General features: G+C 36.8%; 7 protein-coding genes and 4 long non-coding RNA genes across 12 annotated transcripts; 3 read left to right on the forward strand and 8 right to left on the reverse strand.

Annotated features, from left to right (window-relative positions):
* Nucleotides 1-3,432: 3,432 nt before the first annotated feature.
* Nucleotides 3,433-8,731, reverse strand: LOC110917617. Of its 2 annotated transcripts, none has more exons than XR_002580702.2 (3): nt 4,700-4,860; nt 4,148-4,201; nt 3,433-3,785 (listed from the first exon to the last, which is right to left on the reverse strand). XR_002580702.2 is itself a non-coding variant. In XM_035985055.1 (3 exons), the coding sequence occupies exons 1-3, from the start codon at nt 8,627-8,629 to the stop codon at nt 3,769-3,771; spliced, it is 306 nt and encodes a 101-aa protein (XP_035840948.1). In that variant the 5' UTR covers nt 8,630-8,731; the 3' UTR covers nt 3,561-3,768. The 2 variants fall into 2 exon arrangements, 1 of the variants encoding a protein (XP_035840948.1); XM_035985055.1 differs by lacking the exon at nt 4,700-4,860 and adding an exon at nt 8,395-8,731 and having other exon boundaries at nt 3,561-3,785.
* Nucleotides 8,732-10,293: 1,562 nt separating this feature from the next.
* Nucleotides 10,294-11,721, reverse strand: LOC110917618. Its single transcript, XR_002580703.2, has 3 exons — nt 11,561-11,721; nt 11,009-11,062; nt 10,294-10,646 (listed from the first exon to the last, which is right to left on the reverse strand). It is a non-coding gene; the product is annotated as an uncharacterized LOC110917618 (long non-coding RNA).
* A 4,578-nt stretch (nt 11,722-16,299) lies between these two features.
* Nucleotides 16,300-21,233, forward strand: LOC110920270 (protein FAR1-RELATED SEQUENCE 5-like). The gene is made up of 5 exons (XM_022164491.1): nt 16,300-16,438; nt 19,070-19,880; nt 19,967-20,177; nt 20,469-20,830; nt 21,203-21,233. The coding sequence occupies exons 1-5, from the start codon at nt 16,300-16,302 to the stop codon at nt 21,231-21,233; spliced, it is 1,554 nt and encodes a 517-aa protein (XP_022020183.1).
* A 9,701-nt stretch (nt 21,234-30,934) lies between these two features.
* Nucleotides 30,935-37,450, reverse strand: LOC110915054. Its single transcript, XM_035985696.1, has 4 exons — nt 37,322-37,450; nt 35,755-36,895; nt 31,473-31,526; nt 30,935-31,197 (listed from the first exon to the last, which is right to left on the reverse strand). Exons 1-4 carry the CDS (start codon nt 37,448-37,450, stop codon nt 31,181-31,183), a joined length of 1,341 nt encoding a protein of 446 aa, XP_035841589.1. The 3' UTR covers nt 30,935-31,180.
* Nucleotides 37,451-37,768: 318 nt separating this feature from the next.
* On the reverse strand, nt 37,769-50,384 carry LOC110915056. The gene is made up of 3 exons (XR_002578719.2): nt 50,256-50,384; nt 49,668-49,721; nt 37,769-37,986 (listed from the first exon to the last, which is right to left on the reverse strand). It is a non-coding gene; the product is annotated as an uncharacterized LOC110915056 (long non-coding RNA).
* A 3,884-nt stretch (nt 50,385-54,268) lies between these two features.
* Nucleotides 54,269-55,879, reverse strand: LOC110917768. Its single transcript, XR_002580845.2, has 3 exons — nt 55,841-55,879; nt 55,230-55,286; nt 54,269-54,564 (listed from the first exon to the last, which is right to left on the reverse strand). It is a non-coding gene; the product is annotated as an uncharacterized LOC110917768 (long non-coding RNA).
* Nucleotides 55,880-59,997: 4,118 nt separating this feature from the next.
* Nucleotides 59,998-61,495, reverse strand: LOC110917622. Its single transcript, XR_002580706.2, has 3 exons — nt 61,385-61,495; nt 60,664-60,751; nt 59,998-60,191 (listed from the first exon to the last, which is right to left on the reverse strand). It is a non-coding gene; the product is annotated as an uncharacterized LOC110917622 (long non-coding RNA).
* A 12,522-nt stretch (nt 61,496-74,017) lies between these two features.
* Nucleotides 74,018-76,127, reverse strand: LOC110920271 (protein FAM133B-like). Its single transcript, XM_022164492.1, has 4 exons — nt 75,932-76,127; nt 75,199-75,339; nt 74,325-74,430; nt 74,018-74,216 (listed from the first exon to the last, which is right to left on the reverse strand). Exons 1-4 carry the CDS (start codon nt 76,125-76,127, stop codon nt 74,018-74,020), a joined length of 642 nt encoding a protein of 213 aa, XP_022020184.1.
* Nucleotides 76,128-79,404: 3,277 nt separating this feature from the next.
* On the reverse strand, nt 79,405-79,868 carry LOC110915057. The gene has a single exon (XM_022159681.2). It carries the CDS (start codon nt 79,669-79,671, stop codon nt 79,546-79,548), a length of 126 nt encoding a protein of 41 aa, XP_022015373.1. The 5' UTR covers nt 79,672-79,868; the 3' UTR covers nt 79,405-79,545.
* A 6,838-nt stretch (nt 79,869-86,706) lies between these two features.
* On the forward strand, nt 86,707-91,150 carry LOC110915058 (receptor-like protein 4). The gene is made up of 10 exons (XM_022159682.2): nt 86,707-87,026; nt 87,148-88,200; nt 88,364-88,514; nt 88,587-88,658; nt 88,799-88,867; nt 88,963-89,031; nt 89,154-89,231; nt 89,463-89,659; nt 89,740-89,930; nt 90,831-91,150. Exons 1-9 carry the CDS (start codon nt 86,957-86,959, stop codon nt 89,844-89,846), a joined length of 1,866 nt encoding a protein of 621 aa, XP_022015374.1. The 5' UTR covers nt 86,707-86,956; the 3' UTR covers nt 89,847-89,930; nt 90,831-91,150.
* Nucleotides 91,151-115,196: 24,046 nt separating this feature from the next.
* On the forward strand, nt 115,197-115,934 carry LOC110920272 (protein ANTAGONIST OF LIKE HETEROCHROMATIN PROTEIN 1-like). Its single transcript, XM_022164493.1, has one exon. The coding sequence runs from the start codon at nt 115,197-115,199 to the stop codon at nt 115,932-115,934; it is 738 nt and encodes a 245-aa protein (XP_022020185.1).
* Nucleotides 115,935-131,395: the final 15,461 nt, after the last annotated feature.

The raw sequence follows: 131,395 nt of genomic DNA on the forward strand, positions 1-131,395 counted from the left end.
ATTGTGGTTTAAAACAATGATGAGAAAAGGTGATCACTCCGGGATTCAGATTTTGTAATTACTAATAACTTAGTTGATTGTCATATTGGATACTATTGGTTAAACGATATAATTATCAACTATTCATGCAATGAATAATTATTCAACCAACAAAGTATAATCAGATTTAAACGTATTTATGTCTCTGTCTAACACAGGATTCGTTTGTCAAACGAATTATAAAAACGCAAGTAAAGGCCGTCTGTCACACGGTTGCAATCCGAACTCAATACATAAAACAATAAACCAAATCAATAGTGTCTTACACAATCATTCACCCGAAGTGTTCACGAGAGATTTAGCCGCTCATCTCGGTTCGGTTGACTGATCTTCACCGGCTTGATACCCGGTTGAAAAACCCTTGCCGTCTACTGCCGTCGAAGATTGATATGTTTATGTTGCTGACTCGTGAATAAAACCAATGTGATTATTATGTTCCAAGCCCACATGTGCCTTTTTCTTATTCGGCCCCACAAAGAAAAACAAAACAATCCACGTGAGTTGATGATGATTTTGATGTTGACCAAAAACCCAACTTAAATGGCGGCCCAATCAAAGAAGTCGGCCCAGGCCATGTATAATGATGATGATCATATATCGATGATATAATACTTCCTTTTTTTACCTTTCAATCTCGGTCCAATAAGAAAGTCCACGTGCAGCCTTTCCTAGTCCCACATGATGTCACTTCTCTCCAATTCATTTGTATATGTGTGTATTGAAAATTATCATGGATGATGTGTTGTTGACTACCCTCCTCACGTGACTTGTGATGATATTCCAATATTGACTTTGTGTGCCTCCTTATGTGCGTGTCTTTTGAGGTAGGCGTTTAAACCCATTATTTTTAATATCCCTCACATAAGATAACATATGCGATGCTCTATGTCATCCATCGTAGGCTACAGTTGACTTTTGCTGGAACCATAAGCATTAAGCAACATATTAACTTCACATAATGACACTCCACCCCCTGGACTTCATGGTTTCGCATTTGTTTCACATTCAAGCTACCACTTGACCCGAACACGTCCCGAATGATGTAATACATCGTGATACACACCTCGTTTGTTCCTCTTGGTCATTAAGCATCCGTATTTCACCATTTTATGTGATTGACCTGTAAAACCACAAAAACTCGTAGTTATCACATTCTAAATATATAATCACACAAAACGCATTAAATCACATAAGATATTACACTTAAGGCTCGTCTTTTACACTCTCCATCAAATACCCTTCTACATTTGTGTCCTCCAATACGACATCCTATTTGTGCCCGCAACAACCAACACCACCCCTTAACGTCATTGCTCCACCCATCATCACTACCATCACCACCGACCATCACCTTCAGTCATCACCTTCGGCTTTCGTCATTCAGTATCCGCCGTTCTTCATTCACACCCCTCTGGCGTTCTTCATTTATACTCGATCATGCGTTCTGTCGCCCTCACTGCTATTGTTGACACACAAAGTGTCACAAGTAAGTGCCTTCCCCATTCGTATAATATTGTAATAGTTGAAATGAAATTAACAAAGATTTTGAACTTGATCTTGAATGTGTCACTGGAATCAGGCTTAATGCTTCCCTTCGCCACCTCATGGTCCATTTCAGGGTCGTTTTAGGTTCTGAAACAATGCGTCCTTAGACATCGTCGTTGAATGAAGTCGGGGTGATAGGACCAAGTAGATATAATTAGGATGCTTAACTATTATAACTAACTAGATTGGGTTTTTTTCTAATGATTTATTTTACCCCTTGTTTTATAATGATGTATTCTACCCGAGGTTTTTGTAATGATGTATATCGTACCCGAGTTATATGTTGATAATCTATTAGTTAATAGGTATAATGTTTTATTAATGAAGACAATTTGCATTTTTAGTGTTTGGTTCTCATGGATTATCAATGGGCATATAGAATGCACCGAATGGATTATGTATATATGTATACACACACACACACACACACACACACACATATATATATATATATATATATATATATATATATATATAGGCTAAAGATAAAAAGAAAACCACTTTTATTGAGAAAACCCGGGAAACTCTAAGCTCCCGACTTTTTTTTTTTGAAAAAATTAACACACGTAATATACATGTTTTTAAGAGTTTTGGGCAAAAAAAATCGAAAAAGCGCCGAGTAGATATTTAAAAAAAATAAACAAGTTTTGGTGTAACATATGTTACATTTGCTGAACATATGTTACACCAAAACTTGTTTATTTTTTTTTAAATATCTACTCGGCGCTTTTTCGATTTTTTTGCCCAAAACTCTTAAAAACATGTATATTACTTGTGGTAATTTTTTTTAAAAAAAAGTCGGGAGCTTTGAGTTTCCCGGGTTTTCTCAATAAAAGTGGTTTTCTATATATCCTTACCCTCTATATATATATATATATATATATATATAGATATATAAGTTGGTTATATGTTTGACAGTTGACTGTTTGCATTTGGACCAGTTGACTATTAGTTTGATAACTTACAGTTTGCATTTGTGCATGTAAGTTGCGTGTTTTGGTTCTAAGTTTGCTTGGATATTTTGCTTGTAAGTTGGACAGTTTGCTTGTAAGTTAGATATAGATTAAAGACGGATTGTAAGTTAAACAACCTGTGTCTTGAATCACTTTGCTTGTAAATTTGATAGTATGGTAGTTTTCATTTGGATAATTTGCTTATAAGTTGTGTGTTTCGGTTGAAACTTGGACAGTTTGCAGTTTTGCATGATTAATAAGTGTAGTATTGGATGGGTGATGACAAATTTCAGTTGTGCATGATTGATGCATACAATGGTGGAGGGATGAAGACAGATTGATGAATGCGGTATGCTTGTAACATGTGTTTTGGTTTTGAATCATGTAGTTTGCTTGTAATCATGCAGTTTAAGTATTGAATGTAGTCTACTTGTAAATTGTGTGCATGATTGTTGCATGCAGTTTACTTGGTTGGTTTGTTTGAATATGTTGCGTGTCTTGAATTTGAATCAAATTAATACATATTGCTGACTTAAATTGATTGATATGGTGGGAAATTTGATTGAATGGATTTAGAGGGAATTTAGATTGAATCAGCAGGGACACATTTACTAGAACTTATTAACAGGGGCAAATTGGTCTTTTCACAAGATTTCAAACGATTATTTAACTGCAGTTTGACAGGACTTAGGGTGCAAGAAAATGACAACCACGGAGATTCAAAATGCAAAAAAGAAAAAGTTAGAGACTCATCATACGAAAACATGTCAACGCCAGAAACTCAAGTTGCTATTAACTTTTTATAATATTAAATCTTGATACGCTAACAAAAATAGATACGTAGCTAATAACTCATATATCACATGTTTATATGTAACACCCTCTAATTTGGTACTTGAAAGTCACAAGAACGACACATAGTTTAATCACCTAAAAATTTAAAATTTGGGCATGACCCATTCGTAACTTGGACAAATTCCCTGTTTATACTTTATCAAAATACTCAAACTACGACACTTTCCCTAAAACACCAAAAGAACATAACATTTTCAACCACCATTTCAAACATTGAGTTCTAAGTACTAAATACTTGCAAACGACTAGTTAAAGTTTAAAGACTTCAACACAACTAGACATTACAAAACTATTAACATTTGAAATTACTACAAAAGAGGCGGAAGCGCATCATGGGTGATCAAGGTGTGTTCATATCCGAGTGACGCAACGACGATTAAACTTGTGCTTTACCTACAACCATTCAATAAAACATATACATTAGCGTAGTGCACTTAACATTTTCATTCGCTTATAATACATGTTCACGGGTTTACGAGATATCTTACCAATCATTCTTATTATATTTCAAATCATTCTAGTTGAATAAGCATACTATCTCTCATAAGTCCTCAATAACCCGTTTAGTACGGATTAAGGAGAAAACTTCCATTTAATTCCCTTCCATTCGAACCCGAACCGAGCCAATCACTATGGTTCGCTACGGATTCTTACTTTCACATTCTTGTTTGAAACGAGCACATTAAATTGTAAATCAAATAATCAAAGGAGGCGATTGATTAAACTCATAACTAAAATGTAAGTAACGAACTTACCTCGATCTTGTGCCTTTGTTTGTGATCCGGAACTAGCTCCTTCTTCTTTCGATCCTACATGAATTCGTTCTTATTTAGATCATAGCTCTTACATTCTTAATCACACTTTCAAGTATCAATGCTACTCATATAACAATTGACAATACTTTAATTTCATCATACAAATCCATTCACAATGATTTATTTAGACTACTTAGATTATCATTGAGGCATTTCATCAAACACCTAACATGCGTACTACTTATCAAGCCTTATGTACATGTATCTTATGCATAAATTCACTAGAATACATCACCTTTCACAATATAATCTACCAACACTCTATCATTCATACAATTTTATTTGAAGATTTACTCACTAATCAACAATCTATTCACTATCATGCTAGAACAAGTGGGTTTTTGCCCCAAACTCCTTAGTAAATCGAATTCATGCACAATATACCTTCTACATGATGATTCTAACTCACATACAATCTAATTTCATACTAATTCACGAATTGGTATAAACCCTAGTTCATCAACAACATCAAATTGTGAGATTTTATCTTACCTTATGTTCAAAACACTTGGATTAGAGAGTATTTAGACACTAGCATGCGATTTATGACTCTAATCCTTCACAATCTTGCTGAATTTTGAGGTTGAATCATGCAATTAGGGTTTCCCCCTTTTTCCCTTCTCTGGTCGCGACCAACACCCCCAGAACATTCTGGGATTTTAATTTTACTAAATGATTTAATATAAAATTTTACATTCTTAACCCTCCATGTTGGTTTATTGTTTCATTAATACCCCTCTACATTTTAGTAAACTTCCTTTAAGTTATTTACAAAATAATCATAACTAATCATAAACTTTTAAATATTAAAGTATCTAACCCTTATAAATTATGGGATGTTACAAATCTACCCCCCTTAAAAGAGGTTTCGTCCCCGAAACCTTAATACGTACCAAAGAGAGACGGGTAGTGCTTTCGCATTTCATCTTCAGATTCCCAGGTTAGATCCGATCCCTTCCGATGCTGCCATTGCACTAAAACTTGTCGAATGGCCTTGTTTCGTAAATGCTTTATTTTGGAATCTTTGATAGCTACCGGCTTTTCAATATAACTCATTTTATCATCCAATTCAATGTCATCAAGTGACACATGCGCTGTATCATCCGCGAGGCACTTTCTTAGTTGAGACACGTGAAACGTGTTATGGATTCCATCCAGAGCTGGAGGTAATTCTAGCCGATATGCCACTTTACCAATACGGGCCACTATTCTGAACGGTCCGATGTATCGAGGGCCCAACTTTCCTCGTTTGCGGAACCGTATTATTCCCTTCCACGGCGAAACCTTTAAAAATACACGATCACCTTCTTGAAATTCTATAGGGCGCCTTCTTTTATCTGCATAGGATTTTTGCCTGTCTTGCGCCGCCTTCAAACGAGCCCGGACTTGATCAATCTTTTCATTCGTTATTGCCACAACATCTTTAGGCGCAAGTTCCCGTTGCCCGACTTCTCCCCAACATACAGGTGTTCTACACTTTCTACCGTACAACATTTCATATGGCGCCATTTTGATACTACTTTGATAACTATTGTTGTACGCGAACTCCACCAACGGTAAATGGTTATCCCAATTACCCCCAAGGTCTATGACACAAGCCCTCAACATATCAAGCAACGTTTGTATAGTTCTTTCCGATTGTCCATCCGTCTGCGGATGGTACGCGGTACTTAGTCGCAAGTTTGTGCCCACATCTTCATGAAATTTTCGCCAAAAACGAGACGTGAATCTTGTGTCACGATCCGACACAATAGACACGGGTACTCCGTGACGAGCAATTATTTCATTCATATAAATTTCCGCCAATTTTTCGGATGAAATAGATTCTCGTATTGGTAGAAAGTGAGCACTCTTTGTAAGTCGGTCGACAATAACCCAAATAGCATCGTGACCTCGTTTCGTTCTGGGTAGCTTTGTAATAAGGTCCATGGTTATATCTTCCCACTTCCAAACTGGTATTTCTAATGACTGTAATTTACCATACGGTTTTTGGTGCTCCGCCTTCACTTGGGAACATGTCAAGCACTTAGCCACGTACTTAACAATGTCTCGTTTCATTCCAGGCCACCAATACCCTTTCTTTAAATCTTGATACATTTTTGTAGCCCCCGGGTGTACCGTATAGCGGGATTTGTGAGCCTCCTCTAGCAACAATGATTTCACCTCGGATAACCATGGTACCCAGATTCGGTCATACCTGGTCATGACGCCGTCGGCATTCATCTTTAATTCTCCAATTAGGCCTTTCATTCTTTCCTTCTTTGGATCACCATTTAAGGATTTTATTTGTGCTTCCTTGATCAACTCCAAAAGTTTAGGGGTGACAGTCATTTTCATTGACTTAACTTGTATGGGTGATGGGTATTCCTTCCGGCTTAACGCATCTGCTACAACGTTGGCTTTCCCCGGATGATAAAGGATTTCACAATCATAATCCTTAATTAATTCCAACCACCTTCGTTGTCTCATATTCAATTCTTTTTGTTCGAAGAAATACTTGAGACTTTTGTGATCCGAATATATGGTACATTTAGTTCCGTACAAATAATGTCGCCACAGTTTCAACGCAAATACTACTGCAGCCAACTCTAAATCGTGTGTTGGGTAGTTACTTTCATGTGGTTTAAGCTGCCTTGAAGCATATGCTATCACTTTACCCCGTTGCATTAAAACAGCCCCCAAGCCCTGATGTGAAGCATCAGTATATACTACCAAGTCTTCTGAACCTTCGGGTAAGGTTAGTATTGGGGCGTCAGACAGCTTATCCTTCAAGGTTTGGAATGCCTTCTCTTGCTCAACTTCCCACACAAACTTCTCATTCTTCTTGGTTAGTCTGGTTAAAGGTAACGCTATTTTGGAAAAATCCTGTATAAACCTTCGGTAATACCCAGCCAATCCCAGAAAACTTCTCACTTCACTCGGGTTCTTAGGAGGAACCCAGTTCACAACAGCCTCTACTTTAGTTGGGTCTACCAAGACACCATCTTTATTAATGACGTGGCCAAGAAATTGCACCTCTCTAAGCCAGAAGGCACATTTGGAAAACTTAGCATATAACTTCTCTTTCCGAAGAATCTCTAACACTTCACGCAAATGATTTGCATGTTCGGCTCTACTGCGAGAGTACACAAGGATATCATCTATAAATACTATAACAGACTTATCCAGCATGGGCCGACATACTCTATTCATCAAATCCATGAAAGCGGCCGGGGCGTTAGTCAGTCCGAATGGCATTACTAAAAACTCGTAATGCCCGTATCGGGTCCTGAACGAAGTTTTCGCAACATCTTCTTCCCGTACCCGAAGTTGGTGATACCCCGAACGTAAATCGATCTTTGAAAACCAACTTGCTTCTTGCAATTGGTCAAAAAGATCATCTATTCGAGGTAAAGGGTATTTATTCTTCACGGTCAACTTGTTCAAATCTCGATAATCTATACACATGCGCATCGTGCCGTCTTTCTTTTTCACAAAGAGTACCGGGGCTCCCCAAGGCGACACACTCGGGCGTACGAAACCCTTATCGAGTAATTCCTGTATCTGTGTCATTAGCTCTCGCATCTCAGTGGGAGCTAATCTATAAGGAGCTTTAGCCACTGGCTTGGCACCCGGGTTTAATTCGATTCGGAATTCCACCTCTCGCTCAGGTGGCAATCCCGGTAATTCATCCGGAAACACATCCGCATATTCATTCACCACTTCTACTTCTCCAATTTCAGGCACCTTCTGTCTTGTATCCACTACATAAACCAAGTAAACCTTACCCTCATTCCTTGCGTGCTTCACCGCCTCAACAATCGTGCACAGTTTTGTCTCTAACTTTCTTTCCCCACAAATGCTTATTCGAGCCCCACTAGGTGAGAATACATGAATAACTTTCGCCTCGCATCGAATTTCCGCGTGATAGCGGGATAACCAATCCATCCCTACTACCACCTTGAATTCCCCCAAAGTCATAGGAATGAGATCTATTTCAAATTCTTCGTTTTCTATGGTTATCTTACAATTCTTACAAATTTCACATAACAAATAACTTTTACTATCCGCTACTTCTACTTCTAAGGGTACAGACATTCGTTCCTTTCTAAAAGAGGGATAACACATAAGTTCGTCTGACACGAAAGATTTGCTAGCACCAGAATCGAATAACACATTCACGGGTATTTGGTTGATTAAGAAAATACCTGACACGACATTCGGTGAGGCCTTGGCTTCCTCGGTAGTAATCTGAAACATTCTTCCCCGAGCCTTCTGATTTTCATTCTTCTTTTCATCCTTCTGCCCTTGTTGTTTAAGCTTTGGACAGTCAGCTTTTACATGACCGGGAGTGAAACAATTGAAACACGTCCTCACGGGACTAGGGCACTTAAAGTAAGGATGTCCCTCCTGACCACAGTTGTAGCACCCTTTCTTTCCCATTAAACATTCTCCGGTGTGAAGCTTTCCACAAGTTTTGCATGGGGGAATACTACTTTTTGATCCTCCTTTACTTCTAGTGTCGTGTTGCTTAGGCTTCTTGGAGGGGCTGATGGCTTTTCAGCAGGCCGTTTCTCTCCTCTTTCCACTTGTCGCTTCAGTTCTATCTCTCTATCCCGGGCTAGATTGATGAGTTCACCCAAAGTTTCACACTTTGAAGGAGTAATGAACTCCCTATACTCAGCCTTCAACATTCCATAGTACCGATTGATCTTCATCCTTTCAGATTTGACGAAATCATCACAGAACTTCAACTTATCGTAGAATATATTGGTAATTTCATCAATAGACTCATTCTGTTGACGAAGATGCAAGAACTCATCTTGTATTCTATCAATTGCCGATTGCGGGCAATGATGTTTCAGGAACAATTCTTTGAACTCTTGCCATGTTAAAGTTTGGAGTCCTTCTTCCCCTATCTCTTTACATTTAGTATCCCACCAATCCTTGGCTTGTTGCTAAAGTTGACCCGTAGCAAACATTACTTGATCTTCCTTCTCACATCGACTACGCACAAATACAGCTTCAACGTTGGCTATCCATCTTTGACACTTTATTGGATCCACCTCCCCTTTATATGAAAAGGGATTACACGCCATAAAATCCTTATATGTACACCTTCGTTCCTTACTTCTAGTTCTGGATCCTTCAATCATTTCCTTTAACTCCTCAATCTTGCTAGCCATCATCTCATCAACAATCCCTAAAACTCGGCTCTCAACTTCTTGAGCTAGCTTGGGAAGGTTGGCATTCATTACTTTTTCTGCCGCTTCCATCATCTTATCATTAAGTGCTTCTTGACGGGCTATTTCAGCATCATCTATGTTACGTGCGTCCGTCATCTACATAAAACATCCATTCTATATATTAAAATTCCTCTTTCGTACATCCCTCTAACACATACATACTCATTCTATCATATACTTCATTCTATTTGTAATTCATACTTTAAACGTCATCATCATTGATGATAATGTCGTGTTGTTAAACCATTCTTATATCAAGTCGTACTTTCTTTCTTATTAATTAACGTCTTTCAACTTTCTTGGTGTAAAAATGACCTTAACAAAGGATTACGGGGTCTTAGGAACTAATTAAATCAATCCCCATAATCAAACAAACAACATAAAAGAAATTCAGCAACTTTGACAGTCACCGTAAGCTACGGTGAGCACCGTAGCTTACAGTGCTGAGTTATGCTTTACGGTGCTTCTCTCCTGTCTTACGGCAGTATTATTTTTGCCCAGTACCTACCGTAGCTTACGGTGGCCACCGTAAGCTACGGTAGCGCCCAGCGAAATTCACCCCAAAATTCATGTTTTTGACCATTCCGAACCGTTTTCGCACACGGTTTCAATTCTACTAACCCCCAAGTATTCTAATGCACCATTTATCACTATTACTACATTCAAAACTTCTTTCTAACACTTTATAACTTGTAACATTAATTACTATAAAGCTTTCTTAAAAGTTTTACCTCTATTTGCGTCTCGGAGCGAACACACCCATCCTTGCGAGCTTTCGGTTTGAGTTTGGGCACTACAATGTGTTCGAATCCCTCAACCCTAGGCTCTGATACCAACTTGTAACACCCTCTAATTTGGTACTTGAAAGTCACAAGAACGACACATAGTTTAATCACCTAAAAATTTAAAATTTGGGCATGACCCATTCGTAACTTGGACAAATTCCCTGTTTATACTTTATCAAAATACTCAAACTACGACACTTTCCCTAAAACACCAAAAGAACATAACATTTTCAACCACCATTTCAAACATTGAGTTCTAAGTACTAAATACTTGCAAACGACTAGTTAAAGTTTAAAGACTTCAACACAACTAGACATTACAAAACTATTAACATTTGAAATTACTACAAAAGAGGCGGAAGCGCATCATGGGTGATCAAGGTGTGTTCATATCCGAGTGACGCAACGACGATTAAACTTGTGCTTTACCTACAACCATTCAATAAAACATATACATTAGCGTAGTGCACTTAACATTTTCATTCGCTTATAATACATGTTCACGGGTTTACGAGATATCTTACCAATCATTCTTATTATATTTCAAATCATTCTAGTTGAATAAGCATACTATCTCTCATAAGTCCTCAATAACCCGTTTAGTACGGATTAAGGAGAAAACTTCCATTTAATTCCCTTCCATTCGAACCCGAACCGAGCCAATCACTATGGTTCGCTACGGATTCTTACTTTCACATTCTTGTTTGAAACGAGCACATTAAATTGTAAATCAAATAATCAAAGGAGGCGATTGATTAAACTCATAACTAAAATGTAAGTAACGAACTTACCTCGATCTTGTGCCTTTGTTTGTGATCCGGAACTAGCTCCTTCTTCTTTCGATCCTACATGAATTCGTTCTTATTTAGATCATAGCTCTTACATTCTTAATCACACTTTCAAGTATCAATGCTACTCATATAACAATTGACAATACTTTAATTTCATCATACAAATCCATTCACAATGATTTATTTAGACTACTTAGATTATCATTGAGGCATTTCATCAAACACCTAACATGCGTACTACTTATCAAGCCTTATGTACATGTATCTTATGCATAAATTCACTAGAATACATCACCTTTCACAATATAATCTACCAACACTCTATCATTCATACAATTTTATTTGAAGATTTACTCACTAATCAACAATCTATTCACTATCATGCTAGAACAAGTGGGTTTTTCCCCCAAACTCCTTAGTAAATCGAATTCATGCACAATATACCTTCTACATGATGATTCTAACTCACATACAATCTAATTTCATACTAATTCACGAATTGGTATAAACCCTAGTTCATCAACAACATCAAATTGTGAGATTTTATCTTACCTTATGTTCAAAACACTTGGATTAGAGAGTATTTAGACACTAGCATGCGATTTATGACTCTAATCCTTCACAATCTTGCTGAATTTTGAGGTTGAATCATGCAATTAGGGTTTCCCCCTTTTTCCCTTCTCTGGTCGCGACCAACACCCCCAGAACATTCTGGGATTTTAATTTTACTAAATGATTTAATATAAAATTTTACATTCTTAACCCTCCATGTTGGTTTATTGTTTCATTAATACCCCTCTACATTTTAGTAAACTTCCTTTAAGTTATTTACAAAATAATCATAACTAATCATAAACTTTTAAATATTAAAGTATCTAACCCTTATAAATTATGGGATGTTACATTATATGTATCAATTTTAAGAATTAAAGAGCTATAACACAAGTGTATGTGTGTGTACATATAGGATCAAAAGAAAACCTCCTTTAGTTGTGAGAATTTAGAGAACTTCAACTTTTCGTGCGAGTTAAGCCCCCATTTTTTACACACATGTAGATTAAAATGTTACAAACACAGCTGTAAAAAATCGAACCCTCGTTTTCAACCTTTTTACGATGCTGACATGAGCATGAATCAACATTTGCACCATCTGTAAACGTTTTTTACTGGTGGTGTAAATCAACAAAAACTTATTTTTCTTTTAGGAAAGTTGATATTTTTAAGAAGTTTTAGTAAAAAAATTTTTTTGAAAAAAACTTTTTATACGACCGAGTTTTCTAAGTTCTCACAACTCATATGAGTTTTCATTTTACCCTAACCCTAGTATATATATATATATATATCACTCTCTTGTTTGTTATAACATAAATCCCTTAAAAAGGTCTTACCCACAAAATTTGCTTATCCTTCAAATGATTTGTGAAACTACTAAAAACCTATAAAAATAAAAAAATAAAAAAATAACTTTATTTTTGTGGTCTAGCATGTTTTGCGGAAAATATAGATTGGGCAATTATTATTATTATTATTGTTGCTATATGAAACCTTAATACTTAATTAAATATATTAAGATTTATTTTCCTCTTTTCTTTGTAAAAAAAAATAATATTATTGTTTAACGATATATAGTTTAAAGTAGTAATGCATTTAAACTCCTTGGTATAACAACAATTCAATTTAGTTCGGTTTGCTTCAACCTAAAGTATAGTAGGAATCAAATAAAAACAAATCATTTCTTTTTCTCATAATTAACCCAGTTTGATTTATATTAATAGTATACTAATTAAAAATAATAATGCAACCAACTATAAGAGTATTCACAATGCTCGTGGGTGGCAAAGGTCCAAATTTGTACATCCCATAGACCGACGTTGCGTTGTGGAGTGAATTCCACTACTCTCCTTTCTAGATTTGTAGATCTTCAACAAACCTTAATCTGAGGCCCTTTTCAATCACATACAAATATTATATATATATATAGGGTCAGGATTTGCAGAAAACGATGAAAAGTGTGAGAACGGTGAGAACGATTATGGATCGTCCGATCAAAACAATCCATGGATTAGATTGCGTGGTGGCGTTTTCGTAAATAACATCAATATTATTAGGTGGGACGCGCTTCATTAAGGCTAAAAGAGTCTTTTACCCCTCATATTCAAAACGCTATCAAATGACAAAACGCCATAAAAAAAATAAAACGCCATTAAAAACAAAACGCCAAAAATTAAAAACTAAACGCGTTGAATATTACAGAAAGATGAAACAACACAAAATAACTGAATTTCAGTTATTAACATTTATTAGAAGAAATTTCCCCCTAAATTACGCGCCAAAACATCATTATATAAACAAACGTAAACCATAGCTTCAATAATCACTTCAATCTATCCATTTTTTAAAAAAAAAAAATCGTTAACCAAAAACGCCAACTTAAGCACGCCAAAAATGGCAACAATCGTTTCGTGGAGATACACTCTGGGAATCAGGCGATACGTCCTCCATTTTGACAACAGAAGGAGAGTGTATGTTAAGATGGCCAGGGCAATTTTAAAGATGGAAGAACAGATACAGAGGCAAATCTTATCCATTGGCATCGCTCTAGACAACGAATTCCATGAAACGTATATGCTTATGAAAGCATTAACCAGAAAATTTGGACCAATCAAAGGAGATGTGAACCCAGACCCTGTCATGACATCATGGCGTTTTGATGATGAAACAGACATGGTGACGGTTACATACGACAACGGAGAGCAGGAAGTCTAAATGGCTAGAGACCATCATGACAAAGCAACGACTGGGTTTCATGGAAGAATTGCATAACGCCACTTGTACCAACACAGAAATAGACTCAAAATTGGAGTTAATGCAAGACATGTTCAGGTGGAGGCTTCAGAATCTTCAGGAACAAGAAGCTGATGAAGGTGAATGTGATGACATGGATGAATATCAAGATGAAGACTCCAAGGAGGAAGAAGATGACACAAGTGATGGATACTATTCAGATAAAGTACCTTCTGACGAAGGATTTTAAATTTTCTTTCCTCTTTTTTTTTCTTCTATGTAATCTTCTTTTTTTTTAAGATAATTAAATGATATATTACTATCTTTATTAGCAAAACGCCAAAATAATACTAAAAATGGTTAACCCTAACAAAACGCCATAAATAACAAACAATATTTTTCCTCCTTACTAATTTATTTACTCCGTTATTGTATTTTGTCATGTTGGTCTACATAAGGCCATTTAAAAAAACGCCAAACTTAAAAGATGGGAGGTCTATAACCTATAAAACTGATAAAAGCTGATCAACACAGTAAATACAAAATACAGTAACTGAAAAGACAGTTACTTTATTACTAACATTTATTACAATAAAAAGTCTCGCCTAAACTACGCGCCAAAAAACTCCTATAAGAGAGGGGTCTATACACAACGAAATTAATCACATCCAGAAAAACACAAAACGCCATATCCAAACCACTCCCTTTAAAACGCCACAAATGTCAAAGCTTTCACTGAAATGGATCCTTTTTCTAAGGGGGTTAACTCAATAATATTTTGCTGGATGAGATGGACAAATATTCAAGAAAAAGAGACTGATGACAGTGATATGCCATCATGTGAGCTTTGTTCTTAATGATTATAGGCATGGAAGAAAGGGTTCAACTAAAGTGTAAAATGCTATTTTAGACTCCCCTATTACAAATAGCATCAAGCAAGAGTTGATCTTCAATGACATGCCACCAAACAAGAATATCACACCAAAAAACAGGATGCCACTAAGCAGCTTCTTCTGAAAAAGATGAGATTTATGTAGGAAAGTTGGCATCTAGCTAAAGTATTCAAAAAAAGGTTCAAAACGCCAAAACAAATTCAAGAAGATAGAGGCTGATGACAGTGAAGATTCGGAAGAGAAATTAGATTACCATTTTTTATTATTTTAGATTTCATTTTATATTGTTTTGATATCAAGTTATATGTTGATTTGTTAACTAATTCTCTATAAATAAAATAACATTATTATATAAAACGTCAAAAACTACAAACACCAAAAAGCTATAAGTATGAAAACTGGGAGAACAACTGCAGGCAAAACACCTTGTAAAAGGGTATTAAACGCCAAAAAATTCACTAAACGCCAAAAAAAATTGGTCTTATTGTAATCTTATGCAAATATTAGAGACTCGTAGTGAATTACAAAACGCCATAACGCCAAAAAAATTAACCAGAAAACTCTATAACGCCAAAAAATTATATATGTGACATAAAAACAATTAATTCAACGCCAAGAAAAAATTAGACGCCTCCGCCCTTCTCTATGACGCGGGACACGTGTTGGGCCAGGAAGCGTTCTCACCGTTTTCACACTTTTGAGCATTTTCTCCTGATCTCGTTTCTCTCTCTCTCTCTCTCTCTCTCTCTATATATATATATATAACTTTAATATTTTTAATGATGATTTGTGAAGATTTGATATTGTAGGAAAAATATGTGGTTTTTTGTAAATATTTAAAATTTAATACGATATACTAGGGTGGAGATTCGTGAAATGGAGCATTGTTAATAAAGTTATTTAAAGAGTAAATTGCCTAGATACTCTCAATGGTTAGCTCAGATTCCTTCTTTAATCTCTATCTTTCTAAAATTGCATGTTTGTTCCCTGTGGTATACAAGATGGTTACTCGGACGCTCCCTAACGTGGATAAACATTTTTTTTTCTAAGTTAAGTTAATGTAAAACGAATAAAATGCCCTTTTATTATTAGAAAACACAACATATTTAAGAATGAATTATTCAGTTGGGACCCACATTCACATTTAAAAACAAAAAATAAAAGAGGGTCCACCCAAAACCGTTCTTCTCCTTCAAAACCTTTCTTACCACCACGGCCTCACTCAAGCACCCACAAACCACCTCGTTTTTCTGGTGATTTTAACGCCCCCTGGTTCACCCTTCATTTTCCGTTGTGAACTATCACCATAACCACATCTCTGTCCAACAGAGCTTCACTATCGAATTGAAGCTCCACCACCAATCTGCCGCTTTATCACTGTTATACAAATCGAAGGATGATGCGACGAAGGAAGGGTGGGGCAAGGGTGGAAGGGTGATGCGATGAAGGATGGTGCGAGGGGTGGCTTCCGACGGCACTAAGGCAGAAAGGTATCACGTTTTGCAGGTTTTCAGCTACTGTTGCAGTTGCAGAAACCAAGTGGTCTTGGTCCTTCTCTTTGTCTCCCGTTGGTCACCAGAAATAGTGGTGTGAGGCAAGGGGCTAGACGTCGGAATGGTGGGAGAATTGGTGGTCAACGATGGAATAATGGCAGATACCTGCTTATCCAATCACCATCTTTCCACAGCAGATAACTCCTTCGGTCCTTTGGTGAAGTGGTGGCTTATCAATGAGTATAGCATTCACTGCCAAGGTAAATTTTGCGACTTACCAAAACCGCAGACCAAAATCCCCCCCCCCCCCATTCAACATAAATTCAACAAATTTGTTGGCACAAAGTCAATGATTTTGTCTTTCCCAATTGTTTCTTCGAAATTTAATGGTTTTCACCTGCATTCAGTTCCAATCATGCTTAATGTGTTTCCTTCTCTATCTCACTTGTACGAAGCTTATATGCATCAACAAAAATATATATGTATTATGTATATATAAAACATGTGTGCTTCGATGGAACGATGGGGAAACGATCGGTGGTTGCGGGAAAGTGAAGGGAGAGTTAGCTTTGCACGAATTAGAGTTATGTTCCTGTACAGATTTAGATATAAAAGGGCTTGCAGGTTGTGGAAAATTACCTATTTTGAAACTTACTTAGAAGGAAAACTGAAGACGGGTTGGTGATCGGAAGTGGTGGCCAGTGGTGGTGACCGGAATTCTTTTTGAGTGACGGTGGAACGTTGAAGATGAGTGTGTGTTGGGGGTGGGTTGATGGTTATGTTTTTTTACATATGTGTGGGTCCCAAATTTATATTTTATTTCATAATAAAGGGTATTTTTATTATTTCACATGGACTTAACTGAAGAAACTAGCATCCCTTTAGCCAGGGGACCATCCGAGTGACAAGTAAATGCCACGGGGAACAAACATGCAATTTTAAAAAGGTATGGATTAAAGATGAAAAGGATCATCCGGGAAATTTACCGTTAGTTAAAGAGCTAACTTCCATTTTGCTCCCTATGGTTTGGTCCTTTTAACGATTTTGCCCCAATTGTTTAAAAAGTGTCAATTTTCTCCTTGATCTCGCTTCTAACTCTATCCAAATTGTCAAATAATTAGAAGGATAATTTTATAATTTTAATATTAAATTGTTAATTACATACAGGGATTAATTAAGTTAATTATTAATACTAAATTGTTACAACTTAAGCTTCTAGGGTTCCACTTCATCTAATCATATCACTGTTCACCATCCTCTCCTCCTACAGGTGTCGCTGCTAGATGTCACCACCACCGTCATGAATCACCACCTCAGCCCCAAACACCACTGAAATCTCCAACAATCCCGTCGTGGTCCATCATTGCTGAGATCCAAGGCTTTCACGACTTTTCTGACTCACCACTACTACACCATCAACTCCATCAGGTCTGCCTTCTCACAGCAATTCTGACTCACTAATACTACACCACTCTATCAGTCTTCATCTTTAGATCCACTACAACTGATTTTTAACTCAAATCCACCTCTAAGCTATTAGATGTAGTGGGAACCAATCATTTTCAAACCACCATACCCTTGTTTCAGATCATAATAGGGCAAAATCTAGTCCATATCTTTCGGTCTTACTCTAAAGATTGGAAGCGGCTCTGGTAGATCCGCCTCGCTGCTTCCAAAGAAGGTATAAGGAAACAAGGGTTTTCAAAGCACCATACCCTCGTTTCAGATCATAATAGGGCAAAATCTAGTCCATATCTTTCGGTCTTACTCTAAAGATTGGAAGCGGCTCTAACAGATCAGCCTCGCTGCTTCCATAGAAGGTATAAGGGAACAAGGGTTTTGGCGCTTAATGCCTCTAATCCTTTTTCAGATCGTAACAAATCTTTAGGGCTTGAATCCCCCTCTCGGATCTTGTAGTTTCGGGGAGAAACAATTTCTAGACCATTAATTTTGTTACAGGTGAAGGGGAGGAGGTGGCAGTGTTGATCCGCCGGTGGATTGATGGTGATTGGTCATATAGAGAGAGAGAGAGACGGGGTGCGGAGAGAGAGAGAGCGCGAGTGAAAGAGGGGTTTTTTCTCATATACATAAATAGGGTGGGGATCAAATAGGAAGTTTATATTCGCTAGGAAAAGTAGGAAACAATCTAAGCCGTTCATCTGTTATTTTTAAAATTTTGGACGCGTGGGCTTTTCGTCATTTTACATTATCATATCTTCTTTCTAATACTATACTAGATTTTGTTACCTGTTCTCTTAGTTCATCAATTTCATAACAGAATTGAGATTCCTTAACCCTAAATCGCAATCGATCACAAATTCACCTTTTTTCAAGCAATAATCTTGTTTCGTTCGTCAATTCGATAACGTCAATGTCTTCTGAAGACTCTGTTGGTAACTTTAGCTTCAATGTTGAGTAACTTTTTTTTATTTTGCCGAAATTCAATCTTTTACGTTTTATAATTCGTCTTTCTGTTATTAATATTTGATTTTTCATATGTTTAATTGTTATTGTTGTATAATTTAACTTAATTTTTCGTTTTGTTTGTTCATCAGTTATTTCGTTTTAATGAACTTGTTGCGTTTTATGATTTTATTCTCATTATATGCATACAGACATTAAATTCATAATTGTTCTAATATAAAGCACATAACTGTCATTGATGTACAATTTAACAGTTTTTTATTGTTTTATACATTGTTTTGTTTGTTTATCATTTGTTGCGTTTTACTGAACTTATTGCGTTTTATGCTTTTAACCACATTAGATCATATACAAACTTTAAAGGTTTGTATTTTTTCAATTCTGAATAACATATTTTGAGATTTAACAGTAAAAACATGATTATATAAGAGGTATTGCGTTTTATAATTATTTGTTAATTGTTCCAGATCACATTTCCAAATGGGAGGAACGTATATGCTTAAAAAGTGGAAGAAAGTTTTTCAAACCTAAAGTCAATGGATCCATTAGACCTTCTGTTGGATTGTTTTCTAAATCATTTGATGAGGCGTTTGCGTTTTATCAGAGATATGCACTTGCTGCAGGTTTTTCATCAAGAAAAAATACCTCTTGGAAAAATGGTGGTGGTTTAATGAAAATAAGATATATTGTCTACTCAAAAGAAGGATTTCATGTTAGCAAAGAAATAGATTCCGGTTTAGTTGATGAGAATAGAAAAAAGATTGTTAGACGTAATAGAGGTTCAAAAAGAGTTGGATGCAATGCTCATGTGAAATTAATATTAGAGAACAATAATATGTATAAAATCTACTACTTTGAAGAAGAACATAATCATATCTTTGTTAAAGATGAAGATATTCATTTCTTGCCTGCTGCCAGAAGTATTGATTATGTTAAAGAAAGTTTTATATCTGGATTGTATGCAATCAATATTGGACCTGTTAAAGCATTCAATGTTATGAAAACAATGTATGGTGGTTTTGGTGAAGTTGGTGCTAGTAAAAATGATTGTAAGAACTATAGAAAGGATTTGAATCTTTACATAGGAGAGTATGATGCAGAAATGGTAGTTAGGCGTCTTATTAGGAAGAAAGAATGTTCTCCTGGTTTCACATGTGATTATGTTATTGGTGATGATAGAAGATTGAAAGGACTTTTCGGGGCTGATGAGCAATCAAAAACAAATTATACAGTATTTGGAGACATAGTAGGTTTTGATGCTACTTATAAATCAAACAAGTAAGTTTTTTTCATTTGTTGCGTTATATATTCCTGTAGATAGATTTGGTTTTTGTACCATTTACTGGGATTGATAATCATTTTAGGAATGTCACATTTGGTGGTGCATTACTTTGTTCTGAGACTGCAGGTTCTTATCAATGGCTTTTAAGGTGCTTTGTTAATGCTTTTGGAAATGAGCCTAAAGTTGTTGTTACTGATCAAGATGTTGCAATGAAGAGAGCTATTAATGATGTTCTTTCAAGAAGTAGAAATAGGTTATGTATGTGGCATATATGGGAAAAATTGAAGACAAGGGTATTAAATTGCGTTTTATGATCTATTAAACTGCAATTTTTATATAGGTTTTTTTGTTGTGTTTTATGTATTATACAATAAGATCCCCAAACATTTTTATCAATATAATTGCGTTTTAATATAACAATACAATTGCGTTTTATCAATAACGTATTATTTTTATCATTTTCATGTTATTGCGTTTTATTAGAAGAATAAATGAAAACATGTTATGATCTTATAAACTGCAACTTTTTATATAGTTTAAATTATTGCGTTTTATGTTTAATAATTTTATTGCTTTTTATGCAGGTTGGTCATGTTTTGTCATCCAACATTGAGTTTAATACAAGAATCACTCATGTTGCTTGGAATGATACTATTATTCCAGAAGATTTTGAAACTGAGTGGCATTCAATAATGTCAACTTTTGGATTGGAAAATCATGAATGGTTAAAAGATATGTACGATCTTCGATTTGATTGGATACCCTCTTATTACCATGGAGAGAATTTGGCTGGTCTTATGCGTACTACATCTAGATGTGAAAGCGAGAATTACTTCTTTGGTCAGTTTTGTAATCCAAGATGTACACTTGTTGAATTTTTCACTCATTTTGAGACTGCAATGGATTTTCAAAGGCATGAACATAGGAGGAATGATCATGATACAAGGTATATTCAGTCTAAGACCTGGAGTGACTTTGTATTGGAGAAACAAGCATCAGAAATATATACCACAACAATTTTTAAAGATATTCAGATTGAAATTGATGCTGCCATTACAAAGTGTATGTCAAAGTCTCATGATACTGTGGGAGATGTTCAGTATTATGAAATAAAGGATTTCAAACAGCCATGCACATCTTTATTCAAAGTAATTTTTTAAATTAATATTGTTTTAAACATCTATTGCGTTTTATCATTAAGTTTATTGCGTTTTAACATTATATGATCATATGCTTAATTTCTTTATTATATTATTATTCATTGCGTTTTATATTACATTTCACTAATTTTATATAGTTTTTTTAATTTTATTTACAGGTTCAATACAGTAAACAAGAAGATGGTTTAAGTATAAGTTGTTCTTGCAAACGGTTTGAACAATTTGGTATATTGTGCCGGCATATATTTTATTGTAACACCTCGAAATTTTGCGTCCAATAATGTATTGACACGTGTCATAAGTTTACACGTGGTATTAAATACTAAATAAAGGACTACAGTTGACAAACATTGAAAGTATGTAAATTCGAGGGTTAAAAATGTCAACGAGGGATAAATATATTGTACAGTAATCCTAAATGATGCTCGTACCTTCAAACGAATGAATCATGGATCGTACGGAACAAAAGGTGGAAGAAAGTGAGGGATTACAAACTACAGGGGTCAAAGGTGCCAACATGTTTAATTTATACCTCTGAGTGACCCTTTGACAAACCCGAGACTTTGTAACAGTAAATTACGCTCACTAGGATATATGATATAAATTTCGCGAAGTTCCGTTTTAAAACGAGAAAGTTATGATCAATTTCGTATGCGAGGGGTTAGAAGCGGCAACAATGAAAGTTAGGGCTTTTCGGATAGTAATTAAACTAACCGGGGACTTAACGGCGCGGGTAAAAGTCACGAGGCCCTTATTCGTAAATAAACGAGGCCCAAAACGCAAAGTTACCCCTTCGAAACCGAAAGGCCAGGGCAATAATGGCAAAAGATTTGAAAATCTTGAAATACAGGCCTCAGGCGGGCCGCGTCGATGAAACAAGGAAGCTTACGCGGGCCGCGAGCCATGTGCAGATTCGTTTGCTGACAACAGGATCCGGGCGACCCGCGTTAGGGTAGCCTGATCCTTCACGCGGGCCGTGTCAAGGCCCCAGATGCAGAAAACATGCACAGGTTCACTGTTTGTTGTTTTAATCGACCTTGGATGCAATTATGGCAGCATGGGCGCCCCCTACACGTCCCCTAACACTCAGGGACAGTTGTTGAACATCCATGATCAATTATAGGCCTTGTTGTCATGATCTAATGCTCCAAAGTTCACTATAAAAGGCCATGTAGTGCACACATTGTAACCACACCTCAAACCTGCTTTCTTGATCACTTCTGGAGCTCAAGAGCACTCTTCTAACATCTCTGGTCGGGTACCAAGCTTCTGTAAGTTTGCCTAACCCTTTGTGGTTTAGTTTTTGCATAGTTTTAGCTTAAAAGTCAATCCTTCGTAATTAATGATTGACTTTACGATAAATCACAAATGGTCCAGTGGTTTGTCGAATCAAAGGTAGTTATATGTTGGTAATCATGTAGGCTTTAAACCCCTAAAAGGGCACCCTCTGATTCCCACTCTAACTAGTCTGAATGTCGAGTCAAACTTGCTTAGAAAAAGTCAACAGAATGCTATTTTGCGATTTTATGCATAATCAGTAATGTAGATGGCGTGTAACCTGTTTTAACACTCATATAACATGATAATAAGTATATTAACAAGTCTAAGCTTGTTTGATCCGACCGTTTTCTGTTTTGACCCGGTTCGGAACCGAAAGTCGCAAAACTTTGACTTTTTCTTTGACTTCAGTTCTGACCCGTTATGGTATGATTTAGATATGTCTTAAGACTCTCTTAGGACCAGGTTACATGATGGTATAACCCTCTGTGACCGGTTCGTTGTTTGTCCAATTCTTTAGCACATTTCCGTTAGATGCTTAAAAGTTGACCGTAACGCCCTTTTTACTTTAAAACGAGAATTTTGGACATGTGAAAGGACAATGACCTTAGTTACTGATTTCTAAGCATGTCCCTAAAATTTCACGTCAATCCGGGGTCTAGAATAGGAGTTATGCTAAATAGCGCAATTACGGAAACTTTAGTAATTAAATGGCGCAATTAGCATAACGCCTATCTAAACCCAGATTTCGACATCAAACCTTTTACACACTGATGTAAAATAATATTTGGAATTTTTAATGATTTTTAACTATTTTTAACCTGCTCATAACCTGCGGTTATGGCATCGGTTCGGTAAATACCGAATATACCCTTTTCAAGCATAACTTGAGTTCTACATGGTATTTTGACCCGATTCCAGTTGCTATTGATTTTAAATAATAAATAGAGTATTTTGGACTTTATAAACTGTTCGGAAAACTCAGATTTCCTGTAGAACTCAGAAACTGTCACACCCTAGCTTTGCGGAAGCGTGGTTAATTTTGGTGTGACTTCTTAATACCATAGCTTAATCATAACAAAGCTATATGAAATAAAACCATGCAAGATCATCCATTTAAGTTTTAAAACATAAGTAACATAACATTGTTTTACGGCGTTGACTCATGCAACGGAAACTACAACCTGATAACATAAAGACATTGTTTTGAAAGACATAAACATCAACATGAAATAAACACAGTTTAAGAACTGTGACTCGTCCAGAAAAAAGTCACATCCCTTAAACTTGGATGGCCTCGTAACTCATGTACAGCGGGAAAACATAACATACCGCGCCAGATCTTTAGTTCCCTGAAATACATGTAAGTTGGAAAAATCAACAATAATGTTGAACGAGTTCATGTGTAAGTGAGTAAGTAAAACCTTTGTATGTATAAAATCCTGGTATGTAGCAAATAAGGAAAAAGAGATCACCAATGGTTTGCAAGGCCATTGATATATGTGAAGTGCAAGTAGGAAGACTCAAACCTAGCGGATTTATGCGTTGGGCACAAAGTCACCCCGAGGTCCGTTATGCTGGGACTGGGGCTGGGCTCGCTACACCCAGATAGATCTACCGCTCCTGTCCCTCGGTCCTACCCTGAGGATTAATGGCCTCAAGTTTCCGCCTACCCACTCACATGATCTAAGTAGTAACCCTCCTTACGCTAACCATACAATGTAAAAAGTATTCGTAGACATAGTAACATGTATTTCACCCCCGCAGTTTAGAAAACTGAAAACAATTAAGAGTAAAGGGGGACATGAACTCACAGTGGTGCGTCTCTAATAAGAAGATCTCCTGATCAAACCGCTGAGCGACGACCTACACGTACTAAATCTATTAGACGGACGGCCGTGCCTTAGTTTAAGGTTTAATGTCTTTGGGAAATAGTTAGACAACTATTTCGTAATTACACTTAGTAATTATTTAGTAAATATTTTCCTTCCCAAGGATGGGGGTCTTAATACATGTACGTTTCTGTATCTTCGGAATATATTATTAAGTCTCACTTAAAATATATTTTAATCCTTTCTCCAAAATATAAATATTTTTCTCAAAAATATTATATTTCATTTCACATAATTTCTCCAAAATAATATTCTTGTTAAAAATACACATTCATTAGTATTTTTCCGAGAAATGCGTAAGTTACGTTTAAAGATCGGGCGGTAATAATAATAATTACCGGTGTAACTTAAATAATTATTGTGAAGGCGTTCGTATTATTTTGGAATCGTTACTATTTGGTAATATTATTTTTACCTTAAAAATAATATTTGTATAGTTCACAAAAATAATCAAAAAATTCACAAGTGTTGTTATGAAAATATATATACTAAATATATATTTATCAAGTTTTTATTTTGTAAAAATCCCACCTCCGACACTTAGAAATGTCGTAATAAAAATCGTGGCGAAATTTATATTTTTGAAAACAGGTTAGAAATATATTCATAACACTTGTAGTGAAAATATTTCCAAGTGTTAGGTTTTTGGAAAAATTTCGCCAGAGTTTCCCCTGTAACTGGAGGTGGCCACGCTTTCAAGCGTATCATTTTCTTTTAAAATTCAAACCAATCAATTTTCTCGTTCAACAATAACAATATCCAACCATCAAACTAGTCAAAATGTATATAAATCGCAAAAATTACATGAACTTGTGGTTTGTCCAAAAATATGTAGTAATTTCCATTACTTTTAGTGGATCTTGGTATAAATCAACTTGGTTTCTTGAAAGTCTCGTTTTTAAAGGAATTTCTTCTTTACAACTTCTTGTCGAATTTTACAAAAATAGTTCTTTGTCGAAACTTAGTGTTACACAAGTGTTTTCATACTTGTGTGTGTAAAAATCACACTTGTTCATGAAAGATCCGGTTTTAAAATATGTTTTCTTTTGACACTTGGTTCTTTGAAAATACCGTTTGTAGATCCGTAGATCTACTAGTTTAGAACACTATTTCATAAGTAAAATCGTTTTTACACAAGTTCATGCTTCGTAAGTGGTAGTGTTCATCATTTAACCCCTTTTTACACTTAAACATACTCTATGTCATGATTCATGAACATGACCAATCCGGGTTAGATGATGATCCGAGCTACCACAACATAGATCGGCACTAAATAATCACCACAAAACAAGTCTTACAAGATTTACACAACCCTTATGCTTTTAACCAACACATTTAACATTTTAGTAAACTTTTAGCATGTCTTCTTGTAAGTTCAAAGATTTTAACCGACAAAGTTCATTTTAACCACTTTAAGATAGATCAAGAGTGTGTTTGAAGTCACTTGCTACTAGCTCGAGGCTAGGGAAGAAACTAGTCGAAGAATGAGTGGATAAAAGCAATGAGGTGAGGTCCTTCACGATCCGAATGCACCGAGCTCCTTTGTATGAGATCCTTGACACTTGTATGTGCTTGGAAATGCAAGATCAAAACTCGAAAATGGTTGGGTGTTTGTGGGTGTGTTCGGCCGAGAGCTCCAAGGGAGAGGGAGAGAGTGTTTTGTTGAGTTTGTGTGTGTGAAATGAATGATGGACTAATCCTCATACTTATAGACAAACTCTACAAGTTTAACCATAGGATTTCATGTTCCCTTGATATTAGACATTAGGATTTAAATAATCAAATGAAGGACAAAGGTGTCCCTTGGGGACCGAATTCGGTTAGAGGGGGGGGGGTCTTAGTTCAATTTCAACCATTTAGTTAGGATTAAGTTAAGTTAAGTTGGAGGTTACTCGGTTACTAGCGTGTTATGCATTATAGCGGGTGTTAGGGTATTCGGAGACCCTAACTGGCTCAGAAAAAGAAAAACAATGTAAATGGCAATATTTTTAAGTTCCGGGTAAAGTCTGATTGTTCGGTTGGATAATGATCCGTTAAAGTGCTTAACAAAGCTTTAAAGCGTCGTTAATACTATTTTTAGTGACACAACTTATTCCCGACACTTTGGAAAGTGTCTAGTAATATTTTTCTCATGTTTTGGCACTTTATTAGTTAGCTAAATGCTGAATTTTTAATTAAAGTGCTGAATTTTGTACTTAGAGTACGTTTTAGGCACATCCGGTCACTGTAACTTATACCTAGTGACGCAGTTCTACAACCCTTATATCCCTACACTCTCTACAAGTGTAGCAAACTATCTCTGGCTCATACAGGCCTTAGAGGCAGTGTCTGCCTGATGCTGGCTATATCAGCATGTTTGATGGGTTATCCATTCATTGTGCTACTGTGCTTTTGTGCATCAAGGTTGTCACTAGAGTTCAGTATGTAAATAATGGAGTGACAACAAATAAAGTATGATGCAAGCATGTACATGTATCAGTATTCAAGTAGCAGTTTATCCATAATTTCAATTAAGCACAGTAATAAAGCAGTAATTAATTATTAATTAAGTCGTACGGATACCTGATTTATTGAGGGTTGTCACATTCTTCCCCCGTTAGAAAAATTTCGTCCCGAAATTTTAAGTTCTGCTTCTAGTAGCAGGGTTCTTGGGAAATAAGTGGGGGTATTTCTCTTTCATCCGGTCCTCACGCTCCCAGGTGTATTCAGGACCATGTTTGGCATTCCAACGAACCTTGAAGAGCTTGACACTGCTCCGGCGGGTCTTGTTTACTTTCCAATCCGTAACCTCAACCGGTTCTTCCACAAAATGGAGCGTGTCGTCAACATGAATTTCGTCGGTGGGAATGACAACAGTATCTTGAGTTGGACTTTTCTTCAAGTTTGATACATGAAATGTATCGTGAACACCATTCAGTTCAGCAGGTAAATCCAACTTGTATGCTACTAACCCGATTCTTTCCAAGATTCTGAACGGACCAATATACCGCGGGTTCAACTTTCCACGCTTCCCGAAGCGTGCCACACCCTTCCAGGGTGATACTTTCAACAAAACCATATCACCTACCTCAAACTCTAGAGGTTTCCTTCTTCGGTCCGCGTAACATTTCTGACGATCACGAGCCGCCTTGATGCGATCTCGGATCTGTGCGATCTTGTCTGTGGTTTCCTGGACCATATCAGGACCAACCAATTGTCTATCACCTGCATCAGACCAACAAAGCGGTGATCTGCACTTGCGGCCATATAGAGCTTCAAATGGCGCGGCACCAATACTGGTGTGATAGCTGTTGTTGTATGAAAATTCGACCAATGGCAAATGCTTATCCCAGCTACCTCCCAAATCCATAACACATGCTCTCAGCATATCTTCCAAAGTCTGTATCGTCCGTTCGCTTTGTCCGTCGGTCTATGGGTGAAATGCAGTGCTCAGATTCAATTGTGAGCCAAAAGCTTCTTGGAAGGATTGCCAAATCCTTGATATGAACCTTCCGTCTCTATCAGAGATGATCGAGAGAGGTACTCCATGGCGCGTAACGATTTCTCTCATGTAAATTTCAGCCAACTTGCTCGTATTATCCTTCTCTCTGATAGGTAAGAAGTGCGCAGACTTCGTTAATCGGTCCACTATTACCCAAATAGTGTCATGACCTCTTGGCGTTCTTGGCAACTTTGTAATAAAATCCATGGAGATTTGTTCCCATTTCCATTTGGGAATTTCTGGTTGTTGCAGAAGTCCTGAAGGCTTCTGGTATTCAGCTTTCACTTTAGCGCACGTTAAACACTTGCTCACATAAACAACAATATCACCTTTCATCCTAGGCCACCAGTAGTAATCCTTAAGATCTTGGTACATCTTATCCGCTCCTGGATGGATAGAGTACCGTGATTTGTGAGCTTCATCAAAAATAACTTTCCTCAAACCACCAAACAGAGGGACCCAAATCCTTTTCTCAAAACATAACGTTCCTTCCTCGTTTGGCACCAAATGCTTCTCCATCCCACGGAGATATTCTTCTTCAAGGTTTCTTTCCTCAAGAGCTTCTTTTTGCGCGGCATGAATGCGCAAGGAAAGATCGGTTTGGATAATCATCTCCAAAGCCCTAACCCTTATGGGCTTGATCCTTTCTTTTCGGCTTAGGGTATCGGCGACCACATTCGCCTTCCCTGGATGATACTTTATCTCACAGTCGTAATCATTCAACAACTCAACCCATCGTCTTTGTCTCAGATTCAACTCCTTCTGGTTGAATATGTGTTGCAGGCTCTTATGATCTGTGAAGATCGTACACTTCGTACCATATAGGTAGTGTCTCCAGATCTTTAAAGCAAATACCACTGCGCCAAGTTCCAAATCATGCGTATGCGTGGTATAATTCTTTTCGTGCACTTTCAGTTGACGCGATGCGTAAGCTATAACCTTTTGGCGTTGCATTAACACGCAACCCAAACCTTGACGCGAGGCGTCACAGTATACCACAAAATCATCGGTACCTTCCGGTAGTGCTAAGATTGGCGCATTGCAGAGCTTATCTTTCAATAGCTGGAACGCTTCTTCCTGTTTGATTCCCCAATCAAACTTCTTATCTTTCTGCGTGAGGAGTGTCAATGGTTGAGCGATTTTTGAAAAATCCTCAATGAACCTTCGATAGTAGCCCGCCAAACCCAAGAATTGCCGAATCTCGGTTGGCGTCTTTGGCGTTTCCCAATTCTTGATCGCTTCGATCTTGGTGGGATCCACATGAATTCCATCTCCATTTACCACATGTCCAAGAAACTGGACTTCACGTAGCCAAAACTCGCACTTCGAGAATTTGGCGTACAGCTGCTCCTTTTTCAGCAACTCCAAAATAGCTCTTAGATGCTGTTCGTGCTCAGCCTTTGTCTTTGACTAAATCAAAATGTCGTCGATGAACACAATCACAAACTTATCCAAGTACGGCTTGCAAACTCTATTCATCAAATCCATAAAAACTGCAGGTGCGTTTGTCAACCCAAACGGCATAACTAGGAACTCGTAGTGTCCATAGCGAGTTCTGAAGGCTGTCTTCGGGATACTTTCCTCCTGTATCCTTAACTTATGGTATCCAGATCGAAGATCGATCTTTGAATAAAAGCTTGAACCTTGGAGTTGGTCAAATAGATCATCGATTCTTGGCAGAGGGCATCTATTCTTGATCGTCAGCTTATTCAACTCCCGGTAGTCAATACACATACGGAAACTACCGTCCTTCTTCTTGACAAACAGGACCGGAGCTCCCCAAGGCGAGAAGCTTGGTCGGATAAATCCTTTGTCTAACAACTCTTGAAGTTGTGTCGACAATTCCTGCATCTCAGATGGGGCAAGTCGATAAGGTGCCTTAGCCACAGGTGCGGCGCCTGGAACTAAGTCGATGCGGAACTCCACTTTCCTCTGTGGTGGCAATCCAGGCAAGTCTTCTGGGAAGACTTCTGGATATTCCCTCACGATAGGGATGTCTTCGATCTTTGGTTTTGCAGCTTTCTTATCCACAATGTGTGCCAGGAAGGCAGCACATCCCTTCTGTAAACACTTTCGCGCATTCAGGCAGCTGATAATTCTTAACGGCGTATCACGCTTCTCTCCATGAACCACAATTGTTTCACCATCTTCGGTCGGGATCCGAACGACCTTTTCGTGACAAACAATTTCTGCCTTGTTGCCTGATAACCAACCCATTCCTACCACCACGTCGAAGCTTCCCAGCTGGACTGGTAGTAGATCCAAAGCAAACTCACGCTCTCCCAATTCGATTACGCAACCTCTGACCACTTCATTGGCTTCTACCAACTTTCCATTCGCCAATTCGATTGAGTACGGAATATCTAATTTACTAGCGGCTAACCCAAGCATATTCTTAAACTCTAACGATACGAAGCTATAATCGACACCAGTATCAAATAAAACGGATGCATAGCGTTGGTTTACAGGGAACGTACCAATAACGACATTGGGATCCTGGCGCGCTTCCCTCGCTTCGATATTGAAAACTCTTCCACGGGCTTGATTCAATTCTGGGCAGTTCCGCTTATAGTGCCCAATATCACCACAGTTAAAACATCCAGGTCTTTGCCCGTTTCCACCTCTGTTTCCAGCTTGATTGTTGTTGTTTCGGTTCGCATTTCCAGCTTGATTCACATGGTTGCCTCGATTTCCATTCCCTCCATTGTTTCCCTGTGGGCGATTTCCATTTCCACACCGGTTATTATTTCTGTTTCCAAATCCTCCTTGGCCTCCCTGGCCAACAGTGGCCCAACAAGAATCCTTCGAGTGGCCAGGTTTCCCACACGCTTCACACACTTTCAAACCACACCGGCCAGAATGGTGACGCTGGCAGATGTTGCACTTGGGCTGGGTGCCCATATATCCCTTTCCTCTCTTTCCACTACCTGTTGTAACCTGAGCTGGGGCGCTCGACTCTCCTTTCTTAACAACCCCACTAGTGCCTTGCTTGAACTTCGAGAACTTTCGTTTGTTACTCCCGGACGACTCGACGTGAGTCTCCTTCTTCTTTGTCTCGACATCATCGAACTTGTTTAGGCGGATAGCCTCCTCAGTGAGAGTCACGCTCAGATCAATTGCCTCAGTGATTGTTGCAGGCTTGGAGGAGGTCACCATGCTTATGATTTGTAAGGTCTAAAACTTAAAAAGACACTAACGAGCTTCATTCGACAAAAATACCAAACGGGTCAAATAATTCATAAGTGAAAATTCTGCATTTTACCATAGCATAATTAACTAGGAGATATTAAAATAGCTTACAACCCAACATTTGATAAATAACTAACATTGTCTTCGACTACGAGTTCGACCACTAACAACGACCAAGTTTTGTTACTTACAAAAGACCCGTTTTACCAAAAAGTACATTTAACAAAAGTTTTAACCGAAGCTAATATCCTTGCGGAAGCGTGCATCATGAGGGTGTTCGATCCAAGCGACGCCATTTAGCAAGTTGCTTTACCTACATTCAACCAAACCGTTAGCCGTCTTTATTACAAAGAAACAAAGAATTCATACGACATCAATTACAAACATGCATCTCAAGTAAACCTTTCTAATCTTCATACCTACATGAATTCGTCCTTAACTTGGTACATTACCCTTCTAACTCGTTCGACCCATATTTATGTTATGCAATCGAAATACAATAGCTTTCTTACAAGTAAACAACTTCAACCATTAATTGATAAAGTACTATAATAGAACATGCCAATAGTCTTGTGTAAGCAAACTTACCTTTGCCGTCCTTCGCTTGCGACCCGGATTGACTTGAACTTTCTTCTTTTATTCCTACATTCCGAATTCACATACTTTAATCTCATGTCATATTTGAAATTCGTTCTTAAGATACGCATTATCATTCAAGGTTGTCTAGGTCCTAATCAATGTAATAATGCATCAATATGAGATTTATTTCTTTCAAGCATTTTAACAAACACTTGGCGTGCGTACTACCTATCAAGCATAGAGTACAAGTATTATGAGCATAACCTAACCATTTCATATCAACTTCATCAAGAACATCAAATTCTAATAATTTTCTATGCAACTTTCATTCATAAATTGTTTCTAACTAACAACCCGTTGATATGAACACTACCAATTCTAGTCATCATACCAATTAACATAGAACTTTTATAATTCTTCCTATCATCACATTTGCAAGTGGGTTTTATATAAATCTTTAACTAAATCAGAAATTAAACATGATTTGGCCCTCTATAAGGTAATTTCAACATACATTCATAATCAATTTCAAAGAAAGCTTCATACTAAATCAAAACCCATTCATGAAAAATTACCAAATCATGGAATTCGACTTACCATTCGTTTGTCTAGCTTAGATGATCGTTTTTATGCGAACATGCAATGATTTGGACCAAGAATTCTCCTTCAATTTGCTGAATTTGTAGAACTTGAGGGCTTGGGTTTGTTTCCCCTTGGTTCAGTCGACACACACACACACTGAAGTGTGTGTGGTGTGTGTTAGTATTTTATTTTTAAGAAAATCACTTTCCCCATTCCCTTATTTGGTCCCTCAAGTTTCTACAATTTGTCTTTAATTAACTAAACCTTCTCTTTTAGGTTATTCTTTCAAATTACATTCTAACTAGGTTTATATTTTTATTTAACTATATAATGTACATGCTTGTAGGTTTTGGGGTGTTACAAGTCCACCCCCCTTAAAAGAGGTTTCGTCCTCGAAACCCGGCTAACGTACCAAATAAAAACGGGTAGAACTTCTTCATCTCATCCTCCGACTCCCAAGTGAGATCCGATCCCTTTCTGTGTTGCCATTGGACTAAGACTTGCTTGATTTCCTTGTTACGAAGCGTCTTTACTTTGGAATCTTTTATAGCTACCGGTCTTTCTATATAATTCATTTTCTCATCGATCTCAATGTCTTCAATTGGTACATGGGCCGTTTCATCCGCTAAGCATTTTCGTAATTGCGACACGTGAAAGGTACTATGAATCCCTTCCAAAGAAGATGGTAGATTTAACCGGTAGGCCACCTTTCCAACTCGAGCTAGAATCTCGAACGGTCCAATATATCGGGGACCCAACTTTCCTCGCTTACGAAATCGAATTATACCTTTCCACGGAGACACCTTCAAAAATACTCGGTCCCCCACTTGGAACTCGATAGGGCGACTTCTTCTATCCGCATAGGACTTTTGTCGGTCTTGCGCCGCTTTTAACCGAGCCCGTACGACGTCGATCTTTTCGTTGGTTATCGCCACCACATCATTCGGTGCGAGTTCCCTTTGCCCTACTTCTCCCCAACAAACCGGGGTTCTACACCTTCTTCCATACAGCATTTCATACGGCGCCATTTGTATACTACTTTGGTAGCTATTATTATATGAAAATTCTACTAGCGGCAAATGTCCATCCCAATTTCCCCCGAAATCTATCACACATGCTCTCAACATGTCTGTGAGAGTTTGAATCGTTCGTTCGGATTGGCCATCCGTTTGCGGGTGGTATGCGGTACTTAGATGCAATTGAGTACCCATTCCTTCATGAAACTTCCGCCAGTAGCGGGAGGTGAATCGCGTATCCCGGTCTGAGACGATAGACACCGGCACATCATGGCGGGAAACAATTTCATTCACATAAACTTCCGCTAACCTTTCCGAGGAATAGGTCTCTCGAATGGGTAGAAAATCGGCACTTTTGGTAAGACGGTCAACAACGACCCATATTGCATCATGCCCTTTCTTGGTTTTCGGAAGTTTGGTCACAAGATCCATAGCCACATTCTCCCATTTCCATACCGGAATTTCTAGGGGTTGTAGTTTCCCGTAAGGTTTTTGATGTTCCGCCTTTACTTGGGAACATGTCAAGCATTTAGATACATACTTAACAATATCACGTTTCATTCCCGGCCACCAATAATTTTCCTTCAAATCGCGATACATTTTAGTGGCTCCCGGATGGACCGAGTAACGGGACTTGTGTGCTTCTTCCAATAATAAGGTCTTTGCTTCACAGTGTCGCGGTATCCAAACTCGCCCAAACCTTGTTCTTAATCCGCTCGCGTTTGCTTCAAGTTCACCTTCAAACCCTTTCGTTCTTTCACCTTTCGGATCGCCTTTATTCAAGGACTCGTCTTGCTCCTTCCGTATCGTTTCAAGAAGGTTTGGTGTAACTATCATTCTCATCGATTTCACTCGAATGGGTGGTGGGTATTCCTTCCGGCTTAGCGCATCCGCTACAACATTAGCTTTTCCCGGATGGTAAAGAATGTCGCAGTCGTAATCTTTGATCAACTCTAGCCACCTTCGTTGTCTCATATTGAGATCTTTCTGCTCGAAGAAGTATCTAAGGCTTTTGTGGTCCGAATAAATGGTGCATTTCGTTCCATACAAATAATGCCTCCAGATTTTTAAGGCAAACACTACCGCCGCCAGTTCGAGATCGTGGGTTGGATAGTTAATTTCATGTTGCTTTAGTTGTCTTGAAGCATAGGCAATGACCTTGCCTCGTTGCATCAAGACACAACCCAACCCTTGATGAGATGCGTCTGCATAAACCACTAAGTCTTCCGTTCCTTCTGGCAGCGTTAGAATGGGGGAACTTGACAATTTCTCCTTTAACATTCGAAAAGCTTTCTGCTGATCATCATTCCATTCGAACCTTTCTTCTTTCTTTGTTAGTTTAGTTAAAGGGAGGGCTATTTTGGAGAAGTCTTGGATAAATCTCCGATAATAGCCGGCTAGACCTAAGAAACTTCTTACTTCACCTACATTCTTCGGGGGTACCCATTTCATCACGGCTTCTACCTTAGAGGGATCCACTAAAATCCCCTTTTCGTTAATTACATGTCCTAAAAACTGCACTTCCCTAAGCCAAAACGCACACTTAGAAAACTTAGCATATAATCTTTCCTTTCGAAGCGTTTCGAGTACCTGACGTAAATGACTTGCATGTTCAGACTCGCTACGAGAGTATACTAAAATGTCATCAATAAACACTATGACAAACCGGTCTAACATATTTCGGCATACCCTATTCATTAGATCCATAAAAGCGGCCGGAGCGTTAGTGAACCCGAATGACATTACCAGGAATTCGTAATGTCCGTAGCGAGTTCTGAACGCAGTCTTAGGTACATCCTCTTCCCTTAGTCGTACTTGATGGTAGCCCGATCGCAAGTCGATTTTTGAGAACCAACTTGCCCCTTGTAGTTGATCAAAGAGATCATCTATTCTCGGAAGTGGGTATCGGTTCTTTACCGTGAGTTTGTTAAGTTCACGGTAGTCGATGCACATTCTCATCGACCCATCTTTCTTTTTAACAAACAAAACAGGCGCTCCCCACGGGGATACGCTAGGGCGTATGAAACCCTTGTCAAGAAGTTCTTGTAATTGGACCATTAATTCCCGTACTTCCGCGGGTGCCAACCGGTAAGGGGCTTTGGCTACCGGTTTGGCATTCGGTTCTACTTCGATACGAAACTCGACTTCCCACTCGGGTGGAAGTCCCGGCAATTCGTCCGGAAATACATCCGAGTATTCATTCACTACCTTAGTATCTTCAATTTTTAAAGCTCCTAATTTGGTATCGACTACATAGGCCAAAAATGCTTTACTCCCATTCCTCACGTACTTAATTGCTTCTAGGATAGTGCAAAATTTTGCTCCTACTTCCCTTTCCCCATGAATGGTTACCCGTTTCCCTTTAGGGGATGTCACATGAATAATTTTATTTTCGCATAAAATTTCCGCGTGATAACGGGATAACCAATCCATACCTACCACTACTTTAAATTCTCCCAAAACCATGGGAATCAAATCAATATCAAAATCTTCATCATCTATAGTGATTTTACAACCTCTACATATTTCGTGCAAAAGGTAACTCTTACAGTCGGCAATTTCTACTTCGAGAGGTGTACACATTCTTTCTATCGTGAATAAAGGGGAACGTACAAGCTCACTAGAAATGAATGACCTACTAGCTCCGGTATCAAATAATATATAAGTGGGTATAGAGTTTATCATATAGATACCTGAGACCACATTCGGGTGAGCTCTTGCTTCTTCCGTGGAGATTTGAAACATTCTTCCCTTCGCTTTCGCGGTTTCTTCTTTCTTTCCTTCTTTCTTCGACCCTTGTTTGAGCTTTGGGCAATCGGCTTTCACATGGCCCGATTCATTACAATTGTAGCACACCCTTTTGGGATTCGGACAGTTATAGTACGGATGCCCTTCTTGCCCGCAATTGTAACACCCCTTCCTTCCCAACAAGCATTCACCGGAATGGGGTTTTCCACATGTTTTGCATCGTGGAAACCCGCCTTTGGAAGCTTCCTTCTTTCCTTGATCATGCGTTTTGGGTTTCTTAGATGAGCCTTGAGCTGACCCCTTCTCGGTTTGCCTTTTCTCCCCACGTTCATCTTGCCTCTTTATCTCGATTTCTCTATCCCTTGCTAAATCAATGATCTCGTCCAAAGTTTCACATTTTGAAGGAGTTATGAACTCCCGAATTTCAGCTTTGAGCATGCCATGATAACGAATAATCTTCTTCCTTTCTGTTCCAACTATTTCTTCACAAAACTTCAGTTGATCGAGGAAAGTGTTCGTGATTTCGTTAACTGATTCATCCCTTTGTCGCAATCGGAGAAAATCTTCTTGAATTCGATCCACAGCTGATTGTGGGCAATGGTACTTGATAAAAGGCTGTTTGAATTCTTGCCAAGTCAAGGTTTGAACTCGATTGTCCCCAATCTCCTTAGTATACGAGTCCCACCAATCTTTAGCCCTTCGCATGAGTTGCCCCGTGGCAAACATGACTTGGTCTTCCTTGTCGTAATGACTCCGAATGAACACCCCTTCCATGTTAGCTATCCATCTTTGGCATTCTATGGGGTCAATTTCCCCGTTAAAGGTCGTAGGCTTACATGCCATAAAATCCTTGTAGGTGCACCGTCTTGCCTCTTTCTTGTCTTGAATTCCGGCTATCATTTCCTTCAATTCATCCACCTTGCCCGTGATCATATTTTCTACCGTACTTAGTACTTGGCCCTCCACCTCTTGTGCTAGCTTGGAAACGTTTGCATCAATTACCCTCGTTACTTCATCCGAGATCATCTTGTTTAACTCGCTTCGAGTTATACGTTCGGTTGCATCCGTGTTTCCTCCACTTGCCATCTACAAATAAACATTCGCGTCAAACATTATTACATTCGTTCTCCTCGTCATTCTATGCATTATTCATTCTTAATAATTTATTCTCTTAAATTATAGATCCATTCGACCTCTCTTACAACATTCGTATTACATCGCTTACTTCATTCATTTGTATATACCACTTCTCATTCTTTCACACGTTCACCCTTGGACACGTAAGTCGGTTAACTTTCATAGTCTTGTTGTCACCTTGAAGGGTTTTCAAGCATTTAAGAAGACTAGAACTGAACTAAGGAGTTTCGGTATAACAAACAAGCAATTCAGGAAAATCAAACAAGGGAGGGCCGTCGCCGACGGCACATGTGTGCGTCGCCGACGGTCCCTGGAATGTTGCGTCGCTGCCAATTGTCCATAGGCAGGAAGTTAGGCCGTCGGGTGAAGGGGTACCGTCGCCGACGGTATAGGAGTCCGTCGCCGACGGCCTTCCTGTTGTGCAAACGCTGTTTTACTAAAATCTTTCATTTCCAGCCCCTTTTTCAACCCGAAACGGCCCTGGGCAGACCCGAAACTTTCCATAGCGCACCAAAACATCCCCAACCATGTTATACTAGTAACTAAACCATAACCCATTCCCATTTCTATCTACAAACATAAAGTCCTTAAATTACTTACTTGCGCGGCGCTTTGGAACGAACACACTTTCACAAGAGCTTTCGGTTTGAGTTCGAGCACCATCACCTACTCGAATCCCTCAAACCTAGGCTCTGATACCAACTTGTAAGGTCTAAAACTTAAAAAGACACTAACGAGCTTCATTCGACAAAAATACCAAACGGGTCAAATAATTCATAAGTGAAAATTCTGCATTTTACCATAGCATAATTAACTAGGAGATATTAAAATAGCTTACAACCCAACATTTGATAAATAACTAACATTGTCTTCGACTACGAGTTCGACCACTAACAACGACCAAGTTTTGTTACTTACAAAAGACCCGTTTTACCAAAAAGTACATTTAACAAAAGTTTTAACCGAAGCTAATATCCTTGCGGAAGCGTGCATCATGAGGGTGTTCGATCCAAGCGACGCCATTTAGCAAGTTGCTTTACCTATATTCAACCAAACCGTTAGCCGTCTTTATTACAAAGAAACAAAGAATTCATACGACATCAATTACAAACATGCATCTCAAGTTGTCACACCCCAACCGATGGCGGAATCATCGGGGCGCGGCACTGAGCGAAACAGATTGTTCAGAAGTTTCCATAACAACTATCATACAATTCAGTTATATAACACGTCCCATACCGTGTCCCAAATAATAACAAGTTATCATAGAAATCAACTAAACAATATGGGAACTGTTCCGACAACTCAAATTCTTAATTATTACAGACCGAATTAAATATTGTTTTAAGACTTCTAGACGGCTAACTGTAGATCTTACTGACTACAGGTGCCAGTACAAGATCTACAGAGAATTATGGCCCTGGAGCAGGTATGTGGACACTGTCCTAAGGTCACAGGCTCCTAGAAGCTTATTATTGCCTCGCTTCCCTAGCACGCTAGTAGCTTAAACACCTATCACATACGTTAAAATAACAGTCAATACATATAATGTAAAGGTGAGTACACAAGTTTGATATAGCATATAAAGTTCGAAAAGTTTACGCATAACCAAGCACGTACACAAGGGCAAACGATGCATGTAAATTATCAACATGGGACCATCGATACCAACGACTTCGAGTTGACTGTCCGAGACAGTTCGCAATACATGATTACCACTGTAATCCATGCAAGTAATTGTCCTTAGCAACCCCCGTGTGAACGGGTGCTGAGTCCAAACTATAGTACTACGTTGCTAAAGCAGGCAGATAGCACTCCACGTGTAAACATAATAAACAGCAATCATTTAGTCAAGTATTACATGCAAGTAGGTTAGCGTTCAAATAGATTGTGTTGTTTGTGAATTTGATAGATTACGTATGTAACACCCAAAAGTGCTGAAAGCAAAAAGGGATCGAGTATACTCACAGTGGTTGGTTGTGGATTGAGAGGAGCACTGAGAATAGGTTAGCCTGAATAGTTCGATAACAATACCATGAGTAATGCGGAAAAAGTGAACAGTGGAACTGGATCGGATAGACCACTCGATCGGACGGCTGTTCGATCGAGTGGGCTGTTCGATTGGGTTAAAGTCCGTTCGAACGTCCCGTTCGATCGGCCGGCTGGCTCGATCGGCTGGTTCTTTCAAGTGGATTGTTTCTTCCTTTGATGTGAAGGATGTGTTTGTGTATGATGGTTTGTATTTTTGAAGTTTTTGCAGCATTACCTTTCAAGTTGGCCGATCGAACAGTCCGTTCGATCGGTTGGTCCAACCGATCGGTTAGCATTGCACACTTGGTAAGTTGTCACTCGATCGGGTGGCATGCTCGATCGGGTGACATTCCAATGTTTCGAAAAGGTTCAGCGTTGAAGTGTAGTATCTCATGATTCGATGAGTAATGTTTACAATCGAGTGGCTCGATCGATCGAACAGAACCCTGTCAATACTACACCTCATGAGTTTGTGGGCCCAGATGCTAGTCGATCGATTAGCCTAGTCGATCGGCTGGCGTAATCGTTCGGTTGGGCTGTTCGTTCGAATAGCCTAACCGTTCGGCCAGCTTCTGACCTGGTTAGTCCGTCACCTAGCACTTGGTTATTTCCCGTTATTCTATTAACGTTTTAGAGATAGTTGGACCACAAGTTGAAACATAAAAACCTCAGCCTTTACTTTACTCACTGACTCGGCTGGAATCACCCAAGCTCGGTCAGGGAGCGTTCAAGGACCTAAGTTTAACGTTTAACTCGTAATCGGTAATCTCGTGGTGAAGTCCGAATCTTGAACCATGTGTTTGTTTAGAATGATTTATAGGTCGGTTCAAGCTTCGTTTTCGCCGGTTTGAGTGTAAAAGAGTTGAAAGATAGATGGAAACCCGTCTTTCAATCCTTTTCCACCGTGAAATGTTAAGATCTTTGGTAGATTTTAGGTTGTTCATGTGGAAATCGGTTAGATCTAAGTTATTCATGGTGGAATGATGCCAAACTTAGTGTTCTTGAAGAACACCATGATGACATCACCCAAGAACACCTAGATCTTGGTGATTTCACGGTTGGAATTCAGATTTTGAAAGATAGAAAGATGGAGAATCGATTAAGGATCAAAAACGTACAAAGATTGGAGTAAAATACTTACAGGTTTGAGAGAAATCTGAGAAATGGCGAGAATAGAAGGCTGGTCGGTCAGAGCTTTTCCAAAAGTGGAAAGCTTGACAAGGACAGCCCTATTTATAGGCTTCCAAAAGTGGAAAGGGGTTAGCTGATCGAACAGCATCCCTGATCGAGCGGCTGCCCGATCGAACAGCCTGTTCGATCGGCTAGCCTGTTCGATCAGGTTGCCCTGTTCGATCGGCTTGCCTGGTTTTGAGTGTTTCGCGACAATTTTTGATATTTCGATTTCGATAGATTGAGGAGTAGAGTAGGATAGAGTTTCTATTCAAATTACTTTCAGTCCCAACTACTATATCTAACATACAAGCATCCTTACAACCTATTTTCAAAGTCGGTTTCGATTGAGTTTGATTATCCTTCGATTCTTGATTGATTTTGATTGATTCACCACACACTTTAACATAAAGTAAGCATGCACAAGTAACACGTAAGGCACACACACACGTATAAAAGCATTAAAATTATCCACACTTGAGTTCGATGATTGATTTGATTAGCTTGATTATTGATTGACTAGCTTTATTGCATTGTTACTTCCTATCATTCACAGTCGGTCGTTGATTCACAGTTCGATTATCGGCCGATTAGTTTGATTATACAACACTTACTCCAAATAATATGAAAATCAAAATGAAACTAAAATGAAATTAATCTTTATTGATCTTTAATTCCAATAACAGTCAACTCTTGACTTTGACTTTGACTTCTGGGAAAACACGGGGTGTTACAGTCTCCCCTCCTTTAGGGAATTTCGTCCCGAAATTAGGCCGAGAACCGTACATCGCCGTGTGATTTTACCAATTTGATGCTTCAGATCTATCTGAATAACTGCGGGTACTTGGCCTTCATGTCACTTTCGAGTTCCCAAGTGAACTCCGCGCCTCGTTTGCCTTCCCATCGTACTTTTACAATAGGAATGCGAGAGCGTCTGAGTTGCTTGGTCTGTCGGTCCATGATTTCGACAGGCTTTTCCACGAAGTGTAGCGTCTCGTTGACCTGAAGATCGTCGAGTGGTATTATTGCGTCGTGGTCGGCTACGCATTTTCGAAGGTTTGAAATATGGAAAGTCGGGTGGACATTGCTGAGTTCCTCCGGTAATTCGAGTTTGTAGGCAACTTTACCGATCCTTTCCAGAATCTTAAAAGGTCCAACAAATCGAGGCGCAAGTTTCCCTCTTTTGCCGAATCGGACTACTCCCTTCCAAGGTGATACCTTTAGGAGTACGTAGTCGCCAACTGCAAATTCGCGGGGCTTGCGTCGTTTATCGGCGTACATCTTTTGTCTGTCCCGGGCCTTCACCAAGTTTTCCCTTATCTGGTGGATCTTGTCAGTCGTTTCTTGCAGAATCTCGGGCCCAGTCAATTGTGAATGACCGACCTCGTGCCATACAATAGGCGAGCGACATCTCCTACCATACAAGGCTTCGAAAGGTGCCATTTCGATGCTGGAGTGATAGCTATTATTGTACGAAAATTCGACCAACGGTAGGTGTTTGCTCCAACTACCACCAAAATCGATAACACACGCACGGAGCATGTCTTCAATAGTACGAATCGTTCTTTCAGTCTGCCCGTCGGTTTGCGGGTGGAATGCGGTACTCAAATTCAGCGTCGTACCAAGAGCTGCTTGAAAAGTTTCCCACAATCTCGATGTAAACCGAGCATCGCGATCAGAAATGATGTCTCGAGGCGTACCATGATTCTTAATGATCTCGTCGGTGTAGATTTGGGCTAACTTGGCCACCTTATAGTCTTCTCGTATTGGCAGAAAGTGGGCTGATTTGGTTAGACGGTCGACTATAACCCAAATACTGTCGTGACTTGATGGCGTGGTCGGAAGCTTAGTTATGAAATCCATAGCTATGCTTTCCCACTTCCATACGGGTATCGGCGGTTGTTCGAGTAAGCCTGAAGGTCTTTGGTGTTCAGCCTTGACTCTTGCACAAGTTAAACAGCTACCAACGTATAGAGCAATATCCCTTTTCATCCCAGGCCACCAGTACTTGTAGCGAAGGTCCTGGTACATTTTGTCCGCACCGGGATGAATGGAATATCGTGATTTGTGGGCTTCGTTCATGATGATCTTTCGCAAATCTGTCCTCCTCGGAACCCAGATTCGGTCCAGATAATAGAATATCCCGTTGGCTTTGCTCACGAGCTGAGTTCCATCGTGATAGATTCGTTCTTTCTTCAACGTACGCTCGTTAAAGCAAGCGTGTTGTGCTTCGCGGATGAGAGCTTCGAGGTTATACTGAGCCTGGATGTTTCGAACACCTATCACGTAATTCTTTCTGCTGAGGGCGTCTGCAACTACATTCGCCTTGCCTGGGTGATAACGGATCTCACAGTCGTAATCGTTGAGAAGTTCTACCCATCGGCGTTGACGCATATTGAGTTCTCTCTGGTTAAAGATATGTTGTAGGCTCTTGTGATCGGTGAAGATCGTACACCTTGTACCATACAGGTAGTGTCGCCAAATCTTTAAGGCAAAGACAACTGCGCCTAGCTCAAGGTCATGGGTTGTATAGTTCTTCTCGTGGATTTTGAGCTGTCGAGATGCGTAAGCTATAACCTTGTCTCGTTGCATGAGAACACAGCCAAGTCCAAGGTTTGAAGCATCACAATAGACAACGAAGTCATCGCTTCCGTCCGGCAGTGTAAGAACTGGTGCATGGCACAGCATGTGTTTGAGGGTTTGGAAAGCAGTCTCCTGCGCGGTTCCCCACACAAAAGGCTTGTCTTTATGAGTAAGGGAGGTAAGCGGTACAGCAATCTTTGAGAACCCTTCGATGAATCGCCGGTAGTAACCGGCTAATCCGAGAAAAGAGCGAACTTCTGACGGATTCTTTGGCGTAACCCATCCCTTGACTGCCTCAATCTTTGCAGGATCAACGTGTATACCCCGACTATTCACAATGTGACCCAGAAATTGAACTTCCTCCAACCAGAACTCACACTTGGAGAACTTGGCGTAGAGTTGGTTTCCCTGAAGCAACTCGAGAACCAATCGCAAATGCTGCGCATGTTCGGCCCTCGATCTGGAATAGATCAGGACATCGTCGATAAATACAATGACGAAACGGTCTAAGAACGGTTTACACACGCGATTCATCAGATCCATAAAGACCGCGGGTGCGTTGGTCAAACCAAAAGGCATGACAACAAATTCGTAGTGGCCGTATCGGGTTCGAAAAGCGGTTTTGGGTATGTCTTCCTCTTGAATCCGTAACTGATGGTAGCCTGAACGTAGATCAATCTTGGAGAAACACTGAGCACCTTGTAATTGGTCAAACAGATCATCGATTCTTGGTAAGGGGTATCGGTTCTTGATGGTCAGCTTGTTCAATTCCCGGTAATCGATGCACATTCGGAACGACCCATCCTTCTTTTTGACGAAAAGGACTGGTGCGCCCCATGGAGAAGTGCTCGGGCGAATGAAGCCTTTTTCAAGTAACTCTTGGAGTTGGTTTGAGAGTTCTCGCATCTCAGATGGAGCGAGTCGATACGGAGCTTTGGCCACTGGGTTGGCTCCTGGAATAAGGTCGATTCGAAAGTCGATATCACGACTTGGAGGTAATCCAGGAAGATCATCAGGGAACACCTGAGGAAATTCTCGGACAACGGGAACATCCTTAACTTCAACTTTCCTTTTCTTGTCCGTCTCTGCTACGACAATGTTGGCCAAGAAGGCTCGATATTCCTTGCGGAGATATTTGCGAGCTTGAAGACATGACATGAGCTTGAGATCTTTTGCAGTAGTTTCACCATAAACACATAGAATATCACCACTAGCTAGCACAAAACGAATCATCTTATCGGAACACACCACTTCAGCATGGTTTTCACGAAGAAAGTCCATGCCTACTATGACATCGAAACTTCCGAGCTGCATTGGAATGAGATTAATCGGAAATATATGATTGTTGAGCTCGAGAGTACAATCACGGAGCACAGAGTTTACAGCAATGGTTCTTCCGGTAGCGACTTCTACTTCGAAGGGTGACGAAAGATAAGAGCGCTTACGTCTAAGAAGCTTTCAAATTCAAATGACACAAAGCAGTTATCGGCTCCAGTATCAAACAAACATGATGCATATATACCATTCACGAGGAACGTACCATTGACCACGTTGTTGTCAGCTTGAGCCTGGCGTGCGTTGATGTTGAAAGTTCTGGCGTGAGCGGCTTGTTGTTGAGGCTGCTGTTGTTGTTGCTGGGGTTGTTGAGCTTCTTGTTTCACCACTCTGTTCGGGCACCGGCTTGCGAAGTGGTTAGGGTCACCACATACAAAGCAGGTCCGAATATTGTTTGCCGGGGCCTGTGCAGCTTGAGGAGCTTGAGGAGCAGGTAGCAGGGCTTGGTTAACAGCGGCTTGAGCTTGCGTTTGACGAGGACCATAGCGGCAATTTGCAGTGAAATGCCCGTAAACGTTGCAGTGGGCACAGTAACGGCAGGCCACACCCACCGGGTGATGATAAGAACATGTAGCACAGAGTGGGTGGGGGCCGGTGTACGCACGCTTAGCCGGCGGCGCATTGATCACTGGCGCAGTGCGCTGTGGTTGTTGCTGTTGGGGCGGTACTGACTGAAGAGGAGCAGCATTGGTTGCGGCGGCGCAACTCTTGTTCTTCTTTCTTCTTCTTGAGGACTTGGAGGCTTGAGCAGTAGGGTTGTCGGTTGATGCGGTAGTAACTTGATGCAACGACTTGGATGGCTTATCCCAGATACCAGCCTTAACTCGCTTGTCATTAATCTCGGCAGCGAGTAGGTAGGTTTCCTCGATTGATGCGGGTTTGGCGGCGAACACAAAATCTGCAACACAATCCGGAAGAGCATGGATGTATTTCTTGATGGTCATCTCGGGAGTCTTGACCTGGTCTGGACAGATAATGCTCAGTTGTTTGAAACGGGCGGTGAGACCAGCGTTGTCGCCCTCCTTCTGCTTGATGGTCCAGAACTCATCCTCCAACTTTTGGCGTTCGTGGGGAGGACAGAACTCGTCCAGCATGATAGCCTTCAGTTCCTCCCACGTCAGCTCGTAGGCAGCGTCGTTCCCGCGCTTATTCCTTTCGGCTGTCCACCAGTCCAATGCCCGCGACTGGAAGACACCGGTAGCATTGAGAGTTCGAAGATGATCCGGGCATCCGCTTTGACGAAGGGTAACTTCCACTGAGTCAAACCAGTGAAATAAGCCTGTAGGGCCCTCTTCACCGGTGAACTCCTTCGGTCCACACGCCTTAAATTGCTTGAAACTGAACGGAGCTTTGCTGGATTCAGTGAGGGTTCGGGATTCTTCCGACGACTTGCTTGTGTTTTCGTACACCTCGCTGACAGCTTTCGCTACAGACCTTGAGATGAGCTTGGCGAGACGTCGGTCTCTCTTTTCCTGACGGGAAAGGTTTTGGCGAGTTCTTGATGATGACGACATGGTCTGCAATAGACATCGCCATAGGGCTCAACACAACGAATTCGAATCTCGCACGTCTTAGTTTACTAAAGCTTAGAATCACGTCGCATCTCACGTCACGTAACACATATAAACACATAAGCACATCATCATAGAGGCACATAAGCACAGAAGCAATTAGGGCACATAAGCAATTAAGCAAATAGAGCACTTAATTCCCTAAACACGTACGAAATTTTATCACAGAGGCTGTCAGAAAACAGAAACCTATAACCACAAGTCGAGTGTCGTTCGTTTTGCATATCGGATAGCATCACATGGTATCGTCTAACTTAGTCGTATAGCGTAGCATAGCACACTGGTTTCGTTTAGATCACATCAACAGGGGTTTGAATCGAGATAGGATAGCAACAAAAGTCACGCAGATTGATAACAAATGGAGCAATCAACGAATCTTTAAAACACGTAAACAGGTAAATCATATAAAATCAACGAAGCAACACTCAAAATCGGAAAATGGATTGTCTGCGGCTACTAGACTTTGACTAACCATGGCAACTTAACTATTCACAGTTGACTTGTCGTCACTTTCGACTCTAGGGGACATGTTTCTGCCTCGATTCTTGGGCATTATGCACGCGCATTCTAGGCCATACTCGTGAGTTCAGGTCGTTGGAGTCCGTCAATTGCCTTGGCGAGATAAAATAAAGTTGGAATAACTGCCAAGGTTAGGGTTTCACCCCTAGCTCAGCAATTTCTTCCTTGTTTTAAGAAAATTTAGAGGAAAGTTTTCATCAAATTACGGGTTTCAGCCCTAATTTGGTATAATTCTCCCCCGTTTGTTGATAGAAATTTGCACAAAGTAATTGGCAAAAATTTGTAATTTAGGCAGGAATTCGCGGGTTTCACTCCTAATCCCGTCCAAACTACAAAATTTGGCTCGGAGTTCGGATGTAATGATAGAATAGAAGGGAACAACATAAAATAAGCACATAAACTTGGTCTCTTGGTTCCTAGCTATAGTCTAGGTCTCTAAGACAGCGATCCGGACTAGATCGTGTCTAACCTAATTCCCTATAGTTATGGCTCTGATACCAATCTGTCACACCCCAACCGATGGCGGAATCATCGGGGCGCGGCACTGAGCGAAACAGATTGTTCAGAAGTTTCCATAACAACTATCATACAATTCAGTTATATAACACGTCCCATACCGTGTCCCAAATAATAACAAGTTATCATAGAAATCAACTAAACAATATGGGAACTGTTCCGACAACTCAAATTCTTAATTATTACAGACCGAATTAAATATTGTTTTAAGACTTCTAGACGGCTAACTGTAGATCTTACTGACTACAGGTGCCAGTACAAGATCTACAGAGAATTATGGCCCTGGAGCAGGTATGTGGACACTGTCCTAAGGTCACAGGCTCCTAGAAGCTTATTATTGCCTCGCTTCCCTAGCACGCTAGTAGCTTAAACACCTGTCACATACGTTAAAATAACAGTCAATACATATAATGTAAAGGTGAGTACACAAGTTTGATATAGCATATAAAGTTCGAAAAGTTTACGCATAACCAAGCACGTACACAAGGGCAAACGATGCATGTAAATTATCAACATGGGACCATCGATACCAACGACTTCGAGTTGACTGTCCGAGACAGTTCGCAATACATGATTACCACTGTAATCCATGCAAGTAATTGTCCTTAGCAACCCCCGTGTGAACGGGTGCTGAGTCCAAACTATAGTACTACGTTGCTAAAGCAGGCAGATAGCACTCCACGTGTAAACATAATAAACAGCAATCATTTAGTCAAGTATTACATGCAAGTAGGTTAGCGTTCAAATAGATTGTGTTGTTTGTGAATTTGATAGATTACGTATGTAACACCCAAAAGTGCTGAAAGCAAAAAGGGATCGAGTATACTCACAGTGGTTGGTTGTGGATTGAGAGGAGCACTGAGAATAGGTTAGCCTGAATAGTTCGATAACAATACCATGAGTAATGCGGAAAAAGTGAACAGTGGAACTGGATCGGATAGACCACTCGATCGGACGGCTGTTCGATCGAGTGGGCTGTTCGATTGGGTTAAAGTCCGTTCGAACGTCCCGTTCGATCGGCCGGCTGGCTCGATCGGCTGGTTCTTTCAAGTGGATTGTTTCTTCCTTTGATGTGAAGGATGTGTTTGTGTATGATGGTTTGTATTTTTGAAGTTTTTGCAGCATTACCTTTCAAGTTGGCCGATCGAACAGTCCGTTCGATCGGTTGGTCCAACCGATCGGTTAGCATTGCACACTTGGTAAGTTGTCACTCGATCGGGTGGCATGCTCGATCGGGTGACATTCCAATGTTTCGAAAAGGTTCAGCGTTGAAGTGTAGTATCTCATGATTCGATGAGTAATGTTTACAATCGAGTGGCTCGATCGATCGAACAGAACCCTGTCAATACTACACCTCATGAGTTTGTGGGCCCAGATGCTAGTCGATCGATTAGCCTAGTCGATCGGCTGGCGTAATCGTTCGGTTGGGCTGTTCGTTCGAATAGCCTAACCGTTCGGCCAGCTTCTGACCTGGTTAGTCCGTCACCTAGCACTTGGTTATTTCCCGTTATTCTATTAACGTTTTAGAGATAGTTGGACCACAAGTTGAAACATAAAAACCTCAGCCTTTACTTTACTCACTGACTCGGCTGGAATCACCCAAGCTCGGTCAGGGAGCGTTCAAGGACCTAAGTTTAACGTTTAACTCGTAATCGGTAATCTCGTGGTGAAGTCCGAATCTTGAACCATGTGTTTGTTTAGAATGATTTATAGGTCGGTTCAAGCTTCGTTTTCGCCGGTTTGAGTGTAAAAGAGTTGAAAGATAGATGGAAACCCGTCTTTCAATCCTTTTCCACCGTGAAATGTTAAGATCTTTGGTAGATTTTAGGTTGTTCATGTGGAAATCGGTTAGATCTAAGTTATTCATGGTGGAATGATGCCAAACTTAGTGTTCTTGAAGAACACCATGATGACATCACCCAAGAACACCTAGATCTTGGTGATTTCACGGTTGGAATTCAGATTTTGAAAGATAGAAAGATGGAGAATCGATTAAGGATCAAAAACGTACAAAGATTGGAGTAAAATACTTACAGGTTTGAGAGAAATCTGAGAAATGGCGAGAATAGAAGGCTGGTCGGTCAGAGCTTTTCCAAAAGTGGAAAGCTTGACAAGGACAGCCCTATTTATAGGCTTCCAAAAGTGGAAAGGGGTTAGCTGATCGAACAGCATCCCTGATCGAGCGGCTGCCCGATCGAACAGCCTGTTCGATCGGCTAGCCTGTTCGATCAGGTTGCCCTGTTCGATCGGCTTGCCTGGTTTTGAGTGTTTCGCGACGATTTTTGATATTTCGATTTTCGATAGATTGAGGAGTAGAGTAGGATAGAGTTTCTATTCAAATTACTTTCAGTCCCAACTACTATATCTAACATACAAGCATCCTTACAACCTATTTTCAAAGTCGGTTTCGATTGAGTTTGATTATCCTTCGATTCTTGATTGATTTTGATTGATTCACCACACACTTTAACATAAAGTAAGCATGCACAAGTAACACGTAAGGCACACACACACACGTATAAAAGCATTAAAATTATCCACACTTGAGTTCGATGATTGATTTGATTAGCTTGATTATTGATTGACTAGCTTTATTGCATTGTTACTTCCTATCATTCACAGTCGGTCGTTGATTCACAGTTCGATTATCGGCCGATTAGTTTGATTATACAACACTTACTCCAAATAATATGAAAATTAAAATGAAACTAAAATGAAATTAATCTTTATTGATCTTTAATTCCAATAACAGTCAACTCTTGACTTTGACTTTGACTTCTGGGAAAACACGGGGTGTTACACAAGTAAACCTTTCTAATCTTCATACCTACATGAATTCGTCCTTAACTTGGTACATTACCCTTCTAACTCGTTCGACCCATATTTATGTTATGCAATCGAAATACAATAGCTTTCTTACAAGTAAACAACTTCAACCATTAATTGATAAAGTACTATAATAGAACATGCCAATAGTCTTGTGTAAGCAAACTTACCTTTGCCGTCCTTCGCTTGCGACCCGGATTGACTTGAACTTTCTTCTTTTATTCCTACATTCCGAATTCACATACTTTAATCTCATGTCATATTTGAAATTCGTTCTTAAGATATGCATTATCATTCAAGGTTGTCTAGGTCCTAATCAATGTAATAATGCATCAATATGAGATTTATTTCTTTCAAGCATTTTAACAAACACTTGGCGTGCGTACTACCTATCAAGCATAGAGTACAAGTATTATGAGCATAACCTAACCATTTCATATCAACTTCATCAAGAACATCAAATTCTAATAATTTTCTATGCAACTTTCATTCATAAATTGTTTCTAACTAACAACCCGTTGATATGAACACTACCAATTCTAGTCATCATACCAATTAACATAGAACTTTTATAATTCTTCCTATCATCACATTTGCAAGTGGGTTTTATATAAATCTTTAACTAAATCAGAAATTAAACATGATTTGGCCCTCTATAAGGTAATTTCAACATACATTCATAATCAATTTCAAAGAAAGCTTCATACTAAATCAAAACCCATTCATGAAAAATTACCAAATCATGGAATTCGACTTACCATTCGTTTGTCTAGCTTAGATGATCGTTTTTATGCGAACATGCAATGATTTGGACCAAGAATTCTCCTTCAATTTGCTGAATTTGTAGAACTTGAGGGCTTGGGTTTGTTTCCCCTTGGTTCAGTCGACACACACACACTGAAGTATGTGTGGTGTGTGTTAGTATTTTATTTTTAAGAAAATCACTTTCCCCATTCCCTTATTTGGTCCCTCAAGTTTCTACAATTTGTCTTTAATTAACTAAACCTTCTCTTTTAGGTTATTCTTTCAAATTACATTCTAACTAGGTTTATATTTTTATTTAACTATATAATGTACATGCTTGTAGGTTTTGGGGTGTTACATGATTTGAGGAGCTAATCCCCAAATGAAGCGCTCAATCCGCTTGAATTCTGGAGTGACCATATAAGGTACCACATGTGACAGGTCGTGAAACCTCTGAACGTACTCTGCGATCTTCGGACCTTCCATCTTTAAATGCCAGAATTCAGTTTCCAACCTTTGGATTTCAGCGCGAGAGCAATACTTTTTACGCATAAGCTCTTTCAGTTCGGTCCATGTCATTGCGTAGGCTGCGGCTTCTCCAAGAGTCTGCACTTGCAAATTCCACCAGGACAGGGCTCCATCCAAGAATAGCCCAGAAATGTAGGTGACTTGCTGGTCTGGTGCACACTTGCTCATGCGGAGAACAGATTCCGTCTTCTCGGCCCAACGAACAAAAGCGACAGCACCTTCGGTGCCATCAAAGTGGACAGGCTTGCAGTCTAGAAACTGCTTGTAGGTGCACCCTGCACATACGTTACAACATGAATGGCATTAGCATCTTTGCTAGAGATATCCAATTAGATCATGGTATGTCTTAATGATTTAGTATTACCATGAGGTGGATTGTTGTTGCCAGTATTGCCAGAATTACTTCCACTAGTCCCTCCTAGAGAGGCGGCGTACTGTGCGATGGCAGCAGCGATGACTTGCTGAAGCTCTGCCTCATTGGTAGGCATCGGCGTTTGACGTCTCGGCGGCATCTTCTAAAAGATGAGTTCACGTGGGTCAGGCCATAGTAAAGCGTACGTATATAATGATAGTAATAGTACATAACATCTCATGTTATAAACACACCAATCACATAACATCCCATGTTACAATCATATCAATCACACAACATCCCATGTTATAAATATATCAATCACACAACATCCCATGTTATAAAACATAAATAATCAATCAAAACATCACATATGATGAGAATACTGCGATTGCATTGCTATAAATCGAGACCACATGGTAAAGTGTACATGTACATAATAGTGTCATACATCATCATCGACTAAGGGCTACATCACCCCAGTCCAAAAGAATATCAAATCAGTGTCAATACATCCCATATACATGATCAACAAAAGTCAGAATCAGAATGCAGTCTCCAAAAAGTAGCTGTGTAGTCAGAGCAATCGCCGTCTTCTCACCAATGTCCACCCATGCTGTACTAAAGATGCCCTATACTGATGGCGGTGGAGGAGGGGGAAAATGGGAATAAAACAAACGTCGCAAATGGAGCCAGTCCTTCTCCATGGCTCTCTGGGAATGCAACCAGGATGCCATCTGCTGCTCTAGTGCCAAAAGGCGTGCAGCAGAGTCCGGTGGCAACGGTCGAGGGGGCTGCGAAGAAGCAGGGTGAGTCTGACCCTGACACTGGCACGGCGATGGCTGAGCTCTCTCGAGCTCCTGTATACGCCGTGTGAGTGCCTCCTGCTGGACAACAAACGACATAAGAACGTCCTCAATAGAATACCCCATATGGAAAGGATGGTAGGGGTCGGATGGCGGCATAACAGGCGGTGACGTCCAGAGAAATGGCTCACTGGCTGGATCGAAAGGTGGCACAGAGAATGGAGGAACAGGGGAAATAGCAGTAGAAAACTGTGGCACAACTGGGATAGATGTCGGCACATGTCCAAAGGGATGAGCCGAGGAACCCTCTCCAGGTCGAGCTGGAGGTGTGAACTGAGCAAACGAAAAAGAGGAATCAATGTGACGTGCATCGGTGGTATGTGGGGGAATAGGTGGGAACTCATCATCAGCGTCAATCCACCCATTCTGGGTGTGCGCATAACGGGGATCAATATGGGTCGCGAATAGTGCATGATCGGGCTCCAGGGGAACAGGATCAGGTAGGGGAGCAACAATAGGTTCAACAGGTGCATCATCGATGAAAGGGGCATCAGCCTGAGCTGCAGCAACAACATGATCGCCTTCCAGAAGTGGAGCATCAACAGGGTGATCATCAACGGGTAGATCAGCAATCACAGGGTCAACAATGGGTATACCAGCATGAATAGGGTCATGCTTAAACACAGGGTCAAGCGCGGTTACCGGCTCGGGGCCATGGCAGGCTCGGGGTCATCAAACGCCATCTCAAAATCTGCGTGGTCAGCAAACGCAGGGTCAGCAAGGTCAACTGGGTCAACCGGGTCCTCCATAGGCTGATCCAGGGGTATAAACTCTATGTCCTGATCTGGGTCGAACTCAGGGGGAAAGACAGGATCGGAATCCTCCTCAATATCGTGATCGAAAGCAAAGCTCGGGGCAGGGGCAACAGAGGATGCCCTATCAGGATCTGAACCGTGAGAAAAGTGTTGCGCATCCCGAGGGTGTGATGGTGCGGAGGCCACAGACTCGAAAGAGTCTGGGACCGGTGAGTGAGCAGGTGACTCCTCAGCGGGAGCATCTGCGAGCAACAAAAGATCACCAGCAGCTAGAAGGGCCTCGCCCTGAACATCATCCTCTAGGGACGTCGTCATCAGCGTCGGCGTCGAGGAGTATATCAAGAGTAGGGTATGAAGCAAGTGGTATCGGGGCAGGGATCTCCACGAGCGGTAGGTCCCCAGTAAAAGGGCCATCAGCGGGCTTGTCGACAGCATCGGGTAACGCAAAGGGCTGGAAGTCATCCTCGTCCATGCTAGTAACATCTGATGTGTGAATCTCATGCTCTGAAGACTCTAGGTCGTCTGATACAATGGGCCTAGGGCCTGTAGTCTCCGAATCACCAGTGCCTGATGAGTCCATGGTGTCTGTATAACACAAATATGCACAAATAATCAATCATACAATCAGGTAAACACATTAGTCACCAATTAAGCAATCAAATAGTTCTCCTAGTCCCACTAGCCTCCCAGTCTCCCAGACTGCTCTTCCTAGTCCCACTAGCCAATTCTCCCAGCCTCTCAGACTGCTCTTCCTAGTCCCACTAGCCAATTTTCCCAGCCTCTCAGACTGACTCCCTAGTCCCACTAGACAACTACCTCGGTCTCCCGACCGAGCCTCGGCCTCCCAAACCGAGCCTCCTACTCCCAGACTGAGCCTATAACTAACAAATAAAATGTGCTCAACATTTGTTTGTAAAAGCGTTTTGGATCTGGACTTAAGTGGTATGCAGTGTAAAAATGTTTTCGTGAGAGCCCTAGTGATCATAGTCTAGACTCGAGAAGGAATCCTAGTTCGCTATGATCAGAGCTCTGATACCAAGCTGTCACACCCTGGCTTTGCGGAAGCGTGGTTAATTTTGGTGTGACTTCTTAATACCATAGCTTAATCATAACAAAGCTATATGAAATAAAACCATGCAAGATCATCCATTTAAGTTTTAAAACATAAGTAACATAACATTGTTTTACGGCGTTGACTCATGCAACGGAAACTACAACCTGATAACATAAAGACATTGTTTTGAAAGACATAAACATCAACATGAAATAAACACAGTTTAAGAACTGTGACTCGTCCAGGAAAAAGTCACATCCCTTAAACTTGGATGGCCTCATAACTCATGTGCAGCGGGAAAACATAACATACCGCGCCAGATCTTTAGTTCCCCGAATGTAACGTCCGTTTTTGCGTCTAGGAGAAATGACAACCAAAGACGCTAGAAAACATAAACTTTTAAAATATACGAATCTTTCACAACTCAAAAAGGTAAATTACTTACTAGAGTAATTTAATAGACGTGAAAAATACCAACTTGTAATACATGGTAAAATTTTTACAAAAATTCGGCATGACCCGTTCGTAAAACGAACGTGCCCCCTGTTTTTAACATAATAAACTAAACAACATACTACAATCCGTTTGACATTAAACTACTCAAAGCAAGACGACAAGCTTTACAAATGTACGACTACTAACAAAGTTGGACAAAATAACAAGTTATGGACCATAAAGATGAACATAAGTTAGCGGAAGCGTTTGGGATAACATGACATGGACACGTGCTCGCTCCATTTCGCCAAGTCGCCTAAGTTGAGGATTTACCTACATTCAACAACAATACTTAAAAGTTAGTCATCACACTTGTTAATTATAATTCCTTTGTTTTAGTTCCATCCGCATATGAGCTTTCATCTTTTTTTTTTTACACATTCGACTACCCAAATACTTGGGTATGGCATAAACACTCTCAATAAGAGTTAAGTATACACATTCGACTACCCAAATACTTGGGTTTGGCATAAACACTCTCAATGAGAGTTAAGCATACACATTCGACTACCCAATACTTGGGTTTGGCATAAACACTCTCAATGAGAGTTAAGCATACACATTCGACCCGTTTAGTTGGGTCATTTGCTTTCAACATAAATTCTTCTTTCTATCCGTATAACGGATTAAACTTCTAGCATTCGTTATAGCATTCAAAACCACCCATTCGAAACGGATGGTAGCATTATTCTTATTCGATTTGTTCAACTAGAACCGGTCGACTCGCATAACTTATCATAACCTTCGTTAGCATAACCAAATCCGCAATGGATTTGCTATTTCGCATTCGTTACAACATAACTTCTAAACCCCCTTTGATATAATTCCTTACATCTAAATCAATTTTAATCCACAACGGAAAATAGTACGAATTCATATTATCATTAATATTATTCCTAAATCCACTAGTAGAGTAAACGAAGTTCATAAGAACTTACCGGAGTTGTGCGCTCCTATTGCCTTTGCTTGGCTTGATTCTCCTCTTTTCTTTGACCCTATAAGGTGCATCACATTCACGTTTAGCTTTCACATTATACATTGCTTTTACGCATTTACATCATTACTATAACGTTCATTATTCGTATTCATATTTCATGCCATCATTAGATCATTAAAACTACAATTTCTCATGTTCATTCATAACCAATTCGGCTCAAGCATTTCATCGAACACCTTATGTGCGTACAATCTTAACTAGCACCATATACAAGCATAGCAAACGCATCTCTACCAAGTAATTTTAAAATCATGGCAATACATCTCAAACACATAAATTCCTCAAATATTCAGATTATTATAACATCATTATGCATATATTAACCTTATCCATCATACTACATCAAGAATAAACACATGCATCATCATCTCTAATCATATCATCACAACTTCAAATGGGTTTTCACTCAAATCTTCATACCAAACTGAAGTCAACATGGTTTCTGGTTCTAGGGAGCAATTCAAACTCGAATTTCTCATACTTAACACAAGAAATCGAAATTGGGTTTGACCCCTTATTCAACAAATCACAATTTCAGAAAATTAAACTTACCACTTCACTAGTTAGGGTTAGATTTTCAGAAAAAGTGGCCCATGCATCGAATTTTCCTTCAAATTGTGGCTCAATTTGTTGATTCAAGTAGTTAGGGTTTTTGGGTTCCCCCTTCTTCCTCCCCTTGCTCGCACGACACACCCACTGTGTCTTTGTTTTTGTTTTGATTTTTTTCTTAATTAACCTCTTTTGTTCACTAGTTACACCTTTAGCCCTCCAACTTTGAGGGAGTATTTAACTTAAGCCTTTTTACTTAACTAGTTATCATTAAATCATAAATTCCATTAACCAAGTTAATTTCTTTGTTTATTATTTATCATTTTTGGGGTGTTACACCGAAATACATGTAAGTTGGAAAAATCAACAATAATGTTGAGCGAGTTCATGTGTAAGTGAGTAAGTAAAACCTTTGTATGTATAAAATCCTGGTATGTAGCAAATAAGGAAAAAGAGATCACCAATGGTTTGCAAGGCCATTGATATGTGTGAAGTGCAAGTAGGAAGACTCAAACCTAGCGGATTTATGCGTTGGGCACAAAGTCACCCCGAGGTCCGTTATGCTGGGCCTGGGGCTGGGCTCGCTACACCCAGATAGATCTACCGCTCATGTCCCTCGGTCCTACCCTGAGGATTAATGGCCTCAAGTTTCCGCCTACCCACTCACATGATCTATGTAGTAACCCTCCTTACGCTAACCATACCATGTAAAAAGTATTCGTAAACATAGTAACATGTATTTCACCCCCGCGGTTTAGAAAACTGAAAACAGTTAAGAGTAAAAGGGGGACATGAACTCACAGTGGTGCGTCTCTAATAAGAAGATCTCCTGATCAAACCGCTGAGCGACGACCTACACGTACTAAATCTATTAGACGGACGGTCGTGCCTTAGTTTAAGGTTTAATGTCTTTGGGAAATAGTTAGACAACTATTTCGTAATTACACTTAGTAATTATTTAGTAAATATTTTCCTTCCCAATGATGGGGGTCTTAATACATGTACGTTTCTGTATCTTCGGAATATATTATTAAGTCTCACTTAAAATATATTTTAATCCTTTCTCCAAAATATAAATATTTTTCTCAAAAATATTATATTTCATTTCACATAATTTCTCCAAAATAATATTCTTGTTAAAAATATACATTCATTAGTATTTTTCCGAGAAATGCGTAAGTTACGTTTAAAGATCGGGTGGTAATAATAATAATTACCGGTGTAACTTAAATAATTATTGTGAAGGCGTTCGTATTATTTTAGAATCGTTACTCTTTGGTAATATTATTTTTACCTTAAAAATAATATTTGTATAGTTCACAAAAATAATCATAAAAATTCACAAGTGTTGTTATGAAAATATATATACTAAATATATATTTATCAAGTTTTTATTTTGTAAAAATCCCACCTCCGACACTTAGAAATGTCGTAATAAAAATCGTGGCGAAATTTATATTTTTGAAAACAGGTTAGAAATATATTCATAACACTTGTAGTGAAAATATTTCCAAGTGTTAGGTTTTTGGAAAAATTTCGCCAGAGTTTCCCCTGTAACTGGAGGTGGCCACGCTTTCAAGCGTATCATTTTCTTTTAAAATTCAAACCAATCAATTTTCTCGTTCAACAATAACAATATCCAACCATCAAACTAGTCAAAATGTATATAAATCGCAAAAATTACATGAACTTGTGGTTTGTCCAAAAATATGTAGTAATTTCCATTACTTTTAGTGGATCTTGGTATAAATCAACTTGGTTTCTTGAAAGTCTCGTTTTTAAAGGAATTTCTTCTTTACAACTTCTTGTCGAATTTTACAAAAATAGTTCTTTGTCGAAACTTAGTGTTACACAAGTGTTTTCATACTTGTGTGTGTAAAAATCACACTTGTTCATGAAAGATCCGGTTTTAAAATATGTTTTCTTTTGACACTTGGTTCTTTGAAAATACCGTTTGTAGATCCGTAGATCTACTAGTTTAGAACACTATTTCATAAGTAAAATCGTTTTTACACAAGTTCATGCTTCGTAAGTGGTAGTGTTCATCATTTAACCCCTTTTTACACTTAAACATACTCTATGTCATGATTCATGAACATGACCAATCCGGGTTAGATGATGATCCGAGCTACCACAACATAGATCGGCACTAAATAATCACCACAAAACAAGTCTTACAAGATTTACACGACCCTTATGCTTTTAACCAACACATTTAACATTTTAGTAAACTTTTAGCATGTCTTCTTGTAAGTTCAAAGATTTTAACCGACAAAGTTCATTTTAACCACTTTAAGATAGATCAAGAGTGTGTTTGAAGTCACTTACTACTAGCTCGAGGCTAGGGAAGAAACTAGTCGAAGAATGAGTGGATAAAAGCAATGAGGTGAGGTCCTTCACGATCCGAATGCACCAAGCTCCTTTGTATGAGATCCTTGACACTTGTATGTGCTTGGAAATGCAAGATCAAAACTCGAAAATGGTTGGATGTTTGTGGGTGTGTTCGGCCGAGAGCTCCAAGGGAGAGGGAGAGAGTGTTTTGTTGAGTTTGTGTGTGTGAAATGAATGATGGACTAATCCTCATACTTATAGACAAACTCTACAAGTTTAACCATAGGATTTCATGTTCCCTTGATATTAGACATTAGGATTTAAATAATCAAATGAAGGACAAAGGTGTCCCTTGGGGACCGAATTCGGTTAGAGGGGGGGGTCTTAGTTCAATTTCAACCATTTAGTTAGGATTAAGTTAAGTTAAGTTGGAGGTTACTCGGTTACTAGCGTGTTATGCATTATAGCGGGTGTTAGGGTATTCGGGGACCCTAACTGGCTCAGAAAAAGAAAAACAATGTAAATGGCAATATTTTTAAGTTCCGGGTAAAGTCTGGTTGTTCGGTTGGATAATGATCCGTTAAAGTGCTTAACAAAGCTTTAAAGCGTCGTTAATACTATTTTTAGTGACACAACTTATTCCCGACACTTTGGAAAGTGTCTAGTAATATTTTTCTCATGTTTTGGCACTTTATTAGTTAGCTAAATGCTGAATTTTTAATTAAAGTGCTGAATTTTGTACTTAGAGTACGTTTTAGGCACATCCGGTCACTGTAACTTATACCTAGTGACGCAGTTCTAAAACCCTTATATCCCTACACTCTCTACAAGTGTAGCAAACTATCTCTGGCTCATACAGGCCTTAGAGGCAGTGTCTGCCTGATGCTGGCTATATCAGCATGTTTGATGGGTTATCCGTTCATTGTGCTACTGTGCTTTTGTGCATCAAGGTTGTCACTAGAGTTCAGTATGTAAATAATGGAGTGACAGCAAATAAAGTATGATGCAAGCATGTACATGTATCAGTATTCAAGTAGCAGTTTATCCATAATTTCAATTAAGCACAGTAATTAAGCAGTAATTAATTATTAATTAAGTCGTACGGATACCTGATTTAGTGAGGGTTGTCACAGAAACCTCTTTTATAATCTTTAAAATGACCGAAATACCCCTACGGGGCATATAATGGAATTAAACTCGTTGCGGGCATTATGGAAGGTATCCTACTGATACCACAACCTCTTTAAAGCATATTGACTTAGGAAACTTGTGTAGGACTCTTACGGTTACCCGTTACGCCTTTTGCGCGCACGGTTCGGTTTATGTAACTAGTTTACATAAACTAGCCAAAACGGGTCAAACCTTATTGTTTTGACCTCAAAATCCAGAGTGTGGTTATATTACCCATATAAAACAAGTCTTTAAACTTGTTGGGTCCAAACCACATTCCATTCCCGGTTTTCGCCTTTCACGCGACTAAACCGTATATATCCTTTGAAACTGACCGGTCTAAGCTAAGGCTAAATTGAAAGACCCGTTAGGATTCTAATAGGTTGTTTAAACCTTCGTTCCAGAATAGGAGACCAGTAAAAGAAACTTGCATTTGTTTATTAAGGATATTACTTGCTCAGGTAAATACTTTTAACTTATTTTCCGTTATACGGGCTTGGGTTATGGTATTTAAAATACCGCTTGGTCGGGCAATTGACCCCAACTCATTAGTAGTCGGGTGATTTCAATGTGACCCGTTTAAAAAAATTGGTTTTGTTGGCTTTACGCCTTTGGGAGTGTAACGCCCTGAAACGCTTTAACCTAAGATTCGCAGCGGACACTACATAACTAGAAATTTCCTTCATGATATTCTTTCTTTCATTTAAATACATTAATCTCTTTTATAATTTAATGCAAAAACTAACATACTTGACTCAATTAAGTGACTACGTATACACCCACATACAATCCGTGTCTTGACTCGATCTTCAACCGCGTACGCTTCTAGATGAAACATCCAAACATGTATAGCCTGCAGTCACCACATTCAAACACATTATTAGCAACCGGTGACATAATACAAAAATCTTAACACAAGCATAATAGCGCGTCAACATTTCATGCTTTTTCTTATACTAGCCCCTTCATCCATCCACTCGATTACTCGCATCAGATTGTGGAGTCAACCTTCACATCCTTTGTTACCCTGCCTATACTACACATTAATTCTCAAGAGAAAAGCGTTTAGTACATTAGCTTCCATTCACATGATCATGTCCTCAAATATACATAACTCATCTTATTCATTCAAGCATAATTTCATTATGTAAGTTCCCTTTCTTACCCAAACCAAATCGAATCTTTTTCTTAACCACTTCTAACCCATTCCATTAAAAACTTAACTTACTACTTGCATCAATCCATATCTTCTTACATTGCCTTCAACAATAACCACATATCATAAATACATTAACAACTAAAGAGTAAGTTCGGGGTGCACTTACCTTGCGCGTCCGTATTCTCGTTCGCTTACTTGATTGAGTCCTCTTAGCCCGTTAGCCTTCAAAGCTCCCATCCATCTTGACATGATTCCTATACACTTATGTCATTACATTCACATTCTTATTAGCATATATGCTCATACATATGAACAACCATATCAAATTCACATCTAACATACAACCCACTTGAAACATACTCCTCATCGTTAATTCATTTAAACAAGCATAAGGTATACTCAACATCATCCCTAGATAATCTTCACATGAATTATATCTATTTACCCATTACTTGCATACAATTTCACTTGTTATTGTCTTTTAGACATTTCATCAAACACTTGGTGTGCGTACTACCTCCTAAGCATAATGTACAAGTATTTCATGTTCTTCTTCCTAGTTATCACTTCCATTCATCAATACAAGTAAACATCATACAATTATATACCATACTCAATCTATATGCATGTACACATCACATACTACACATTTTCACAATCAATTTCATACCCTTTCATGAATTAGACATAAACCCACTTAGCTAGGTGTAGTAAATCATCAAAATACTCAATTTATAGCAATTTACTCAAAATCTTCACTTATGGTTCGTTCCTAAGCAAGCATACATTGTCAATTTGGCCATAACCTAAACAATTCATTCATAAATCACTACTTGTGATGTTCATCAAGATTTCTCAACTTCATTAAACATCAAAATTCAACATACCTTATGATCCCCTAACTTGGGTGATCGTTAATTCATGTTCCTTCTTGAATTTGAGCCTCGATTCATGCTTCAATTGGTTGATATATGATGAACTAGGGTTTGGCTCTCTAGAACCTTCCCTGATCACGTACAGAACACACGAAAATGTGTGTGTGTGTGTGTGTTATTTTCATTTAATATAACAACTTTCAAGTTAGCCCACTTTGGTCCCTCATGTTTCGTTTAAATCAAATAAGGCTACAACTCTCCGCTTACTACTAACGAGACCAATACTCAACTAGGTTAATTATTCCTAGCTAATCCTCATTTTTTTCAGGTTAACTTTTCTCATTAACGGTACGTTACCCATTTCTTAATAGTAACCGGGTCTAAATTACCAAACCCGTTTTTGGGGTGTTACAGGGAGCTTAATGACCATGTCCCGGATATCCTTGGCATCATTTTACGAAATGGCCATGACCCCGACACACGGGTGTAGGCGTACACCCGTAATGTGTCTATATTATTAAAGGTATAACCATTGGTTTTCCCGCCACGGCTTTATGCTTTGTGGCGTGTCTATTAACCTTAAACCCGGCACGACCCGGGCGACCGAACGCATAGTAAACATGTAATTCTTTAACAAGATTTAATTATAAATTATCCTAAGTTATAAAGAGTTTGTGCCTTGTGCATTCAAATCAATTTTATTAAACATTTTACAAAAGTGTCGGTTGAATGTATTTACCAGTGTAAACTGACGTATTTTCCCCCAAAAAGATTAATGCAGGTTCTACGCATAATAGGCTGGCCACACCTTAGCATCGTTAGAGTCTCGCAAGCTTGGGATGCCAATATCTGTTGAACAATTATTTTTCTATCTTATTTTGATCCCCTGTGGATTATATTTCGACGATTGTGATACTTGGATATTACATTCAATAGTTGAAATATATTTATCTTTATGCTTCCGCTGTGCATTTATATATTGTGTGGTTTGACTATATTGTTGCCAACTACGTCACGGTAATCCCCCATCGGGCCCACCGGTGATACACGTGGAAATCGGGGTGTGGCATTTATGTTCTATGGTATGACGATATAGCTAATTTTCCTAGAAGATATGTTCTTAGAAGATGGATGAGAGATGTTGTTTCGAATGGCTCAATTCATTGCAATATTTGGTTTGATGAAATTGGTAGGAATAGTGTTGTTGATAAAGTTTTTAGAGAAATCGTTGTAGCAAATGAATATGTGGTTAATAGGTTGGTTGGGGATTTAGATGATCTGTGTCATTACAGAGATCATATTAAAGGTTATATTGATAAAGCGGATAAGGTTATGGTTGCTGCGCCGCCTCCTAGTCGCAAAGATAGGTTTGCTGATATTGGAAATCATCAAAGATCCAGAAATCGTGCCGTGTATGTGGTGGAAAAGGACATAACAGTCGTACATGTAAAGAGAAGGTTTCTTCTAATGCTATAGGTTCTAGCAATACAATGTAAGTATGTATAAAAATTCTGATAAGAATAAAAAAGAAAAAAAATTATTGCGCTTTATGATGTATAGGTTTCAGCTCTTATTGTTATTGCGTTTTGTTATATCCTACATAATATCAGCTATTTTTGGTTAATTACGTTTTATGATAACAACAATCTATTGTTATTGCGTTTTATACATACAACATTATAATGCAAATGGAATTTTTTGATTATTGCATTTTATGATAACACGGATCAAACTAAAAAATGAACAGCAAGTGGATATCTTAAATATTGCGTTTTATAGATGATGAAAGTTTAAAACAAAGATTAAACAACCCCAAAATTAAATAAAAATTACAAGCAAGATCAGCATCTTGGATCAAAGTTTGTTTCTTCTTCAGATGAGTACCCTAAGCTTCCATTAGGGATTTCCTCATCACTTTCAAATTCCGTCCAAAGTTCAACCTGCGAGACTACTGCCTTTTGAAGCTTCTCTGCAAATTTGCTTGCAGAGTTGTTGATGATTGGTATTTCAAATAAGTGCTTCAAAAAGGTTATATCCTCACTGGAAGATATGTCCTTTGGGTCGTATATCTCCACATCACCATCGTCCCAAGTCACTGAAATTTTGAAAGTTTCCTCAATGAACTCCCAAGACGTAACTTTGGTTTCTTGAACTGCAGTTTGATTTAGATTTCCATATCTTTTGTGTAAAATTCTGAATAGTGTTGCTGTCTGATTTGTGTAACAAGCAGGTGGTATATTCCTATTTCATTCATCCTTCTCAACACATTCTCATTGCAGTTTTGAAGAACAGACGCAATGGAATGCTATTTTATTTTTTTTGCCATCAAGAAATTGAAGAACTGTAACAGCCCAGCGTAACCGCACCATGATATTGTCCGCTTTGGCAGCCAGCACGCTCTCAGCGTCCGCCCCTCATGGCTTTAAACCGCGTCATGATGGTGAAGGTATCAAGCCCCTTATAAGGAAGCCTTCGTTCCCCTTCACAACCGATGTGGGATATCGCAATCCACCCCCCTTAAGGGATCCAGCGTCCTCGCGGGACCTGGCACCACCGGTCCGGCCCTGGCTCTGATACCATCTGTAACAGCCCAGCGTAACCGCACCATGATATTGTCCGCTTTGGCAGCCAGCACGCTCTCAGCGTCCGCCCCTCACGGCTTTAAAACGCGTCATGATGGTGAAGGTATCAAGCCCCTTATAAGGAAGCCTTCGTTCCCCTTCACAACCGATGTGGGATATCACAAGAACGATATGTTCTCTTTGAACCCACCAAGCTGAGAGTTGTTGATTAGCCATTTAGGGTTTTTTGTGTGTGTTTGTGGTTGGGTATTTTGGTGTATGAGGAATGTGAATATAATTTAGGGTTTTTGTTCTTATATAATAGATTGGTAGAGGGATTGGTATCAAGTGTCATAATAATAAAAATGATTATATTTTGTTTTTTCTTTGAATTGATTGTTCAATCATACAGTATTTTATCAGGAATCCAAAAGGCTTTTTAAGGCATTTTAAGGCTTTTTCTCTTATCAGTTTCTTTTGTCATTAAGCTATCAGTTTTTTTTGTCTTATCATTTCCCCATTTATTATTATTTTATTTTATAACATTGCGTTTTAGAAAGAGTATAAAATAGTAGTTTTTTTATTGTCATTTTTTTTGCGTTATAAAAACAACAAAAAACATTTATTGCATTATAAAGATGTATTGCGTTATATGTTTTGGACATGAATAATTAGGAAACAGTTTGTATTGCGTTTTAGATTAAATAACTTAACTTAAACAACAAATAAAGAGATAATGTTGACTTATAGCATATTATTAAAATGTTGCGTTTTATAATATGACAAAAAGAAAAAAAAAGTGTATAAAATAAAATATTGCCTTTTAGCATAATAGCATTTCAATATATATGTACCCTTTCTTTTAAACATATTATTTAAATTTTTTATTGATAAATTGTACAAAATTTTAAAATATCAATCGAATCTTGAAGCATTGCGTTATATGACAATACATGAAAAATAAAGACATTGCATTGCGTTTTAAAATAACAAACAATAAGTAGCATTTGTAACTCTAATTATATGTTTTAAACAAAATATCACTGCCTATATTAGTTCCCTCCAATGACAGTGGATGTAACAATCTCCGAAACATAAGCACTGTTCTGCCTAACAACTGTTGCTGACAAAGACTGTTAAACACAACAACTGGTGAAGACTATCCACTGTTTGTAAACCAAAGTGCTGATGAAGACAAGCCCTGTTGAAGACAAGCACTGATATAACCAAAGACCTGATCAACCCAAGGTGAACCACTGCTCATCTATAATAGTGGTTCAGTATCAACAGCAGATTCAACATCAGTAGTTTGTACCAACAAAATATTGCGTTAAATGATAAATTAGAATAAAAGACAAAATATTGCGTTTTATAATAAGTAGCTTTCTAAATCAAAGTAAACCAGCAAGAGCAAGCCTCTCTTTAATCCTATCTAAACCAGTGTCATAAGAATGTTTTTTTTTTTAAGTTTTGCACTGAGGTTGCGAAACTTCTTTGAATCTTCAATAACAAAATCTTTGCGTTCGTTGATATCATGCAATAATATCTTTGTGATAAACTTTCTTCTTAAATCTTCAAGTTGTGCTTTCTGTTTGCTCACATGTGTTTTACCCTTGTCGATAATTGCAGGTTCTTCATATTCCTCATGAAACCCACAATCCCATTTTTCGACTTCTTCTCCGTTATAACATTCCATATGACGCATACAAAATATACCACAGTCACTGTCGTTATCTTTTGTCCTCCGTTTCATCTCCATTCTAACAGGTTTTATGCCCTTTATATCATCTGCATTTTTATGACCAACAGATTTGAGGTAACCTGCTAAAGCATTCCTCTACAGAAAAAAAAAACAAAAAGATTAGGTGGTGTATATTGTGTTTTAAAAGCATAAGTCGGAAAACTTACTATCTTTAAAGGCACATCACCATATTGTTGTTTATTTGTGACCGTTTTCGCACTGTTGTCAATAATGAATATTTGTTTATATTCAAGATTGAATGAGATCACATAGAAATGCTCTATATGGAGAATCGGGAAAAGGATAATTTTAAAATCATTTATGCTTTTTAACTTTGCACCTTGAAGAATTTTTTGTATGTTTTCTGTGAACTCTTCTATCATTTTTTCTTTCTTTTCATTCAATGATAAAGTCTGCATAACAATAAACAAATTAAATTATTAATTGCGTTTTATGAAGGTACTAAAACATACAGTTGCGTTTTATAAAACATCATTCAAACAAATTACACATTGCGTTTTATGAAAGAAATAAAATGACAATTGCGTTTTATATAACTTTATTCAATCAAACTTCAAAAAAACTTCATTAAACATATATTATTTGTATAAAACAGACAAATTGCGTTTTATAGATCTTACCAGCATTCGAATAGTACAGCAAAATCTTGGAGTTTTGTTGTCTTTTGATCTTCTTTTTTTCTTCTTCGTTCAAAATATATGCCCAACAATTGATTACTTCTCCTGTTATTTCCAATCCTGGCCTCATTATTTCTGCAGCATATCTCGACAGAAATACATGATCTTTAATTTCAAAGAGAGTGTCCCTGCAAAAAAAAAATAATAATTAAATTATAATATTTTGATTTTTGTTTTGTGTTAGTGTATATAAATGATTTTGTACGTTATTTCTCCTTCTGTATGGTAAGCATATCCCGATATGTTGTTTTCGTGTGTCGTTCTTGCTTCGTTCATTGCTATTTGTCTTTGATAGTATGGTGAACATAATACTTCTGCTACATTTTTTGGTCGATCTGGTCGTACTATCTTTGTGATTATTTGTTCTGTTTTGTTGATATCACTTGCTGGTTGTTCTTCCTGAACAGGTTTTGCAGGTGTTTTATACGGATCTTCTTGTGGGTTGAGGAATGATGTGTTTTGAATCAGATCACTGATTTCTTTTTCAGTATTCTGTTCTTCAGTTCTAGCTAACATTGTTTGTATCCCGGTAATTTGAATAGAAGTTTCAACTTCTTTTTCGCTTTTTTTATTTTCAACTTCCGTTTGATTTTCAGATTGTGTAGCGTGGCGAGTAGTATCATCTTTCACTTTATTTTCATCCACATTTGAAGACAACTGAGAAATTTTCAAATCAAAGGATGGTACCTCATCATTTTGAATTTTTTTTATTTGATTTTTTTTCTGCTTCATCTGTCTTTTCGATTATCTCCAACATTAATGATGGAGTTTCTTTGCTAAAAGATGATTGTACCAATAAAGGGTTTTCAATGTGTGTTTGCAGACTTGATGTAGGTTCTTTCTCAATGATTTTTTCTGGATCTGACGATTGGACTACAACTGTGTTATCTTCATTGCATTTTGTAGCATCACCATTGCGTTTTACAGTCAATGGAGATGAAATGAGTTGATTTTCTGTGTCTTCATTTTGGCTCAAATTTAGAAATCTTGATGGTATTTCGATCAGAGTTGAATCAATACTAACTTTCTTGCGCTTTTTAGCTTGATCGTTGAATTTTTCAATCAATGAAGCCCATTCGTTTACTTTGTTATGAACAATTTCACTATTTGGATATTCTTCAATGATCTCATCTATGCGTGATTGGATGCTTTCGAAAACTTCTTCAAATCCTTTAAAATGATAATCTAAGGCAGTCACAACATATTCTTCATTGGATTTTTTACCTTCAATGTTCTTCATATTTTCATCGCCAATTTTTATTGAATGAATGTCAGAAAGACCTTCACTTTGATTTTGTGATGGCATGAAATTACGCAATCGGCATTGACTGTCTACCCACAATTTATCTTTATTTCCTTTTGATGGTTTTATGAAGAATTGCCCCCATGATCCTCCACTTTCTGTTTGTGTTTTTTCAGTTTCATTGGTTTTAAGTTGGTTGTTTTGAGCATCCTCTTGTTCAATCCAGTCTATTGCAGCTTTAAGTAAGATGTTTCCATCTTTTATCTCTTCTGAGTTGATTTGGATGTCTGGTTATTCTTCAACATCGTCTTTGTCTTTTTCTTCAGATTCATCTTGACAAATTTCTTCATTTTCATTGTCGGGTTCAGATGGATAAACATAAAATCCATCCTCCTCCTCATCTTTCTTTTTTTGTTTATTCTTTCTGACATTTTTCTCTTTTTTCTTTTTATCCTTTACAAGATCTTTCCCCTCATTTAGCACAACAATTTCCAATTCATCTTCAAATTCTTGTAATGTTGTAGAGTCAATTTTATCTAGAGAAAACTCTTCAGTGTGTTCAGCATCTTCAAATCCTTTTTTTTTTTGTAAGCATATAGAATCTGTATGAATCATTGCGTTTTAAAACAATACTCAATACTAATTTTGTTGCGTTTTATAATATAAATCATTGTAAACAACTTACACAACTATTTTTTTGTAACTTTATATATATTGCGTTTTAATCAAAGCATATTTTGAACAAAGCATATAAACATGTCATTGCGTTTTAAACAAACCAACAAATAATATAAACAAGTCATTGCGTTTTGTAACTTTATATACATTGTGTTTTAATCAAACATATTTTAAACAAAGAATATAAACAAGCAGCCTAAACAAGCATTCAACATAATATGTAGCAATAATGCAAGATCAGATTTCATACCGCTAACAATCCAATAGTTCCATTGAAGAGCTTGTCATTTGTTAAAATATGGGCCAATTTTATAATCCAAATAAACCTCGTTTCTAATATTTTTTGATCTGTTTTTTCAGGTTTGGGCCTGTGTAGCCCAGTCCTTTTATTTAGTCCTGTTCCTTTTTCCTGGCTAGTGAAGAAGGGCGCTGCCCTAGGTCGATGATTTCGCTCTCTGTACGCGTTTTCCAGATTTGGTGCTCATCAGCCTTGTCTGCTCGTTCTTTGCCAGCTGTGATTGATCTGCTGTGATTGATCCCTTCCTTTTTCCTCCTCTTCTTGTGGGTTATATAAAGCGAGGTTCTTCCTCTATGTCAGACACACAAAAAAAGGAAAAGAGAACAAGCATTCAAGTAATCTCTTTTCATATTGTTTCTTTATAATCGAACCTGGTTCATCTTTTCTTTGTAATCGAACCTGACTGGTTCATCTTGTTTCTTCTTTTTGTAATTTGTTCCTTGAACATTTATCAATTCTATATACCATTCTGACATGGTATCAGAGCTATAGGCTCGTTAGGGTTCGTCTGATTTCGCCGCTGTTAGTGTTTGCTGTGGACTCTTGATATTGGTCTGAAACACGATTCTCTGGTGTACAACTGGCTGGTGCTTAATTATTCATCTATCATTCGTATCTACTGTGACACATCTGCTGACTGGTTCGTGGCTTATGATTTATCACTTGTGAGTTGGTTTGTAACCCTAAGTGAAGGCTACATACACTCACACTGGGAAGGAATACTCTAACTTGGGCGCCCCGCGGTGAGTTCGTTCCTTTCTTTCTTTATTTCGCTCTCACGGTTATTATTTTGCTAAGCACTTTGTGACTGGGTTAGGGGTACCAGGTTGGTTTGGTACAGGGAAAGCCACACTTTGATTTTTATCTGTTTGTTTTTTGTGTGCATCTTCTATCTTTCTCTTCTTAGTTAGATTGTCTAGTATGACTGATATCGAAAGTACTTCTACAACCTTAATCAGTAAGCTTGACGTTAGTGATCCGTTGTTTTTACATCCAAGTGATTCTAGTTGTCTTACTATTGTGAGTATTAAATTAAAAGGATGTGAGAATTACACGGTTTAGGCAAATGCTTTTCAGTTAGCTTTACAAGCAAAAAATAAAATTGGTTTTATAAATGGCTCATGCAAAAGATCCACCGAAAATGAAACATTAGCTTCTCAATGGGATAGGTGTAATTCGGTTGTTCTTACCTGGATACTTAATTCTGTAAGTGAAGAATTATATGTTGGTCAAGTTTACTCTAAACTTGCGTCTGAAGTATGGAACGATTTAAAGGAAACCTATGATAAAGTTGATGGGTCGGTTGTGTTTAGTTTATATCAAAAAATCAATTCTATGACTCAAAATGGTAGTTCTGTGTCTGATTACTATCATAGACTGAATACAATGTGGAGACAGTTTGATGCTATGGTGCAACTACCATCGTGTACTTGTAATGCCTCTAAGGAATTTAATGATTTTAATCAACTGATAAAATTAATGCAATTTTTAATGGGTCTTGATGAAATTTATCAACCTGTCAGAACTAGTCTTTTAACTCGTGATCCTCTTCCTTCGATTAAAACTGCTTTTTCAATAGTCTCCAGAGAGGAATCACACAGAGGTGGAAACACCCCTGCAAAAGGTCAAAATGTAGGTTTTGTGTCTAAATTCAATCAAACCCATGAAAGTAAAAAGAAATTTAACAAGGGGCCTAATCCAAATCTTAAATGCACTAACTGTAACAAACTGGGCCACACTGTTGATAGGTGTTATGAACTTGTTGGGTACCCTCAAGGGTATAAGTCTAAATTTGGGCAAGGGAATAGTCAGGGGAATAGAGTCAATAACTCTATGACAAATAAACCTGTTACTGATGTGCCTTCAAGCTCTTCTACTTCCCCTACCCCTTCTCTTACATCTGATCAGATCACTCAGCTTTTGGGATTGTTGAAAGCAAAAAATAATGAAGGATCTCAAAATGCAAACTTTGGAGGTAACTCTATTGGTCTTTTTTCTTCAAATATTTTCTGCAAACCTATTTTTGGGTTTGCTAGTGGTCCTTCCGGTATATCCTCCGGTTGGATTGTTGATTCTGGAGCAAACCAACATATGGTGATGTCTGATAAAGGGTTAATAAATCTAGTTGATGTATCTAACTTGAATATCTCTGTTAAACACCCAAATGGAACAAATGCTAAAGTAACTAAGATTGGATGTTTAAAATTAACTGAAGGAATCATTTTATCAGATGTTTTTGTTGTCCCAGAATACTATGTTAACCTGATGTCTGTATACAGACTTGCTAGTGAAAATAAGTTGTATGTTTCCTTTGATGAACATAATTGCTATCTTCAGGATTTGCACACAAAGAAAGTCCTGGTGACTGGTAGTCAAATTGATGGATTGTATTTCTGTGGTGATGACTCTAAATTTGCTAAGGTGTGTTTTAATAGTCATGATGTTATTAACTTGTGGCATTCTAGGCTAGGACATCCTTCTAGCCAAGTGTTAAATGTTCTAAAAGACAAGTTAAATATAAAAGCTCTAGGCGAGATTTTTCCATGTGATGTTTGCCACAAGGCCAAACAACATAGAGAACCCTTTCCCATAAGTGATCATAAGTCATCTTATATAGGAGAGTTAGTTCACTTAGATGTGTGGGGGCCATATAAAGTGCAAAGTTATGAAGGATATAGGTATTTCCTGACGGTTGTGGATGATTTTTCGAGGTGTGTGTGGATTTTCCTACTAAAACACAAAAATGAGGTTTTTTACAACATTGAAAGTTTTTTTAACCTGGTAAAAACCCAATTTGAAAAAACTGTGAAAATTTTTAGAAGTGATAATGGATCTGAATTTGTTAACAATCGTATGAATAGTTTTATGAGGGACAATGGCATTATCCATCAAACCACATGTGCATATAGTCCACAACAGAACGGAATTGCTGAAAGAAAACATAGGCATTTGTTGAACATTGCTAGGACTCTTTTATTTCAGGGGGGTGTCCCTATTAAATTCTGGTCTGATTGTGTGCTTACCGCTGCTTATTTAATCAACAGGACTCCCTCTTCCATTCTTGATGGCAAATCTCCCTATGAGCTTATGTCTGGTTTTCAACCCTCACTTTATCACCTTAGGACATTTGGTTGTCTGTGTTTTAGCACTGTCTTAAATAATCTTGACAAATTTGGGAATCATGCTGAGAAGTGTATTTTCTTAGGATATTCTCCTTTCAAAAAAGGATATAAATTGTGGAGCATAGAAAAAAAGCAAATATTTTTTTCCAGAGATGTAAAATTCTATGAAACTTTTTTTCCTTTCAAAGATAATAAACTATTTAATGAAAACTCTTCAATAAATGATCCTTTTCTAAACTCTTTAAACTTTTTTGATGATGTTGAGACAAGTCAGACAAATGTGCCTAATGGTGAAATACCCGATGATGAGGTGAGGGATCCTAGTGAGGTAGTTGGCACTGTTCAGCAACCTAGTGCCCAGTCTCAAACCCCTGATGGCATGGCTGTATCACAGCAACCTCACGGGGTAGACGAAAGTACGAGTGGGGCAGACAGTGCTCAAACTACCAATGACAATATAAACTCACCTGAGGGAAATAATGATCCTAGTATTCCTGTTAGAAGGTCTACTAGGAACTCATCTCTACCAAGGAAATTAGATGATTTTATTATAGAGGGAAAAGTTAAGTATGGAATGGAAAAAGTTATCAACTACTCAAAACTATCACTTGAAAATAAGTGTTTTGCTTCTAATCTAAATAAATCAATTGAACCAAAAAGTTTTTATGAAGCCAAAGATGACTCCAACTGGTTGAATGCCATGAATGAAGAGATGGAGGCCTTAAATAGAAACGACACATGGACCCTTGTTGACCTTCCAAAGGGTAGAAAGCCAATAGGTTGTAAATGGGTTTACAAAATTAAATATAAATCCACAGGAGAGATTGAAAGGTTTAAAGCTAGACTAGTTGCAAAAGGCTATAGTCAAAGGGAAGGGATTGACTTTGATGAAACGTTTTCGCCTGTTGTTAAAATGGTAACCGTTCGTTGTGTTATTAGTCTAGCGGTTGAAAATGATTGGCCTTTATTTCAACTTGACATTAACAATGTTTTTCTTTATGGAAATTTAAATGAAGATGTTTACATGTGTCTGCCAGAAGGTTTTTTTTCAGAAAATGAAACCAAGGTTTGTAAACTAAAAAAATCCCTATATGGCTTAAGACAAGCCCCTAGAATGTGGAATGAAAAGTTGGTTGGTGTCTTATTAGAGTTTGGTTTTGTTCAAAGCAAATGTGATCATTCTTTATTTGTTAAATCTGACAATTCCGTGTTTATTGCTCTGCTTGTCTATGTGGATGATATTGTGGTCACAGGAAATAATCTAGATGAAATAAATAAAGTGAAACAATTGTTAAAAACAAAATTTTTAATCAAATATCTTGGTTTATTAAAATATTTTCTTGGAATTGAAGTTGTTAAAACTGAACATGGAATATGTTTGTCTCAAAGAAAATACTGCATGGATCTCTTGGCAGAATTCGGTCTTAGTGGATGTAAGCCTGTAAGTACACCCATCGAACAAAATTATGTTGTTATGAATTTTTGTAAAAAGGATGAATCTGTTGTGAGTAATATTACCGGTTTTCAAAAACTAATTGGGAAATTGATTTACTTATCTCATACTCGTCCTGATATATCCTATGCTGTGCAATTTCTGAGTCAATTTATGCACAAGCCTACAAATTCTCATTTACAAATTGCTTTGAGGCTATTAAGATATCTAAAAGGTGCCCCAGGTAAGGGAATCCTAATAAGCAAAGGTACGTCTTTTAACATCCGTGCTTATGCTGATTCAGACTGGGGGAAATGTCTGGATTCTAGGAGATCAGTCACAGGGTATTGCATTTTCTTGGGTAACAGTCTTGTTTCTTGGAAAAGCAAGAAGCAGGGGACTGTATCAAGGTCCTCTGCTGAAGCTGAGTACAGAGCTATGTGTGCCGCCACATGTGAAGTTTTATGGTTAATCAACATTTTAAAGGAATTGCATGTTAATATGACCTTACCAATTGATCTCTTTTGTGATAATAATGCTGCTATATCTATAGCAGCAAACCCTGTCTTTCATGATCGAACCAAACATTTCGAGATAGATCTTTTCTTCCTTCGGGAAAAAATCTCAACTGGGATAATCAAAACGGTTCCAACTGAGTCTGATAAACAACCTGCTGATATTCTTACAAAAGGTTTGCTTATTCACCAACATAATGTGTTAACAAAGAAACTAAATATGCATGATGTGTTTGGATCATCAAATTGAGGGGGGTGTTAAAATATGGGCCAATTTTATAATCCAAATAAACCTCGTTTCTAATATTTTTTGATCTGTTTTTTCAGGTTTGGGCCTGTGTAGCCCAGTCCTTTTATTTAGTCCTGTTCCTTTTTCCTGGCTAGTGAAGAAGGGCGCTGCCCTAGGTCGATGATTTCGCTCTCTGTACGCGTTTTCCAGATTTGGTGCTCATCAGCCTTGTCTGCTCGTTCTTTGCCAGCTGTGATTGATCTGCTGTGATTGATCCCTTCCTTTTTCCTCCTCTTCTTGTGGGTTATATAAAGCGAGGTTCTTCCTCTATGTCAGACACACAAAAAAAGGAAAAGAGAACAAGCATTCAAGTAATCTCTTTTCATATTGTTTCTTTATAATCGAACCTGGTTCATCTTTTCTTTGTAATCAAACCTGACTGGTTCATCTTGTTTCTTCTTTTTGTAATTTGTTCCTTGAACATTTATCAATTCTATATACCATTCTGACATCATTTCCTGGCCATTGTCTTCTTGTACGCCTTAAAACATTCAGAATATATTCACACCAATTAAAATCTTGGTTTTTTTTGTCATTTTTCATTGATGGCAAGAATCTTTGGTTAACATTACTACTTTGCATTGCCTCTGCCATGACCGTAAAAAATATAAACAAGAAGTTTAGTTTGAACAGTCTTCCAAGCTCATTTCTTGATTTTAAATATTTAATCAAGTTGGCAGCATACATTCTCTTCAAAATATCTTTGCTGAATTGACCGCGCCAGAATTTAATTATAAGATCAGTTTCTTTTGGTCTCAATTTTTCCTCAATTTTTGTTTTTCCATTTGGTATTTGAAATACCTTTTGGATCAATTCAGCTGTGATCTTAATATTTTCATCTCCAGTATTTATCTCATCATTTTCAGCATCAAAGTTTTTTACCAGCCAATATCCGAATCTGCGTGGAACTGACTGCAACTTGAATGATAGTATGCTGCCAAACCCTATTTCTCTAACAACTTTCTTTTGCTCTTTTGACAAATTTTCAATATAATCTGTGAGATTATTGACTGCACATCTTATGTTGATTTTTTTCTGTCGTAATCATAATATGGTTGTTCTTCTGGCTGTTCTTCTGTTTTATCTTTCCTCAATAATCTCTTTGGTTTTGATTCTGCCTTTTCCTTCTTTTGATATTTTGTATGTTTCACTCTTGGTGGTGGATCAACAAAATCATCATCTGATACATTCAAGTGTTTTAGAAACATATATTTTTTCATGAAATTATGTTTAATGCGTTTTATGTTACCTAAATTTACTTGTTGTTCAGAAGTATGCAGAACTATAGCTCGACTAGTATTTTCATCTTTTGAAACAGAATCTGTATCTTCTGAAGATTCTATCACCACTTTCTTTCTTCTCCTTTTTTGTTTTTCCTCTTGTTTTTTATCTTTAAACAGAATAATGAAACAATTTCAATTAACAAATTTAAGATAAAATGCATTAGCTAACACTATAAAGATAAAAAGCAGTAGTTCACAGTTTTAAGATAAAACGCAATACTTTACATCATATTAAATTAATTTAGCAAATTAACATTACATAATCGCATTTTGTTTTTTATAATATTTTAAAATAAAACGCATTAGTCAAGAAATAAAAATGCATTTGATAAAGTATTAAGATAAAACGCAATAGTTAACAACACATGTATCTCAGCAAATACAAAGATAAGATAAAACGCAATGTTTTAATATTTGATTACAAAGGTTACAATTATCATAATAATAATCTCTTTGTTTCTGCTATTTTTTTTAAGATAAAACGCATTAGTTCACAATATATTAATCCCATAAAAAGCATTAGCACCTTAGGTCATAGATTTAACATAAAATGCAACGCAGTCTCTAATTAAGCACTTTCAATGATAAGATAGGGATAAGATATCACTGATTAACAATTTTTGGGAAGATATAAGGTATATTAGGTCTATTGCGCTTCATAAAACGTAACTTGGATACAGTTAAAAAGCAAAAATATACCATTATCAGAAATCTCTTTGCGTTTTCTACTAGTTTGTTGTTTCATTGTTGATTTTCGGCTAATATTTCCTTGTTGATCGTTGTTTTCTTCAACTGTTGATGTTTTTGGCTTCTTTGATGATTTAGGGTTTTCAGATATAGATTTCTTTTCAGAAACTCGTAGGTAAACCTTCAAATTATCTCTCGATGACGCCATAAACTTCAATGGAGTTTGATTTTCTCAAATTTCTGTATGTGTGTGTTCGTTCAATGGAAGTGTAAAACGTAATGAACTTTTTTTCGAAGCGTTTGTGTGTATATTAAACAGTGGTTATATTTGAAATTTGACGATAATACCCTTGAATGCCCGGAGAACGTGTTTAAATGACAGTGTTTAATTTGATTTTAATCTCGACCGTTAATTGTGCTATTGGACGATCATGATTGCTTCCTATGCTTTCTAGTGAAATAAACTTCCTATTATATCCTAACTCTACATAAATATATATGAATACATTTATATTTTTTTATTTTTAATATCAACAAAAAGACAAAAAAAAAATAGATTTTAAAAATCAATTTAAATACATATGTGTAGAATTATTATAATACCTATTGACTTTAACAAACATTTGAAATAGAGTTAGAGGTAATGAGTGAAATGGTGATAATTTTAATATATTAGAGATGAAAATAATATTTTTTTAAATGAGATAAAACTGTTAAAAAACGAAACCATTCAAAACAAAATGAAAGTTAACTCTTAATTTTTTTTTGAACGACAAATTTGGATCACTGACGGACTACTGAAGTATCATTGTGTCATCAGCGGAATCACCCGATCATATCTATCCCCACTTGGCATAATGCCTATACAACAATTCAGGATAAAACCCAATAAATATGAGAAAATCCCCTTATGGGAATCGAACACTAGGACCTATTGATGTTGGGATCCCAACAAAAGAGACACTATTTCTATCTACGTGGCACACGTGGTATGCTGGATGGATAACAATAATGCATTGCCCCCACAACTTTCATTTTTTTTAGTTTTTGACCAGCAAAATATCTGATAAGTGTTAAGACGCATCATGTTTCTTTATTAGTAGCATATCATAGAACTTGATGTTCTTAACAGTTTTTCAGTATTTATTTATGTGAAATATAAATTTTAATATCTTAAGTTACAGTTATTTATCAATACAAGATATGATATATTTTCTTTTTATTTTGTCAGAATGGAAATTTGAATAAATATTCAAAAATTTGTGTGCTATTTAGGGGTTGAGGTTATGACAAAAATGAAATTAAAGTTGCATGTTTGGATTTAATCTAAATAACCAACCTGGTTTAGTTTTTCGTCTAACATGTGTAGCTAAATGGAATGTGTTCATGTTGACTCATTAATCTTGGTTTTTTTTTTTTTTTTTTTTTTGGTCATAACCTAAAATGGTTGGGTATTGTATATCAAAATTTAGAATTTCAACGAGAAATTGACTCCAACATTTATAAAATAAACCTAATTTGCTTACATACATTTTTTTTTGAATTTGTGATTTTAGAGTATTAACATGAAGATAATAAAAGATTAAGAAAAATACTATGGTTAAACATGACGCGTTCATTTAACCCATTATTAGTATTCCTGTTCACGTGCCTGACATGATTTTAGGGTTTGGGTCATGTTCAAGTTAGTCTCGTATTCGCGCTCGTGTAGAGTTTAGCCCGCCAACCCACGAACATAACCCGTTTGATGTTTGATTTATTTTTAAAATTTAATAAACATATAGTTTTGTAATTTTGTATATTAGGCTTTGGCTATATGCATTGTTCCCGGTTCTATGTAAGAACAATGATTACAAGTTAAGTTGGTGTTCCACGTGAAGATGTTTGATGTTGTTGCTATCATTTAGGCTAACACTTATTAAGTTGATATATCATTGCATGACCCCCATGGGAACTCACTACAATAGTAACGAAATTAATGTTATAAACTCTTAAACAATATATGAAACTATAATAATTGTTATAATAAATAAAATCAGATTGTCTTGGTTTTATCGGACAATATAGTCTTATAACATCATCTTTTATTTAAAATATGCTGTTTAGGTGTCATTCATAGCCTTGGTTTTATCGGACAATATAGTCTTATAAGGCCATGTGTAGTCATAAAGCCCTTTGTGGGGCGTTATGCGACACGTGTCGTGCCACGTCAGCAAGGAGCTTTATGGGGCGTTATACAATTTGAGGCCGTAGTCAGAAAGCCCCTACCCATCATTACCTATTTAATAATTTTAAGTTTTATTAAGTAATATAAAAAACTCTTCTATTTTTTGATTGGCCAAATGATTAACCAAACAAACAATCACGCCGTGAACATTATCGCGCTTCAAAAAAATTTTCGAGCATAGCGCCCTTGGGGGCGGTGTTTCCGGCGCTATAATGGCGCGATCTCCATTTTGGGCGGTATATCAAGCCCCACTACGTTCAACCTAATATCATGTTTAGGAATCATTCATAGCGATGTCGTTTTGGAAGCAACATATAGCATAATTATATAGTTTCGAATTGGCTTAACATATTATACATCAATATTTTATTTGAATTTAATTAGCTGAACACTAAAAAAAATTTATAAGTACTAACTAGTTACGTGTTACTATTAAAAAATAAAAATAACCCCTCTGACTGCCAACTATTTTCTAAATGTGATAACTTTGTTTGATTTTAATCCTTTATTTCAACAAAGCTACCACTACTAAATAAATGAGTATCATCGCTCTGATGAAAAATCTGGATCCACAAAACAAAAAATAAATGCAATTATTAACCAAATACAAGTATACTTAAACCATGCGTAGTCGTTGGGGTGAATAATACTCCACCTTAGGGCGTTTTGCGTCATATGACAGCCCAGTCAACAATGCGGCATTATTGGGCGTTTTTACAAAAAGGGTGTAGTGAGGTGATGTGGGGCATTATGTTAAATGAGATGTAATATAATTAAATAAAACAAAAACTATCAAAAAATCTTATTGGATAAAGAATAGGAAGATGGGGGATGATTGGACAAACAAATGGGGGGCAAGACGTGTTTTATATCACGCTGGAGAGATATTTTTCGAAAATCACGCCAAACACGCCCTGGGGGTGGGAGTCAGGCGTGTTGGGCACGCCCTGGGGGTGGGAGTCAGGCGTGTTGGGGCGTGTTTGGTGGCAAATTTTGAAAAATCCACGCCCATTACGGATGGTCATATGAAGTATAGTGTTTTTTTTTTTTTTTGTATTATTACTAAGAATAAATGGATACTATACAATTATATTTATGAAGTATAGTGTTTTGTTGTATTATTACAAAGAATAAATGGATACTTTATGATGAATTATTATTATTATTATTGAGTACAAAACTTCAAAATATGAATAGTTGTTTGTGAATTGAAATAATAGACTAAAAATTGAATTTAAAGTGACATAGAGATTAGAGAAGAGGTAGTAATGTAATATACATTGAAGCCCATTAGAAGCACATATGCATTGTTACAAAATTGTGAAGCTCTTGAGCCGTATCTATTTACACATGCACTATTTCAAGAACAAATCTAAAGAAGACCTAGTGAAGGTATGAATCAATCATGATAACAAAGAAGCATCACCACACATCTCCTAATTATGTAAATCCTTGCCTTGTGCTCTTTAAGAATTCCTCCAAGTCTACTTGACACCCTTTTCTTATTGCTCCCCATCATCTTCATTTTGATGACCGAAACCCGATTCTTTTTCAAGAGAAAAGTTTGAGCTTGAACCCGCTAACGGATATTGAGCGCTAAGATATGAAACTCGAACTTGTTGGACGACTTTTTCGAGACAAAATATGGGTTTTCTATGATTGTTTAGAGAGGGGTTAGTGAGTTTTCTTGAAGTGAAACTGTTGTTGTTTAGCAAGAAGATGTGGATACAATGGCAGGGAATGGTAGATGTGTTCTTTATATAGATGGTGTTTAAGCATGAGGTCTTTTTAAGGTGGGCCTCTTGGGTGGGGGTGGGTAGGGTACATGGTTTATTAGAAATTTCTTCTGTGGGGTTCACTTCCCACTTGGGTATCAAGAAAAATATAATATATATACTTCTTAAAACTTTTCATTAACTCTATAGTGATGTTGTTATTTGCAAATGATTAGTTGTGACTTGTGATTAATATAAAAAATTATATATGAACTTTTCGAAAAGTTATAAGATAATATAAAGATTGTTATGCTTATTAAAATATAATTTATTTGATTTTGGAAAAGATAGTATGTATATAAGTATAGGTAACATAGTGTATACATGTCATGTTCATTTGATAGTAGATGTTGGTATCACAACAAACACTACGGGTCAAGCATTACCTCAATGAGGTAGCATCCACATATAATTTATGACCTTTCTTCTTCAACTTGTGCATCTTGAGGTTATTATTTGTTTCATGGTCTGCTTCATGTATTTATGCATCATCTCCTTGATATTATTCTCTCTTTTTTTTTTTAAATATTAGGTACATTAAAGTAATGTTACAAAGCCTATACTTTTAAAATACGTGTATTTTTTAAATATACGAAAAATCATATTTGAAAAGACCAAACTTTTGTTAGCAGAATCTTGAAATTGTTAAGACCATCTGTAGTGGTTGCCCAATGGGGTGTTTTTTGTGCTCAATCACGCTCAATCTCCCCCCCTAGCCACTACGCATGGGCGTGTTTGGCATTTTTTTTGTTGAGGCGTGTTATAAATCACGCTAGTGGGGGGATTTCTTGGCCAATCACATTTGAGCTTCCAATTTTTTTTGGCCAATAAGATTTTTTAAATATTTTTTATTTTATTTTATAACAAACATAATGCCCCACAACTCCACTACACCCCTTTTGTAAAAACGCCCAATAATGTCCCATTGCTGACTGGGTTGCCATACGGTGCAAAACGCCCTAGGGTGGGGCATTATTCATCCCAACGACTACGCATTGTTTAATTGACATTGAGAAATTTCGATGCTAACATGATGATAAATTTGTTTCTTACTTTGAAGAGTCACACATTAACTTGTTTCGAGGAAATGAAGCTTGGGACTTGCCAGTTATTTCAAAGTAAAAATAGTTGTAAAACTAGTAGATGATAGTTTAATTTCTATAAGACCATGTGTAGTGGGGCGTTTTTTTAAAAAAAAATTGAAAAAAAAAAACGCCCGAAAACGCCCAACGCACCATTACATGGGGCGTTATGTTTAAAAAATTTTGAAAAAAATGGGGCATGGCGTTTTAATAAACACGCCCAACATACACCACTTTATGAGTTCTCTGACACCACTTTATGTGTAGTGGCCAATGGGGGCATTCCAAATGGGCTGACATGTTTGACCAAAAAGCTTTTTAAATGTTTCTTTTTTTTAATCTTTTTTAATGATTGGAATGGGCATTATAGGAATAATGCCCCACTACACCACTTTTTGCTATAATGCCCTATGCTGACTGGAATGACACGTGTCGAATAATGCCCCATGGTGAGGACATTATAAGTTGTTACCAATACACATGGTCTAAAAGTGGTGAGTTTGCAGTTGGTAACAACAAAATGACAGTTTGGACTTTTAAAGAATAATTGAATTCACAATTAGTACCAAGGAACTCAATTTTCTTAAATTTTGTTTTATATAATTATTTGTATATGAATTTGATATATAATTTAGATTTCTCTAATAATTTATAAGAAATAGTAATTAATAATCTATGTACACTATATTTCTTACATATTTATACATTTTGATATAAATTTTACTAATAATTGAATTATATGCGTTGGGAAGTATTTTGGTATTGTAGGATTATAAAATACTTTTCTTTAGGTATTTGTAGTTTTCAATAAGATTTGTATTGATATGTGGACTATAAAAACTAAAAAATGTTATGTATTTAGATCTCTTAAAATATTAATTAAAGAGTGCAACGAGCTACTTGGGCCGTATAAGCAACTTGGCATGCATTTTTTTCATTTGGATCCATAGTCCATTTAACCCATGATATTATTGGCCCAAAAGATTTCTAAAATTCCATCCCAGTTTCTTAGAAAGTTGAATCCCATTGCTTTTAAAGCCCAATCAAGAATTTACTACCGTGTGTAGTGAATGCTTTGATGTCTGATGACCAATTTGCTCTCATGAATAATAAGGCACATGACGGAACTTAACCGACAAATTTGGTTGAGATTATTGTAATCGGTGTGTTTTGGTTGATAATAAAAAGAGCCGAACGAGTTCGTTAATCCAATGTTTTTGTATTCGATCAAGGGTCTAATTTTCCAACAGTGACCGTCGTTCTACCATAAGATTTACTTTGGTGGGTGCATGACATGCATCTTAACTATTCATCTATTAAGTGGAGCACATTGAGAACAAAAATCCCAAAAATGAAGGACTATATGGTACAAAAATGTTGTTTTGGATGAAAATGACAAACATGCCCAAACCTCATGGACGATTTTGGCAATTTACTCTCTAATTTATTTGTTCAAGAATGTTATTCAATCTGGTCAGTTCTGGTTTATATAAAATCGGGTACAAATATTTATAAATTATAAACTGTTTTGATCTCCAGTTTATTTGTTCAACAATTTTATTCAGTGTTGGGTTAGTGTTTTTTTAGAACTAAATCTTTTTACATAAAAGCCAATCCACTGATAAAGGGTTATGTACATGTAACATGATGATATCGTAAGAAAGAACATAACTAATAATTACCCAACCTTTTTAAACATTTTGTGCGAAGTCAAGAATTGATGATCCTAACCCAAACTGATATCGACCGACCTTCATCCAGTCAGACCTTTGATCCGTTTTCAACTATACCTCATTTCTAGCTTTGGTCTAGTCTTGTCTTGTCTTGACCAGGATATGGGGCGACATAGGCAAATGGCCGAAGGGGAACATCAGTATCACATGTGGGAACACCCCCACCCCGTGCGATGTTAAGTGCATGGTGTTTTATGCTAGTGGTAGTGTAGTGCCTTAGTTTTTTTTTTCAATTTTTATTTATTTCGAAACGGTTAACTTAAGCATCATTTTTTTTAATTTTTATTTATATTAAAACGGTTAATTTAAGCATTCACTAGTTCTACTACTAAATCTACCGATTTTGCCCACCATTAAACTAAAACCCTTACCATCACATAGATAAACATATTTTCATCAGTTATGCTAAGTTACAAGCTCTTTAGTTAGTGCCATAGGTGGATACGGTTTCACTCCACCCTAGTAGATAGATAGTCACCACTCTACATCAATATCACTATCAAGTTGTGATACTTATTAAAGTACAAAAATATATCTAGAAAATCACGAGTGTATTTATTACTTTACTTGTCCATGCATTTCAATTTAATACCAGCCACGAGTGTTATTCAAGTATACCGACTATCAACACAATAATATTTAACCCGTTTTACCTTTTTTTATAATACAAAATGGCAGAGTATAAATCTATCTCATATATGTCAAAATCTTAGTATTTAATATTTAATATTTAATATTTTTGTGTTTTATATTTTACTTATATTAATAGTATATATTCGTCTTCAATTGGAATGAGAATTTAAGACAAATTTGTAATTGACCTTTTACTTGTTTTATCGGTATAAATACAAAAGCAAAAATCAATACATATTACAACATGTTGGTATACTTTTATGTATAATTTGTCATTTTTCGATGAAACCAAATCTTAATGATCTATTAATAATTGAACTTTCAATATATTAATAACTTTAGATTAATAAATTAAAATCCTTAGCTTTCAAAGGTTCATGTTAACTAATTGTAAGAGTAAACTGCAAAAATCGTCCTTAATATTTGACCTTATTAGATTCATTCAAAAAAGTTTTTTTTTCTCATCTGAATCCAGTGAGATTTGTAAATTGTTGTCAAATTCATCCAAATCTCTAACACCATTAAAATTCAATGTTAAATGAGGAGCATTTTTGTTATTCTCTTATTTATTTAATATTTCTAGTTTTTTTTATTATTTGGCGGACCTAGAGTGTTAGAAGGGGTAACCTCCATTGCCCCTTGACGCTCCGGTGACGTTTCGATGGTAGTGTAAATTTTGGAAAAATTTGACGTATTTTTTATTTCGTTACCCTTTTTTATTGAAACGTTACCCCTATGAAGATCTTCTAGATCCGCCACACATTATTGTATAATAATAGTAATAAACATGTATACGTTTATAAAAGTAATATATTCAAAAAAATACTAAAAATTTATAATGATGGTCGAAAAATATAATTAAACATTAGTCTTGTTTTATAATATCAACACGTCGAACCTTCCATCAATTAATGAAACACAAACAATAGAGCCAACGACAAAGTAATGCCTACATCTTACCCAAAATAGAATGAAGTTTTTTCTGTCTTTTTATTATTTTTTCACCTCATCTATGCTGATGGATCTTTCGTTATGAAGAAAATAAATATGGGTGACCCAAGTCATGTATAATCAAGTTACATGCTGGATGGTATATGGGATTCTTCAGGATCAAAATGGAGAAGTTTTCATCAACAGCTAAGTAACTACCTCACATTGATCTAAACTCACATGCAAGTGAATGATGGGTATATATTTTAATGTTCCTAAGGAGCAGAAAAAAATTCAGAGTATGGACTGTCTCATACCAACAATAATGTGTAAGTAAAATAATAATAATAAATACTAAAAAATAGAAATATTAAATAAATAAAGGCCATTAAAAATAATAATAAAGAGAATGAGTGAATGACAAGAATACACCTCATTTAATATTGAATTTTAATGGTGTTAGAGATTTGGATGAATTTAACAACAATTAACAAACCTCAATGGTCCAGGTGAGAAAAAAAACTTTTTTGAATGGATCCGGCAAAATTAGCTAAACCACATGGACAATTTTGGCAGTTTACTCTAATTTTAAAATATAATTGTAGGTGACACGGGGCGTTCCTACTAGATCCGACCCAACACACATGAATCTATGAACGCTAGCTTAGTCGATCATCTATATACGAGTAGCTCAACCTAACAAGGAGGCCATTCTATCCACCTCCCAAACGTATTAAAACTTTTAGAGCCAAATAAGCATGGAAGCACCTTAGCAACCGAACTACACTCTTCAAATTAAATGGAGAGAACTCACCAATAAAGATAGCATCGTCCACATAAAGAAAACAAGATAGATTAGGGCCGCCAGGAGTCCGAAATCCGCCAAAAGCTCTCATAGAACAAGCTTTCCACATCATGCAAGCAAACGCATTAACAACCACAAGAATGTTGGCGACCATTGTTTTCAGAACATGGCCAGAGGTCGATCCGGTCGCCTTACGAGGTCAAAGGTCGGATCGGTCCGACCGGATTTAAGACCCGGATTAAATTTTATGATATAATAAATATAAAAGTAAATAACTAAAAACAAATCCTAAATTAAATAATAAGAAAACATAAAAACTCATACGCATTAAAACCATTTATATATATATTTAACTATATAATGATACAATGATTTTAAAAATTATTATAATAAGTGACTGATCATCTACTTAATTTCATTCGTTATGATTAATAATTAATTATGATTAAAGTCTAATACAATATTAAAAGATGTTAACTTTAGGGCAGTTTTAAAAATAATTAAACTTCAAGGTTTACTTTTATCTTACTTCTAATTAAGGGGTGTACTTTGAAATTTTTGCTTTGAAAATGACTTGACAAATATGTACAAAATTTCTTCTCAATGCATTATTATCTTCTCTTCTGTCCATCTTCCCCATTGAGTAAATTCCTCCATTAAAACTTCAAGCTTCAATTTATCCATTAAATTCAAGTTGTTCATCAGAATCTTCAAGCCTATGCCCACCCTACTTTCAACATAAATCCACCACTGCTACTGATCAGACAAAACGACAAGGTCTACTGCAAAAGAATATTTTCCGGTGAGTATTCCGTTTAACTGAAAAGTTGGCCAGCTCAACCGTCATATTACCAAATTTCCGGTCCGGCTAGGCCGGCCAGATGTTGAAACGGTCTAACACCTCGAACCGGACCGCCTCGTCTGCCGGTCACCGGTCCGGTCCGGGCTTAAAAACCTTGTTGGCGACCCGTCATCACTCCAAGAATCCAACCATAATCATTAAACAATAACTAACACTAGAATTGGGACCCCGCGTTGTGACGGGGCATAAAATTATGAATAAAGCTAATGTCACGAAATGGTTTTTTGATTATGTAATTCAGTCGGTGTCAGTTTGAACGATACCGGTAAAACCACGTAGCAATGATATATTCATATAAACAAAAGATAAAAAATAGGTGAAAACTATAATTAATTAGAATATATAATTAAGTAATAAAATAAACTTAATTAAAGGGAGTGTTAATTTTCTTTTTTGGTAATACGTTAACCTATTTCATTTCATTACATACTTTTTTTTATTACCACTTTCAATATATAAAGTATTTACTACAGTGATGGTTATTACCACTTTCAATATATAAAGTATTTACTATAGTTATGGTAAATCATGTTCAAAACTAAGTAAACAAAAACAAATTCTAAAAGTGAAAAAATTGTTTGTATGCGTATATATAAAAAAAATAGTAAGTAAACTAAAACAAATTAAAAAAAAAATATCCATTTCACAGAATGTTGTGTGGGTTTTAAAATACTAAAAAAAAAATTAAAAGTCATTTAACTTTCTCATCTTCTTTGTAACTGTAACATAAAAGAATCATATCCTTCCAAACTTGTCATAAATACCAATATATCCTAAACCATGTAATATATATATTTAAAACCTCATGGAATATAACTTTAATGAAAATAAGACAACAACAAGAAGTCACGAGTCCACCAAACTCTTTAAAAATTTCTGACTTCACACCACCATCACCACCCCTATCCAAACTCACTTGTCAGTCCCTTCATTCATTCCACTTCTGTCTCATCCAATCTCCTCTCATTCACCACCACTTTCCACCGCACCATGCCGCCGTTCACCACCACCATCTTCCTCCTCCTCCTCCTCTTCCACCCTTCATCCTCCTACCCCTTTGGTACACATATTAATTTCTCATTACATACATATCATTATAAGTTTATATTATATATTTATATTTATATGTATACTTGTAACCATTAACTCATACAATGTTATTGCTTAATCTTAATCTACAGACATAGCATACCATATCGACTCCGGAAGTTCCACCACCACCATCGATAAATTCAACACCACCTGGCTATCAGACCGGTTCTTCACATCCGGTTCAACCGGACTAGTATCCGAACCGCTTCTCTTCCACTCCTTCCACGAGAAAACACTTCGCTACTTTCCAGTTACATCCGGTAAAAAAAACTGTTACATATTCCCAAACCTCCCAACTGGGAGATACCATTTAAGAACTTTTACCGTGTATGATAACTACAACGGTAAACATCATCCACCCAACTTTGACTTATCCGTTGAAGGCACTTTGGTGTTCTCATGGCGGTCACCATGGGAACACCAAACTAGCCGTTATGGTGAATATATAGATATCATGTTTTATACATCGGATGGTGATGCTGATGTATGTTTCTTTAGCATTGCTACGGATTCTCCTGTAGTAGGTTCTATTCAGCTTGTCCAGATTGATCCGGATTCGTATGAATCCGGTGTTACTGGTAAAGAGTCTACACTGTTGGTGAACTACGGTCGGTTGAGCTGTGGTTCGAATAAGTGGGGGATGGGGTTTAGTAATGATGTGGATGTTCTCGGACGTGTGTGGGATCCTGATGTTAAATACAGGTCGAAGAGTACGGGACAGGTTAAGTCTGTTACGGCGGTTAGGAATGTGAAAAATTCGGGTATTGGGCCGAACTATTTTCCGGCTAAATTGTATGATTCGGCGGTTATGGTGAGTGGAACGGGGGATTTGGAGTATGAATTGCCTGTGGATGCGAAGTTGGATTATCTTGTGTGGCTGCATTTTGCTGAGATTGATGTGAGTGTGAATAGGAAAGGGAAGAGAGTGTTTGATGTGGTTATAAATGGTTTGAATGTTACTAGGATTGATATATTTAAGGAAGTTGGGGGTTTTGCCGCTTATAGTTATCATTATATCGCTAGGAATTTGAGTGGTTCGCCGTTGACTGTGAAGCTTGTTCATGTTGTTGGATCACCGTTGATTTGTGGGCTTGAGAATTACGCGATTGTTCCGGCTGATATCATGACTGTGCCTGAGCAAGGTATTAGTTGAGACTTGGTGCATAACTACCATTAACAGAATTAGTTATAGATGTAACTGCCTTAGACTTTGACTTAACCGACTTAGTGGAGTTGACTGACTATCTTAGTTTAAGACTTTTTTGCTATGTTTGAATTGATAAGTTTGACCATGTTGTGTTGTAGCGATTGCTATGCAAGCGTTAAAGGAATCGTTACGCGTTCCAGAAAGAATGGGATGGAATGGTGATCCTTGTGCGCCGACTAATTGGGATTCTTGGGAAGGTGTTACTTGTCATCCCAATAAGGATGAGTCTGCTCTTGTGATCTTTCAGATGTAAGTATTCATGTTCTTTTTTTGCGGAAAAAGTGACAATTAAGTAGTCAATGATTGTTGTTATGCTTGCAGTGATCTTGGGAGCCAAGGCTTGAAAGGCTACATTAGTGATAAAATTGTTCTGTTAACTAATTTAGTAAGCTTGTAAGTATCGTCTGCTCGATCTTATTGTGTCGAACATAAATCTTGTGTGTTAGCGTTTGTCTCTCCTATGATTAGTTCGGTTCCTTTGGTTTTCTGGTTTATAACCATTTTGTATATACTATATTTTATTTTAACCGCAGGAACTTAAGTTCTAACTCTTTAGGAGGTACTCTACCTTCAGGATTGGGGCAAAGTTCTCTTAAGAAACTGTAAGAATTACTAACTAAAGATTTTTCTTACTTTCATTATACGTTTTTATATCTATGACGTTTATGTTGTTTCACTATTTTAACATTTAATGCAGGGATTTATCGAACAATCAGATATCCGGGTCCATACCAGATAGTTTAGGTTCTTCAAATCTACAACTTGTGTAAGCTACACTATACCCCTTACCCAAATTTATGTTTTCTTGCTTTAGGCGTCGTTAAAAACATTAAACTATTTAATGTACAAGGAGATCTATTTATGCTTTCATATTTACTCGATTCACAGTCTCTTAAATGGTAACAAACTGGAAGGACAAGTGCCCGAAGAGCTTTATTCGGTTGGTGTCCATGGTGGAGCTATTGAGTATGTTTCATTATTAACTATAAGTTGTAACTATTCTCATTAATACACATAGAGATATTTCTGTTCTTTTATAAATGGATTGTTAAATGATTAGCCTGACCCGATCCATTTATGTGATTGAGCGGGTCAAAAGTTTTGATACATATATCCTAAATTCCTAATTCATGTTTTTTGAAATTTTACTTGCATTTATTGTTCTCTAACACATTTGATGATACATTTGTTATACAGCCTTTATGGTAACAAGGGGTTATGTGGTGTACCTTCTTTACCGGACTGCTCCTTGTTCCGTGGCATATCACATGGTAGTAAAATTGCAATCGGGGTATCATGTGGTGTCGTGTTTTTGTTGGTGTTGGTGATAATATTTATCTGTATAAGAAGACGGCGTCATGATTATGACTTTGCTCTTCCGCACGAGTTAGTATGTAAGTAGAATTTCTACTAAACTCTCATGGTTTCTCCGTTTGAAAAATGGTCTCTTTTGACTATGTATTTTTTTTTTCAGCTCTTGCCGCAAAGAAAAACAAATACCAGACACAAAAATCGTTAATGGCTCTTGAAATGGAGAGCCAACATGCCAAAGGGTTCATGCCGAATTACAATTCAGACTAGCTTGACCTTTTAGTCGAAGAAAGCGGTGCAGGGTGCGAGTCTAGCCAACAAATGACTTTAAACCAACTGTCTATAAAATGCAAGGTACTATTTTTTTTTCTATATAAGAAACTTTTGGCATATAGGTTATACTAACCCACATTACATTTCCTGTTTAAAACATTTAATTTCTGTCTTGACTGTTTCTTTTTAATAAAGTTTGAGAAACAAATATAGGAGAATAAATTTCTGTCTTGACATTTCTAGTTTGAAACAATTAATTTCTGTCTTGGCATTTCTAGTTTAAAACAATTAATATCTGTCTTGACTATTTCTTATTAATTAAATTTATGAAACAAATATAGGAGAATGAATAATTGGTTAATTTGTTGGAGAATAACAACCCTCTACTTGTCTCCACTATTTAACATGTTTCTATGGTTTTATTACCCATTGAAACCGGTCAAACTGTCAAAACTGAAGCAAGTCAGTTGGTTAGAGTTTGATATGGTTCACTACACAATCCGGTTTTGGTGGTTTGCCAGTTTGGCTTACGGTTTGGAACTTGAAACCAACCGTATAAGGACCAAGTTTAGCCTTTTCTTTGCATTATTGGAATATGCAATTTTGTATGTGTTATACCCATGAACCATCTTTATCATTGTAAGATTTTTAATACAATCTAACAATTTTCAAAACAAAAATAATCGGTTCAAACTGATAAATCATTAAAAACGAAGCATCAAACCGGTTGATTCGACCAACCAACCCAACCCAACCCATCTTGTCTTGTGTGGTTTGGTTCGTCGTTTTCAACCCGGTCCTTTGTTTCTATTTGCGGAAGTTACAAAACTCAATATAATCAGTCATAATTCATAAATAAATAAGACTTTAATTTTTTATTAATCAACTGTAATTATCATCATTTAATAGATAAACTATATTGATTAATATTTTGTTATTTGGATATGCCAAGAATCACTAATTTAGAATTTTTCGTCTTAGGTTTTTATTGTTTGGAAGACACTCTTGGAAGACACTCCGAAGTAACTAATACCCGTAAAATAATTGGGTCGGGTTCTTGCGTGGACTTGTAAAGGTGGGCTGGATCTTGAATAAACACGATATTTGCTATTTTTTACTTTTATTGTACAAAAGAAAATTTGGCCAGGATGCTAAATTATGATATGTGTTTAGGATATCTATCTTTTACTTCCTGATTTTCATAGAGGTTGCTACATGTAACTGCAGGGTCTCCAGTATAACTTTCATATCTTTTGTATTATAAATAATCAATACAAAATACATCATGGATTTTTACCAAAGTTAATGGTATCGAGAAATACTATTACATTACACTATAATCAATATAATCCGGTTAAACTAAATATAACCCGAGTCCTGAAGTCGTTCGGGTTATGTTCTTGTGAGACTAATTAGACAATATTGTATAACTTGATTTTACCATCGGATCTGAAAAGAAACTTGGTTTCAAACAAACAAGTGTGCTTTATTTCTAACTATTTTATTAAGTAGCTTATTAGAAATTTTGTACCCTTTCTTTGATCTCCTCCTTATTCAATGGTCTCACCAAACATGATGTCCAAATAGAATGGTAATATTCGAAGTAATACTACCCATAAAATAAGTGGGCCGGGTTCGTTTGTGGATCTTGTAGAGGTGGGCTGGGTCTTGAATAAACACAATATCTGTCTATTTTCAGTTTTTATTTTACAAAATAAAATTTGGCTTATATTTTTTTTCATAGCAATGACCATTGACCCTTTATTCAAAAACCAACAAAACAACAGACCCCCAGCCAAGAGCTAGGAAGTCATATTACAACAGAATCAAAATTGCAGAACAGAAACATAAAGTTAATTAGAGAGTTACATTGAAATCCCACCATTCTTGTCTTGTAATCGTCTTAAATTTTGATCTCAATTTCACCCCTTAAAAAGTAGCTTCCTTAATTTCTTGTATTGTCGTTTGGATCGCACCCAGTTTACCTCTAAATAATTTTTCCTTTCTAAATTTCCAGAGAATCCACATTGTATGTATTAGGGGTAGGGGCGCTCTACTATTGATGGAATTCCATCACTCACAACATCCAATCAAGTTCCGCTACGTCATCGAGCTTTATTCCATCACTAGTGATGGATGTTAGTGAAAATGCTCATCACTAGTGATGGTTTTTTTATTTTTAAATTATTAATTAACAATAAAATATAAATTTCATTTAAATAAATCAACATCTAAATTCATCATCAAGATTGAATTTTATTTAGCAATTCAATCTTAAAAACTACCCAATCTTGATCACTGAAACCCATTCCAAAAAACTCTAAAAACTAAAAAAAGATAATTTCTTTGTCGGCAAAACTGAATATTTCCTATAATCAAGAAACACCTAGAACCCACAGATCAATAAACCCAAAACCCACATAAATATACAAACAATAAGAAGATCAAACAACAAAAACTTCGATTGATACTCTGAACTTGAAGAACAAGATGAAACAGAGGAGATGATCACAATGAAGAACAAGAGCAACAAATAATGCTTCTCCATTCTTCAAAAACGCGTGATAACGAGCACGCGTTACACAGTCCATGCGTGGAAATTATGGGCAGTGGCGGTGTTTGAGAATGTAAAACGCGTTGAAGATGTGTGATCACGGGGCGCCCCGACCCCCTTATGATGGCGTGTATGGCCTTTCTTATGTTCCGGTTTCTTTGTAATACATACAGCTCCTGCAATAGATCTTCTAAGTTGCCCGCCATGTTAACCATAGGAATTCTAACCCAAACCGCAACCTTTTCCCAGGCTTTTTCTTGCGAAACTGCACTACAACAGCACATGCGCTGCAGTTTCTTCAGTTGCTCCACAAATCCTCCAGTTATAGTCAGGCAGAATCATTCCTCTTTCCCTTGGTGCTGTTGCCGTTGGAATTCTCCCATCTACTGCTCGCCAAACAAACATTATACTCTTTCCAGTTGCCGATGTATTCCACACGAATTCATTAGCCGGTTCGTTCAGATCCACCTGCAGAGTTAGAGATCAGGATTCTAAATTATGATATATGTTTAGGATATTTATTTACTTCCTGATTATTATAGAGGTTGCTATATATAATTGTATTATTTTTGCAACCTTTAGTGTCCTTGTATTGATTTTAGTGTGAACTCAATGGTAGTTAAGGCTTCAAAAACATCTTAGGTAGTCCTGGCAAAATATTCCAGGATGTTGGGAGTTTTGTAATCTTTGTTTTTGGGTTCCTTTAGCAGGGGAGCCTGGTTGATGGAATGATATGGTTTGCGTTTACTGTTAAAAAAATTAATAAACTATTAAATTGGTTATTCATAGCCGACCGCCACCAAAATTGTGAACAAACAGATCATAAATTTTCCTGTCAACCGAAGCATAAATCGATTAACATAGTCGATACCATTTAAAGGTTTACTGACTTAATAAGTATTGTGGTCCAACACTGACTTAGACAAAATTGATTGCATTTAATTAGTAAATGACATGTAAAGTTTTATTTTTTAAAACTAGTAATAATTAGGTGTCTTTTGAATCATTGTCGGATCTTTTCATGGGCCAAGGGTTGACCCTACTGTTTTTTCGCTTCGTAGTGTTAATTTTATTAAACTTTTTTGATTTTTAAGTGTAAAATATTGGTTTTTGAGTGTCTGGACCTCCTAAAACTAAGTTTAAGATCCGCCTTAAAACATAAAATACTTAGCTAGATTCAACAACTTTATAAGAATTTCTACACTTATTTCGTAGACTAATTGTAACACGAGCGATGATTAATTATGAGAATATCATGAAAGTAAAATTTTGAGTATACATAATACATGTAATAATGTGAAAAATTAATGATGTATATAGCTGCGAGCTGCGTGACTATTGGTCAAGTATCCAATATAGCTTGTGTCAATGCCACTTTATTCCACAAAAAAGGGCTAAAAATCATGAGGTACACAACTCAAATCTCGCATATAACGATTTCTCAAGAATCATCAACAAAATGTACATATTGCTAGTGAATCCAACACAAACGCAAACAACAGAACTTGCGTATGTTTGTGATATTTGCATATCTGGCCACGAGTTTTCTTATTAAATGAACAAAGTTTAAGCACATAATAGATAAATTAGTGTGACCCGATATGTTTTATTGATCCAAGCGTATCGGATATCTTTAGATTCACAAGATCAATGGTGTTTTCTAATTGGTTCATGAGATCACGTACAATGAGCCGAAAATCTACGAAGATGTTAATGCCTTTATATTTGCATCATACATATATTAGAGAAGATGTAGAAGTTGAGGAATTATGGCCTAAGTTTGTCTTCAATTTCCTAAGAACTCATTCCAACATGCACTCATTCTATATATACCAAATAAAATGTTGTTAATTCATCTTTTTATTTGTTTTTTATGCTACTATTAAGTTCTCAAACATGGAATTAGGAAAATGTTCTTCATTCCATCACCAGAAGTTAAACCATGCAAGTAAAATCTGATACACAAATGTGGTTTTGTGTACGTGGACTCCAATATATTTTCAAGTATGACATTAGACACATTTCAGTGGGTTAAAGTGTATAGTTCTTATATTTTTTGACTCCCTTTTTTAGTATCTAGGAAAGTATGACTGCTTGCAATGAGCATTCTCGATGTGGAATGAAATGCTATCTTTGAGGAACGACTGTTTAGGTTTGAACACAGTTAATATTGCTTTTCAATCTTAATTTTTTGGGTTTAGTCGTGTTGGCGTTGATAGAATGGATTTCCTTTATGTTTAACGTATTGTAATTCTTTTTATATATGCAGAAATTACTTGGGTTTAAATGTTATAGTAATGCTGTTGGCAAATAATGGACTTATCATTGAATAGCGAAGAGAACTTATATTAACTTTGAATGATCGAATGTTCATTTACTTGTTTTAGAAAACATAGAAGATTGAAGGTTAATTAATTGTGAACTTCTATCCTGCCAGTAAAAAAAAAAAAAAAAATCCTTGTGTGGATATATACAATCGCAATTCAAGCATACGTTTGGATTGGTTCAATTATGGGATTATGTGCCAAATATTAGTTAAATTGTTGGTTATTAATTTTTTTTAATGCGGAACTTCTATATAAATATAGAAATCGGGACAGGAAGAAATTGGAATCCGACAATTACAAAATTGCATCATGAAGATTGAAATCATCCATCTAGACCAATTAATATTACAAAATTTCGAACTATCCGTAATCCGTACTATTGAAGGGAATATGGTTTTTAATAGAAGTTTTTTTTCCATATTTTCCATGCAATTACCATCATAACCGCTCCGATTGTCTCTTCTTCCATCCACTTGACCCATTAATCTCTTTTGCCATCCCGAGCATTTGTTGAATATGGCGGTGTTCATTCAGAAAGGGGAGCTTTAACTAGGCCAAAACTGTTCACCAAATGGCTTTTGCGATCCAACACTCCCACGAAGTATGATCCACGGTGTATTCTAACCAATTGTGTTTGTAGTCTTGCACCAAATTGTTGGTTAATTGTCATTGATTCGTGTACTCTTACCATTTGAGTTCATAGTCTTGCACCATTAATCTTATAGAGAAGTTGAAATCGTAGGTTAGCGTGTGTTTGGAATTTATTATTAAGACAAAAGATCAAATACAAAGTATTTTAGCGTACAAAACATACAAATGGAGTGGAAAAGTAAAAAAAAAAAAAAAACGCGGTGACATTTTCGTAATTATTTTACTCGTAAGGCAATTATCAAAATTACTCTAAAAATGATCTTGTAGGATAATTTTGTAAAATGGTCTTCTAGTGTAATTTTTGATCTTATAAAGTAATTTTGATTTTATAGGGTAATTTTGTAGGGTATCATAATTACTTTATAAATGATCTAGTAGGATAATTTTAGTCTTATAGGATAATTTTGATCTTTTATGGTAATTACGAGTAAAATAATTACAAAAATACGACCACATTTTTTTAATTTTTCATATCATTCGTACGTTTTGTACAATAAGATATTTGTACGGGATTTTACTCTTGTTAATAAAACTGCCAATTAGCATATTATATTTTACTACAACGATAAACAAGTTTTGGCTTCTTGTTCTTGCCTTTGACATATATGCTCTTTTACAGTTTCACTGACTATTTATTTATTTATTTATTTGTCATTAATTGACATATTGGTAGTGAATAGTCTTAAAGTCTCAAAAGTCAGATTTTTCTCTTTGTTGTTAGTTTGTTGTTTGCTTAAATTTTCTTTTATTCTTTATATTTAAATGTTTATGCTGACATTTCTTTATTTAAATATATATCTTGATGCTTAAAAACTTTAAAAAATAAAATTATGACTTTTCGCTTTACTTGAATTACAAAAAAAAAGACATTGCAAAAAACAACTATAAAGAAGATATTTGTGACAAAAAAAGACATTGCAGAAAACAACTATAAGGGGACCCGGGGCGGTCTCCCTTTTTCCGTGATAGTATAACGGAATCCTTTTATAACGCGTTATAGCCGGCCGCCGCTACCACTTCAACGCGTTAATCTTCCACGCGTTAATCATTTTCGTGATGGTGACAACGCGTTATGGTTTATTTTTGTGAGGGTATTTGTTGGTTGGAGGGAATTGTTGGGTGTGGTGGTGAGTGATGACCACCCCCACTAAAAATGGTTGTGAGTGATGGAAAAATGGTCAATGACATGGCGAAACTTGATTGGTGCTTGTGAGTGATAAATTCTATCACTAGTGAACCACCCCTAGCCCCCTAAAGAAGATATTTGTGACAAGTTATTGTTGGAATCGTAAGCAAACTTACTTTTCATTTATTTTAAAATTCCACCAAAAGAATTAATTAACTGATACTTGAGTGATTTCTCTGGCTCTCTGCAATCGATCGTATCCATATATATGTTATCTTGACAGGGTAAACTAATAGTGCGTTTATTACCCAACAAACACTCATATGTAAACTGGTCCATGCATGCATAGGTACAATAATAATAAGAGGGGCCTCCTTGATGTCTTTCCTGAGATTGTATTAAAACAATGCACTTACCAATTTAGAAAATTCAGCTACAAAATGTACGATACACTTATAGCATGCATTTAAACTTTGTCTCTAATGTCTGCTACGTATAATAATTTTAGCTTATACTATAGACACAACGCATATACCAGTTATAATATTCCATGACAGTACTACAACGTAGAAAAACAATTTAATGGTAACAAATTATAATCACATGCTAAAGCATATATATATATATATATATATATAGGGTAGGGCTAGATAGAAAACCCTATATATATAAAAAACCCGAGAAAACCCAAGCTCCCGACATTTTTTTTTTTTGAAAAAAATAACACATGTAATATACATGTTTTTAAGACTTTTGGGCCAAAAAAATCAAAAAAGCGCCGAAGGGATATTTTAAAAAAAAAAAAACAAGTTTCAGCAATTTTCAGCGAAATTCTGTCTTTTTTGCTTAACACGTGTTAGGAGCTGAAATTTGTTTATTTTTTTTAAAAAAATCCCTTCGGCGCTTTTTTGTTTTTTTTGGCCCAAAACACTCTAAAACATGTATATTACATGTGTATTTTTTTTCAAAAAAAAAATGTCGGGAGGTTGGGTAAAAATGGCTTCCCATTTGGGTTTCCAGAGTTTTCTAAGAATTTTAAGGTTTTTTATCTAGCATTATCCTATATATATATATATATATATATATATATATATATATATATATATATATATATATATATATATATATATATAGGGTAGGGATCCTAAGAGAAGTCCACCCTATTTGAGAAACTTGAGAAGCATTCTGGACCACACATTTTTCTAAGCTTTTCGTAATATACACATATGTATAGTTTAAAATTGACTATATACATATGTGTATAACTCAATATACATATATGTATATAGTGTATTTTAAACTATACATATGTGTATATTACGAAAGGCCTAGAAAAATGTGTGGTCCAGAATGCTTCTCAAGTTTCTCAATTAGCCTACTACTTCTCACATGATCCTTATCCTATATATATATATATATATATATATATATATATATATATATATATATATATATATATATATATATATATTTTTGCCGTTTGAAAAAAAATAAGATTTTCGATCTTTTTGTTATTAATGTTTTAATACGTGAGCAACAAATATGATGGGCATTTAGAGCTATGTTTGAGGTCACAAAAATGTTGAAACTGTTTAAACTACAAGCTAGCTTTTTCTATGTAAAAATTACAAAAAAGTTTGTTATAAAAATGCGCGTATTATACTAAATACAATTTGAAAAAAAAAAGCAATAAATTCTATGCAAGGGAAGACTTAATTATTTTAAAAATAAATGAAGTTATATATTTTAGTTACTCTAACCGAACACTATCATTTTATAAAGTTTATATATGTAACAGAATCAGTTTTAATTTTAACAAATATCAGGCCCTATTTGTTTGTTTTTTCATCTTAAGCTAGAACTAGAAAGACTAGTCGTTTGTTAAATGGCATTTATAAAAAAAAAAAAAAAAAAAAAGAAAAAACAACAACTTTAGAACATTGAAGTTAAGATACTATAAAATGAATAATATTTTTAATCTTATAAGAAGGCATATTTATATATATTTGTAGAGTAACCTAAAAAACCTTCTAGCTAGACTCAGAGAGTATTTTCAAGAAGATAAAAGGATCTAGAGAAAGTAGTGGAAGAAGTTAAAGCAAACCCTTTTCGTGTGTGTAACAAATAGAGCAAAGTTCATTGAGTTGGAGTGGAGTAAGCTAGTGATGCTGTTTTGAAATCTCGTGGTAACTAAATATGTATGTCTAAAGGTGTATTTGGTCTTCTCTAGCCACTTGCCAAGGGGATATATATATGTGGCTTCTCTAATAAATGATTTTGCTGTTAAAGATAAAGCTAGACTCATATATACATATATCAGCAACTTAGTGAAGAAGATATGGGTTTTTCTTTCATATTAGACTCAACAAGAAACATCTATTGTTATACTTAACAAAAACATCCATTTTGCTATATGTTACTTTGACATTATATAGGATGTAATTTTTTTTTAAAATTTTTTTACATGTTTTACCCACGGTTCGATCCCCAATGAAAATGAACTCACCCCTGCAAACACATAATGTGTCCCCCGGGACAGACAATAAACATAGAGAAAAAAGTAGAAGAAAGAAAATTGTCATACCATGGTAATGGTGAGAGAAGAGAGCCAAGAGTAACTATGATTTTGCCGCAATAGCAAAGAGTGTTGCGAAGGGCAGAGAAGGTGAGTTTGTAATACTATATAATATAATGAAAATCCATAAGATATATTAATTAACTTTTTATATACATGCAATGATGATTTGTAAAGGATAAGTCTAATCAAATTATGACTGCTAATTACGATAAAATAACAAAAATAAACCTTATTAACATAACAAATCATGACTAATATATAGTTATTCTAATAATAAATAAAGTATTATGTTTTTATATATATAACAAGTAATGTAAATATTAACATATGTAATGTACTTATACACTTCAAAATTTTGTTGAACACTTATTTAGTGTTAGTTTGGAGAATGAAAAAATAAATGATGATCCACATCTAATGGAACGGATGAGCATATACTTAATTGATCAATGATTGATTAGACGTATTCCAACTCATTGGCCCATCTATTTGATAGGATATGCATGCTTGAAATATATAATGTATACCAAAGAATAGGTTGAAAACTAAAGAAGAAAATGAATCATTTCTGTAACCAAATAACCATCATAAATTGGTGTTCAGATTGAGCAAGTGGGGTTACTTATGTGTGTCAACTCATTCTCATATATTGGCAAGGGAATGTTTTTTGTATGATAAAAAGATTCATATATAATATAATGACAGCATTGTTTTGTATGTATCAAGCTTGATAGAGATACCCAATTTTAAAGAAAAAAAAATTGGGTTACAAACTAATAACTAACCCATCTGATCCGATGCCAACTTGTGCAAAAAGCCAATCAAGAGAATTACTATCTTAAACTTCTTATCCCTTTGGAAGCTAATACATGCACCTTCTCAACCAAGAAAATTCAACTAGTGGCCCATATATGGCCCTTAAAACTTAAAAACAAACCTATCCTAATAGTATAATGACTGATGGGTCGGAAGCACCACCTTGTGGGTCTCTAGTCACACCAAGTGGCTTAAAGCTACGTGCTACCTAGTACGTACATATTATGTTTTGCGTTTTAATGGTTTTCTATTAGACGTACAGGCTGGTTTTCTTTGATTTTTCCACCTTCATATCACTTGGAATCTTCTAATGTAGCAATTCCTATATGTCAACTTCGTTCATGGGGTGGAATTTTGACCCACAACCTTCATTATTGTCATGCTAGACCCCATCTAGCTAGGGCTTTTCTTTACATGAATGAGTCAAAACCTACTTAATTTATTACATATCATAATGTACATTGTGGTATATTATTGTCTTAGAATCATTATACAAGAGAAACCCTTTAAATAGAGGGTTGATATACAACCATGAACCGTATAAACAAGGCTAGATATATGTATCAAGAATACAAGATAATTATAATCATTTAAATATATTTTTGCTTATAATTATAATCATTTGAAATAACAATAAGATACACTCGTAATTATTCATGTAGAATATAAGTAGTACAACGTCGTATATAAACCCAAATGAAAAACAAATATAAAATACAACTTTATGTAAATAAAGTGATTGAAACTGTTGTCTTCGACAAGAACTTAAACCGCGTCTTCTTGTATGTCTTTTGTTTTCTATTTAACAAGAACTTGAACTGCGTTTTTTGTACGATCCTACTATGCAAGAATGAACAAACTATTGTTGACAGTGGTGGATGAGGCTTCGTGTTCCACATGGGTTCCTTAAAATCGATTGTGTGTCTCCTCTTTGACAAACATGTCTGTCTCCAATGGTACAATAACCAAAGCAGTGTGCACTGCTGGAGCTGGCTCACGCACCCAAGGTTACAATGGGTTAAGGTGTTTTCAATTTATGTGGAAAAAGAAAATGATTAAGTTGATGATGGTAAAAGATTAGAGAGTGCTCATCTCTAAATTCTATAGAACTTGTTAACAATATTGTTTCTCTCGCACATCTCTCTTTTATCTCTCTTTCACTTCCATTTTTTCAATATTCTTGAAAAAAAGGATCTCAAGGTTCCTTTTATACTCAAAACCCAAACTCCATATTTAATTTCCTTTATTAAAGATAATTATAATAATATTATGAGTCGAATAAAACCTTTATTTTATGCATGGCATGTTAGTGTCAAATTAAATGAAATTATAGGACATAATCAAAACCTCCATAATAATTCTTGTAAAGAGATAAGAGTCAAAACAAAACAACCCTTTTATGACAAAGATAAAAAGATTAGAAATATTAATCTCAATCACTCAATTTGCAGTATCAATATCTCATTCATCTTAGCTCTGATTTGAATGTGATTTGATTCGTTGTGAAACTCTCATATGCTAGAACATTAATCCATAAATATTTTTTTTATATAACTTAGATATAAATACAATTATTTACATCCAAAATTAATGAAAATTATTTTCACTGATGTTTTTCCAACAAGATTCCTCTACAGTTCAAGCGAGAGTAGGGCATACACTCAAACTAGTCCCAAAGGTGTGAAAATGTGGCGTAGGAGACACGTGTTAAGGATGTTTGTGTACTAGAAGAAGGTGGTACATGTAGATCTCAAATATGACTAATATGTATCTTAATTATCTCATACGAAGTGCATGTCGATCTCGACATATTTAGTTTGGGGATGTTGGACAAGATTCTCATTGAGATATACGGTCGAAACATTGTCATGGTAGATGAGAATGGCCTTTCGAATATAGACATGTAAGTCAAGCAATAAATTGTGTAACCAACTTGCTTCTTGATATGCGTTTACCACTTCCGGTATTCTTCTTCAATACTGGAACGTGAGATCTCAGGCTAATATTTAGAAGACAAACAAATTCAGTCATCCCTAATAAAGACGCAATACTCGGATGTGGAGTAGCGAGAATCCGAGAAACTAACCAAGTCGGCATCAATATATACTGTGAGATTATGATTGGAAGATACAAGGTGTAGGCCAGTGCCTAAGTATGTTCATGAAATTAAAATGTGGTTCAGCGGAAGCATACATATAAAAGCAAACTTGTTGAACCAGTAGGATATGTGGGGCCTTTTCAAAGCGAGATATGAAAGTGCTCCACCCAAACTGTGGTATAGTGTCTGGTCAGGAAGTAGGTCACTAACAGTCGAAGTAAGCCTAGAGGACGTGTCCACGAGTGTGGTGCTTGATTTGCAAGAGATCGTGGATGCACGATCAAAGATGTCATGTGCATAATGAGACATAGACAAATATAAGTCAATTCTGTTGCGAGTAGCCGTACATAAAAGATACATGCAATCATTTTAATATATTTTTGCTAAAAAACTACATTATTTTAATATATTTTTGTTCTGGTATCAATATGGTTTTGAAGTTGGAACTCTTGTCATATTCCGAGGATCCACCAACGACTCGCCTTAATCACAAAAACCATTGACTAAAGCACGTTTTTGGTTTGGACCTCCCACCCAACGGTCGGGATCTTCAAATGGCTAGTGCATGGATGAGAAATCTCATGGGGCCTTCTCTCCAAGCTAGCAAGTTTCATCCTACATCTTAGGACTGACTTAGGTGTTGAAACGTGTTTTCTACGCTTTTAAATGAGCACCTCAAATGTTTCCTTTTGTTATCTCTACAACACTAGCTATATCGTTAATAGTGTGCCTTAGGGTATACGGTGTGGGCGGCAAAGGGGTGCGGTAAACTGGGTTTGCCACTCGGGAACACCGCCCGGGAACACCGCCGCCAACCCCCTTTGTCGCTTGGTGAGCTTTCTTCATCGGTGACCTCATACCGATCGACAAAATGCCAATTTTGACCGTTGGGGTGATGACCAACGGCTATATAGCCGTTTAAATAAAAAAATTATATTTTCTTTTTACAATTAAACTATAAATACCCAACATAATTCATATCCAAATACATTCAAATTTATACCTCAACCAAACTAAAAGATACCAAACATTTACCCAATCATTCCAAAACAAAATGGCAGCTGACCTCCCGTTGTTTTTTTCCACCCGATGGTAGCGACGATTCATCCGATAGCATGGTTGTAAAACAAGGTTTCCAAGGCCGAGTAGTCGCTACAAGGTAGGCTGCCGAGGCGACTTTCTCTAACTCCGACTAATTACTCGGAATCGATCAAACGCGGTCAAACTCGGCCAAAATCATTGTTGGTGCACTTGTGTCTGTACTTTGTCTGTATTCGGTCACGATGTAAACGATGTCCTGTTCTTGTGTTGTAAGTTGACCAAGTCAACCATCCTCCGGTTTGACTTGGACAACAGTTGGTAAAAGTTGAAAGATGTCTGCCTCGAAGGACAAGAGATCGAAGGATGATGTGGATCCTTCGATCTCATCGAAAGATATGCTTCGAATGATTAGACCTCGAAAGATGATCTTTCGAGGTCCCTGTTTATCCTTCGAATACTTGTCTTCGATAGATGATCCTTCGGACCATCTTTCGGATCCTTCGATCAGGCATCAGATGTTTCGGGTATATATACCCATGCAGTGTTGAGGACAGAAGATAGATGCACACAGATAGTCACACCGAGAGATAGAGAGTTGAGAGCATCCTGTCCGAAACACTCACACACTTAGAGAGTTTATAGAACATTTCTGTAAACATTGAGCTTGTAACCGAACCCTCATTGCATTAATACAAGTTGTGTTAATCGGTGAACTTGTGTGTTTGTTTCTCTACTTGCTACTAACTCGGTTTGCTTGCTAGCTTGGATTCCGCACTCGCTAGTAGGTTTGTATAACAAGGTTTAGGTTCGTCATCCACCGGAAAGGGACCTACAAGTGGTATCAGAGCTTGGCTCTTTACCTTGTTTAAAACCGGGTTTTTACAAGTTTTGGTGTGTTGAAACACTTGGTTTTGCACCTGTTTTTACTGAGTTTCTTGTATTTTCTTTGAGTAAAAACGTGTCTAAACTAACCGGGAGTGTTTAAAGTGGGGTTGGGTAACTTGAAAAATTGTTTTAAGTGATTTTGAATTTTCCGGCTATATTCCGGTTCAAAATTCCGGTGACTGGTGTTGAAGATAAGGTTGTCATTTTTGGCAAACTTTCAAAGTTGGTGGTGAAAGGACAGCCTGCACATACCATCTTGCCGAAAGTTGACCTACCAACCTGTCACCTTTTCACCAACCTTTCACATCAGATCAGTTTGTGTCAGAAGTCTCGAAGGATATCTTTCGATATCGAAAGATCATCTTTCGATCAAGAAAGGGTCGAAAGATTACTATCCTTCGATTCATCTTTCAAAGTTTGAATTATATCCTTCGAGAAAGGAATCTTTTCGAAAGACTAGTGTCCGAAAGATTAGGATCCTTCGTATTGGTGAATCTTCCGAGATCTGTTGTTCGAAAGATAAGGATTTAACACGAAAGATAAGGATCTTTCAAAAGAGAATCTTTCGTGTTCTTGAGTCTTTCGAGATCATTGTTCGAGAGTCAACAGTAATCTTTCGAGTACTGTTGATCCTTCGAACAAGGTTATATCTTTCGATTGTGGTCTGTTTATTGTTAACAAGTTTCTGTGATTTCAGATCTTTCGACCAGGATCTTTCGTCTGTGTATCTTTCGGATCATTCTTTCTTAGGATTTATTTTGCTTATCTATCATGAATCCGAGTTGGTGGGGAAATCCGGCTCCAGACAGTGGAAAATACATGAATACCAGTCAATCTCCATCATGGGCAGAATCTCCGGTATCTACATCCTCACAAACAAATGCCACTCCAGCTGGTCAATGGGCGTTTGTTTCAAATCAAACTCCGAGTATTCAAAGTCTTCTACTAAGCGAAAGTGAAACCGGAAGTTTGAACAGGCCTCCAAAGCTGATGCATCTTAATGAATATCCGGGATGGGTTGATCGTTTCCATACATACATTCTTGGTCAAAATACAGAGTTGTGGTTGCGGTTCACTACGGAATTCGATCAATCTATCGAGGTTGCTGCTTCTTCGACAGCTACATTTGCCGATCTTCCTGATGATCAAAAGAAGACGTATGACTTAGAAAAGAAAGCATACGCTATTCTCACTCAAGCACTGAGCAAGGATATTTATCATCAGTTCGTCAGTTTCAAGACTACGAAGAAGCTGTGGGATGCATTGAAGACAAGAGGAGTAGGTAATGAAGCCACACGTCAACTACGACGAGATCTACTGAAGAAAGAATTCGATGGCTTCACATGTACGGATAAGGAGTCCTTGGGAGATATGACTAGCCGTTTCTATCACCTACTTACTGAGCTGACCAACTTTGAAGTCACAACGACTCCAACAGAGGTGGTAAAGAAGTTTGCCGATGCATTGCCTCCTCAATGGAATAACTTCCTGGAAATCTTGAAGTACAACGGAACGTTGAAAACTACAAATATCAACGATTTCGTGCAGCTTCTGGAAAACAAGGATCAGGAAGAAACGTTGAAGGCAAAGAGAGTTGCAGTGCCACAGAATCCAGAGATGTATTATGGCACCTCCACTACTTCATCTGCAAAAGCCGGTTCACATGCTCCACTTCAAACGGCGTTTGTCACAAGCACGGATATGTATGGCAATCCAGTGCAAGTTCCTGTAAAGCCACCTCCAACCACAGATCTGTATGGAAATCCAATACAACCACCTCCTCCTCCTCCTGCTCAACAACCACAATATGCATGTTATGGAGGAACATCATCTGCTGCAGGTCAACAATCAAAGTCAAGTACAGTACAGCTCGACACGTCAAGCTTCTCTAAAATCAGTGTAGAAGTAGCTAAGGAACACATGGAGCTGCTTAACACTGTAGTGAGCGCGTACTGTGGGTTGATAGAAGGTCAGATTGGAAATATTAATCTGACACAAGAAGATTACAGGCAGATTGATAAGGAAGAGATGGACTTGATGGACATCAAGTGGGCCTTTGCGAGTGCAGTGAGAAGAGCAAAGGATTGGATGGAAAGTACTGGCAGAACCAGCTTGGAAAGCAAGCGAGACACCAAGTATGGGTTCGATAAGCAAGCTGTAAAGTGCTTCAACTGTGGTGAACGGGGTCACTTCAAAAGGGAGTGCACAAAGCCAGCCCAGCACGGGAATCAAAACCCCTTCAGAAACCAAGGCAACCAGCAGAACAGAAACAATGATCGTACATTGGTGCCTGTCAACAACCAAACCAACCGAGCACTTGCAGTTCAGGTGGATGAAGGTTGTGACTGGTCAATCCAGTTGGGTGGTGATGCTCCTGATGGAACAGCATGTTTTGCTCAGATTGTGAAGGAGCTAGTTCACACCAGTGGTGGAGAATCTTCTGCCAGTGGTGATGAATTGTCTGAAGATGAAGACTCCTCTGGATACAGCAGGAGTGTTGATGAAGAATCATCCAACTCTGGTGATGATCATGTTGGTGAGATATCTAATGTTTCGGATGATATTAACATTGATGAACTCTTGGGGGAAGCTGTAGCAGAAACTCAAAGAAGATCTATTCTGGTGGATCAGGCTGCTTACTCTTCGTCTTCTCTCCATTCAGCCTTTATGGCTAATGTCGACGGTTCATCAAGTCAGGTATGTGTCGATGAACCCACTGCTATTAACTGTGATGAATGTGATAGATTGCATGCTAGGTGTGCTGATTTGGAAGGAAACATGTCTGAGTTGCAAGCCAAACATGATGCTTTACAAGCTAGTTTGTTTGACTTGCAAGACAAACATAGTTCCTTGAGTGCTGATTGGTGTGACTTGCAAAGCAAGCATGAGGCTTTGCAAGAGAAATATGATGTGACATTCATCCACAATCAGAAGTTGACTGTGGACCTCTCTAAATGCACAGAAGCCAACATGTTTTATGAAAACCATGAAAAAGAATTTAAGTCAGTAATTGAAACATTAAAGAAGGATAAAACTGAACTGACTAAAATGGTTTCAAGAAAACAAACTGATATTAATTTGTATATATCTCGCCTTGAGAGTATGCAAAAAGAGATGGCTTGTGTGAAAACCGAAAGTGATGCGATCCAACTCAAGCTAGACAGTTATTTGAGCTCTAGCTATGTGTTAGATCACATCATTGGTGTTCAGAAGGAAAAGAGAGATGTCACATGCATAGGCTACAAGAAGTGTCCACCACCAGTGAGACATAATTATGACGCCATGCCTGATGAAGAGGACAGGGTATTCTTTGAACCTTCTGTGCCTCTAGATGTTAAGGAGTTTGCTGCAGGACTCGGATACCAAAAGGAAGTATCCTCAGATTCAGATGTGTCAGCAGATACATTTGTGAGTGCTGAACAGAATCAAGATCCTCCAGTTGTGATTGAGGATGCTGATTCGTCTGATGATGAATCTGATGATACTGTCCCAGCAAAGTCTGATGCGGTAGCCAAAAATGAGAACATACCTCTTGAGAATCACATTCTATGTGATCCCCCTGTTCAACCCGCTAAGACTGTTGCAACTGAGTCCTCATCTGCAGAAAAGCCGGAGAGTGTGAATTTGCTGTACACTCTAGTTGGTGACGATAAAATTTACTCAGACAAAGATTTTCCCATTAAGAATGTTAATCAATCCTTAATCTGCAAAGTCTTTGAGAATTCGACGAGTAAGTTCTTGGGAAAGGCAGGACCTAAAGTTACAGTTACACAGTGTCCTCCTATTCCAAAGGCTGAAATTCGAAAACAATTTGGTAACAAGAAATTACCAACAGTGCCAACAAAGCAAAATCACACCAAACCCAAAGGTAAAACACCGGCTCAGGCTAACAAGAAGCCGAACCAAAAGAAGAAGAAAAAGGTTAACTTTGTGAAATCGACGGGAACGGACAAAATTGAAAAGTTTGAAAATCAGTCTAACTTAGATTTTGTCAAGAAAGCTATTGTCGAGAAAAGAAATGAACCAAGTAGTTCAAAACCTAGTACCTCGGGTTCACAAAGTTCAACATCATCGGCTAGACGATCACATGATTCTTCGGGGTTTGTAGAACGAAGATCATGTTTTGAGTGTGGAACCATTGGGCACATTATTAGAAACTGCCCATATCTTCATAAACAAAAAGGAAAGGTTGATGATCCCCGTGGCAAAACTGACCATAAGCCAACTGTTTCCACAAAACAAGATCCCCGCCTTGTAAAAGAAAGGGAAAAGAAACAGAAACGCCAACAGGTCAAAAGGATTGAAAAAGCGATTAAAACCGATGTGGTTCAAAAACAATCTGTTGTTGTAAAACCAGGAAATTCTAAAACTTCAAATCATCAAGAAGTTAAAATTTTAACGAAAAACACTGGTGAAACCAAACAGACTTGGAAACCAAAAACGGTTGTTGAATCAGGGGGACCATCACAATTCACCAACCATCAAAGACAAGAAGTTATTGTCATTGATGAAAATGGAAGACCCAAGACCACAATGGCTTGGGTCCCCATCTCCAACTAATTCATTTAAGTTCATGTGCAGGGTGCTTCAGGAGGAACTATCAGTAGTCATTGGATTGTTGATAGTGGGGCATCCAGGCACATGACGGGCGACATGAAGCTTCTCTACGATGTTAAATCTATTAGAGGAGGTTATGTTGCTTTTGCTGGAGATAAAGGTGGATATATAACGGGTGAAGGAATGATATCTAACGGGATTGTCAGCTTTGACAAGATCAATTTTGTGCAACAACTTGATCACAATCTTCTTAGTGTTTCTCAAATTTGTGACAAGAAATTTTCAGTACACTTTGATGCTAATGGATGTTATGTGCTGAAACCCGGCTTCAAAATTCCAAAAGAATGGATTCTCTTGTCGGCTCCAAGGATAAATGATTTGTATGTCCTTGACATGAGCCAAGCTATTACTACGTCTGCACAAGCAACTTGTTTTGTTTCTAAAGCCACAGAAAAAGACACTATCTCTTGGCACAGACGAATGGGTCACATTCACTTACGCAAAATGAATCATTTGGTTTCAAATGAATTGGTGAATGGTGTTCCCCTCAAAAATTTCCATCTTCAAGACATCTGTGTTTCGTGCCAGAAAGGAAAGCAAACAAAGAAGAAGCACCCTACAAAGAAGATCAACACAGTGGCAGTTCCTCTTGAACGCTTGCACATGGATTTGTTCGGTCCTGTCAAGCACAAGAGTATTCGGGGTGACCAATACTGCCTCGTGGTTACTGATGATTATTCAAGATTTTCTTGGGTTGCGTTCATGGCACACAAGAGTGAAACCTTTGGCATTATCAAAAACTTGATCATTCAGATTGAGAATTTGTATAAGTTGAAGGTTAGGCGGATACGTAGCGACAATGGTACTGAATTTAAGAATCATTTCATGGCGGAGTTCTGCACTTCAAAGGGTATTCTTCATGAGTTTAGTGCAGCTTATACTCCTCAACAGAATGGTGTCGCTGAACGTAAGAACCGCACATTGATCGAGACTGCTAGGACAATGTTGGTAGAGTCGCAGCTACCCATTCCATTCTGGACTGAAGCTGTGGCATCTGCATGTTACACATTGAACAGAGTCCTTACAGTCAAAAGGCACAACAAGACCTGCTTTGAGCTTCTTCAAAAACGGAAACCAGATTTGTCTTATCTAGAACCGTTTGGAGCTCCATGCACAATCATAGATCCTAATGGAAAGTTTGGGGCAAGAGCAATTGATGGATACTTTCTTGGGTATGCCACCCCTAACTTACGAGTCTGGAATCTAGAGACTAAAAGGGTCGAGGAATGGTCTGAGGTCAGAGTACAAAGGCACACCTTGCCAGTCAAAAATCCGGGTCAACCTTGGATGTTTGAGTATGATGACTTTTTCAATTCGATCAATGTTGAAGCCGTTGAAGAAAATGCTGCGGCTAGGATGTTTTTCGAGAGTGACAATGCAACAGTTTCACCGGTGGTTCGTCCAATTCTTGTTAATCAAGAACCATCCACTTCGGTGAACAACAATACTCTCAACAATGAGGATTTTCATGATGCAAACGAATTGAACGAATCTTCAGAGGATGATGAGTTTCTAGATGCAGATCAGGAAGCTCCTACAACAGCAGTTCATGGTACTTCAGAGGGTACTCCTCCAGTGGATACACATAGAACAGCTGAGACTACTGCATCATCCTCTTCGTCAATTCCGGGTCTTGAATTGGTTGTTGATCTTAATCTTAACAACCTGGGTATAAATGTTCCAATTCCAGATAATCCAGAAACAAGGATTCATAATACCCATCCTCAACAAAACATCATTGGAAATGTGCAAAGTGGCGTTCAAACAAGAAACATGTTGCGAAATAACAACAATGCAGGCTTGTATGCAGCTATTCGGGAATCCGGGCAACAAAACGACTGGTCCTTCGCGTGTTATGTCTCACAGGAAGAACCAAGAACGTGGAAAGAAGCCTTAAAAGATAGCGCTTGGGTTGAAGCAATGCAGGAAGAACTGCAACAATTCCAGAAGCTGGGTGTCTGGAAACTAGTAGAGAAACCTGCTGGATATAAGAAGATTGGTACCCGTTGGGTTTTCAAATGCAAAAAGGATGACCGCGGAGTTGTTATCCGAAACAAAGCACGTTTAGTCGTTCAGGGTTTTCGTCAGATTGAAGGGATCGACTACAACGAAGTCTATGCACCTGTTGCACGTCTCGAAGCAATTCGAATCTTTCTAGCCTATGCGTCCTTCAAAGGATTCAAGGTTTTTCAGATGGACGTGAAAAGTGCATTTTTACATGGTGTGGTTGAAGAAGAGGTGTACGTCGAACAACCTCCAGGTTTTGAAGATCCTATCCATCTCGATCGGGTTTGGTTGCTCAACAAAGCTCTTTATGGTCTTCATCAAGCACCACGAGCTTGGTATGCAACCTTATCTCACTATCTGCTGGAGAACGGTTTTCGACGGGGTCTTATCGATTGTACTCTCTTCATCAAAGAACAAGATGGAGATCTTCTTCTGGTACAGGTATACGTTGATGATATTATTTTTGGTTCTACTAATGATGTCTTGTGTAGGGAATTCGAGCGCATTATGCAGGATAAATTCGAGATGAGTGCTATGGGGGAAATGACCTTCTTCTTGGGCCTACAAGTACAACAAACGGAGTCTGGGATATTCATCCATCAGACTAAATATGTTGGTGACATCTTGAGCCGGTTCCAGATGTCTGATGCAACGCCCATTGGTACCCCATTGCCAACCAATCACGGAATTACTCCTGACTTGAAGGGAGAAGCTGTTAGCCCTTCAAACTATCGCGCTATGATCGGATCTCTTATGTACCTCACAGCATCAAGGCCAGACATAATGTACCCAACGTGTCTGCTTGCCAGATATCAAGTTAACCCGAAGGCCTCTCATCTTGCTGCTGTTAAAAGGATCTTTCGTTATTTGAAGGCGTACCCTGACACCGGTCTGTGGTACCCTAGGGATAATAACTTTGAATTGGTAGCTTTCAGTGATTCTGATTTTGGCGGATGCAAAATCGACGGTAAATCCACAACGGCTGGATGTCAGTTTTTAGGGAATCGCCTAGTCACATGGCAGTGCAAGAAGCAGACGTGTGTCGCTACATCAACATGCGAAGCTGAATACATTGCTGCCTCAAGTTGTTGCTCCCAAGTTCTTTGGATCCAACAACAAATGCGGGACTACGGTTTTGAATTCCTAACTACTCCTATTTACGTTGATAATTCTGCTGCTTTAGATATCACTAGAAATCCTGTGCAGCATTCAAAGACCAAACACATCGAAATCAAATATCACTTCATACGTGATTGCTTTGAGAAAAGGCTAATCGATGTTGTTAAGGTCCACACCGATGACCAACGTGCCGACTTATTTACCAAAGCTTTTGACAAATCTAGATTTGATTTCTTATTATTGGTAAACGGCATTAAGGTCAAGCAAGAGTAAAACCAACATCGGAAAATCATTTTTGTAAATACATTTGTGTTTTAAATTTATCTTAGTTTATTGATTTTAGGGGGAGTAAATCCAAAAATCTGAAAATCCAAAAACATCGAAAAATTTCAAAAACACAAAAACAATAGAAAAACAAAAATGAGTTTCCTGGCGAGCAAAAGAGAAAATGATAGTACATCAGTGGTCTATCCAAACCTCTTTAAACCTTAAATGAAAAACGATAAGCAGCTCTATATAAGATGTATCGGTAGGCTCACAATCATTTTAAAGTGTGCAGGGTGATATAAATCTTAATCGACTGAAGACCAGGTGGGAACCATTCATTGGCATATGGTCTTAGTACCGAAATTTCGTTTGATAGATTGCCGAGGTTCTGAGATATTCGGTCTTTATGCTGCTTATCATCTGGGTATCATGGTTGTATCTTTTACCGAAAAATAACGGGGACGCAAGTCTAGATCTTCCATGATACTATACATACGTGTACATATTGCATACTGCATTCGACCTCAATAAGTGATAAACAATCACATGTCCAATCAAATAAGTGATAATATATCACATCTATCCGGGTGTCAAGTTCGTCTCTCTGCTGTACGGAAGTACTGACCTGTTCACGGACTTGCACCTGTGCCCTCATGCATACGAAAATCAAGTTCCTCATCAATAAGTGATTATATCACATAGGGCTTGTTTTCAATTCAAAATAAGTGAGTATCTCACAGTTTATACGGTCAAACAGATGATAATCGGTATACTCACCGGTAAGATGAACTCTCGTGCATACCTTGATACGGGAATGTGTCGTGATGTGGATGAACACCGGTCGGTAAGTATAAATCATACATTAACGTATCCTCTAAACATGATTACATCTGATAAGTTGAGCTTAAGTGGACAACAATACCGATAATTGTTATAGGATGCTTATCTAAATGTTAACTAACTGAACAACAAGAGTGTTTTGGCATGACCGTACACTGATATGATTCTCTTATCCTCGAAACTCGCAAAAAGAATGTCTGTATATATTTATTTACTGCTTAACTTTTAGTGTGTTTCTCTTAAACAGTTTCGTCGTTTGGTGCATATCAGCACGACATTAGCGGTGATGTCGTTTGATAACACTCAAAAGATTTTAAATTGTTGTCTTTTAATTTCAAAAATACCAAAAAGATTTTAGGCTTGTTTTAATATAAACTTTATAAAAGCCAAAAAGATCTTATTTCTGCTTTATTTTCGATCGTACGATGTTGGAGCTCAAGTCTTCGTTACCTGAAACCTGAACGAAAACCAAAGTGACTAAATCTTCATAAACGGTCAAAAATTTGCAGATTTTGAAAGTTAGAATTTAAAAATTGATAAATTTATTAAACTTTCAAACTGTCGGACGGTGTTTGTTTGTGACATGGTCATTCGTGTGTCATTTGTTTATACTATATTCCAAGCAGTTGTTCTCATTACGCGTTTAGATTTCTTGCATGTGCAGATTCTAAAGGCTAGGAGAACATGGTCGATGACAAACTCTGGAATGAAGACACGACGAGAAGGCGCTCAAGTGATGAAAATGATCGAGTTGCCGTTGGCCATCATCAACACCACAAGGATCTCACTTCATAAAGATAAAGTCTTTTCACGAGCATAACTCAAGGGGGAGCTTATGTTAAGGGGGAGTTTGTCAACACACTTCCTAAATGATACGGGTAGTTTGTTGATACACTCTCTGCTTGCAAGACGTGAAGACTTTGAAGATCCTCCGACATTGAAGACTTGAAAGGACATCAGAGTTTTGATAACTCGAAGACCAAAGACCGTCGAAGTTCAAGACGAGTCTACAACCATAGAAGATAAAGACAAAGCTACAGCCAAGGGGGAGTTTGTTGGTGCACTTGTGTCTGTACTTTGTCTGTATTCGGTCACGATGTAAACGATGTCCTGTTCTTGTGTTGTAAGTTGACCAAGTCAACCATCCTCCGGTTTGACTTGGACAACAGTTGGTAAAAGTTGAAAGATGTCTGCCTCGAAGGACAAGAGATCGAAGGATGATGTGGATCCTTCGATCTCATCGAAAGATATGCTTCGAATGATTAGACCTCGAAAGATGATCTTTCGAGGTCCCTGCTTATCCTTCGAATACTTGTCTTCGATAGATGATCCTTCGGACCATCTTTCGGATCCTTCGATCAGGCATCAGATGTTTCGGGTATATATACCCATGCAGTGTTGAGGACAGAAGATAGATGCACACAGATAGTCACACCGAGAGATAGAGAGTTGAGAGCATCCTGTCCGAAACACTCACACACTTAGAGAGTTTATAGAACATTTCTGTAAACATTGAGCTTGTAACCGAACCCTCATTGCATTAATACAAGTTGTGTTAATCGGTGAACTTGTGTGTTTGTTTCTCTACTTTCTACTAACTCGGTTTGCTTGCTAGCTTGGATTCCGCACTCGCTAGTAGGTTTGTATAACAAGGTTTAGGTTCGTCATCCACCGGAAAGGGACCTACAATCATATCTAATAGGTCAATTCGGACCGAGTTTTACTTCAAAAATAATAAAACATAATTTATATGACTATCAAAAAATAATGAATATCATTTTCACGTATTTTGTTATAGATATTACTAAATTTATGTTATTAGACATATATTTAATTTCCGAAAACTAATTTCTTTATAATTTAACATGTCCGAGTACTCCCCGAGCACTCTTCGCGTATACCGAGTACTCTCAACTCCCCGCTCGGCCGACTAGGGAGCGCCTAGCGACTTTTGCAACCATGTCCGATAGTAGCATTCTTTTTTTCCAAAATCTCATCGAAGAAGCCGAACTTCAAGACACGGGCACATCTAACCGAAGGAGATATATTGAAGGTCAATGTGAGGTGGGGCATGAGACACTCATGGCGGATTATTTTGTCGAAGACCCGAAACACAACGAAGATATTTTTCGGCAAAGGTTTCGTATGTCGAAACGTTTGTTTCTAAAAATTGTGAGCGATGCGGAAGCGAACGACTCGTGGTTTCAAGAGGCCCTCGATGCGCGAGGTAGGAAGGGCTTTACGCCATTGCAAAAGGTTACATCGGCTATTAAATAGCTCGCAACTGGTAGCACTCCAAACGAGAACGACGAGTACTTGCATATGGCCGAAAGAACTTCCCGCGAGTGCCTAGAATATTTTTGCGACACAGTTTGCAAAATATACGCTCCATAGTTCTTACGTAGACCGATAAGCCACGACATGGCACTTTTATACGAAGCTCATGAGGAAAAACATCACCTTCCAGGTATGTTCGGTAGCCTTGATTGCACCCATTTCGTTTGGCGATTTTGTCCCACAGAGTATCGAGGCCAATATATGCGAGGAGATCACCGATACCCGACTATTATACTCGAAGAGGTTGCATCTCAAGATTTATGGATTTGGCATGCTTTTTGCGGTCCACCAGGTTCACAAAACGATATCAATGTGCTACAATTTTTAACGGAACCAAATAGAATCGCGCCAAAATGTCCATTTTACGTTAACAACCATTTATACAAACGTGGTTATTTGCTCGTGGATGGAATCTACCCTACATGGTCCGTGTTTGTGAAGTCGATCCCATACCCTCACGAAGTAGACGAAAAGAAGTTCAAGAGCCAACACGAGGCGGCAAGAAAAGATGTCGAACAGGCTTTTGGTGTTTTGAAGTCGAAATGGGGTGTATTGAGTCGGCTGATGCGAGCAAGAACCGTTAGAAAAATTAGGAATGTTGTATACACATGTATTATTTTACACAACATGATTTTAAAAGACGACGGAAGCGCGATAGCACCAGTACACATTCGGGATCCTCCGGTCGAGCCCGCTCTAGAAGATACGGTGTTGGACGAGCTGATGGATGAAGACACGCATTGGAGACTAAAACACGATCTCATGAATCATCTCGCAAGTCAAGATTTACCTCACCTTTTGGTCGATTCCGACGAAGACTAGTTTAATTTATTTCAATTTTAATGTAATTTTAATGTTTTTAATTTAATGTAATGTTATTCTTAATTTATTCTACATTTATTATGTTAAAATACATGTTTAAATATTAAATATACTAGTTTAAAAATAAAAAATAAAAAAATAGTTTACCTATTCCAAAGTGTCTAACCACCGGCAACGTTTTTGAGCAATAGGTAAACATAATAGGTAAAGTGACATGCCACTCTTTGATTGGTCGATTTGAAAGTTTTACCTATTAAAAGTGTTTAACCACTCCTTATACCCTTAGGCTCGACATCTCCATCCGTGAATGGAAGATCCCTGAATGGGTTTAAAGATCATACATCAGTTACACTTGTAGATGTTTATTTGAGTCAAAGCAAGATCACAAATTATTATTTGGATATATGGAATCAATGAGTTACATGCCATTTAAGGATTTATGGAACTATTACTATTATTAAATCTAATAAATACTCATTTTAGTCATAATTAATGCCATTCACAATAAAAGTTGTGTACTATATTGGATTAGAATGGAAACATTATATATTAGCAATGGGTAAAACAGAAAGACAAGAAATCGGGTCCAATTTGTAACACAAAAAAGTTAGAATATTTTATATATTGTCTCCATCACCACAATTCAACATACCCAGCCACTTGCATACCAAATTATTGTAACCGTTTTCAAAACATTAATATACAAATATCTTATCATATACCCTAATGACTCATAAATCATTATACTAATTCTATATGTTACATAATTGTAAACATATACATACCATGTCTCACTTTTGAGTAATATGTGTGTACACACACACTAGAGAGGTGTAGAGAGTTGTCCTTGTGACACGGCGGAAAACATAGACACTAATAATCATGTAACGTGTTATTTTTTTATATTATAAAAACTGTAGCAATACCATACTCAAATTAAAAAAAAAATAAAATGGTCGTTTTTCCAATGTAATTTATTAAAAAGAAATATTAACATATGAAAAAGGTATCCCAGTTTAAAACACATTGGGTAAGAGGGGTTGGTTTAAAAGTTAAAGATATGTATTTAAGAATTTTACTATCTGTTTTAAAACTTGTAATTACTTAAAGTCTTAAAAATATATAAAAATTATCTTCTTGTCCTCCTTATATGTATTATTATATAGCATAGATATATGATGGTTCCAGTACACAATATTCTTAATCTAAAAACGATAGAGAAATAAAGTGCCGATATCCAAATAACAAAGTGTTGATATGTAACTACAAAAAGTTACAAACTACACATATCAATATTGTGTTGTTACATCTTTGCACTTTGTTGTTTACACATATCTTCTTATTGTTTTTAGGTTAAGAATGTTATGTATTTGACGGGGAGGGATAGAAAGAAAACTCATATGAGTTACAGAAACTCTGAAAACCTTATCCCCATCATCCATTAAAAAAATCAAAGGTTGAGATTGGTTCTGTTACACTTTTTGCTTTTTCATAAAAAGCTAAAATCTACAAAAAAAAATTGTTACACGTAACACGTGGTAGTCTCTAGGTGTTACACGTAACACGCGGCAAGTTCTTGGTAAATAAGTGATGTGGCAAAAGAAAGTCCATTCATTTAGGTTGTATAGTTTTTGTAACTCAAATGATTTTTCCTCTAAGGGAAGAGCCAAGTAGAACTCTTATTTAAAAAATAAAGGGATAAACAATTAAGATCTAATGTGTTTTTAAATAACTAGTAAGACTACCCGCGCTTCGCAGCAGGCTTTTAGTCGGTATCGATCCGACACAATACGATATGGGACTGATACTTAGTATAGCAATCGAAAAAGATATGACAAAGAGGATATCGACATGTGTTTTACAACGATCAAAAACCATAAAAGCAAATACCAATATCTGTACTGATGTTGTTAGGCCGATATCGGTTTGGTTCGTCACAGTACCACTACTGCACCGGCACCCGTTGCTGTTTGGAAACGAAAAAAGGTAAAGGCCACTTTATATAAAAAAACCTAAACCACAAAGCACTTTTGATAACATGTATGTTTGTTTTTCAATCACTTGTAAAATATTATTAATAACTCATTTTGAGTAAAAATTATATTTATAGATAGATGGAAATAAGCACGTTACAATAATATACTTGAAAATTTATAAAACATTGTATATTATAAGTTAGAGTAAATTATTTTTTGAGTCCTTATGTTTAGTGGTTTTAACCATTTGAGTCCAAAATCAAAATGTTTAACGACTTGAGTCCATAGACATTTTTTTATAACTTTTTTATTCCTTTTGAGTCCAATTTTTTATAAAATGAACAAAATTGGACTCAAAACATTATAACAATAAGCAAAATTGAACTCAAAACGTTATAAAAATGAGCAGTTAGGGACTCATGGCATTAAACTTTTTAATTTTGGACTTAAGTGGTTAAACTTTTTACTTTAGACTTTTTATTAGGAACTTTATTTAACAAATAACAGGCTGTTAACATAGCCTCACCCCAGAATCCTTCACTTAACCCAGAATAGGATAACATGGAATTAACCATTTCTTTCAAAGTCCTATTCTTCCTCTCTGATACACCATTTTGCTGTAGTTTATAGGGAGCAGTGGTTTGGTGTATTATACCAGTAGACTGAAAGTAAACTGGATCATAATACTCTCCACCTCTATTTGTACGAAGGTTCTTTATAAAACAACTTTGATGTCTCTCTTCCTCTTGTTTATAAATTTTGAATTTATCAAAAGCTTCATCTTCTGAATGCAACAAATAGACATAACAAAACCTAGAGGCATCAATAATAAAAGTAACCACATACCTTTTATTTCCAAGTGAGGGTGTACCATGAAAGTCACATAAATCAGAATGAATTAATTTTAATACCTTATAATCCCTTTTAACATCTTTAAACGGTTTCCTAGTAATTTTAGTCAATTTACAAGTATGATATTTACTAGAGTTTTGCATGTCAAAAGCAGGTACTAGGCTCATTTTAGACATATCTTTCATCTTATAACAATTAACATGACCTAATCTAGCATGCCATAGACGTGGATCATTCTCAACATTACTAGAGGATGTAGATGCCATACAAACAGATTCAACAGCAAACGGGACATTAATATTAAGCATAAACATGCCAGTACATAAATATCCAAATCCAATAAAGGTTCCACGTCAAGACAAGATAAACTTATCCGACTCAATGACTTGTTTATAACCATAACTGTTTAGCACAATTACAGATAAGAGGTTCTTTCGAATCCATGGTACATACAACACGTTATCTAATAATAGATGTTTTCCAGAAGTAAACACAAGTCTAACTTTTCAACTCCTTTTCGGTTGTAACATTTCCCATCCTTAGTACAGATCCATCTTTAAGTGGTTCAAATTCCTCAAACCATTTGAGATCCTTGCAAACGTGACTCGTAGCACCCGAGTCTACCCACCATGAAAGCATATCATCCTATACATAAAAGGATTAAAAAATAAATGATACACATGTAACACCCCAAAAATATAAAACTTTGGGTTTAATATGTGATGTTAATTTAACAAGAGTTAACTAACTAGAAAACTATAACCCAGTTAGTTGGTAGTTTTGAAATAACTTGCTCTAAAGTTAAAACACTTGAACTTAAAGCTAAATGGTTAATTGAGGGACTAAATTAGCCAAAACTGAAAGTTTGGTACTAACTTAGTGAACAAAACACAAAATTCACCCATTTTTGGGTGGGCATCGATCGAACAGAGAGAGAGGGGGCGACCAGGAGAAATTTCCAAACCCTAAAATCTCAATAATCTTGCAAATTGAAGGATTTATCCAAGTAGAAATCGAGAATTTAGCCTAGAATCATAATCCTCATCACAAGAGGATTGTAAGGTATGTAAAATTTAATGAAATCCCTTAACTTGAATTTCTCATGATTTTGGGAAATCTGAAAATTTGATGTTGCATGTGTGTTATATGGTTAGTTTAGAATTGATTTGGTGTTTAGAGGTGAGACCTAACCAATTCCATGTGAAATCATGACCAAATTCAGGGAAACTCCATGAACACCTTGAAGGTGGGTTGTGGGTTTTACATGATGATGATGAACTCTAGGGTTTTGAGTGGTTATTCTAGTATAATTCGACCTTAGAAGATAGTTCCAGAAAGATATGATGTTTACATGATATATGATGGCTTTATTGAAGTTAAGTTAACAAATTAGCAAGCCATAAACATGAATACGAATGATGTAGAAATTCTGCCCTCATAATGTTTGCTGAAATGCCTCAAAGAAGGCTTAAAAACTGAATTGTTAAGTTTTAAACGCATAATTATGAAGTGTGACGATTGTGCGTTATGTATGTAAAACATGGAGTTCTAAACATAAAATGCTTGAACTCTTTAGGGAAGGAAGCCGGGGCATCTAGCGGACAAACCGGTGTGGATGCACGTTGGAAGGGTTTACTTTAAAGGTATGTAACATGACCCGTTACATTAAGTGAAATTAGATCGTTGTAGTTGGTATAGTGGAATATCAAATTACTAGTTGTTATGAATTAAAGCGATGATGTTGTTATATTGAATACTTGGTTGAATGATGAATTGAACTCGTTGGTAGTTGTCATAAAGGAAGGAATTCCATAGACAAGCCAAACGGGTCGAATAATCAAGTAAAACATGATTTTCATTTCGGAATATGATGGATTGATGTATGTAGTTGGTTATTATATAACGTGCTAGAAATACCAGACTTTTAATACATTGATACTAAAGAATACTGAAATCCGAGGGTTGGGATTTTGGGCGTAATGCTTAAACCAAACAAAAACATAAATTCCCAAGTGCTACCGTAAATTACGGTGTTACCGTAATTTACGGTAGAGATTAAGGATTTACGGTGGATTACTACTGATTTACGGTGGATTCAAGGATTCCCAGCACTCACCGTAACTTACGGTGACACCGTAAGTTACGGTGGAGCCTGGAAAACTTTTATATTTTTGTTATCTCCAACTTGATGTTAAACCTTGAAATCTTATTATTTATTAACACCAAGCTAATGATTTAGTGGTTGTTCATAGGTAATTAGGTGGGTCTCATGGATGGCGATCAAGTGATTAAATGAAGAACCGAACACTCCATTTTGAAGCTTCCGCTATGTCTTAAATCTTTTGTAGTTTTGTGTATGGGTGTTGAACACGTGTTGAATGAATTATAAAACGATTTGCCTTGGTCATTAGTTGACTAAGGTCTTGTTACTTATGAATTTTGTTAACAAATGACATGTTATTTAGTCATAATTTTACTAGAGATAGTGTTGTTTATCATTAAAAATAAGTGAAAAATTTAAGGGTGTTATAACACAATTCTCAATCGAATTATGTTTAAAACCCATTGGAATTTTTGAGTCCAATAACAAACCCGAAGACCGGGTTTCATTTATTTCACACCTAGAGGGATTTTTCCCGATTTGTACACTTCTAGTAATTTGGCCCAATTGCCCCATGTGTGTACCACCACAACCAACGGGCTGCACCTTTGTATTAAATTTGTTTGATTTAGAAACATTACCTTTTATTTGTTTATTATTCAAATCACAAATTAGATTTAGTTTCTTTAAATGAGATCCAATTTTTGAGTTTTGTAAATAATTAACATGTCCCGAATGACTAATTGAATCGACTACAAAACTCATAGGTTTTGTCAAACTTAAAGTGGAATTAGTAAGCGTACCTTGTGGAGCATTTGGATCTTATGACCCGCTTGGACCGGATATGTTAGCTTTGTTTCCATCCGTAATCTTCACACAACAATCTTTCTTGAAATGACCCGGTTTACCACATCTCCAACAACCCCCTTTTGGTTTCTTGTTGGAATCATTATCACCCCGGTCAAACTTTCTTTTATCACCCTTACCCTTGTTTTACCTCTCATTTTTCTCATAATGTTCAACCATTTTGAATCAATAGATTTTGAAGCTTGAAGATCAAATTAAAATAAAGTACAATGCCCTTCTATATCAACTTGAAAATCCCACTTTCAATTAAAATGATTTTCCAATTCTCCAAATTAATAAACCCACTATATCCAATAGACTAAAAAAGTGTGAAAATTTAATTCTCAAAAGTCAAACTTTGCAACTTAGGGTTCCCAGAAAACTACAGACTAAAATTCACTGCTAAAAATTATGAAACTAGAGTTCTAGAATTAAAACTTGTGAAATCAAGATAAAAACAACCCAAATTAATCACTAGACATGTGAATTAGGGTTAATTCACAAACTACATAACATAAAAATATTCACTGTACAATATTTTTCAAACTTGAAATCACAACCAATGACCAAAGTGAACCCTAAAATAGGTTTATCTTTGTTATACAATTGGTCTATAACAAGTAATTAAATAAAATTAAAACCTGGAACCCGAACTGAAATTGCAAAGTTTTGTGATTGAAACCTGGATTAATCTCTGAATCGTATGAGAACTATCAGATAAACCTATTTGCAGGTTACACGCAATGATTTATCAGATTAGACAGAGATCACTCTTGAAGGAATTAGGATTTGATGTTTAGGTGATGAAGAGAACGCACACCGTAACCAACGAAACCGTAGCCTTCTTTTTCTTTTTCTGTGCGTATCTGTTGTTCTGTTCCATCGAGAGTTTTTTTTTTCAAGTCTAGCAGACCTTTTGATGCCTTTTTAAATCTCATGTTTGGACTTTTCATTTGAACTTTTTTTAAGTCTAATAAAATAGTCATACTTCTCTAAAATCATGAAGCCCATTCAAAATATAATATTTCTAATAATTAATGGAATTTCAACAAAAACAATATGAGTATAAAATCTGTATTAAGTCCAAAACATTAATTACAAACTAAGTATTAAGAACAAGGCCCATGTAAATTAATTACATAATGAATTCAAATAATATTAGGATTAAATCGAGCCCGCACTCCCGCGTCACCTAACTCGTTTAGTCTCTAACATTATTTCCCCGATCAATAAGTTAATCTACTATCCTAAAATCCGTTGATAACACTAAAATTACCAACAATCCTCCCCAATTTTAGGGATATCCATGATTAACTTAACCATCCTCACAGAAACACAAACGCATGCATAATGAAATTGTCCTGAGGATTGAGTTTTCACTTAGTATATTACACGATACAAATATTAGATTAACAGGGTGTCTCTATGGATTGAACCCATGTTATCCATTTAAATACATGTAGGTAACATTCACACACGTTTACAAATCTAAATTCCACTTGACACAATGTTTTACTAGCCTGTGTCCTAATCGTTTAAATAATATATCAAAGCTCAAGTCCAAAGCTTCTTGAAGCGGCTAAACTTCATATTCTTATAGGTAGTTCATTACTCTTGCACATGCACTGCAATTTATCAATGAACTATTAAGAAGTTCAACTTCAACCTACTTTATCTTGCAATCTGAACACATACCTTGGGATGATTTGCTAATGTGTTCCAATATCGTTATGACAAGCTTTCCGCATTGAATTCTGCATCTATCGTTGTATTAGATGGGAATTGGATGTCTTGACATAAGATATTTAAATGGACTTTAAACTCATCCTTTTAGCTGATTTCTTCACGAGATCTCTTCCTAACCCTTTGGTTAGATGGTCAGCTAAATTAAGCTCAGATCTAACGAACGCAACAGATATCATTCCATTCATGATTAGCTCTCTAATCATACTGTGTGTAACACCTAAGTGTCTAGACTTCCCATTGTACACTTGACTATATGCCTTAGCCAAGGTAGCTGCACTATCGCACCTGATAGAGATTGGTGATATCGGTTTTGTCCATAATGGAATCTCATAGATCAAATTTCTGAGCCACTTAGCTTCTTTACCAGCTGCAGCTAAAGCCACAAACTCAGATTCCAAAGTTGAGACAGTGATGCAAGTTTGTTTCTTTGAAGCCCAGGAAATTGCTCCTCCTCCAAGTAGGAATACCCACCCACTTGTAGAAGAGTGATCTTCCCTATTCGTTTCCAACTTGCATCAGAGTACCCTTCTGTAACTGAAGGAAAACCAGAATAGTATAAACCAAAGTTCATGGTTCCTTTTAGGTACTTAACCAGTCTATTCACTGCTTGCCAGTGTTGAGCACTAGGATTACAAGTAAATCTGCTCAACTTACCCACAGCATAAGCTATGTCAGGCCTTGTGCTAATCATAGCATACATCAAACATCTAATGACCTTAGAATACTATAATTGTGAAACTCAATCACCAGAATTAGGCATTAACAGGATACTAGGATCTAGAGGAGTGCTAACAGGAGAACAATTATAATGATTGAATTTCTGCAACACTTTCTCAATGTAATGAGACTGTGTCATGGTTATACCATTGCTACTCCTTTTAATCCTTATTTCAAGGATTACATCCGCATCCCCCGTATCCTTCATTTCAAAATTCGAAGAAAACAATTTCTTTGTCTTATCAACCAGATCTTGGTCAGTACCAAAGATCAACATATCATCTACATATAGACAAATAATCACACCTTTACCGAAGGATTCAAATCTACTGTTGACACACTTATCAGCTTGGTTGAAAAGAAAACCATGAGATAAGATCACCACATCAAATTTTTGATGCCACTACTTAGGTGCTTGTTTCAAACCATATAATGATTTGACAAGTTTACACACCTTGTGTCCAGGTAGTACAAAACCCTCAGGTTGTTTCATGTATACTTCTTCATCCAATTCACCATTCAAGAACGCAGTCTTGACATCCATTTGGTGGATTATCAAGTTATGAATCGAAGCAAGAGCTGAAAGAAGTCTTATGGTGGAAATTCTTGCAACAGGAGCATAGGTATCAAAGAAATCCATTCCTTCCTTTTGTCTAAAGCCTTGGATAACCAACCTGGCTTTAAAATTATCTATGCTACCATCAACATTCATCTTTCTTTTAAAAATCCATTTGCAACCCACAGGTTTGCAACCAGGAGGCAAATCAGTCAATTTCCATGTATTATTATGCATGATAGAATCCATCTCATCTTAGATGGCTTCTTTCCAGAAAGCAACATCCCTAGAAGCCATTGCCTGACTGTATGTCTTAGGATCCTCCTCAATATTGATACTGATGTTCAACCCCATTCCTGGTTCCTTCCACCAAATAAAGATGAAAGTCAGAGCCAAAAGACTTGGCTTTCCTGACCCTAGTACCTTTCCTGGGTTCGGTACAAGAAGATGGTACATCTTTGGTACCAGAAGAGTTACTACCAAACTCAGTTACAGCTGATGTTTTCAAACTATAAGGCATGTCCTTTAGTCTAGGAACAGAAGAAAATCTATCCTCATTGACAAAATCAGCAGTTCTTGACTCAATAACAGTGTGAACAGAAACATAGTCATTCGGTTCTGTGACATAGAACCTATGAACAGGGGAATGCTCACCATACCTGATAGAGATGCAATCAATGCCACTTTCACCTATGTTTCTCATTTTTGGTTCAGTAAGCTTTAATCCAGCTCTACAACCCCAAACTCTAAGATAACTTAAGTTTGGTGCCTTTTTGTACTTGAGTTCATGTGGGGTTACTTTAGACTTTTTATTAGGAACTCTATTTAACAAATAACAGGCTGTTAACATAGCCTCACCCTAGAATCCTTCACTTAACCCAGAATAGGATAACATGGAATTAACCATTTCTTTCAAAGTCCTATTCTTCCTCTCTGATACACCATTTTGCTGTAGTTTATAGGGAGCAGTGGTTTGATGTATTATACCAGTAGACTGAAAGTAAACTAGATCATAATACTCTCCACCTCTATTTGTACGAAGGTTCTTTATCAAACAACTTTGATGTCGCTCTTCCTCTTGTTTATAAATTTTGAATTTATCAAGAGCTTCATCTTCTGAATGCAACAAATAGACATAACAAAACCTAGAGGCATCATCAATAAAAGTAACCTCATACATTTTATTTCCAAGTGAGGGTGTACTATGAAAGTCACATAAATCAGAATGAATTAATTTTAATATCTTAGAATCCCTTTTAACATCTTTAAACGGTTTCCTAGTAATTTTAGTCAATTTACAAGTATGACATTTACTAGAGTTTTGCATGTCAAAAGCCGGTACTAGGCTCATTTTAGAAATATCTTTCATCCTATAACAATTAACATACCTAATCTAGCATGCCATAGATGTGGATCATTCTCAACATTACTAGAGGATGTAGATGCCATACAAACAGATTCAACAGCAAACGGGACATTAATATTAAGCATAAACATGCCATTACATAAATATCCAAATCCAACAAAGGTTCCATGTCGAGACAAGATAAACTTATCCGACTCAATGACTTGTTTATAACCACAACTGTTTAGCACAATTCCAGACAAGAGGTTCTTTCGAATCCATGGTACATACAACACATTATCTAATAATAGATGTTTTCCAGAAGTAAACACAAGTCTAACTTTTCACCTCCTTTGATGGGCTCGGTTGCAACATTTCCCATCCTTAGTACAGATCCATCTTCAAGTGGTTCAAATTCCTCAACCCATTTAAGATCCTTGCAAACATGACTCGTAGCACCCAAGTCTACCCACCATGCAAGCATATCATCCTATACATAAAAGGATTCAAAAATAAATGATACACAATTCTCAACCGAATTATGTTTAAAACCCATTGGACTTTTTTAGTCCAATAAAAAACCCGAAGACCGGGTTTCATTTATTTCACACCTAGAGGGATTTTTACCGACTTGTACACTTCTAGTAATTTGGCCCAATTGCCCCATGTGTGTACCACCACAGCCAACGGGCTGCACCTTTGTATTAAATTTGTTTGATTTAGAAATATTACCTTTTATTTGTTTATTATTCAAATCACAAATTAAATTTTGTTTCTTTAAATGAGATCCAATTTTTGAGTTTTGTAAATAATTAACATGTCACGAATGACTAATTGAATCAACTACAAAACTCATAGGTTTTGTGAAACTTAAAGTGGAATTAGTAAGCGTACCATGTGGAGCATTTGGATCTTTTGACCCACTTGGACCGGATATGTTAGCTTTGTTTCCATCCGGAATCTTCACACGACAATCTTTCTTGAAATGACCTGGTTTACCACATCTCCAACAACCCATTTTGGTTTCTTGTTGGAATCATTATCACCCCGGTCAAACTTTCTTTTATCACCCTTACCCTTGCTTAACCTCTCATTTTTCTCATATTGTTCAACCATTTTGAATCAATAGATTTTGAAGCTTGAAGTGATCAAATTAAAACAAAGTACAATGCCCTTGTAAATCAACTTGAATATCCCACTTTCAATTAAAATGATTTTCCAGTTCTCCAAACTAATAAACCCACTATATCCAATAGACTAAAATAAGTGTCAAAATTTAATTTTCAAAAGTCAAACTTTGCAACTTAGGGTTCCCAGAAAACCACATACTAAAATTCACTGCTAAAAATCAAAACTTATGAAACTAGAGTTCTAGAATTAAAATTTGTGAAATCAAGATAAACAAACCCAAATTAATCACTAGACATGTGAATTAGGGTTAATTCACAAACTACAGAACATAAAAATATCATAAAAATATTCACTGTACAATATTTTTCAAACTTGAAATCACAACCAATGACCAAAGTGAACCCTAAAATAGGTTTATCTTTGTTATACAATTGGTCTATAACAAGTAATTCAATAAAATTAAAACCTAGAACCCGAACTGAAATTGCAAAGTTTTGTGATTGAAACCTGGATTAATCTCTGAATCGTATGAGAACTATCAGATAAACCTACTTGCAGGTTACACGTAATAAATTATCGGATTAGACAAAGATCATTCTTTAAGGAATTGGGATTTGATATTTATGTGATGAAGAGAACGCACACCGTAACCAACGAAACCGTAGTCTTCTTTTTCTTTTTTTGTGTGTATTTGTTGTTCTGTTCCATCGAGAGTTTTTTTTTTTCAAGTCTAGCAGACTTTTTTATGCCTTTTTAAATCACATGTTTGGACTTTTCATTTGAACTTTTTTTAAGTGTAATAAAATAGTCAGACTTCTCTAAAATCATGAAGCCCGTTCAAAACATAATAGTTCTAATAATTAATGGAATTCCAACAAAAACAATATTTGTATAAAATCTATATTAAGGCCAAAACATTAATTACAAACTAAGTATTAAGTACAAGGCCCATGTAATTTAATTACATAATGAATTCAAATAATATTAGGATTAAATCGAGCCCGCACTCCCGCGTCACCTAACTCGTTTAGTCTCTAACATTATTTCCCCGATCGACAATTTAATCTAGTATCCTAAAATTCGTTGATAACACTAAAATTACCAATTATGGATTTTACGTTGTTTAATATGGATTTTAATTACATGCTCAATAAACAATATAAGAAAAACATAATTATGGATTTTACGTTGTTTAATAATATGTTCATATCACACATAATTAGTTAAAAGTCATGTCATTAATTAATATTACAAGTTTCAAGTCATACATCTGAAAATAATACACTCACAATTGAATAAGAAATTATTACCCTAAAAAGTTTGGATATATCTTTATAGACAATTCAACAATTAAAAACAATAATGCCAAGATGTATGACCATGTCTACAAACGGGTGAACCGCTACAACATTGATTCATTTGATATAAATAACACTTTTTTGGAATGGAAAATATACAAATATATATATATATATATATATATATATATATCGGATTTACATTGTTCAATAATATGTTTATATCCCAAATTATTAGTTAAAAGCCGTATCATTAATTTATATCACAGGTTTCAAGTCGTGCATCTGAAAATAATAGACTTACGATAGAGAAATTATTATCCTAGAACAAGTCGTGCATCTGAAAATAATAGACTAACGACAGAGAAATTATTATCCTAGAAGTTTGGATGTGCCTTTATTGACAATTCAACTGCTAAAAACGATAATACTAAGATGTATGACCATGTCTATAAACGTGTGGACCACGCTACAACATTGATTCATTTTATCCAAATTGTACTCTTTTTTAGAAAAAAAAAAGCTAGAAAACGCACAATCATGTTGTAAAAAAACAAAAGAAAACACGATAACTTATCTATTTTCTTTTTGCGAAGAAAATTGAACCTAACAAAGTTAATTTGTTTTACAACATTCTTCTTTTTAGGTGTTACAACACTTTTGGGATCAAAATGATACAAAGGTGGTATTGACGCCTTGTTGAAACTGTTAGATCATGTTGTGGGTATTCTTCATGTAATAATTCTATATTGTCCGTCCGTCTTTGATCATTTGTGTTCTAAAACATCTGAAAATCATTTTGTTTATATCCCTAGGTACAAGTAGACGTAAGCAGTGTTATGTTGGATAACACTGAATATTTAACATTGACATGTTATATTAACGTGCATAGATAGTAACAAATAAATTGAAACAAAACACATACAAGCTTTAAGGTTATAAAATTAAATAACTACTAACTACACACGTAACATGCAAGTGTACCTATCAGAATATAGTAAAGTTCAGGTAAGTTACCGAGTATCAATCATAGGACACAAAAGCTATTAACTTTACCTTTCTGAATAATATCTAACCTATGTGATTTTGAACTATGAAATGATAAAAGAAAAAGAAATACTAAAAATAAGTTTTAGAAATCAAATATAAGAAAGAATAACTAATTAGGATCAAAATCCTCCTTAATACTTTTGCAAAGTCCTTCAATTATGTATTTATGAAAAACTAATTGTAGTAGAAACTATTAATGAGGTGTGAAGTGTTAAAAAGTCATTCCTCTACCAGGTTGACCATATAATCTCCAATAATTAAGCTATAGACACAACTAACTATTCGGTTTTAAATAACTAAGTAATTTACCTATTCCTTTATGATTAGAGTCTCTTTTATTTTCTAGTTACACAGATTCATGAACTAGGCGATTTACGATCTATGTGACTCAATTTTAAGCAAACCCTAACTAATTTCTAAGCTCTTTTAATCAAGTTATTCCCATAAGTGATCCATATGCTTTACCAACCCTTGTGCAAATCAATCTATTACCTACTAAGTTTCAACCCTAGATTAACGATCGATATATGATCCATAGATAAGATAAAATAGATCAAACATACATAACCTCATAGAGAGATCGAGATTACCCATGTAAACTCATTCAAAGATCCATACTCAACATATAGATTAACACATCACAAGTTCAATGATAAACACTAATCTAAAATCACACTTTCATAAACAAAATCATTCAACTTGATAATGTACTAAAATTTATCCTACCTAACCGACTATAAGGCCGTTAGCTAGCCATACACATAACTAGAACACAAGATTTCATCGAATATATGAAAAAAGATTCAAGAAAACAGCAAATACAAAGGTTCTAACTTAATAAAAACCAATAGATTGATCTCCTGTATGCTAGATCTCCACGTCCTTTCTTCCTTGGATCCTCGATATTGATTGAAAACTTTGAATAACCTTTTTTTTCTCATATAATCGTCTAACTTCGCAGCTTAGGGTTTTCTTAGCATCTTATTCTATTAGTGCATTACATGCTAGTTCCAGATATTAAACCGAGGGGAGTGACAAATTGTGAGGTGTGTGTTTTGTGAGAATAAAAACCAGAAGCACGTTAGGGTTAGTTAGGTAAATTCTATTTTAAAAATGTGCATCATCTATGCATGTTGAATTAACACATCTAATGCTGATATGTGAATGGGGCATGACTTTGGACCTTAACCGAGAATTCGTAAAGATTAGTGAAGTGTAATTGTTAATGTTAGTGGGAAAGTTGTGAGAAAACTTTGCTTGGGGGCAAGCAAAGGTGAAGTGTGGGGATGTGATAGAAGGGTAAATAACCATGTTTTAACATGTGTAAGTAGATGGTTTAAAGTGTTACTTATCATAAAACATGGTTACTTTGAGTTTGATTTGATTCGCAGGTACCCAAAGCTTAAGATGACTTTTAGAGCTTAGAAGGAGGTTTTCGGGAAACATTATGAAGGATTGGAAACTTATACGCAAGACGGGAGTTGAAAAATGCGAAAATAGAAAAAAACCAGTTATGGGCACAACCTTGCTCATGTCATCATATATTCATGCAAAAGTTCAGGTTTTCACTCTATTTAAAGATATCTTCAACCGCAAACGAAAAAACCTTCAACCCTAATTGTTTTTGGCCTCCCAAAGACAAATTTCCAAGTTTCAAACCTCAATTTTCATTAAATCTTTCATGCAATCAAACATCTAAGACAACCAAGAAGATCAAATCATGATGATGCAAGGCTAGTCTCTTTTTTGACCACCTCTGGGTGGATGGTTCATGTATGTGAAACTCAAACCTTGTTTATTTAGTTTTTTTTTTTTCATTTTTTCTTCATTGTTTGAAAAATAC

The sequence above is a fragment of the Helianthus annuus genome, chromosome 16 (assembly GCF_002127325.2).
Source record: "Helianthus annuus cultivar XRQ/B chromosome 16, HanXRQr2.0-SUNRISE, whole genome shotgun sequence".
Classification (NCBI taxonomy): domain Eukaryota; kingdom Viridiplantae; phylum Streptophyta; class Magnoliopsida; order Asterales; family Asteraceae; genus Helianthus; species Helianthus annuus.

Coding starts and splice junctions, on each gene's coding strand:
- LOC110915054 (XM_035985696.1), bottom strand. CDS start 37,450: ATGGAAAGTTTCGGGTCTGCCCAGGGCCGTTTCGGGTTGAAAAAGGGG. Junction 36,896..37,321: donor CTCCTATACCGTCGGCGACG/GTACCCCTTCAC, acceptor GTTTATTTGTAG/ATGGCAAGTGGAGGAAACAC. Junction 31,527..35,754: donor TCACCCGAATGTGGTCTCAG/GTATCTATATGA, acceptor TTCGGAATGTAG/GAATAAAAGAAGAAAGTTCA.
- LOC110920272 (XM_022164493.1), top strand. CDS start 115,197: ATGGCACTTTTATACGAAGCTCATGAGGAAAAACATCACCTTCCAGGT.
- LOC110917617 (XM_035985055.1), bottom strand. CDS start 8,629: ATGGGAAAGAAAGGGTGCTACAACTGTGGTCAGGAGGGACATCCTTAC. Junction 4,202..8,394: donor CTCACCGAATGTCGTGTCAG/GTATTTTCTTAA, acceptor GAATTCATGTAG/GATCGAAAGAAGAAGGAGCT.
- LOC110915057 (XM_022159681.2), bottom strand. CDS start 79,671: ATGAAGATGATGGGGAGCAATAAGAAAAGGGTGTCAAGTAGACTTGGA.
- LOC110920270 (XM_022164491.1), top strand. CDS start 16,300: ATGGTGGGAGAATTGGTGGTCAACGATGGAATAATGGCAGATACCTGC. Junction 19,881..19,966: donor GCTACTTATAAATCAAACAA/GTAAGTTTTTTT, acceptor TAATCATTTTAG/GAATGTCACATTTGGTGGTG. Junction 20,178..20,468: donor GGGAAAAATTGAAGACAAGG/GTATTAAATTGC, acceptor CTTTTTATGCAG/GTTGGTCATGTTTTGTCATC.
- LOC110915058 (XM_022159682.2), top strand. CDS start 86,957: ATGCCGCCGTTCACCACCACCATCTTCCTCCTCCTCCTCCTCTTCCAC. Junction 88,659..88,798: donor TTAACTAATTTAGTAAGCTT/GTAAGTATCGTC, acceptor TTTTAACCGCAG/GAACTTAAGTTCTAACTCTT. Junction 89,032..89,153: donor TCTTCAAATCTACAACTTGT/GTAAGCTACACT, acceptor CTCGATTCACAG/TCTCTTAAATGGTAACAAAC.
- LOC110920271 (XM_022164492.1), bottom strand. CDS start 76,127: ATGGCGTCATCGAGAGATAATTTGAAGGTTTACCTACGAGTTTCTGAA. Junction 75,340..75,931: donor CAAAGAGATTTCTGATAATG/GTATATTTTTGC, acceptor TTCTGTTTAAAG/ATAAAAAACAAGAGGAAAAA. Junction 74,431..75,198: donor TGAACAACAAGTAAATTTAG/GTAACATAAAAC, acceptor GAATGTTTTAAG/GCGTACAAGAAGACAATGGC.